The 140,669-nt window shown below is 21.4% G+C and overlaps 27 protein-coding genes, 1 long non-coding RNA gene and 3 other non-coding genes across 49 annotated transcripts in view; 11 read left to right on the top strand and 20 right to left on the bottom strand.

Moving 5' to 3' along the window:
- The first annotated feature begins 684 nt into the window (after window positions 1-684).
- Window positions 685-7,073, top strand: LOC122713997. 5 transcript variants are annotated; one of them, XR_006346552.1, is made up of 9 exons: window positions 2,783-2,886; window positions 3,016-3,162; window positions 3,885-4,018; window positions 4,099-4,219; window positions 4,320-5,238; window positions 5,315-5,555; window positions 5,626-5,862; window positions 5,963-6,081; window positions 6,317-7,073. XR_006346552.1 is itself a non-coding variant. In XM_043934933.1 (8 exons), the coding sequence occupies exons 1-8, from the start codon at window positions 802-804 to the stop codon at window positions 6,025-6,027; spliced, it is 1,944 nt and encodes a 647-aa protein (XP_043790868.1). In that variant the 5' UTR covers window positions 685-801; the 3' UTR covers window positions 6,028-7,073. The 5 variants fall into 5 exon arrangements, 4 of the variants coding, with proteins under 4 accessions (XP_043790868.1, XP_043790869.1, XP_043790870.1 ...); XM_043934933.1 differs by lacking the exon at window positions 2,783-2,886 and adding an exon at window positions 685-881 and having other exon boundaries at window positions 5,963-7,073; XM_043934934.1 differs by lacking the exon at window positions 2,783-2,886 and adding an exon at window positions 2,211-2,311 and having other exon boundaries at window positions 5,963-7,073.
- Window positions 7,074-7,155: 82 nt separating this feature from the next.
- LOC122713996 (signal recognition particle subunit SRP72) lies at window positions 7,156-10,187 on the bottom strand. Its single transcript, XM_043934931.1, has 8 exons — window positions 10,056-10,187; window positions 9,828-9,945; window positions 9,480-9,735; window positions 8,739-9,218; window positions 8,304-8,666; window positions 7,921-8,225; window positions 7,638-7,847; window positions 7,156-7,563 (listed from the first exon to the last, which is right to left on the bottom strand). Exons 1-8 carry the CDS (start codon window positions 10,153-10,155, stop codon window positions 7,428-7,430), a joined length of 1,968 nt encoding a protein of 655 aa, XP_043790866.1. The 5' UTR covers window positions 10,156-10,187; the 3' UTR covers window positions 7,156-7,427.
- Window positions 10,188-12,670: 2,483 nt separating this feature from the next.
- LOC122713896 lies at window positions 12,671-14,714 on the bottom strand. The gene is made up of 5 exons (XM_043934722.1): window positions 14,580-14,714; window positions 13,307-13,379; window positions 13,145-13,236; window positions 12,952-13,057; window positions 12,671-12,831 (listed from the first exon to the last, which is right to left on the bottom strand). The coding sequence occupies exons 1-5, from the start codon at window positions 14,628-14,630 to the stop codon at window positions 12,746-12,748; spliced, it is 408 nt and encodes a 135-aa protein (XP_043790657.1). The 5' UTR covers window positions 14,631-14,714; the 3' UTR covers window positions 12,671-12,745.
- Window positions 14,715-18,040: 3,326 nt separating this feature from the next.
- Window positions 18,041-20,009, bottom strand: LOC122713731. The gene is made up of 5 exons (XM_043934455.1): window positions 19,887-20,009; window positions 18,746-18,818; window positions 18,576-18,667; window positions 18,383-18,488; window positions 18,041-18,269 (listed from the first exon to the last, which is right to left on the bottom strand). The coding sequence occupies exons 1-5, from the start codon at window positions 19,935-19,937 to the stop codon at window positions 18,184-18,186; spliced, it is 408 nt and encodes a 135-aa protein (XP_043790390.1). The 5' UTR covers window positions 19,938-20,009; the 3' UTR covers window positions 18,041-18,183.
- A 2,674-nt stretch (window positions 20,010-22,683) lies between these two features.
- On the bottom strand, window positions 22,684-24,677 carry LOC122713733. Its single transcript, XM_043934458.1, has 5 exons — window positions 24,583-24,677; window positions 23,398-23,470; window positions 23,233-23,324; window positions 23,042-23,147; window positions 22,684-22,928 (listed from the first exon to the last, which is right to left on the bottom strand). Exons 1-5 carry the CDS (start codon window positions 24,631-24,633, stop codon window positions 22,843-22,845), a joined length of 408 nt encoding a protein of 135 aa, XP_043790393.1. The 5' UTR covers window positions 24,634-24,677; the 3' UTR covers window positions 22,684-22,842.
- A 1,303-nt stretch (window positions 24,678-25,980) lies between these two features.
- LOC122713730 lies at window positions 25,981-27,982 on the bottom strand. Its single transcript, XM_043934454.1, has 5 exons — window positions 27,848-27,982; window positions 26,603-26,675; window positions 26,438-26,529; window positions 26,190-26,295; window positions 25,981-26,078 (listed from the first exon to the last, which is right to left on the bottom strand). Exons 1-5 carry the CDS (start codon window positions 27,896-27,898, stop codon window positions 25,993-25,995), a joined length of 408 nt encoding a protein of 135 aa, XP_043790389.1. The 5' UTR covers window positions 27,899-27,982; the 3' UTR covers window positions 25,981-25,992.
- A 3,250-nt stretch (window positions 27,983-31,232) lies between these two features.
- On the bottom strand, window positions 31,233-31,807 carry LOC122713734. Its single transcript, XR_006346523.1, has 3 exons — window positions 31,700-31,807; window positions 31,546-31,630; window positions 31,233-31,425 (listed from the first exon to the last, which is right to left on the bottom strand). It is a non-coding gene; the product is annotated as an uncharacterized LOC122713734 (long non-coding RNA).
- Window positions 31,808-35,735: 3,928 nt separating this feature from the next.
- On the bottom strand, window positions 35,736-37,620 carry LOC122713732. The gene is made up of 5 exons (XM_043934457.1): window positions 37,514-37,620; window positions 36,433-36,505; window positions 36,272-36,363; window positions 36,074-36,179; window positions 35,736-35,931 (listed from the first exon to the last, which is right to left on the bottom strand). Exons 1-5 carry the CDS (start codon window positions 37,562-37,564, stop codon window positions 35,846-35,848), a joined length of 408 nt encoding a protein of 135 aa, XP_043790392.1. The 5' UTR covers window positions 37,565-37,620; the 3' UTR covers window positions 35,736-35,845.
- Window positions 37,621-43,028: 5,408 nt separating this feature from the next.
- On the bottom strand, window positions 43,029-44,945 carry LOC122713916 (general odorant-binding protein 56d-like). Its single transcript, XM_043934751.1, has 5 exons — window positions 44,898-44,945; window positions 43,710-43,785; window positions 43,538-43,629; window positions 43,300-43,402; window positions 43,029-43,142 (listed from the first exon to the last, which is right to left on the bottom strand). Exons 1-5 carry the CDS (start codon window positions 44,943-44,945, stop codon window positions 43,063-43,065), a joined length of 399 nt encoding a protein of 132 aa, XP_043790686.1. The 3' UTR covers window positions 43,029-43,062.
- Window positions 44,946-50,335: 5,390 nt separating this feature from the next.
- Window positions 50,336-53,532, top strand: LOC122713708. Its single transcript, XM_043934417.1, has 5 exons — window positions 50,336-50,474; window positions 51,772-51,889; window positions 52,005-52,142; window positions 52,344-52,533; window positions 52,608-53,532. The coding sequence occupies exons 1-5, from the start codon at window positions 50,462-50,464 to the stop codon at window positions 52,662-52,664; spliced, it is 516 nt and encodes a 171-aa protein (XP_043790352.1). The 5' UTR covers window positions 50,336-50,461; the 3' UTR covers window positions 52,665-53,532.
- A 240-nt stretch (window positions 53,533-53,772) lies between these two features.
- On the bottom strand, window positions 53,773-58,791 carry LOC122713707. The gene is made up of 5 exons (XM_043934416.1): window positions 58,370-58,791; window positions 55,617-55,751; window positions 55,212-55,483; window positions 54,770-55,003; window positions 53,773-54,448 (listed from the first exon to the last, which is right to left on the bottom strand). Exons 1-5 carry the CDS (start codon window positions 58,440-58,442, stop codon window positions 53,978-53,980), a joined length of 1,185 nt encoding a protein of 394 aa, XP_043790351.1. The 5' UTR covers window positions 58,443-58,791; the 3' UTR covers window positions 53,773-53,977.
- A 2,143-nt stretch (window positions 58,792-60,934) lies between these two features.
- Window positions 60,935-62,500, bottom strand: LOC122713885 (E3 ubiquitin-protein ligase RNF181-like). The gene is made up of 4 exons (XM_043934698.1): window positions 62,400-62,500; window positions 61,663-62,042; window positions 61,420-61,558; window positions 60,935-61,306 (listed from the first exon to the last, which is right to left on the bottom strand). Exons 2-4 carry the CDS (start codon window positions 61,788-61,790, stop codon window positions 61,256-61,258), a joined length of 318 nt encoding a protein of 105 aa, XP_043790633.1. The 5' UTR covers window positions 61,791-62,042; window positions 62,400-62,500; the 3' UTR covers window positions 60,935-61,255.
- A 1,151-nt stretch (window positions 62,501-63,651) lies between these two features.
- On the bottom strand, window positions 63,652-67,998 carry LOC122713860 (hepatic leukemia factor). Of its 2 annotated transcripts, none has more exons than XM_043934668.1 (6): window positions 67,963-67,998; window positions 66,973-67,392; window positions 66,294-66,404; window positions 64,646-64,882; window positions 64,157-64,338; window positions 63,652-64,020 (listed from the first exon to the last, which is right to left on the bottom strand). In XM_043934668.1, the coding sequence occupies exons 2-6, from the start codon at window positions 67,037-67,039 to the stop codon at window positions 63,811-63,813; spliced, it is 807 nt and encodes a 268-aa protein (XP_043790603.1). In that variant the 5' UTR covers window positions 67,040-67,392; window positions 67,963-67,998; the 3' UTR covers window positions 63,652-63,810. The 2 variants fall into 2 exon arrangements, with proteins under 2 accessions (XP_043790603.1, XP_043790602.1); XM_043934667.1 differs by lacking the exon at window positions 67,963-67,998 and adding an exon at window positions 67,789-67,909.
- On the bottom strand, window positions 64,463-64,535 carry Trnam-cau. The gene has a single exon. It is a non-coding gene; the product is annotated as a tRNA-Met (tRNA).
- Trnar-ccu lies at window positions 65,137-65,209 on the top strand. The gene has a single exon. It is a non-coding gene; the product is annotated as a tRNA-Arg (tRNA).
- Trnah-gug lies at window positions 65,790-65,861 on the bottom strand. The gene has a single exon. It is a non-coding gene; the product is annotated as a tRNA-His (tRNA).
- A 9,216-nt stretch (window positions 67,999-77,214) lies between the features above and the next one.
- Window positions 77,215-81,784, top strand: LOC122713792 (cytoplasmic dynein 2 intermediate chain 1). Its single transcript, XM_043934563.1, has 16 exons — window positions 77,215-77,283; window positions 77,586-78,296; window positions 78,372-78,488; window positions 78,555-78,724; window positions 78,933-79,080; window positions 79,156-79,296; window positions 79,376-79,516; window positions 79,579-79,884; window positions 79,953-80,125; window positions 80,213-80,432; window positions 80,627-80,778; window positions 80,853-80,998; window positions 81,065-81,123; window positions 81,195-81,349; window positions 81,437-81,569; window positions 81,628-81,784. The coding sequence occupies exons 1-16, from the start codon at window positions 77,272-77,274 to the stop codon at window positions 81,748-81,750; spliced, it is 2,907 nt and encodes a 968-aa protein (XP_043790498.1). The 5' UTR covers window positions 77,215-77,271; the 3' UTR covers window positions 81,751-81,784.
- A 324-nt stretch (window positions 81,785-82,108) lies between these two features.
- On the bottom strand, window positions 82,109-89,315 carry LOC122713945 (transferrin). 7 transcript variants are annotated; one of them, XM_043934788.1, is made up of 16 exons: window positions 89,211-89,315; window positions 88,400-88,543; window positions 87,897-88,005; window positions 87,604-87,737; window positions 87,369-87,496; window positions 86,547-86,691; window positions 86,312-86,469; window positions 85,926-86,047; window positions 85,707-85,852; window positions 85,369-85,615; window positions 85,115-85,263; window positions 84,830-84,988; window positions 84,649-84,747; window positions 84,414-84,529; window positions 84,181-84,336; window positions 82,109-82,384 (listed from the first exon to the last, which is right to left on the bottom strand). In XM_043934788.1, exons 2-16 carry the CDS (start codon window positions 88,467-88,469, stop codon window positions 82,217-82,219), a joined length of 2,106 nt encoding a protein of 701 aa, XP_043790723.1. In that variant the 5' UTR covers window positions 88,470-88,543; window positions 89,211-89,315; the 3' UTR covers window positions 82,109-82,216. The 7 variants fall into 7 exon arrangements, with proteins under 7 accessions (XP_043790723.1, XP_043790726.1, XP_043790722.1 ...); XM_043934791.1 differs by having other exon boundaries at window positions 88,400-88,401; window positions 89,211-89,239; XM_043934787.1 differs by lacking the exon at window positions 89,211-89,315 and having other exon boundaries at window positions 88,400-88,583.
- LOC122713949 (isoaspartyl peptidase/L-asparaginase-like) lies at window positions 82,455-83,460 on the top strand. Its single transcript, XM_043934797.1, has 3 exons — window positions 82,455-82,662; window positions 82,738-82,966; window positions 83,033-83,460. Exons 1-3 carry the CDS (start codon window positions 82,501-82,503, stop codon window positions 83,458-83,460), a joined length of 819 nt encoding a protein of 272 aa, XP_043790732.1. The 5' UTR covers window positions 82,455-82,500.
- On the top strand, window positions 86,587-95,436 carry LOC122713946 (major facilitator superfamily domain-containing protein 6). 2 transcript variants are annotated; one of them, XM_043934795.1, is made up of 10 exons: window positions 86,587-86,708; window positions 92,883-93,053; window positions 93,124-93,422; window positions 93,508-93,835; window positions 93,925-94,115; window positions 94,186-94,322; window positions 94,436-94,551; window positions 94,624-94,869; window positions 94,967-95,113; window positions 95,216-95,436. In XM_043934795.1, the coding sequence occupies exons 2-10, from the start codon at window positions 92,996-92,998 to the stop codon at window positions 95,284-95,286; spliced, it is 1,593 nt and encodes a 530-aa protein (XP_043790730.1). In that variant the 5' UTR covers window positions 86,587-86,708; window positions 92,883-92,995; the 3' UTR covers window positions 95,287-95,436. The 2 variants fall into 2 exon arrangements, with proteins under 2 accessions (XP_043790730.1, XP_043790729.1); XM_043934794.1 differs by lacking the exon at window positions 86,587-86,708 and adding an exon at window positions 89,483-89,620.
- Window positions 95,437-95,485: 49 nt separating this feature from the next.
- On the top strand, window positions 95,486-97,987 carry LOC122713948 (F-box/WD repeat-containing protein 4). The gene is made up of 7 exons (XM_043934796.1): window positions 95,486-95,769; window positions 96,184-96,462; window positions 96,564-96,714; window positions 96,850-97,013; window positions 97,095-97,223; window positions 97,410-97,557; window positions 97,671-97,987. Exons 1-7 carry the CDS (start codon window positions 95,570-95,572, stop codon window positions 97,869-97,871), a joined length of 1,272 nt encoding a protein of 423 aa, XP_043790731.1. The 5' UTR covers window positions 95,486-95,569; the 3' UTR covers window positions 97,872-97,987.
- Window positions 97,988-98,293: 306 nt separating this feature from the next.
- LOC122713944 (cytoplasmic aconitate hydratase-like) lies at window positions 98,294-108,020 on the bottom strand. Its single transcript, XM_043934785.1, has 15 exons — window positions 107,999-108,020; window positions 107,098-107,187; window positions 106,853-107,019; window positions 106,596-106,741; window positions 105,907-106,300; window positions 105,653-105,824; window positions 105,354-105,571; window positions 100,419-100,578; window positions 100,098-100,318; window positions 99,841-99,997; window positions 99,540-99,775; window positions 99,279-99,415; window positions 99,060-99,207; window positions 98,837-99,003; window positions 98,294-98,689 (listed from the first exon to the last, which is right to left on the bottom strand). Exons 1-15 carry the CDS (start codon window positions 108,003-108,005, stop codon window positions 98,437-98,439), a joined length of 2,673 nt encoding a protein of 890 aa, XP_043790720.1. The 5' UTR covers window positions 108,006-108,020; the 3' UTR covers window positions 98,294-98,436.
- A 528-nt stretch (window positions 108,021-108,548) lies between these two features.
- Window positions 108,549-109,753, top strand: LOC122713760. The gene is made up of 4 exons (XM_043934500.1): window positions 108,549-108,743; window positions 109,074-109,135; window positions 109,215-109,329; window positions 109,490-109,753. Exons 1-4 carry the CDS (start codon window positions 108,709-108,711, stop codon window positions 109,551-109,553), a joined length of 276 nt encoding a protein of 91 aa, XP_043790435.1. The 5' UTR covers window positions 108,549-108,708; the 3' UTR covers window positions 109,554-109,753.
- An 86-nt stretch (window positions 109,754-109,839) lies between these two features.
- LOC122713759 (protein RFT1 homolog) lies at window positions 109,840-112,761 on the bottom strand. Of its 2 annotated transcripts, none has more exons than XM_043934499.1 (9): window positions 112,403-112,761; window positions 112,153-112,308; window positions 111,719-111,921; window positions 111,444-111,630; window positions 111,063-111,347; window positions 110,877-111,008; window positions 110,673-110,804; window positions 110,077-110,577; window positions 109,840-109,998 (listed from the first exon to the last, which is right to left on the bottom strand). In XM_043934499.1, exons 2-9 carry the CDS (start codon window positions 112,210-112,212, stop codon window positions 109,840-109,842), a joined length of 1,659 nt encoding a protein of 552 aa, XP_043790434.1. In that variant the 5' UTR covers window positions 112,213-112,308; window positions 112,403-112,761. The 2 variants fall into 2 exon arrangements, with proteins under 2 accessions (XP_043790434.1, XP_043790433.1); XM_043934498.1 differs by having other exon boundaries at window positions 112,433-112,761.
- Window positions 112,762-112,797: 36 nt separating this feature from the next.
- LOC122713713 (S-adenosylmethionine mitochondrial carrier protein-like) lies at window positions 112,798-115,261 on the top strand. Of its 2 annotated transcripts, none has more exons than XM_043934436.1 (8): window positions 112,798-112,997; window positions 113,604-113,760; window positions 113,845-113,954; window positions 114,279-114,372; window positions 114,474-114,612; window positions 114,684-114,890; window positions 115,042-115,052; window positions 115,131-115,261. In XM_043934436.1, exons 1-6 carry the CDS (start codon window positions 112,932-112,934, stop codon window positions 114,793-114,795), a joined length of 678 nt encoding a protein of 225 aa, XP_043790371.1. In that variant the 5' UTR covers window positions 112,798-112,931; the 3' UTR covers window positions 114,796-114,890; window positions 115,042-115,052; window positions 115,131-115,261. The 2 variants fall into 2 exon arrangements, with proteins under 2 accessions (XP_043790371.1, XP_043790370.1); XM_043934435.1 differs by having other exon boundaries at window positions 114,132-114,372.
- Window positions 115,262-115,284: 23 nt separating this feature from the next.
- LOC122713714 (ras-related protein Rab-24-like) lies at window positions 115,285-116,807 on the bottom strand. The gene is made up of 5 exons (XM_043934437.1): window positions 116,756-116,807; window positions 116,449-116,564; window positions 116,014-116,102; window positions 115,670-115,944; window positions 115,285-115,602 (listed from the first exon to the last, which is right to left on the bottom strand). The coding sequence occupies exons 1-5, from the start codon at window positions 116,763-116,765 to the stop codon at window positions 115,481-115,483; spliced, it is 612 nt and encodes a 203-aa protein (XP_043790372.1). The 5' UTR covers window positions 116,766-116,807; the 3' UTR covers window positions 115,285-115,480.
- Window positions 116,808-120,178: 3,371 nt separating this feature from the next.
- LOC122713704 (phosphoglycerate mutase 2) lies at window positions 120,179-121,706 on the bottom strand. Its single transcript, XM_043934414.1, has 3 exons — window positions 121,427-121,706; window positions 120,546-121,043; window positions 120,179-120,457 (listed from the first exon to the last, which is right to left on the bottom strand). The coding sequence occupies exons 1-3, from the start codon at window positions 121,689-121,691 to the stop codon at window positions 120,291-120,293; spliced, it is 930 nt and encodes a 309-aa protein (XP_043790349.1). The 5' UTR covers window positions 121,692-121,706; the 3' UTR covers window positions 120,179-120,290.
- A 186-nt stretch (window positions 121,707-121,892) lies between these two features.
- On the top strand, window positions 121,893-123,836 carry LOC122713781. The gene is made up of 3 exons (XM_043934547.1): window positions 121,893-122,333; window positions 122,649-122,925; window positions 122,998-123,836. Exons 1-3 carry the CDS (start codon window positions 122,173-122,175, stop codon window positions 123,418-123,420), a joined length of 861 nt encoding a protein of 286 aa, XP_043790482.1. The 5' UTR covers window positions 121,893-122,172; the 3' UTR covers window positions 123,421-123,836.
- LOC122713782 (histone RNA hairpin-binding protein) lies at window positions 123,832-125,139 on the bottom strand. Its single transcript, XM_043934548.1, has 2 exons — window positions 124,055-125,139; window positions 123,832-123,977 (listed from the first exon to the last, which is right to left on the bottom strand). The coding sequence occupies exons 1-2, from the start codon at window positions 124,636-124,638 to the stop codon at window positions 123,839-123,841; spliced, it is 723 nt and encodes a 240-aa protein (XP_043790483.1). The 5' UTR covers window positions 124,639-125,139; the 3' UTR covers window positions 123,832-123,838.
- A 486-nt stretch (window positions 125,140-125,625) lies between these two features.
- LOC122713740 (X-ray repair cross-complementing protein 5-like) lies at window positions 125,626-137,765 on the top strand. Its single transcript, XM_043934470.1, is given in 16 exon segments — window positions 125,626-125,772; window positions 125,998-126,108; window positions 126,175-126,389; window positions 126,478-126,606; window positions 126,688-126,766; window positions 126,857-126,994; window positions 127,067-127,220; window positions 127,297-127,436; window positions 127,509-127,652; window positions 127,733-127,878; window positions 127,960-128,205; window positions 128,272-128,424; window positions 129,323-129,429; window positions 134,812-134,849; window positions 135,496-135,744; window positions 137,558-137,765. Coding segments are annotated over 16 exon segments (2,187 nt in total). The 5' UTR covers window positions 125,626-125,751; the 3' UTR covers window positions 137,675-137,765.
- Window positions 137,766-139,243: 1,478 nt separating this feature from the next.
- Window positions 139,244-140,669, bottom strand: part of LOC122713828 (probable WRKY transcription factor protein 1) — a 17,267-nt gene continuing 15,841 nt past the window's right edge. For 3 of the 5 annotated variants that reach the window (XM_043934618.1, XM_043934617.1, XM_043934619.1), the window contains one exon: window positions 139,244-140,669. This exon is cut by the window's right edge and continues 401 nt beyond it. In XM_043934618.1, the coding sequence (XP_043790553.1) occupies window positions 139,686-140,669 (984 nt within the window). In that variant the 3' untranslated portion in view covers window positions 139,244-139,685. The other 2 variants (XM_043934616.1, XM_043934620.1) reach the window with 1 other exon arrangement.

The following is a 140,669-nucleotide window of genomic DNA, read 5'->3' as shown; positions in this document are numbered from 1 at the left end:
ATCCATATATTACGTTATCCTTATTAGCTATACATAAAATAGGATATTTGTGTAAAATAGGATATTTTCAAAGTGTACTTGATTGGTAAATTTTCTTCTTGAAAATCCAATAAAATAGTCATTGAATTAATCACAATTCTTCTTTAATAAACTTAACTAAGTTGAATAATCACTTATATTGAAAAGAATCAAAAGTCAAAGAATCGCCAAGATAGACACTGAATAAAATTAATGCTATGAAAAATTATCAATTGAATAATGATTTTGCTGCATATTTTTGAATTGCAAAAAAAAATTATACTTATTGGTATAAAACGTAAAAAAGAAATCAATATATTATAGATTCATAGCATATTTCTGGGAAAGTGTGAAATTTTTAACTTCTTTGATTGATAATATATAAAATATTTTATATTTACGAGCAAAAAAAAATTTATGAAAATTATTATAATATTATTTCATAAAACTATAATAAAATTAATAAATTAATATATTAAAATTTACATTAATTTTTCAAATATAGCACATAGAAAGGATCGTAAAAAATATCGGTGGCCAAAATTTCATGTGAACTATTCAATTTAAAGTAGCATGCATGCGCAGTAACTGAACAGGCTAAAGTAAATCAACGCATGCGCGACGTATTCTCAAGTAGTTTATGGTCAATGTGCGTTGAGTAGAGACCGTTGCTGCTGTTCAGCAGCACGGTAAACGTGGTTTTGTTGAATAAATTTTGATGAATTTGATTATAAGTATCAATAATTTCTCATATGTCTGAACTACGTGCAGTTTCGAAGATAAATGAGCTTACAAGATAGCCTCTTCTCCGAGGACGTGGAGCACGACGTGACTCTATTTTCAAAAGACAAGAAACGAAAAAGGTAGGCAAGCCAAACGATCACATTTCCTGATGTAACGACGCGCCTTTAAAGGTTAGATGTCTACATTTTTTACAATGTGTCTTTGAGTATTTATTCTTGACTTTCATTTTCTATAAACTTTTATCATAGTATATTATAATGTTTTCTCCATGAAATTATTGATCTTAAAAGTTTAAAAGATACATTATAAAATTAGTTGACATTTGTCAATTACAAAAAAAAAATAAGATAAGATACGTCATAAATAGCATTAATTTAATAATCGATAATTTTTTTTAATAATTTTGATAAATGTTACATAGTTAAATCTGATTATGTTCAATTTATTTGCATCTTTATAATTAAAATTAAGATTTTAGAATTTCAAAGATTTAAGATACATCTGCTAAAAAGTTTTCAATAATTTACTAATATTTTTTAAATTCTCGAACAAAATATATAATAAATATTACGATCTAAAGATAAATGATATTATTTCTTCCAAATCTTGATCGCTATTTTGAAATGATTTCCTTAATCTGTTTTTCTTTCTTTGCATATCCTGCAAATTTTGCATATTTACGCTTTTTTTGCTAGATACTAGTATACTATATAATATATAATACTATATAACAAACATAAAAAACGAGAAATCATTATTCAGTCTAAATAAAAATGCATTTACAAATATTATTAGTTTTTTTTCACTTATTTTTAAATTTTTTTATGTTGATTTTCTATTATAGATATATATTTTGTCTTTATATTTTACTCAGAACGTTATAGTAAGAAGATAATGGGATTTTAAGTTGCGGATATTGATTAAATAACCCTTCATAAATGACGGAACTAGCGTATATACGTCATTAAATAATAAAAGAAAATTTATACGAAACACTAAGTTTAATAGAACGTATTATTTTCATCGATTACAACGAAAATAACGAAAATGATTATATAAAATTAAAAATTGCTGCAAACAATATGTATATATTATAGTATAATGTATAAGAACTGTAATATGTGCAATTTTTTTATCAATATACAGTTTTCAATATACAGTTTTAACTATTTTAGAAATAATTAATAAACATGTAAAATTTCGAAAATAAGTGATAACAAAATTTAAATATATTTTTATTTATAAAAAGTGATAAGATTTTATTTAAAAATTAAAAATTTTAAAAATTATTTAAAAATAATAACAATAAAAACAAAATCATGATTATATGCCGTATTGCATAATTACTGAAATCATGTGCAAGAGAAACAGCTGAATGATTTTGAATGCCCTCTGCACGGATAATTGTTAATCTATGGAGTGTAACCGGTCTCTGAGCGTATGTCGCTCACGTATACGCGTGATTACGTGAACCACGCAATACTTACGAGATATACAACACTCCATTTCTTCTTTATAGTACAAGGCTTGATTTACTCCATTTTAAAACGTAATTAATATTATACAAACTGACGATTCAACAATCGAATCACAAGATTAAGAAGTGCGATTATTTTATTTGAACGGTTAGAATTTGTGTATTCAATTTCTTTTTCTTCTTGGTTTTCATATACGTATACAAAGGAAAGAATCATAGAAAACTATAATTTACCATACTACACGCTTCGTTCCATCTAAATGGTTGGCATGTAATTTAACTATTATGGAATGCTGTTAAGGTGAAAATTTATCTTCTCTAGCATCCGATCATTTTATTTATTATCTGAGATAAAAATGCGTTTCCTGTTTCCTATTTTTCTGCATTGTGTGCGCCCGTTTATTGTAATAGTTTTTATGCTTTCTAAAAACATCCGCTTACGATATTATAATAAATTCCACTTTATCCGACTGTTTTATATTGCTCGAATATAGCTGGTTTTCATGAAGTGTAGTTAAAATGTTAACGAGATCATAATATGAACGAAATGTGATCGAAATGATTTGTGATTATTCGGACGCAAGGAAGGCTTTAATTTTAAGGAAACCAACGAAGGAGAAAGTGAAACGTTATGTAAAAGTTAGCCAGTATGTGTTCATCTGACAGGATATACGGCAAAGTAGCCCGGGACAAGACGATTACGTTCACCCGTTGACTGTCCTCAGTCCAGTCTCACTTTCAGTTGCGATCATAACGTGTTCTTTTCACTTTTACAGGGTACTCGTCTTTCCACCTGTTAATAACTATCGAAGATACATCATACATCAATTAGTGCGGGACCGTTTTGTTGATCTACACACGTTCTCAATCGGCCAGGGTTCTGCTAGGCGAACAGTAGTTTGTTATAAGAGTGACGTGATAAGGTATCAGAGTGTCTATTAATTTCATAATTTAATTATGAGTTGAATAAACTTGATGATGTTGTTTTTTATTATTTCCCATTTAACGGATCAATTATTAATATCCTCTTTATCCATAATTTGTGGATAATTTGTATATATATTGATAACAATGATAATTCTGAGATTTGAAAAAAGATAGAATAAATATTTAATTGTAAAATAAGTTAATTAATTTATTAAGGAATTCTTATTATATATTTTTGAAATTTGAACTATGATTAATTATAAAATTAATAAATTTATTTATTAAATTACGAAAAATAGATCCTTTTCTAATTTTTTACGAAATTATTATGATTTATATAATTGATAAAATATCAGATTAATGTACAAATTCAAAATTTTTTTTAATTTAAAAATTTTAGTTTTTAAAATATTTTGCATATATTGTCGATCATATTATTGATATTAATATTGCCATTGCGGTTCCTATGAAAGTAAAACAAGTCTTATATTAAATTAGATTTATGCGAAATTCACAGACAAGTCTAATATTGTTACGAAATGGGTTTACAAGAATGGAATTACGCAGCAACAAACGAAAGTGAAACTTCGTTTGAACCTTGGCCGGCTCAAGGTCACATAGCGTAGTATTTAAATGCGTCAAAAAACTATTTAACTGATATGAGAAAAAATTTTATAAAGTTAACAAAAATGTAATTTTTTCATTTTCAATATTTAAGGGACCCCAAATTGGATGGTGAACAGTGTATATCGAATTGTGCAACAAAAAGTATTAGTACGTTGCTCGAGATGGGCATTGAAGGTCAGCGATCACCTTCCGCATCTCCTGAACGGATACGAATTCAAAGACAAGGTAATTGGAAAATAAAACAAAAGTTTTATTATCTAAAAATATAGAATAAAATTAATTGAAATCTTCATTCGATTTTTTAGTGAAATCAACGCCAACAGTTGAAATCTATAGACCACCAGCTGTTAGGAGGGCTAGAAATGAACTTCAAACAAATATGGACCAAGTTCAAACACAAGCAACTGTAGATTCATCTATTGGAAAGTAAGAAATAGAAAAATATTTGCATCTTTTTTTTCATAATCTAAAGAAAAATTATTTTAATGTATATTTAATTTCATTCAAAAAATTTAATTTCATCAAGAACTTCTCGTCAAAGAAGGCCAGATCGTGCAGTTTATATACCAAGACATCGTAGAAGTTTAGAAACAGAAGGAAGTCCTCAACCATTAGAATCTATTCGTGTAAATCGTATAATTAAAGACAATTCGTCTTTATTTTCTGCTTCTCATGGAAAATCGAATTTAAATATTAAAGAAGCAAGCTCTGATGTACAAGAAAATAAAGAATGTATAGAAAAAGAAAATACTTTTGATGATGATCAAAGTAATACGGAATTTCACCTCAATATGTGTCTTCAAACAGAGATAAAAGGAATAACTTCTTCAAAAATACCTACAATGAAAAATAATAATAAAGAACCAATCGAGCAGTTTGAAAATTTAAATAAAAATGTGCCAAATGATTCAAATAATTGTAATGCTTTTGAAGTTCTTGAAACTTCATATGAAATAACTGATACAGTTCACTTACAAACGATTGAAAGACAAGAAATATCTAGCAATTTTAGTGAGAATAAGAATAGTTTAGATTCAGTTGAAACATGTATATATAGTGAAGTTAATGTTAATGAAGAAATAAACACATCTGATAAATGTAAAGATAATATTATTATTACTAATTCAACTGCAAATAATAAAAAAAATATGGAATTTTCAAATAAAGATGAAATAACGAATCAAAAAAATACGCAAATGATGCATCACAATATGGTGTCAAACGTGTTAATTATCTCAGATACTGTACAAAAGGAATCACAAGCTGTTAAAGAAGTTATTCCTATAGTATTACCGGAGAAAAAAGTAAAAAAAATTGTACGACAAAAGAGTAAACCTGCACCACCACCTTCTCCACCTATTAAAAAAATAAATAGAGATGAATGTGATTGGGATAGTTTATTTGATGATAATGGTGACTGTTTAGATCCAACTCTCATAGAAGAGGTAAATATTTATAAATATTATCATTTTTCAATTTAGAAAATAAAATTATTTTTATTTGAATTATTTTTATTTTTAGTTAACGTCAGCTGTTGGTAATGTTATGATAGAACAACCGAAGAACGATTATAAACCCTATACCAAACACATTGAAGTATCTAGTGATGAATTTGCTCATGTGGTTGAAATTTATAATTTTCCATCAGAATTTAAAACAAGCGATTTAGCAGCTGTTTTTAGTCCTTTTAAAAATGGTGGTTTTGAATTAAAATGGGTTGATGATACGCATTGTCTTGGAGTCTTCAGTAGTCCTCTTGTTGGTAATTAAAAACGAGTTAAAATTACATCAACATATGACTAACAAGTGCTTACTCATCAAATCGTTTTTAGCTGCCGAAGTATTGGCATCGGATCATCCATTTGTTAAAACAAGACCCCTAAGTGAAGCTACAGCTTTAAGCAAAACAAAAGCAAAAAGAAGCGCAGAATTTTTACAACCCTATAGAAGTCGCCCAGAAACTTGCGCGGCATTAGCAAGACGATTAGTTACAGGTGCTTTAGGAGTGAAATTAGCTACTGCTAGACAAGAACGCGAACATGAAAAAAACATATTACGCGAAGCTAAAGGTAAAGATACTAATTATATTGGAAAATTTAATTATATTCTGACAATATACAAAAAATTTCATAAAAATATAAAAACAAAATGTTTTCTTTTTATTTTTAGAAAAACGTAGATTAGCCAATAAACAGCGAGAAGATGTCTGGGAAGGTATTATTCCTGAAAAGTAGCATTATTTGTTGAAAATGTAATATTCATACATTGAGAATTACTTATATTATTATGTGAGTGTTTTATGACATTTACATGTATTTGTGCCTTACTCATCTATTTTCATTTTTGACAAACTTACTTTTGTCGAACTAATTTGGCGATTGGTTTTGGGAACATGGGATATTACTTGCCAATAGATGAGTGTGGCATGACAAAACTATCAACGGAAATATTTACTTAGGACTGGTAAAATAAATTTCCAGTGCTTGTTTATTTTCTACATATTATGCATATCACAATTTTCAGACCAGAAAATATTGGAATAAGTGTGCCTGTTGTACTATTTTCTAACAGAAGGGTATTAAGTATTTTAAGTAAACATGTAGATGAAAGCGATTTATAGCCTTGACATATTAGAAAACTATATAAAAACAAACGTAGAAGCGTTTTATGATATATGATTATTCTTACCTCGATAGTTGCCTCTGTTATATAAATTTATATATACACCATAAACAATACTATGTTGTGCAATGATAATACAAGACAATAAATTAGGATGGTAGAAAACAAAAATATCCTTTTACATATGCACGTGTGCGTGCACATATATCTCATAAGTATCAATGAGATATAATCAAATTGTGTCTTCATAGAATTATGATTTTACAACAAGAACTATACTGAAATATGTGGCATTTTATTATTATATGCAACATAAGATTATTATAGTTACATTTGTAGTTAAATATGAAATTATTATGCCACTTATTATATTACATGTACATATATAAATCTGTTATATATATGTTAAAAATTTGACGCACAATCACAATCTATCTATTTACTTACATAAATTACAGATTTTTTTAAAAGAAAAAAAAAAAAGAAATAGATTGTATTTTTATATACAATTGTTACCACAGAGGAATAAAGACATGTATCGCCAAATCCTAGTCAATGTATGCAAGAAACATGTTATCTATATTGTATATTATATTACTGAATTTGTCAGAAATTGACAAAAGGATTAAAAAAAAGAATAAAAATATTTTATGTACTATATCTTTCATGTATATTTCCAATCCACATAGAACTCAATTACATTTTAATCTAATTGCAAATTCAGAAGTCAAAAATTTACACTGATTAAATGATACTGATATAAAATACATTCATTCAAAAATGGCAGTATTTCATACTGTACATTTGTACAGCGATAAAAAATACATATATGTATAAGTTGAAAAAGTTATTTGATTCATTAAACAGATTCATTATCATTATTCAATCATCCATTGTTTTATCGGTAGCAATATATATATATATATTATATATATATATATACACACGCATGCATACATACATACATATTTTTCGGTCAAATATAACACAAGTATAAATTATTTGTATCACTTTACCACTTTCCTCCCTTTTTTTTCTTTTTCTGTTGAACTTTACGTTGTTGTTGTCGTGGACCAGAACTTTCTACTGCTGGACTATGTCGTGGATTAGGGGAAGGTTTTGCATTTGTAGGCATTTTAGTAATATCGCTGTAATTATAAATAATGATAAAAATTATTTACTTTTTCTTTAATTAAAAAATATATATTTGTTTAATACATACTACATATCACTAGCTCCAGTTGCAGCACCTTGGGTGCCTTTCATTGCAGCATCTCGATTTCTTCTATCTCGTTTCTTTCTAAATCCACTACGTTCGTGTCTAGGTAACCATCGCTCGGGATCAGGTGGAACATTTGGATCATAATTCTTAGGCAACTTTCCTTTACGTTTGCGTTTCTTCCGTTTCTTTTGAGTTACATCAACTGGTTTACTACAGAATATAATTATAATTAAGAATTAATTAATATTTAATGTTAAAATTATATTAAATATAAAATACTTACCCAGGAGATGGTTCTATTTTTTTCTTGATCATTTTGGTACCAATTACCCAATTGCTACTCTCTAAAGCATCAATATCGGTTGTTTCATATAAATCATGTAGTGGCGGTAAACGTTTTGATAATAATTGTGCTTTTTCAGGACAAAATTGAACATAGGCCACTACTAATTGTGCTAATGTTTTAGTATCACAAGGCGAAGCATCTACCATTTCTTGTAAAATATCAGCTGCCATTTTAATTTCTCCTCCGCGTAGATAAAAATCAGCGGCTTGTCGCCATAATTCTCCTAAATTAGCAGTAGTTTCCTAAAAATAAATACTAGATAAAAAATAATATTAAATTAACTAAAAAAAAAAAAAAAAAATTAAATCAAATGTGCCTACTTTATTTTTCTTGTAATAATTAACTGCATTTTTAAGAACAGCTGACGCTCTTTCACGATTATTCTCAGCCATATAAAGAGTTACAAGTGTACTAACTATGCCAGGTAAAGATTTATCTCTTTCATTTAAATTTTCAAGAACATTGATTGCTTCTTGTCTTTCATCTTGACTTAATAAAAGTTGCACACAAACTAATTTCATTTGTAATTCTTTATCTCCAATTGCATACTGTGTTAGTAAATCTGTTGCTTCCTTTGCTTTACCTTCTTTACCAAGTTGTACTGCTTTAATAAACATTGCATCCACAGCAAGTGCAGGATGATCTTTAGCAAGTTTATTACAAAGTTGTTGACATTGTTCTGCCTACAAATATATAAAATATTAAATAATAATGCAATGAACAATAAAACAATAAATTATTGATTAAATTTCTACCTGATCAGTATATAAAGCTAGCAAACACTGATTATAAGCAATATTTCTTTTTTGTCTAGAAGTTAATTTATATTCTAAGCTATCATGAGTAGCACTTTTCATTCTCTTTTTACTATCAAATACATTCTGATCTTTATTCAGACACACAAGATTATTGCTTGCAACTGCTACTAAAGCTATATCATCTGGTTTTGCTTTCAAAGCAGAAATATATAATCCTCGAGCTTCTTTCTCACGACCCTGAAGTTGAAGACAACATCCAAGTTGAACTCTAATAATTCCCAATTCATCTTCTATTTCTTCTTCTGCAACTCCATCTTCTTCTAAACCTTCTTTACACATTTTTTCAGCTGTTCTAAGTTTCTTTTCTGCCTCAATTAAAACAGCTTTATCACCTTTGCTACCTTGTGCAATTAAACAACAAGCTGCATTATATATTAATTCATATGTATCTTCACGTAGTACAGGAACTTCTAAATTCTGTCAAAAAAATAATAAAGAAATAAATAAAATATATCTAAATTATATTATAATGTAATTATAATATATTATAAGTATTATAATATAATTATAATATATTATATTATAATTAATTAATATAATAAAAATTATTATAACATAATATAATATAATTAATTATATATTATATTATAATATATTATATTATAATAAAATAATAATTTATTTTAGTTTTAATAATATAAATATATTAATAAACTTAAAAATGTATTAAAAACTTACAGAACCCTCAATTGTTAAATTTACAACCACTGCTGCAAGATTAGCTTGTCTTTCATCTTCATATTCATCATGAGAATTTTTTATAATATCTCTATATACAGAGAAACATTCTTCATATTTTTCAAGTCTATATAATATTTGGGCTTTAAGTTCTTTGAGTTTTAATGAAGGATTTGGCAAAACTTCTACTACTTTTAAAGCTTCATTTACTTGATTTAATCGATATAAACAATATGCTTTTTCAAAATCTAAATTGCTATAAAAAAAATATTTGTTCATTTTTGAAATTCTATAAAATATTAATTAAAATAAAAGCTTTAATTTTAATATAATAAATAAAGAACATACCTTGCTAGTCTTGGATTCTTAGATATAAATTGGAGTGCATCATTAAATTTAGATAGTTGAATGTGACAAATAACTTTACAACGGAAAGCAGCTTTTTCATCCGGGAAAGTATATAAAACTAAAAAATATTCTATTTTTGAATATGTTATTTCTCAAAAATAGGGCACAGGTTATGTTGATAGTAAATTTCTGAGATTATGTACAATTCGTAAATTCACAAAAACTCACTTTTATTGGCAATTTTTATGGCCCTTTCATATTCTCCATTTTGACCTAATTTATTTAATTCTCCATATAATACAGGAAGATTGTTTTCTTTTGTAGCCATATTGTTCACTTTGCGATCATGTCCAACGTGGAACTAATTTGACTATCGAATGCAGTATAATAATTCTTACAATAAGAGTTATTACTTATAAAATGTATCCTTATAAAGTATATATATTTTTCTTGAAAAATTAAATATTATTTAAAATATTTAATAAAAATGTTAATTAAAATAATATAAAAAAAAATACATTGATTTAAATAATTTATTACAATATAATTTAATTTAATATTAGATTTATTTATTTCATAATATTATCTTATTTATTTAACTAACTATTTAAAAAATATTAAAAAATTGAAGTATTATTCATTATTATTAAATTATTACATTATTACTAAATTTGTGTATAATTTAATTATATTATAACATTTGCATTATACACACATTGGAATTATAATAAAAAAAAAATATTATTTATAAANAATATTAATAATATTATTTTAATAATTCATTATTAAATTTTTATATTTAAAAAAATAATTATATTTTTACAATTATAATTTTTGAAAATTAATAATAATTCATAAACATCATCCAGCGATAAAATTGAAATGTTCTAATTTTTAATTTTTTAAAAGTAAATTCTGAGTACAAATTAAACTTCAGATTTTAAAAAATAATTTAAGAAATTATTTGAAAAAATAATTGAAAAAAAGAAAGAAAAAATTTGTATTTTGTATTTTTTAAAACTTGTCAATTTCAATTTGACAAAAAAAAACATAAATAGCTTTATTTTATTATAATAATAATGTTTGCGCAAAGAATTTTTGATGATTCAGAAATTAAGACCCAACATTTTGAGAAAACTAATCTAATATCACTTTTTATAATTTTTAATATCACTTTTTATAATTTTGAAAATTTTTAGACTGATTTCACTGAAATTTAAATATAGATTTTTTTTTAAATAAAAATAAATAATCTGTTAACAAATTTTTTAAATCAAAAATTAAAATTTAAAATTTTATGAAAAAAATCTTATTAATATAATGTCAACGTTATCGATACAACATAGGATAAGATTGCAATACAGATAAAATAGAAGAATTTTATTTTTATTTTATTATTTCTAGTTTATTATAACCAATCCCAACATTATTTGAATCATAATAAATTAATGAATGTGTTATGGAATATAAATCTATAAAAGCTATAAAATATATAATAATTTGTAATAAAAGTATAGCTTTTAATTTTTGACAGATTTAATTTTGTATATGTATTGTATTTAAATTATAGCATGTTAGATGGCATAAGAAACATTTTGATCTATTTTCAAGATTGACTCAATCGGTATTTCAGAACGTGGAATACAAATATAGTTTAACAAATAAATAATAAAAAAAATTAGACATTAAATAATATTGATATTAATTTAATAATTAATAATTTAAATATTTTTCATTAAAAAATTAAAAAATATATATTATGTTATGAATAAACTATTTTTTTTTGATAATTGGATGTTTAAATAAATCTTAATTCTTTATAGATTTATATTCCGTAACACACTTATTATTTAAATAATATTGGGATTGGTTATAATAATTAATATACATCAATGTAATTAACATTAATAAATAATTTATTTAAAGTTTCATCTAATAATTAAAATATATAATATAAAAAAATTATATTAATATTAATAATAATTATATTAATAATTTTTTACTTATATGTTTAAATAATCAGATACTATTTTAGTAATCTTATTTTCATCTATAAATGCAATTAAAGTTTGTCTAAAGTATATATATATATATATAATTATAATTATATATATATAATTCTTTTTAAATAATTATTTTGTTTATACTAATAAAATTGAATTTTTTTAATATATATTTAGAATAGAATTGAATTTTGTCATCTTCTATGTCAATGACGCGTTTGAAATAATTTATTTCAAAATAGAATGCGAATAGTTCCTAATTTATTTTAATATAGAAGAAGAAGAATTTCGAAATACATTACAAAATAATAGAATTTGAAAAATAATTCAAATCGATTAAATCGAAAAATAATTCAAAAGTCGATTAAACAAAAAACAAGAAGATAATATTTTGACAAAACAAGATCGTTTAATGAATAGATAACAAAAATTATCTTGATGAGCAAAATTTCATAGTTGAAATTAGTTAGTAGTTAGGCATAATGTTATTTCGTTAAATTATTTCAATAATTTATTGTTGTTTAAAACAAAATAATAATCGCAAATAACTATAGTCAAACGACCGAGATTATATGAAAAAGGGTATAATAGTTACGAATAAATTATATACAAATTTTAATAAGTAGCTATTTAAAGTAACTTTATTTATTTATTTATTTATACATTTATTTATATATTTATTTATACATTTATTATATATTTATTTATACATTTTTTATTATTTACTTTTCAATAGATTAATACCCAAATTCCGACAAAAAATTAAACGTTAAGTAATTATACATTAATTTATTAATATAATTCTTCAAATATTTTTTAATTAAAATAAAAAGTAAGTTCAAAATAAACTTCAAGTAAAGTTCAAAATAAAGTTGTGTTATGAATAAATCTTTTTTTTTTTTGATAATTGAATATTTAAACATTTATCATTTCTTTCAATGTTTTATATTTTGAAAAACATTGTATTAACTTACTAGATTTTATGTTTATGTTGGCATCAGCTAAAATGATAAATTTAATGTAAAAAACAATACTAAATAATTTATTCAGAGTTTTATGTAATAATTAAAATATATAATATATAAAGAATTGTATTTTTTCATTAATAATTTTTTACTTACAGATAGCCGAACATTCGGCGATTAATTTATTAATTTCATTTTCATCTAAATATAGTCCTGCTATTTCTCTGACCACAACTTCGTTTAAGTTTCCATCATCATCATACTGTTACAAAAAAATGATAATTTTTTTTTATTTTATACATATGTCAAATTCTATTTATATTTAAAAAATTTTATTATTTATACTAACTGCGTTGAATTTTTTCATTAAACATTTAGAATATAGTTGAACTTTGTCATCTTCTACATCAACAATGCCGTCACGAAAATCATTTTCTTTTTCTGAAATTAGAATAAAAAAATTAATCAGAAATATTACGATTTGTATCTCATTTCATTATTTGTAACTCACGTTGATCGATGTTACTTTCTATCTTGCAAACTGGTAGCGTAGCACGTATCCCAATTTGTAATTCTTCAAGTGTCTAAAAAAGATGATTAAAATATATATTATGAAAATAGTTTACATTAGTTAAATAACGTATTTTAAAAATAATTATTTATTTAATAAATAATTGATTTTTATTAAATATATAATTATTTTTAAAATTTTTTATACAAATACAAATGTTTTTTTATACAAATATTTGTTTTAATATATATATGTATTGTTCTAATTAATTTTTCATTCATCTTAAATATTAATACAATTTTTATATTATCTTCGTATATATATATATTGTATTTGTATATATTTATAATGTTATTATATATATGTATATGTATAATCATATAATATTCAACTCAACAAAAACTATCGCTCGATTGAAATTAATAATAATATTCCACTATCTTCTTCTATTACACTTAATTATTTAGAAACAAATGTCTTTCAGGAATTTCTAAAAAAAAATTCATAGAAATATTATATAAAAATTATAATATTCTAATTTTCATTATTGATTTTTACGAAGTAAAATTTATAAATAATTAATAAATAATAAAAGGTCAATATACGTCAAATACGATCGTAAAATTGATAAAGATTATAAAATTAATATATTTATGAATAAACCAAATATAAAAAGATTAAAAATAAATTCAACACAAAAATTTTATTATAAAATAAATAATTAATAACAAATGACATAAATGAAATATTAATCATTTCAGATACCAAATTTTTCATTTAATAGTAAAAAAACTTCTTTTTTCTTAATCAAAATAGCAAAATATTTTTTTATAATGTAAAAAAGACATAATACTAATTTTGAATCTATTTGAAATTGTTTTAATATTTTACGTTATAAAATATATTTATCATTTAATCATTTTAAAATGAAAATTACCGAATAAATAATTAGGAATAATAATTACTATTATTCTAAATTAATTATTTATTATTTTATAAAATATATTGGATATAGAATAATAATATTATATAAAAAATAAAGTTAATAATATTATATAAAAAATAAAGAGAAAATCGTATATAAATCATATTAAATATAAATTTAATGTAACAAGTTTATATTAAAAAGAAAATAATTTATTGCAAAAATAAAAATTGCGATAATTGCAAATATTTTTAAACATAAATATAGAAATAAAACTTAAATAAGAGATAGTAATTATAAATTATGCGAATAAAATTAAAATAAAATTAAAAATATTTGAAGGATTACCAATGCACCAACGCAAACACAAATAGCAGAAATAATCACGATCGTTTTCATTTTCTTTTTAAGATATATCGATTTCAAATAAACGAGATACAAATGCACTTGAAATATATTCAATAACAACTGAACAAATATCGAATGTCGACGTCTTTATATACTATAATTGTTACCTTCATTAATTCTATCTCAGAATTTCTCTCTCTCTTTATTACAGTAAATGATATTGCAAATAATTTTATTAACGAAAACTCATGAATAGTTCTCAAATACATATCAGATTATGATAGAATACACATTAATTACATAAAAAGATTTAAAGATTAGAATTAAATTAGAAAATTAAAAAAGAATTAGAATAAGAAAAAATTAGAAAAGAAATATTTAAATAACTAATTTTCTTATTTCTTCTTTAATTATCTAATTCTTAATAATCTAATTCTTATTTCTTGAATATATAGAGTGTATATAAACGATAACTAGAATGATGAAAGTTAATATAATTTCATTTAAATGATCATTTACTTCCTTTTTTCGTTTCTTTCCAAATTTATTAATAATAATTTATAAAAATAGTTAAAAAAAATATTTGAAAAATCTTATTTATTAACAAATTAATAATGAATAATTTTTTGTTTTTAGCAAAACTTAAAAAATATAATGTACATAATTTCGAATATTTCGAAATATTATATATCATAATTTTCATGTAATGCTAAATAATATAATAATGTAGTAATAGCATTTTTACAAATATTTCTATAAATAAAGATTACATATATGAGAAAATATTGTTTAAATTTTTATTCTTTATATAAATAGTTGAAAATGATTAAAATCCATCAATATATTAATTAGTTCATCAACGATTTTTCTTATTCTTCTTTATTTATTCTAAATATGCTTTTACAATTCATGTATATATGTAGTATGCATTTGTTTATTCTTTCATATAAAAATTCTTGAATAACGATTTATTTACGATGTATAAATATATTTAAAAATAAACTATGACTTATTTATATTATATATATATCTAATTTGTCTCAACTACTTAATTTCGTATTATTATTTTCGTTCAATTTACTATGAATGAGTAAATAATCTGCCATATAACAGCTTCGATTCGAAAATCGTTAATAACAGACGGAGTATCAAAAAGAGATTTCTAATCTGTATTTTAAAAATTTTGAAATTTTAGCAATATATATAATACATATGTAAATTATGTATATAATGTAATTTTTTGCTTTCCCTAATTTATTCTAAGAATCGAAATTGATTCATGATTCAAAATTCGATTAATTTTAATTATATGTTGTAACCCGTAAAAAATAAAGAAAAAGTTTTCAAATAAAAATTATTTCTTCTAATGGGAGAATCATTAATCGGTAAATGATTGCCCGATTAATATTTATATAATTAGTTAAATAGTTATAAATGTATTTATATATATTTATAAACATAAAATTATTATTAAATAAATTTTAAATATTATTAAATATTATTAAATAAAAATTATTAAATACATTTTTTCATAAATCTTCATTGATAGTTTCCATAATGAAATATCGTATTATGAATATAGAGAAAAAACTATTTTTTTTATTACAAATTTTATTTTATTTTGCTTTTTTATATTTTGTCCCACAACAATCTGGAAAAATTTCTGAATTTCATTGTATTTATTTCAATATGTAATAGAAAAACTGTAATAAGCTGTAATAGAAAATTTCCATACACATATATATCCGATTTGAATGTATTATACAACACGAGAAAATTCGTATGTTAATCAATAAATCATTATAAATTTCATTTTTGTATCTAATGGAATAATAGAATGATTATCTTGTTAAAATCTTGTAATTTTATCTAACGATGAAATAAATGAATGATTACAAATTGTTAATAGTGTTAGAGATTTTTGTTTAAGATATGTTAATAATAAAAAATTTGATCATGTTTTATAATATTTGATTTATATCATTTTTATTACATTTATATGTTGATTTATTTATATAAAAATAAAAATGATGATAAATCCAATAAATATTATTTATTTATTCAAGATTATCACTAAATAGAGAACAATAACAATAACAATAACAATTTAATAACAATAATATATATAACAATAATAACAATAATAATAACAACAACAATAACAATAATAACAACAATAATAATAATGAGATATTAGTTACTTTAAAAAGAGTTACATAATATAATATAATAAAGAATATGATTATTAAATCGCATAATAGCATTTGATTTTCAATAAAAATTGATGTTAAAGTTAATATTAGAAATTTTTATATTGTATAGATCACATTTTATGAAAACTGATAAGTGGCCATCTATACATGAAGAACTTTTGGAAATGATATAGGAATAAATGATATATATTAAAACAAGTTATATTATAAACAAGTATTTTATATATATAATAAAAAAATTCTTTCTTTAAAATCTGAGATACATAATTTTTGGAAAATTATATTCAACTTTATAAGCCGCATAATATTCTTAATTTCTAAATAATGAAATAATCCCGCAAACTATCAAATTCAATTCCAACTATTTACATTTTTTTAAAAATTTTATATTTTTTTTACTTTTTTATGCATGAAAAATATATTTTTTAAATAGCAAATATATGCATAAATACAAATATAAATTATTTTTTTAATTATTAAAATAAATGAATTTTTATAAATATAAATTATACATAAACTATAAAATATAAAAAATAACATAAACTATAAACTATAAAAATATAAAAAGAAAAAGAAAACAGCGTTTAAGCCTTACTTAATTTATAATAAAAAGAAACTAATTACGTTTTTGTCATTAAATGTTATTAATTAATTAATTTTCTTATAAAATTTATTTAAAATTTAAATATAAATCAAAAATCAGATGTGAATATTATAATCATAATAAACGATAATAATAAAGAGTAAAAACAATATAAACGATTGGTTTCATCAATATTTGACCGATTTTCCTAGTACGTCTAAAACCAAAAACATAATTTCTATAATCTACAATAATAACAAAATCAATCTTATCTAATTGTGACATGATAAATCTATTTTGTACTTTATTAATAATTCGTATTGCTAAAATTGCAATCTAAATATTTAATTTAAAATCTTATATATTTTGATAATTTTTATAAATAACAAAATAATTTATTTTAAAATAAAATTCGATAGTTCTCAATTATAATGTAATGTATGTAAAAACAAAAAAATTTCGAATTTATTAATTATTAATTATTAATTATTAAATATTAATTATTAATTACTAAATATTAAAATATTAAAATATTAATTTATCAATTACGAAGTAAAAAAAATTTGATAGTAGATAATTACGTACTACATCAAGTGACTAATAAGAAAAATATAAAAATATAAAAATTTAGGAAAACGGAGAAACATAATTCAGTAACCAAAAACTTTAACATGTTAAATAACCATATTCCAATTTATTAATTAAAGTATTCAAATATTTTTTTAATTAAATAAAATACATTAAATCAATTAAAATAGAAAATAAGTAGATCGCATTCTGAATAATTTTCTTTTTGATAGTTGAAAATTTAGGAATTTAGTACATCATTTATTGTTTTATATTTCGCAAAACACTGTAATATCTTACTAATTTTTACATGTACATTGGTATCAGCTGTAATATAAAAAAACAATAGTAAATAATTTATTTAAACTTTTATGTAATAATTAAAATATATAATATATTATAAAAGAATTTTATTTTTTCATTAATAATTTTTTACTTACAGATAGGTGAACATTCGGTGATTAATTGATTAACTTCATCCTCATTTAAAACTGCTCCCACAACATCTCTGGTATCTTTTTCCTTAAAATTTCCATTCTCGTCAACCTGTTGCAAAAAGGATAATAATTTTTTTATATTTCTATGTATACATATCTACAATTCTATTTAAGTAATAATATTATTTATACTAACAATATTAAATTTTTTCATCGTACATTCAACGAATAATAAAACATTTTCGTCATCTATATTGATCTTGCCATCATTAATATCATCTATTATTTCTAAAATTCGAATAAAAATATTAATCAGAAATATTATTATTTATATATTTTGTTTTCAAGTTATTATATGCAACTTACGTTGATCAATACCAATTTCTGTCTTGCAAATTGACTGCAGAATATGTATCTCGGATTTTAATTCCTCATGTGTCTAAAAAAGATATTAAAATTTATTATGAAAATAATAAATAGATTTATCTATCTATTATAGTTAAATAGAAATATATAAGTATTTATATATAAATTAAATAGAATGTTTTTAAAATAATTATTTATTTATTAAATTAATTTTTATTAAACATAAATTTATTTTTAATGTACATTATATATTCTTTTATCTTCCATTTATCTTAAATATTAATAATGTTTTTGGTAATAGTATCTTTATTTATAGTATCATAATATAATCAAAGTAATGAACTTTAAAACTATCGTTCAATTCAGATTAAAAATAATATTTCACCGTTTGTGCCATTACATTTAATTATTCAGAAATAGACATCTCTTAAGGATTCAAAAAAAAGATTTTTAATCGAAATAGTTAAAAATTATTACATCCCAATTTTTATTATCGAAATAAAGCAATCATAAAAATGCAACAATCGTAAAATTGATAAAGATTAATATACTTATGAATAAATATAAAGAGGTCCAAAATAAATCTAATATAAGAATTTTATTGTAAAAAAAATAACAAATGACAATATAAATCGTTTCAAATATCAAATTGTTCATTTTATGTTGGAAAAGATTTTTTTTTTGATTGATCGTAATAGGAAAATACTCTGATAAAGAAGACACAATACATTAATATTGAAATGTTTGAAACCAATGTTTTTATTACAAATATTTATCATTTTGCCATTTTAAAATTATTTAATATTATGAAATAATTAAAATTCCTAATTAATTATGTCTCATTTCGAAAATAAGCAAATTCGAATTTGAAAGGTTTACTAATATTATATTTTAAAAAGTAACGAAAAAGTAGCGTCATTAAATAAAAATTAAATATAATAAATTTATATTAAAGGGAAAATAATCTATTATAAAGATATAAGTTGTGACAATTGAAAATATTTTTAAACACATAAATATTAAAATAAAAAAAAATTTAATAAAATTTAATGAATTAAAGAAAAAGTTAAAATTTAAGTTAAAATGTCAAAATACTAATTATATTAAATGTGGATAAAATTAAAAATATTTGAAGGGTTACCAATGCACCAACGCAAACACAAATAGCAGAAATAATCACGATTATTTTCATTTTTTTTTAGTTGTGATTCAAAATAAAGACACAGACTTGAACGTACTTGAAATACATCTAACGAGAACTAAACAAATATCGAATATCGACGTCTTTATATACTATAATTGTTACCTTCATTAATTCTATCTCAGAATTTCTCTCTCTCTTTATTACAATAATTGATATTGCAAATAAGTTTATTAACAAAAACTCATGAATAGTTCTCAAATATATATCAGATTGTAAAATACAATACAGATCAATTATATAAAAAGATTTAAGATAAAGATTAAAATTAAATTAAAGCGAAAAGAAATATTTAAATTAAATATTAAATATTTAAATATTTAAATTAATTTTATTTTTATTTCTATATATAGGGTGTATATAAACGAACGAATTATTAGAATGATGAAAGTTAATATAATTTCATTTAAATGATCATTTACTTCCTTTTTTCGTTTCTTTCCAAATTTATTAATAATAATTTATAAAAATAGTTAAAAAAAATATTTGAAAAATCTTATTTATTAACAAATTAATAATGAATCATTTTTTGTTTTTAGTAAAACTTAAAAAATATAATGTACATAATTTCGAATATTTCGAAATATCATATATCATAATTTTCATGTAATGCTAAATAATATAATAATGTAATAACAGCATTTTTACAAATATTTCTATAAATAAAGATTATATATATGAGAAAATATTGTTTAAATTTTTATTCTTTATATACATAGTTCAAAATGATTAAAATCCATCAATACATTGATTGATTCATCAACGATTCTTTTTATCCTTCTTTATTTATACTAAATATGCTTTTGCAATTCATGTATATATGTAGTATGCATTTGTTTATTCTTTCATATAAAAATTCTTGAATAACGATTTATTTACGATGTATGAATATATTTAAAAATAAACTATGACTTATTTATATTATATATATCTAATTTGTCTTAACTACTTAATTTTGTATTATTATTCTCGTTCAATTTACTATGAATGAGTAAATAATCTGCCATATAACAGCTTCGATTCGAAAATCGTTAATAACAGACGGAGTATCAAAAAGAGATTTCTAATCTGTATTTTAAAAATTTTGAAATTTTAGCAATATATATAATACATATGTAAATTATGTATATAATGTAATTTTTTGCTTTCCCTAATTTATTCTAAGGATCGAAATTGATTCATGATTCAAAATTCGATTAATTTTAATTTTGTGTTGTAACTCGTAAAAAATAAAAAGTTTTCAAATAAAAATTATTTCTTTTAATGGGGAAATCATTAATCGGTAAATGATTGTCCGATTAATATTTATATAATTAGAAAATAGTTATAAATGTATTTATATATATTTATATGTATTTATATGTATAAATGTATTTATATATATACATAAAATTTTATAGACATTACTTTTATTAAATTCATTTTTTCACAAATCTTCGTCGATAATTTTCATAATGAAATATCATTATTATGAATATAAAGAAATAACTATTTTTTTTTATTGCAAATACAAATTTTATTCTATTGTTTTTTTGTCCCATATTAATTTTATCCCACAATAATCTGAAAGAACTTATGATTTTCATTGCATTTATTTCAATATACTATAATAGAAAATTTCCATACACACATATATTCGATTTGAATTTATTTCAATTATTTGCATTTATTTCAATATGTAATAGAAAATTTCCATATACACATACATCCATTTGAATGTGTTATACAAGATGAGAAAAATCATGTGTTCATAAATAAATCATATTATGAATTTTATTTTTTCATCTAACAATGGAATAATAGAATAATTACTTCTTACTTCTGAGAAATGTGAAATTTATTACACTAATGACGGAATGAATGATTATAAATCGGTAGTGTTAGATGATTATAATGTATATATATGTATATATAATGTATATATATAATAATAATATTGTGATTATAAATCAATAGTTTATTTTTTTTAAGATTTGTTAATAATAAAGAATTTATTCTTTTTTTAGTAATATTTATAATTTATATCAAAAATATTTGTTTATTTAAGATTATTCTAGTTGTAAAAAAATTAATAATAATAATAATAATAAGATATTACTTAATGTAAAAAGAAATGAAATTATAAAATTTAAATCTTATTTAATTGATAATAAAAAGGAACTAATTACGTCTATGTTATTAATATAATTCATTTTCTTATAAAATTTATTTAAAATTTAAATATAATCAAAAATCAAGCACAAATATTATAATAGACATAATAATAATACACATATGATATGATAATAATAAAAACCAATATAAATTTGATGTTCTTAATGTGCCTAGAGCCGAAAACATAATTTCGATAATTTATAATAATAACTTTATCAATTCTATTTAAGTTTCTTAAAATAATAAATCTATCTTATATTTTATTAATAATTTATTTTACAATTAAAATTACAACTTTAATCTAAAATATTATATATCTTCTATAATTTTTATAAATAACCGAATAATTTATTTTAGAATAAATTAAAAATAAATTAAGTAATAAAAAAATATTTTAGAAAATAAATTAAAAAATATTTTAGAAAAAAGAATAGTTTTCAATTTTAATATAGGAAAATTTTAAAATAGATTACAAAATAAAAAATTTTGATAGTATAATTAGCATATCAGACCACTAATAAAAATATAAAAATTTGGAAAAACGAGGAAGTAATTCAATAAATCGAAAATTAAAAACTTAAATACGTTAAATAATCATACATTAATTTATTAATAATATATTGATTTATTAATAAAAGTTTTCAAATATATTTTAATTAATTAAAATAAATGAAATAATCAATTAAAATAGAAAGTAAGTATACTATATGCTGAACAAACCTCTTGCTCTTGATAGTTACATTTAGGAATTTAGTATATTATTTATTGTTTTATATTTCGCAAAACACTGTAATATCTTACTAATTTTTACACGTACATTGGTATCAGCTGTAATGTAAAAAAACAATAGTAAATAATTTATTTAAACTTTTATGTAATAATTAAAATATATAATATATTATAAAAGAATTTTATTTTTTCATTAATAATTTTTTACTTACAGATAGGTGAACATTCAGTGATTAATTGATTAACTTCATCCTCATTTAAAACTGCTCCCACAATATCTCTGGTATCTTTTTCCTTAAAATTTCCATTCTCGTCAACCTGTTGCAATAATTTTTTTATTTATTAATTTATTTTCTATGTGTACATATGTACAATTTTATTTAAGTAATATAATTATACTAACAATATTAAATTTTTTCATCATACATTCAACATATGATTGAACATTTTCATCATCTAAATTAATGTTGCCACTATAAATGTCATCTATTATTTCTGAAATTCGAATAAAAAAATTAATCAGAAATATTATTATTTATATATTTTGTTTCCATTATATGCAACTTACGTTGACTAGCGCCACTTTCTGCCATGCAAATTGGCTGTAGAGTACGTAGTCCGTTTTTTAATTCCTCATCTGTCTAAAAAAGACATTAAAATCTATTATAAACTTTATGTATGAGTTAAATAAAATATTTTTAAAATAATTATTTATTTATTATAAAATAATTTTTATTAAACTTATAATTATTTTTAAAATTCTTAATATCTATTCTTATATATATATTATTTTAAAGATTTTCCATTTATCTTAAATATTAACAAAGTTAACAATATCTATAATTGCTAATAGTTAATAGTTAATAGTATCTATAGTTGCTAATAGTATCTATATTTATAATATCATAAGATAATCAAAATAATGAACTCTAAAACTATTGCTCGATTCATGTTAAAAATATTCCACTATTTTTGCCATTACATTTAATTATTCAGAAATAGATATCTTTCAAAAATTCAAAAAATGAAAAGATTTTTAATCATAATAATTAAAAATTATTACATCCCAATTTTTATTATAAAAGAAATAAAACGTAAAATCGATTGTAAAATTAATATATTTATGAAAAAATATAAAGAGATTTAAAATTTAATATAAGAATTTTATCATAAAAAAATTATTAAATGGCAAATATAAATATAATAATTTAAAAAGAAATCAAACTTTTCATTTCATAGTGGAAAAAGTTTTTTTTTTTGTTAATTGATTATAGAAAATATATTATAGATAATAGAAAAATTTTTTGGTAAAGAAATCATAATAAAATAATATTGAATATATTTGAAACAAATGTTTTATCAAAAATATGTTTATCGTTTTATAATTTTTTAATTTCAAGAAATAAAATTACTAAATAATAAATTAGAAATTAAATTAGTAATTATTTCTAACTTATTATTTATTACTTTATAAATACTGAAATATAGTAGAGTTAATAATATTATACAAGTATCAATGAAAAAATAGTGTCGTTAAAAATAAATTTAATGTAAGAAATTTATTAAAAAGGATTTTTATTAAAAAGGATATAATGTATTGTAAAAATATAAGTTGCGATAAATATTTTTAATTATAAATATTTTTAAAGACATCAACATTGAAATGAAAGTTAAAACTTAAATAGAGAAATAAATAAATATAAATATAAATTATGCTAAATATGGATAAAGTTAAAAATATTTAAATCATTACCATTGCAGCAACGCAAACGCAAATAGCAGAAATAATCACGATCGTTTTCATTTTTTTTTTAGATATATCGATTTTAAATAAACAAGATTCGAATATTTTTAAAATATATTCAACGAGAACTGAATAAACATTGAATATACAATGCCTTTTTATACTATAATATATGTAATACAGTATATACATGTTATATATTTCTATGTTATCTATTTCTATCTTATGATTTCTCTTTCTATTATTACAATAAATGATTTTTTTTTTTCTTTCAACAAATTAATGTTTCCCAAGAACATATCGGATTATATATCAATTATATAAGAATATTCGAAGAATAAAAGAACATACTAATTAAAACGATAAGAAATGTTTGAATAATTAATTTTTTTTAATTTAAATAATTAAATTAAATTAAAAAAATTGTGCAAACTGTTAAATCAAATTTCAATTTTTAAAATTTTTTTTATAATTTTTTTTCTTTTATAAGTATAATTATGTTTTATTAATACCTTTTGTTAGGTATTAATTAGAAATTATTTTTTAATTAATCAAATAAAAATATTATTAAAATAAATGAATTTTTATAAATATGAATTATACATAAACAAAGAAAAAGAAAACAACATTTAAGTCTCACTTAATTTATAATAAAAAGAAACTAATTACATTTTTGTCATTAAATGTTATTAATTAATTAATTTTCTTATAAAATTTATTTAAAATTTAAATATAAATCAAAAATCAGACGTGAATATTATAATCATAATAAACGATAACAATAAAGAGTAAAAACAATATAAACGATTGGTTTCATTAATATTTGACTGATTTTCCTAGTACGTCTAGAACCAAAAACATAATTTACATTATGTTTTATATTATATTTATATGATTATATACATATTATATGTATTATAATCTACATTAATAACAAAATCAATCTTATTTAAGTCTTTTGAAATGATAAATCTATTTTGTACTTTATTAATAATTCGTATTTTGTACTTTATTAATAATTCGTGACTAAAATTGCAATTTAAATATTTAATTTAAAATCTTATATATTTTGATAATTTTTATAAATAACAAAATAATTTATATTAGAATAAAATTCTCAATTTTAATATAGAAAAATTACAAAATAGATTGCAATTAGAAATAAAAAATTTGGAAAAACGGAGAAGTATAATTTAGTAGATAGGTAAAAAACTTAAACACCAAACTTAAATAACCATACACCAATTTATTAATAATTATTATTAACAATTATTAATTTATTAATAATCCCCAAATATTTTTAATTTAATTAATTATTAATTGATTTAATCAATTTAAATAATTAAAATAAATTAAATAATCAATTAAAATAAAAAATAAGTATTCTGAATAAATCTCTTCTTTTTGATAATTGAACATTTAGGCATTTAGTACTTCTGTTAATGTTTTATATTTCATAAAACATTGATATATCTTACTAATTTTCACACGTACATTGGTATCAGCTATAATGATAAATGTAAAAAATAATAAATAAATTATTAAAAATTTTATGTAGTAATTAAAATATATAATATATAAAGAATTGTATTTTTTCATTAATAATTTTTACTTACAAATAGGTGAACATTCGGTGACTAATTGATTAATTTCATTTTCATCTAAAAATATTTTTATTATTTCTTTGGTTCCATTTTCGTTGAAATTTCCGTCTTTGTCAACCTGTTGTCGAAAAATGACAATAGTTTCTTTAATATTTCCATATATATAATATATATTCCATATATATATATATATATATATATATATATATATATGTATATATATATAATTCTATTTAAGTAATAATATTAGTTATACTAACGATATTGAATTTTTTCATCGCACATTCAATGTATAATTGAACATTTTCGTCTTCCATATTGATGTTGCCATCATTAACATCATCTACTATTTCTGAAATTCGAATAAAAAAATTAATCAGAAATATTATTATTTATATATCTTGTTTTCATTATTTGCAATTTACGTTGATTAACACCAGTTTCTGCGCTGCACGTTGATTGTCCATGACGGAGCACTACTTGAAATTCTTTAATCGTCTAAAAAAAACATTAAAATATATTATCAAAATAACTTTATGTATTAATTAAATAAGATACTTTTTAAAATAATTATTTATTTATTAAATTAATATTTATATTTATTAAACATAAACTTATTTTTAATGTACATTATATAAACGTATTATTATATATTATATATTATATATATATATTATAGTATATATATATATATAGTATATATACTATATTATACTATATTATATATATATATATATTATACTATATTATACTATATTATATATATATTATACTATATTATATATATGTATATTTTACAAGTATATTTTCTATTTATCTTAATATTAACAAAGTTTTTCATAATAGTATTTTTATTTATACTATCATAACATAATCAAAATAATGAACTCTAAAACTATCGCTCGATTCATGTTAAAAATAATATTCCATCGTTTTTGCCTTTATATTTAATTATTTAAAAATAAACATCTCTCAAAAATTCAAAAAAAAAAATTTTCAATCGAAATAGTGTAATAATAAAAATTATTACATTATTATCCTAATTTTTATTATCAAAATAAAACAATACGATCGTAAAATTAATAAAGATTATAAAATTAATATTAACTTATGGAAACATAAAGAGATCAAAAATAAATTCAACAAAAATTTTATTATAAAAAAATAATAAATAGCAAATGATATATAAATACAAATTTCAAATATCAAATTTTTGATTTTAGATAGTAGAAAAGGTTCTTCTCTGTTAATTGATCTATTAATAGAAAAATATTTTGATAAAAAAGACACAATACACTAATATTGAACATGTTTGAATGTTTTATTTGAAATATATTTATCATTTAATCATTTTAAAATTATTTTATATTACAGAAATAATAATTAAAATTTCTAATTACTGTTATTGGTTATTTCTTATTTTGGAAATACGCAAATTCGAAAGGTTTAATAATATTATAATATAAAAACTAACTATAAAAAAGTAGTATCACTAAGTATAAATTAAATATAACAAATTTATAATAAAAGAGAAATAATCTATTACAGATATAAGTTAATTGTAAATATTTTTTTAGACATAAATAGAAATAAAAATTAAAATTTAGGTAGAAATGTTAAATATAAATTATGATAAATGTGAATAAAATTAAAAATATTTCAACTGTTACCAATGCACCAACGCAAACACAAATAGCAGAAATAACCAAAATCGTTCTCATTTTTCGTTTAGATATATCGACTTAAAATGAATAAAATTCGAAGTATATCTTGTATACTCTTGAAGTATATAACGAGAATTGAATAAATAATGAATGTACGTTACCTTTTTATATTATAAATATGTATCTGTGCTATTTTTACTTTAAAGTTTCTCTCTCTAATTATTATAATAAATGATTTTGCATATTTTTATTTATTTTTTTTTTTTAATTATTTCTCAATCAGATTATACGTTGATTATATAATACTATTTAAAAAATGAATAGGTAGTGCTTAAAGCGAAATATTTAAATAATTAATTTTCATTTTTTATTTCTTAAATAGTAAGATATCTCTCAAATAATATGTCAAACGGTTGGAATATATACATATATAATGAAATATAAATGTGAGATTTTAAAATTTATTTAAATGATCATTTATTTCTTTTCTTTTCTTCCTATTTTCTCTTTCCTATAAAATTAATTTTATATAATAGCTATACATATATAATGAAATATAAATGTGAGATTTTAAAATTTATTTAAATGATCATTTATTTCTTTTCTTTTCTTCCTATTTTTTCTTTCCTATAAAATTAATTTTATATAATAGCTTATAAAAAGATCTTATAGACAATTTTATTAATAAAATATTAACAAGCAATTTTTCGTTTCTGTTTCAATAAAATTCTATAAATACACAAATTATAATACATAATTTTAAGGGGCGAGCATCGGTGACTTTAAATTTAGAAGAACCATAAATGTAAAAATTTTAATTTCGAATATTATATATGATAATTTTCATGAAATGCCAAAACTTCAATGTAATAATAGCAATAAATTTTTACAAATATCTCTATAAATTAAGATTAATGAGAGAATATTATTCAAATTCTTATTCTTTATATTTGTATTTAAAAATAATTAAAATTTATAAAAATGTCATACATTGATTGGTTCAACAATTCTCCTTTTTTTACATCGGATATATTTTTATAATTAATTTACGTAATACGCATTTGATCATTGTTCCATTCGCTATTTACATACGATATATATGTATACGTCTGACTATAAGATATTATTTAATGTATCTAATTTATCTTAACTATTTAGTTTCATAATATTATCCTTATCCAATGAATAAATAATTTGCTATAATTTATGTAACCTCAATTCAAAAATAATCGATGATCGAGGATTGAATATCAAGGAAAAATTTCCAAATTCTAAAAATTTTGAAATTTTTATCTTGCTTAATTCGTTATTATAAAAGATAGAAAAAAAGACAAAAATTTTCTTCTAATGAAGACTCATTTAATAAAAGATTGAACAATTATATATAATTAAAAAATTGTCATAAACTAAAGATTTTTTATTCATGTGATTTTTTCACATGAAATCTTAATCGATAATTGCGGTATTTTATTCCGCAACTATGTGAGAAAACTAAATCTCATTGTATTTCTTTCATGTACGGCGCAATAAAAGATTCTTATTATGTATATATATAGATCATCATGTTATGCAAGATAAAAAAAAAACATATTTATAAAAAAATTATATAAATATCATTTTCATATTTAATAACGAAATAAATAAATGATTATTTCTTATTAATGAAGATTTCTTAATAATAAAAAATATTAGTTTTGTATTGTAATTTATTTATAAATCTAATTTACATATATATTTGTTGATTTTATAATAATAATAAAAATGATTTAAATCCAGCAAATATTATTCGAAATTATATTAATATAATAAGATATTAATTATAAAAAAAATTTAATTATAAAAAAAAAGAAAAAGAGTTATATGATACAATAAAGGATATGATTATTAAATTGCAAAATAATATTTGGTTTTCATTAACTGATTAAAATTTCTAATACTGTTTAAATAATATTCTGTAGAATTTATAAATGATATATATCTATTTAGTAAAGAACTTTTGAAAATAATATAAGAATATTAGAAAAAAGAAGTATTATGATTTTAAATTGTAAAATAAATGTAAAATAAATTTTATATTTTGTAAAAATATAAAACAAACACGATAAGAAGATTATTTCTCTATGGAATCTATGAAATATATAAATTTTGGAAAACTATTTCTAATTATATAAGACGCATATAGTTTATACAATATTCTTGATATCTGAGGAATATAATAATTTTACAAATGTTTAAATTAAGTGTATACTTGATATATATATAAATATAAATATAAAATATAATATAAATAATAAAATATAAAATATAAAATATAATATAAATAAGTGTATAACTTGATAAATTCGATTTTAATTCTTTTTATTTCGATTGATATTTATTTTATATGAATTATTAATATATTAATATCTTTTTAGAAAAATACAAATTATTTTTTAATTAATAAATCAGTTATAAATATGAATTGAAGAATTAAGAGAAAAGTATGATAAAATAGTGTAAGAGCATTACTTCTTATAATGAAAACTAAACTAATTAATATATATTTGATATTAAATGATACTAATTCATTCTTTTATAAAGTTTATTCTAGAATTAAGTATGATAGAAGAAATAGAAAAAAGAAGAAAATTAACATTGTAAATTGATTATAAACTAGTTGTAGTAAAAAATTTCAATTGTATTTAATCGAATTTTTATAAAGTTTTTGATATTAATAATCTGCAATGACAAATGTCTAATTTCGTATATTATCCATTTAAATTCCATAAAATGATAAATTTATATTTTGTATTTTATGAATATACTTGGATATATATGTTTCAATTACAATTGCAATTTTAATCCAGAATATCACATATTTTGATAATTTTTATAAATATTTTTATAAATGACGAAATAATTTGTTTCAAAATAGGCTTCGATAATTTCGATATTACGAAATAAAAAAAATTTAAAAATAATAACCACATATCAAATCACACAAATAAATATTTAAATTATAAAAGTATAAAAACATAATTTAGTGAATAATTTAGTGAATAAGTAAAATTTAAACATTAAGTAACATCGTACATCAATTTGTTAATATTCTTTAAATATTATTATTATATTTTAAGTATTAATTCTTTAAATATTCTTTTACAATTAAAATTAGTATACCATATTTGAATCATAATTATTATGAATAAATCTTTTCTATTTGATAGTTTAGAGAAATTGCACTGCTTCCATCATTATTTATTATTTCGAAAGACACTACATTAACTTAATTGCTTTATATATATATAATTGCTTTATATATATTATATATAATTGCTTAAATAAACATTAGTATTGTGTATGATAAATATATTTCAATAATAAATAATAAATAATTTAATTAAAATTATAATTTAAAATTATATGTAATAATTAAAATATATAATAATCGTATTATTTCATTATAATAGTTATTTCATTATAATAATTTTTTATTTACAAATGGCTGAATATTTTGTGATTAATTGATTAAAATCACTTTCTTCTAAAACTAATCCCATGATTTCTTTAATTATCTCTTCTTTAAAATTTCCATTCTCGTCAATCTGGAAGAATGATATAATTTTTTTTATTTTGTTTTTTATATATTATTTATATAATTCTTCACATTTAAATAATTTTATTATCTATATTAACCATGTTTAACTTTTTCAATATACACTCACTATAAATTCACTGTGAAATACACTATACATATTAAACATTCTTATCTTCTACATCGACATTTCCTTGAATATCGTCATTTCCTTTCTGAAATTCGAATAAAAAAATTAATTAAAAATTTTACTATTTTTAAATTTTTCGTTATTTGCAACTTACATTGGTCAATACCAGTTTCTGCAAACTGATTGCTCAGCATATAGCTTAGTTTTTAATTTTTCAATTGTCTAAAAAAGCATTAAAATATATATGAAAATAGATTTTTTTGTATTTATATATCTTTTTGTATTATATAATTAAATAACATATTTTAAAAATGATTATTTATTTAAAACTTTCAATATATATGTATCTTCTTTTAAAAATTTTCTATTCATCTTCAAATATTAAAAAAGTTTTCTTATAATAGTATTTTTATTACTATAGTATAAATTATAATGTAATAATCATATAATAATGAAAATTGTACGAAAACAATTAGTCGATACAAATTAAATCTAACTTCTTATTACATTTAATTATTTAGAAATATGTGTATCAAGAATTTTAAAATAATATTTTAAATTTTAATTGAAATAATTATATGTTACTATATTCCAATTTTTTTTTTCTCGATCTATTTCAGTAAGAAATAAAATAGAATGTAAAGAATATGTGAAATTGATTATAAAATTAATATATTTATAAATAAAACGAATATAAAGAGAACAAAATCAAATTCGATATTAAAATAATATTATAAAATAAGTAATTAATAACAAAATGATTATATTATCAATCTCTTGAGATACTAAATTTTTTGCAAAAAAAAATTTTTTTATAGAAAAAGATTTTTTTTTATAAATTATATAATTATTAATTATTAATAATTATTATGAATATAAATTATTCATAATAGGGAAATATTTTTTTTCTGGTGATTAAAATTAATCTAAAATTGCTAAATAACTAAAATTCTTAATTGCTAATTAATTATTTATCGTTCTGCAAATATGCAGAATCGAAAGGATTAATAATATTGTTATAAACCACTGAACAACCACGAAATGGAATATTATAATCAATATCAATGACGACATAGAAATGACAACATTCGTATTCGAAATATCGATTTAGAGAAGTCGTTTTCCGGACACGGATTAGAGCGGTCGTGTTGCTCTCTGTTCCTCGCACGAATATTATATTATTTATTAAATAAATTAATATTATATCAGTGTTATAAATAAATTAGTGTAATTATAAATAAATTAACTATTGTGAAAAAAAGCAGATTATTATTAAATAAAAATTTATTATAACAAATTTATGTCAAGAAGAAACATAATGTATCGCAAAAATATAAATTGCGACAATTGAAAATATTTTTAAAGATATAATAAAGAAAAAAATTTAAAGATAGATGATAAATATGAATAATTATGATTATCAAATATGAAAAAAAGATGGATCAAATATTTAAACATTTACCAATAACGCAAAAAGATGTACTAAAGCAAAAGACAAAAATAACTACAATAATTTTCATTTTTCTTTTTAATACTTCATAAAAACGAGATTCATGATATTTCTAGGAATATTGAACAAAAACTAAATATACATTGAATTGCAGGAAGTGTTTTTATAATTGAAGTATAATTATCTTATTACCATTTTAGAATTGTTTTTTTATTAATAATTATAAATAATTATAATTTTTTTTAATAAAAATTTATTAATATCTCTCCAGTCAGATTATACAACATATTAGATATGTTATATCGCTTATATAACATATATAAATAATAATAAAATAATATTTAAAAAATAAAAAACAATATTTATTAAAATGTTGAGAAATTTTATCTTTCGAATAATATAAACAATGAAATGATTAATAGAATATAAAATAATAATAAATATAATAAAAATTATCAAAATATAATAATAAATAAGTCTGAATTTCATTTAAATAATCTTTCGTTTCTTTTTCTTTATCCGTCCTTTTTTCAAAATTAATTATATATAATGGTCTACAAAAAATTTTTTCAACATACTTATTTATTAATGAAATATTAACGAACAATTATTTATTTTTACTAAAACTTTGCAAGTACATAAATTTTTTTTTATCGAAATATAACTTTAAAAACGATCAATTGACTTAAAATTTAAGGAGAAATTCAAAATTTTGAATTCGGATATTTTCTGAATATTTAATAAACTAATCTCAACGAAATATTCAAATCACAATGTAGAAATAATAACAATTTTTTGCAAATTGAAAACTTATTATCTATAATTATTACTTCCATGTTAGAATTTCTTTTCATTAATAGTAATAATAGCAATAATTCTACATAATCTTTTTTTTTTTTAAGAAAAACTCACTAATACTTTTTCATTCAGATTATGCACGGTTTATATAACATATCAAAACAATATTAAAATAATGCTTAAAAAATAAAAAGAAAAATGCTTATTAAAATATTTCTTATTAAAATAATAAGAAATATTCAAATTAATTTCTAATAATTCCAAATAAATAATAATTAATAATTATGTTTTTATATCTTGATATCTCTTATATCTCTTATATCTCTGATATATCTTTTATATCTCTTATATAAAGTATGAAACGATTAAAAAAAAATAAATGTGAATAAAATTGAATTTTGTTTAAATGATCGTTTGACTAGTTTTTTCTTTTTTAAGATTACATATATAAAAGAAAATTATTTAAAATCTTATCCTCTATAATATATTTAAAAATCATTGAAATTCATATGAATATCACACATTTATTGATTTATAGAAATTTTCTTTAATCTTTTATGTAAGATTTATTTTTGCAATTCACTTATGCGTTTAATCATTATTTCATATAGCAGTTCGCGATTTATATGCAATATATGTATATATACGTACATATTCGATTGTAAAATACTCGTTATATCTAATTTATTTTAATTACTTAATTTCATGTTATTATCTTTGTCATGAATCAATGAATAATCTATTGTAACATATGTCTCGAGTCAAAAATTATCGGTAACAGATCGAATATCAAGGAAAAATCCCCAAATTTTAAAAATATTCAAACTTCAGTGCATATGCATCACACAATTTTTTTCTTTTTATTACTTAAATTCATCATATACTTATAATTCGCATATATAAAAAAAATCATATCATAAATTCTATTTTATCAAATGATGAAATAAATGATTACTTGATTGTTATTCTTGTGGAAAGCGAATTAATTGAAAATTTGAAAAAATATTGGTTTCCTTATAGTCTTCAATAATATAAATACAATAATATATACATGTATTTACTAATAAAGATAAAAATTAATAAAGACAAAATAAAGTTTAAAAAAATTAATTCAATAAATATTATATAGTTTATTTAAAATTATAAATAAATTGTGAATAATAATAATAATAATAATAATAATAACGAAACACCAATTACTATAAAAAAAAATAGAATTACATGATATAATAAAAGATATGATTATTAAATCACAAAACATAATATATTTTATTTATTTTTTTTTACTACAAATACAAATCAGTTTTTAATTATTAAATAAATGAGGTTACAAAAATAAATTGAAGAAGCAAGAGAAAATTATAATAAAATAGTATTTCAATTAATTATATATTTATTTTTAGGTGCTAATAATTTATTTTGTTATTTCAGTTTATTTCAGAATTAAATGTGATAAGAAATAGTACGAAAATTAAATTTATAATAAATTAATTATAATGAGAACCAATTCAAACACATTTGATCGATTTTCCTAGAGCTGCAGAGTCGCTAATATAATCTCTACTGATTATTTTATCAATTCTCAATTTCATATACTCAATTTCATATTCATTTAAATCTCATAAAATGATAAATCTATTTTGTACCAATGATCCATGTTGCAACTATAATTACAATTTCAATCTAAAATATTATATATTTCAATAATTTTTATAAATAACGGAATATAATATAAAATTAATAATAAAAATGTTTCAGAATAAAATTCGATAATTCGTTATTTTAATATAAAAGAATTTCAAAAGATTACGAATCGAAAAAAATTTAGAAATAATAACAATACATGCATACTAGATTAGATAAATAATAAAAATATAAAAACATAACAGAACGGAGAAGCAACAAAATTTAATGGATAAATAATCAAAACTTAAACGTTAAATAATTGTGTATCAATTTATTAATATAAGTCTAAATATTTTTTACAATCAAAATAAAAAATAGATATTTCATGTTATAAATAAATTTTTGTTTTTTTTGATAGTTGGACGTTTAAACAGTGTCTACTGCTTTCATCGTTTTATATTTCGAAAAACACTGTATTAACTTACTTGCTTTCAAATGTATATTATCTTCGGCTGTAATGATAAATATATGTCAATAAACAATAATAATTTATTTAAAGTTTTGTGTAATAATTAAAATATATAATATATAAAGAATATATAAAGATAATATATAATATATAAATTATTTTTTTGTTAATAATTTTTTACTTACAGATGGCTGAACATTCGGAGACTAATTGTTTAACAGCATTCTCATCTATAAGTATTTCCATAACTGTTACAATTCCTTGTGGTTTAAAGACACCGTTTGTATCAAGCTGTTGCAAAAGTGACAATAATTTTTTTTTATTTTGTTTATTATATATTATTTGTATAATTCTATTTAAATAATTTTATTATTTATACTAACAATGTTGAATTTTTTTAATATACATTCACTGTATAATTGAACTTTTTTATCTTCTACATCGACATTGCCTTGAATAACATCATTTGCTTTCTCTAAAATTCGAATAAAAAAATTAATCAGAAATTTTATTATTTTTAAATTTTTCATTATTTGCAACTTACGTTGATCAATGCCAGTTTCTGTTTTGCAAGCTGATTGCTCAGCATGTAGCCTAGTTTTTAATTCTTCAATTGTCTAAAAAAAAATATTGAAATATGAAAATAGATTTATATATTATATAGTTAAATAAAATATTATAAAAAATGATTATTTATTTATTTGAGATATTCGTGTAATTATTTTTAAAATATTTTATATGTATCTTTTTTTCAAAATCTTCTATTCATCTTAAATATTAACAAAGTTCTTAATAGTAGTATCTTTTTATAGTATCATAACGTAATCATATAATATAATGAGCTCGAAAATTATTTAGATTAAAAATAATAATATTCTTTGCTACTAAATTTAATTATTCAGAAATAGATAGAAATTTCAAAATACTATATTTAATCGAAATAATTAAAAATTATTGTATTTCATTATATATTTTTTTTGTCGATTTTTATGAAATAAAATAGGAGACAAAAAATAAAATTAAAAAGATTGTAAAATTAATATATTTATGAATAAACGAAATATAAAAAGATCAAAAAGAAATTCAATACAAAAATTTTATCATAAAATAAATAATTAATAACAAATGACAATAATGATCATTCTCCTTTAACACGAAATATTTCATAGACTATAGAAATGATCTATTTTTTATTAATTATTCATTGTAGAAAAATATTTTTTTTTTTGTGTAATTTTTGTAAACATAATATTGAACATATTTTACCGAAAATATATTTATTATTTGTCATTTTAAATTGAAACTAGGATATAATTAAAATTCTTAATTATTAATTATTTATTTATTATTTATTATTTTATAAATAGTAATATTACATAAAAGGTAACGGAAAATCAGTATTATTAATTAAAAATTTCATATAACAAATTTATATTAAAAAAAAGAAATAATCTATAGGATATAAAGATATGCAAAGATATAAGTTACGAATAAGTTATGAATTGCAAATATTTTTAAGATATATAAAAATGTAAATATATAAAATTTAAAATTTAAATTGAGATGTGCTAAATATTAATATTTTCAATAAATACAGAGAAAATTAAAATTATTTAAATATTTACCAGAGCACCAACGCAAACGCAAAAGCCAAAAATAAGCACGATAGTTTTCATTTTTCTTTTATGTCGATTTTAGAAACAAGAATTCGACTGATCTCGAAGTGTATCCAACCAGAACTGAATACATATCGAATCGCACGAACTATTTTTATAGTTGTGGTATAATTATTATCTGTATTACTTCCATATTATCTATATTACTTCCATATTATATTAGAATTTCTCCTTCCATTAATAGTAATAAACGATTCTGCATGATCTTTCTCTTTTTTTTTTTTTTTTTTTTAAAAACTCATTTCTTCAGTCAGATTATGTATCGTTTATATAAGATATCAAAACAATATTAAAATAATGTTTAAAAAATAAAAGGGAATGTTTATTAAAATAATAAGAAATATCCAAATATTTTTATAACTTGAATACAAAGGATAAAATGATTAATAAAAAATAAATGAATAAAATTGAATCTCGTTTAAAATAATCATTTGACTATTTTTTTTTTTTTTTAAGATTACATGATAAGAAGATTATAGAAAAAATATTATTCAAAATCTTGTCCTTTATAACATATTTAAAAATCATTAAAATCATTTAAATTTATTATATATATGTCACATAATATTTACTGGATTTCAGGAATTCTCTTTAACCCTTTTTCACATAAAATTTATTTTTGCGATTCACTTTTGCATTTAATCATTGTTTCATATAGCAATTCACGATTTATACGTAATGTATATTATATATTATATATAATATATATTATATATTATTATGTATATTATATATTATTATATATTATAATATATACATATATGTTTAATTATGACACTCATCCGACGTATCGAATTTATCTTAATTATTTAATTTCGTAGCATTGTTTTTCAATGTGCACGAATAAATGAATAATCTGTTATAACTTGTATCTCGATTCAAAAATCGTCAATGACAGATTAACAAAAGTCTTCTACTCGCAAATTTTTTTAAATTTTTTAATTTAATTTTTAATTAAATTTTTTTAATTTTGAAACATTCGAGATGTAGTACATATTTGAATATGATAATATATTAAGCAATTTTTTTCTCTCTTTCTCTTCAAATTCTAAGAATATAAAATTAAATCGTGAAAATTAATTCAGTTATTTTTCGACTTTGTTTTATAATTCGTCAATTGTAAAAAATAGAAAAAAAGTTCTCAAAGCTGTTTCTTTTAATGTGAATTATTATGATTTGATAAAAAATTGCATCAATTGTTAATGTAATTAATAAAGAAAAAAGTTTTTTTTTAATTTATTTTTTTTTTTTATGTGAAATCCTTATCAATAATTATGAAACTAATATAAATAAATATCTTTTTTTATTACAATTAATTATAAAATTAATATAAATAAATATCTTTTTTTATTACAAATACCAATTTATTGTATTTTGTTCCGTAATAATTTTCGCGAGAATTTCTAGATCTCATTGTATATATGATATATAATACATATGATATATTGCATAATTATTTCTTTTTTTAACATTTATTTGATAAGATAATTTATAATATTGAAGCAAGAAATGAAGAAAAAGAAAAGAACTATTTGATATATCTTTATTAAAACTTTCTATTTTTAATGTGATTATCGAATTTTATTTTTTATTTTTTCAAATGAATAAGATTATGCAGAATATAATATGCAATTCAAATATATATAAAAAGACATAATAACCATAGTTAGATAATTGTAAAAATATATACAGTATATATTTTTTTTTTTCATATGTTTATTCTTCTTAATAAAATTTTTTGAAAGATGTGTTTAAAATATAGAAATTTTGGTACATTTTGGTACATGTTATATAATAGCATGATTATCGCACATTATGGAACAACAAGGCAAATATACGAGATCTTGTTGTGAAAAACAAAATCTATTGGACTTTGAAAATTACTTGATTGATTTCTCATCGATATATTTTTTTTTGACATATATTATTTGGACTTGTTTATGCTCGATTGGCTTGGTTAAGCAACGCACTTCATAATGTTTTTTGTTAATAACTCGTTTACAAAATTTTTTTCAAAGAAAAATATTGCTTGCAATTTCACTTAACGGATATCCCAATATTTTTAGAACATTCTATATATGTGCATTATGGAAATCTCTTGTGCAGCATATATACAATAGAAAGAAGTTTTTGTACATATTGTTGTAGAATAAAATAGTAATATAGTAATATAACAAAGCTTATATTTAAAAACTTGTAATAAAAAAAAAATAATTGTTTCATCCTATTCCGTAAAATTATGCTCATTAAAATTATTAAGATTTACGTGAAAATATGAATTGAAAAAAAATTATAACTTTTTTCTAATTATATAAACAATGATAAATCTTATATTAAACGATAATTTTTATTTAAAAAAAAAACTTTTTTTTAAAATTTGTTTCGAATAGAGAAAATATAAATATAATTTTCTAATTAAATTAGAATAATAGACTAAACTGATTTGTTGATTCTTATAATATATTCTTATAAAAATAAAAATATTTTTAAATTTTGGTTAATTCTTTAGAAATATATGTGTGTATAATGTATTTAATTTTGTATTTTTTTTAAATTAAATTATTCTAAGTAAAGAAAAAAAGTTAAAATTTACTGAAGAATTTTTCATTGCAGAAATTTTAATAATAAAAAAACTCGAATACATTGATAATATTTTATTATAATTCATAAATCACTGTTTTGAATGTATTGTAATGACCTTATAACCTATCTCTTTAGATTAAGATGTTTTGGATTCAGAGAATATTAGTTATTCCCATTTTTAATTTTATAAAGTGGATCAAATATTCATATTACCCACTTATATTTTATCATTACATCCTAGAGATGTATCAAATATATTTACTTTTTTTCTAATCTAATCATGTTTTTTATTAATATAAGCTATTTTATTTTTATCGAAATATTGTGAGATTTCATTTTTATAATATTAGGAATTTTTCTTTGCTCATCAGTTGTATATTCTTTAGAATGTCCTTTTATTATTTACCGGAACATGAGAAATCGTAACATTAATTCTATATAAACTGTTTCAAATTGATAAATAATGAAGTCATAAACAAATCCGAATTATAGAGATAGAGATATTGAAACATAATCCAATATATTCGGTAAATATTTAAAGTCGATTTTCTTAAAATCTTATAAAAATCTTATAAAAAAAAAAAAAATTTTTAAAAAATATATTCTACTTTTGATTTATTTGTTGATTTGATTTGAATCATCCCCTTTTTGAATATTATCAGTTACTGACTCATTGCTCATTTATTCATAAGTTTATGCAGTTTATCCAGTTCTTTTCATTGAACATGTAAATATTTCTTTCGTCCATTTGTAGTTATTGAATAGTCATATTGGAAGATAGTTTTGAAGGATGAACCCTTGCAATTTGCATGGCCAAGTCGTGTCATAGTTCCACAGTGGTCTGTTGCAAGGCGCACAAGTATGACAAATGGCCATTGCTACTATATTTGTGTTTAAATTGAGGACTTGGAAAGTGGTAGGGAATTGTACTCGCTCGTAAATTACTATTAGACTATTGAAATACTCGAGCTATTGTGAAAATAAAATTCAGACTGTCTGACTGCTTGACAAGTCTTGACTTTGTCCTTAACTATGTTTCCCGAGAATATTAAAATAATATTTAATCGAAATAATTATGAATTATAATATTTCAATCTTTGTTTCTGATATTTTACGAAATAAACTGAAATATTGCAATCATAAAATTGATATATATAATAAAATTTCTTCTATTATTGTAATAAAAATAATTCTGCATATTTTTTTTTTACTGAAAACTCACTCACGCTCAATATCAAATTATCCAATATTGTTATATAACAATATCTGAAAAATTAAAGAGAACGTTTATTAAAACTGTAAAAAATATTTAAATAATTAATTTCTCGAATATAAATTATAACATGATCAATAGAATTTAAATGTAAATAAGATAGAATTTTATTTAAATAATCATTTGTTTTCTTCTTTTTTTCCCCCAAAATTAATTGTACATAAACAAAAATATTTATACACTTTTATTTTTTAATGAAACATTAATGAACAATTCTTGATTTTTATTATACACTTATTTTACACTTCAATATTGCAATTAATATAGCAATAAATATCTTTAAATGAAGCGTCATCATTATATTATCATTACCACTTCGTTATGCTTTCATTACCTCTTCATTATGCTATCATTATTACTTCGTTATGCTATCATTACCAATCGAAATACATATCTACATATGTGTCACAAAGATTTATAGCATAAAAATTTTAAAATCACTCTAGATAATAATGCTTGACTTGAAAAAAAATGTTATATAAATTAATAATTAAATACATAGTAACAGCAAAAAATCTTAAAATGAAAAAAGTATATAAGGTGTAAATTATATAATATTGCAATAAAAAAAATAATTAAATAATTGCATAAATGTTACTATTAAAATATTACTATTGATTTTAATAAAATATAATTATTGAATATTGTATATGTTATTGTATAATTTATGAATATCGAAATATTATCAAACAATAAATCGTAAAATTCAAAATATTTTAATTTTTTGATTTTTAGATTTTTAAAAAGATTTTTAGCTATTCAAAAGTAAAGGCTCAAAATTTCGAAAGAAACGTTTTAGTATTATTTCCTATAATTTTGAAAACTTCTATGTTTCGATTTGCTTGAAATTCTAAAAATAAACATCTTTTAAATAAAAACACTATATACGAAAAAAATTTTTGATCAAAAATTAAGATTTTGCGAAAAAGATTTTACTATAATTAAGTCCCTACATAATTAATAATATCAATCCCTGCATTATCGAACAGAAGTAATATTATATACAAGATATAAAAATTTTATTTTTGTATTTAATAATATAGATATAAATTTTTATTTTATATTTTTTAACTGATTTAATTTTATATATATATTTAAATTATAGTACGTTACATGGTATGAGAAATATCCTGATCTATTTTTTTTTTTTTATTCACTCAACATTTCAAAGCATGGGTTATCAAATCATACAAGATGGTAAATTTTGTTTATTTTGTCAAATATATTCCAGAATCTATTCCAATTTCATTTATAATTTTAATCCAAAATATTATGCATTTTAATCATTTTTGTAAATAACAATTTGTTTCACAAATAATATTCAAAAATACATAATTAAAAGATAGAATTTCGAAATATATAGATTATAAAATAAATGGATTTAGAAATAGATAATAACGTATGATACTATAATTCTTATTTTTGTTGTTGCTTCTTATTATTATTATATTTATTTATTATTATATTATATTTATTATTTATTTATTATTATTACTAGTATCAATCATTTGTTTAGATTAAAATCAGTATAGATATAAAGACTAAGACATCAAGTAATCGCATTAGTAATATTTTATTAATTTAAATTTTCAAATATTTATTTATTAAAAAATTGGCAGTACATGAATTATTAATTAAACTATTATTCAAATATCTTCATCAGATTGTTGTCTATGAAACACTGCAGTAATTTACTAGATTTCTTACACGAATTGGATTCAGCTGTAATTATAAAAGTACAATACAATAGATTTTTAAATAATCTTTTAAAAAAATTATTTAATTCGTTAAAAATATTATTTAATTTTTTAATTATTTAAAAATAATTAAAAAATATATAAAGAATTATATTCTATAAATAAATATTTTTTTTACTCACTGATATCTTTACAATTGTTAACTAATCGATTGACCTGTTCACTGTCTAATTTTGTTGTCCTTTCTCTGAATTTTTCTTCATTGAAAGTTGTGTCTGCGTTAACCTATTATTAAAATGAAAATGACTCTTTTTTATTATCCTTTTCTATGAATAATTATGAATTATATATACAATTTGTTTAAATAAATTCATTATACTTTATATTCATTATACTATTAATAAATTCATTTATACTTACAAATCCGACTTTTTTCAGCATGCAATCAACATAACAAGCCAATTTTTCATCATTTTTATCAAAAATACCCTTCTTAACGTCGTCTGCTTTCTCTAAAATTCGTATAAAAAAATTAGTCAGAAATTTTATTATCATTAAATTTTGTAAACTTATTACAATTTATGCAACTTACGTAGATCAATACCATTTTCTTCGGCACAAACCGATTCTATTTTACGTAGCTTAGTTATTGATTCTTCCGAAACTGCCTAAAAAAAATATATTAGAATAAGTTATGAAAACAGAATTTAGATATTAATTACTTAAAATATTTAAAAAATTATTATTTCTGTTTAATTTTATTAAATTGATTTAAATTAATTTAATAATTGTTTTTAAAATACTTTATATGTGTATATATATATATATATATATATATATATATATATATAGAGAGAGAGAGAGAGAGAGAGAGAGAGAGAGAGAGAGAAATATATTTTATATTAAGTATTTAAATTTTGAAATTTCATTCCCTATAGTTGAGAAATCTTCATTTATAATATTATACATATATGTATATGTATATATATTAATCATACAATAATGAGCTTGAAAATTATCATTCAATTCAAATTAAAAGTAATGAGATTCCCCTATCTTTTTTGCAATGATATTGAATTATTCACAAATAATGTCTTTTGAATATTTCAAAATAATTTTTCATGGAAATAAATATAAATTATTATATTTCAATCTTCGATCTATTTGAAAATTAAATTAATAAATAAAAATAATAAAATTAATATATTTATAAATGAAACGAATAAAAGGATTAAAAACAAATTCAATATAAAAATAGTATTATAAAATAAATAATTAATTAGAAATAATAGTATATTAACTTTTTCAGGTATTAAATTATTCATAAATTAAAATTATTCATAAAAAATTATATATATTATTCATAAAAAATTATTCATAAAAAAATTTATTCTATTAATTATTAATAATGAAAAAATATTTTTTCGTAAGAATATGTATCATTATAAAGAAAACATAATGTAATTTGTTTTAAAATTATATTTTATTAAAACAAATATATTTATTATTCTTTTAAAACTCATTACTATTTCACAATATACAAAATCAAACGAAAAAATTAACAATATTATATAAATAATAACAAAAAGAATATTATCAAATAAAAATTCAATATGGTAAGTTCCTATAAAAAAAAGAACAATTTATTCCAAAAATATAAATTATGAAAAATGCAAATTCATGTTTCTCTAAAAATAAATAAGAAGATAAAATTAAAATAAAGTATAAATCTAAATATTTACAGCAAATGTGGAAGAAAATAAAAATATTTGAAAATTACCAGAATACCAACGAGGCAAAAGGCAAAGATAAAAATAATCGTCTTCATTTTTTGATTTATCAATCTTGAAGACTGTATATTCTTAAAGTATGTTCACCGAGAACTGAATAAACATTGGATGTACCACATGTTTTTATAGTTGTAGGTATAATCATTATCGGTGATACCCTCATGTCATGATTTTTCCCTCCACTGGTACCAACAATGGTTTTGTATTATTCGAATGGAAGTTCATCGCCATTTCCCTTTAGGTCGACTATTAGAATGCGCATCAATTGCATAATAATATGTGAAAAATACAAAAAAACATTTATTAAATTGAGTTAATCTTTTTTTTTACATTCGAATATAAAGAATAGATGATTTAAAATAATTTTCTTCTTTTTTCTCGTTTTTTTTTTAGAAAGTTTTTTCATAAAATTTAATAACACGCATATGAAGAATATTTATACGTAAAATATCCTTATTTTATATTTTTAAAAATTTTTAAAAATTCTATTTGTATTTGAATAAGTTCATAAATGCATATTTAAAAATATGTGTTTATAAATCTTTCTAAAGAAAATAGAAACGAGAAGAAAAATTGAAAATTAAATTACAGTATTATTAATTACAATATTAAATATGGATAAACATTCTTTTTGCATTTTTCGTGGATATATCTATTATACGATTATTATTTTTATTCTAGATTTTCAAAAATCTAAAAAAATATTAAAATTTGAATTTCTATTTTAATATACGATCGTTCATTAAACATTTAAAAGATTCCATTTTATCTATTTTTGAAAAGAGATTTTCGTTCTTACAAAAAAATATTTAAAGTATAGTATGCGAGCTGCAAAATTTTTTTAAATTTATAATTTCATTATAAATGAATATATAGTATAAGATGTAATAAATAAAGTATAAATTTACCATTGTAACCCCATTGTACCATTGTACCCAACGTAAGTACAAAAATACAAAAGTACAAAAATAAGTATAATAATTTCCATTTTTCTTTTAGATATGATTTCAAAAAAAACAAGATTTGAATGTTCTTAAAGTAAATCAAACGAGAACTAAATACATCGAATTAAACGTGTTTTTATAATGTTATAATACAATATCTATATTGTATTGATCTTATTTGATGGAAATAAATAGAATTTTTTTTTTTTATAAGTAAAAATTCACTTTTCAAGAATCAGAATACACGTCAGATCAGATAATATATCAATTATATAACAATATATCTGATGAATAAAAACGAACATTCATTAAAATCTATAAAAAATATTCAAATAATTGATTTGTTTTTTCTTTTGAATGCAAACAATGAAATGATAAATTGAATAAATTGTTTGCTTCTCTTTTTCTTTCTCATTCTTTTTTTTTAAAATTAATTTTATATAAATAACCCTTAAATGTATTTAAATTTTGTTATTTTTTATAAAATATTAAATATTATGAATAATTATTTATAAAAGTTTGTGATAAGAATATAATAAATTATACATGTATAATAAATTATACATACACAACAATTTTCTTTTTCACCTATTTCTTTTTTTCTTTTTCAAATATGATTTTAAGAAATGGGTATAAGTAATCAATTGAAAATCGAAATTTAAGAAGGAAATATTAAAATTTTAGCTTCGAATATTTTTAATATTAAATATAATAAATTTTTATAGAATGCCCAATAATTTATATATTTAATAATATATTATTAATAAATCTTAATATGCTTAAATTTTAACAATTATCTTTTCTTTGTAAAATTGTAACATTTCTTACGAATAAAGAGAAAAATAATGCATAACAAAAATTATATAATAAAATTATTGAAGTATAAATTATATATTTTGTATATTGATTTATCAAAATATAACATATTTTGTTAATAAAATAATAATTTTGGATTTTGGATTTTTTGGATTAATAAAATAATAATTTTGGATTGCTATACATATCTAAACCCTTTAATCTTCAATTTTTCTGATGTAAATTTAAATTAGGTTAAAGATATACTTTGTAACTTCTAAAGTTAAATATTAAAGTTAAATATTTGATGTCATTAACTTCTTTTCTATGTTACATTAATAGAAGAAATGTAATAATATCTATCCAAAACGAATTTGATCATTTTGCAGATCTGAAGGATTGGAATTAAGATTATTAATCAATAAGTAAATCCATAAATAGATTTTAAATTGGTTTGTATTATTCCTTGCTATTATATATAAAAAAAAAATAGTTGAATGGCGATTGCATGCCATTATCTTAATAAATTTGTACTTTTATTTGTTATTGTACATATAAAAGTAACAATCATTTTATATAAATATCTCGAAGACTAGAATTAAGAAAGAATTATATGTATAGAAAAAAGTTGAATTCCATCTTAATCATTGATACAAACGAGTAAAGGATTTCAAGGATTGAGAAATTATGTTATAAGCATACAATGACTGTATTCAGGATTTCCACAAATTTATACCTTTCGAGATATTAAAATTATTGGTACTATTATTATTATTGAATTTTGCTTATATATATCCAAATGTACGCTTATTTATTGTTTTTTACACATTGTGATCAATTTAAAATAACTTATTGTTACTATTTATTCATTTTCTTTTGGATTTCTTATCTTTATCCAAGTTTATTATGGATAAATATTAAATGTTCAATTTATACATTTGCTAATCGTGATATATTTGTCATAACATTTCATGACTTCATAAGCTATGATCCATGGAATAAATATTACAATATAAATTATTTTGTATCGCATCAATTTCCTTTTATTTATAATATAAAAATTTATACAATAATCGGTAATGATACCAAATGAAACCTTTCTTTTTTTAACAAGTATTTAATATATCGTAGTTTAATTAATTAATTTATAATAAATGAATTAATCAATTTTATAATTTTTTAAACATTTATTTTTAAGAAAAATATTAAACTATAAATAAAAATATTATTACTATAAATTCACTCAATGTATTATATCAAAAATTTTTACTTTATTTTTTCTTTATTAATTTTTAACCTAATTCAATTTAAGAAAAGTGATCTATTTTTTGTATTGATGAAATTATCCTATATTTTTTTTTTTCTATATTTAAATATTCAAACATTAATTTTTTAATATATCATATGAGTATTTATTTTTCAAAATCACATTCGGAATTTTAATCAATGTAAAAATTTTATCATATAAATACTTTGAGAACATTTTCAATTAGCATAACTTGTTTTAAAAATTTTTTATCAAAGTAATTTAAATTTAAATCACTTTTGCAATTATTTAGATTGTTGTTTATATATTCTGTATAATAAATTTCAAAATAGCTGGTATCAATAACTATAATTTATTTTATATATTTATATATTTATATATAAAACAAAAAATATAAATAGCATTTTTCGAATCATTTTTTATTCAAAATGTATTTTATTGTTATTAAACAAAATTTTAAAAATTGAGAAAATATGAAGAATAATTATTTCAATTTTTATATTGAAACCTTTGGTTAGAATTCACGTTGAAATACTTCTTCTTTGATAAAATGAAAAGGAGATAGGAATATGAAAATAAAGAGATCGTAGCAGAATTAGAAACGTTATCAAACCAACGGTATGAATAAATAGACTGAATCATTCTGAACAAGATAATACACAATGAAAACAATCGAATCGAACGCTTTATGATTTTATAAAACAACTCAAGTAAATTCTTGTCGGAATATAAAAATAAAGAGATCGTAATAGAATTAGAAATGTTATCAAACCATTGGTATGAATAATAAATTGAATCATTCTGAACAAGATAAACACATAATGAAAATTATCGAACGCTTTATGATTTTCTAAAGCAAATTCTTATCGGAAAGCCATATTTATTATATAACAACTAATACATATAATTATATAACTAATATATATATATATAAGAGATATATAATAAACAACTATATATAATCGAATATTTCTTATCGATAAGCGGAATTAAATCTGTGACAAAGTTTAAATAAAACACTATGCACTAGATAACACTGGAAATTATTTTTTTTTTCTTATTTTAGAATCTTACTTTATATAAGTTTATAATAAAAATAAGTAAAATAAGCTTGGTAAAATAAGCTTGAGATAATTCTTCAAGGGTCAAGTACTGCACAAGCAGAACGATAAATATAATGATATATAATGTGTATAAATATATAAATGTAATGACATATGATGTATAATATAAACATAATAATAAAACATAATAATTCTTTCTCTTGGAAACGAGTCGAAAATGATTAAAATTTATTTTACTATACTTCTTTACTATATTCGAATTATTAATTAATTATATCCATACAATTATAAATTAATATAACTTCGTTATCAAAAAAATTTTTAAATGTAACAATAGTAAAAATAAATTTTTTTATGGAAAATAAAATAATTACAAAAAATAATAACCATAATTCATATTTATGAAAAATAAAAAATGATATTGTTCAACGATAGAAATATCAATCATTTAATATTTTAATATTTGGAAATATACAGATTTTTAATTGAAATATAATTTTATTCATAATTTGAAGATTATACAATTTCTATATTTTTTATAAGATTATGGTATCATCATGATTGAATAAAAACTAAAGAAATAATGAATAATTAATCCACAATAATTAATCCAAACATATTTCAAATAAGTAATAAATATAGCTATAACATGTTGCATTAACAGTTCATTTCTGAATTAGATGATAGAATTTAAAAGCAAAATTGAAATAAGAATCTATAAAAAAATTTTAATAATTCAAAAATTTAAAGAATAATAAAAAAATTTTTTTATTAAAAAAATTGTAACAATAAAATTATAACCATTATTCTCGAAAAATAATATTATTTTTATTTTTTCATCAAATGAATAAATTAAAATGTAAAAGAAAATAACTAAAGAGACAAATAAGAAAATAATAAGACAAACAAATATATAAGTAAATGTACATAGAATATTTAAAGTTTATTTTTTTTTTTTTTATAATAAGAAAAAAAAAAGAAAAGTATATATAACAGAGATTAAATTATAAGAAAAATTTTATTTAATGACACAAAAAAAATTATTATGCCTTTCTTTTTTAATTTTTTAAAAATTGAATATGGAACAAAGTTGAAAATCTTTATTTCAATTATTATTATCTAATTAAATACATTACGATTAATATTATTTTACAATTAATAAATTTATCTAAATATTATAAATTAAGATTGTAATAATTTGCTTATTTATAATATCAAGAAATTTAATATTTTAAAACATTATTGATAGTATTTTCTATTAGTTTTATCTATAATTAGATAAATTATTCGATTAAAAAAAATGAAAATGTATTTCTTGAATGATAAAAAAACAGTGCTGCCGCCAGTATCGAAACATTCAACTATTCAATGCGTTACAACGACTCATACATGCACTAATACATTAAAAAATAGTATAGTCGTGCGGAATATTAAATTAGTTGTGTGTAGCATGAAAGTACAACTGCCACATTGCCTTATAAAATATGGCAGATAAAGGTAAAGATAAATTATTTCAACTCATAACTATTTCTTTTTTATGCTATATATAAATCTTATTATTATTAAGGTTTGTATTTTCTATATTTTATAATATAAATGAATATTACAAAAACATGAAAAACTAATTTGATAAATTAATCTTTTAAATAAATAATATATCATTAAAAATTGAAATTTTATTAAAAAATCATATATTTTAACAATTTTTACAAAGCCGGTCGGTACTTGACATAGGTTAGAATAAGGTCATAATCAGGTCATTTGAAAGCGCGCCACTTCGAAAGTACAATATATTTGCTATTCAAAAAACTTTATAATTTTATTATTATTTTTTTTTAAGGTTTTTATATTAATAATAATAATCTGTACAATTATCAAAATTGATTCATTTTTAGTACATAACCTTTTAAGATTTGCTATATCTATATGATGAATCATCATATACCCAATCTTTAATTTTTAAAATTGAAAAAATTTATCTTTTTTTAACTGTCATAAAGTAATAAATATTATGCATTACTGAAAAAAAAGTAACATATCTTTACACATTTTCTTAATAATTATTTTCATAATTATATTCACTGATAATCTTACATATTTTTTTTTTTTATTTCGAAATTATATGTTATTAATACTATTTAATTCGTTTTTTTTCTCTTATTTATATACTTTTATTACATATTGTTTCGTAATATTGTTTTGTTTATATTGATCTATAAACAATATGCTTATTTGTGTTTTTATCAATCATTTCAATTTTGCATATCGATTTAATAACATTAAATATTATGAATATATAATTATAACAAATATATAAATACATATTTTAAATTTTAAATCGAATTTAGTTTCGCAATAATAGATTAAATATTACGTAAATAATCATAAAATATGTTATCGCATTCTTTTTATAATTTTCATTATAAATAAATTAATTATCTTTCAATTTATGCTCCCGCTTAAATATAGTTAATGGTTTCTTGTACGAGAGGGCGTCTAACTTACTATACCATGTATAATTAATATACTTATATAATAGTAATTAATACACTATATAATATATTTATAGAAAGGGGTAATATAAATATTCATTCTAGCACAATAATAAAAATGAATGTTAACATTTCATTAGAATAATGATAGAATAAGAAGCAGATTTTAAAATTGTTTAACTTTGAAGAAATAACATAATGATTTATATCAATATAAATTTACGTAATTTATACGAATGAATTTAAACATGATATGTGTATTCTTTTTTTTTTTTTTTTTATTTACTTAAATTTGGATTTAGAGCATCACGTGCACTTTAGCGGAGCAAGTGGCCCCGGAAAAGACAACAAAATTGTGATACAGCCGCAACGACATGGACAAATAGATGTTCATCTTGGATTCTTACAACTTCATCATAGGTTGCATTTTTTTTTGTACACATATTAGGAAACTAAATATATGTGAAATTAATAAATATTCTCATAACTTCAACTTATAATATTAAATTTATAATATTTTTACATAATTTTTTAGATATCATATTGAATTCTGCATTCCTTGGGATCTATGCATTCATAACGAAAGAAATAGTAATGAACCTGCGATAATCACGGAATGTCATAATCCCTATTGTCATATTATAGAGCTAACACATGAAAAGGAAAGCTTAAAGTAAATCATTTGTTATTTTATAAATTTATTTATAAACATTATTATTAAATTTTGTTTGTATAAAAATTATCATTTTTATTATAATGTAATTGTAATTTGTAATTGTAATTTAATTTAATTTGTAATTGTATTTGTAATTTAATTTTTTATATTATTTTATATTGTAATTTCCATTATAATAAGATCTTGTTTCTGCAACAGGTTAAAAATAGAATTTTTAGCATATAAGGAAAAAATCTTAAAAGAAGAAGTTCAAATAATATGCTGTAAAGCTGGAATTCCATTAATAATCCAACTGAACGCACGCGTATTGGGAAAAGACAAAGGGACGCCATTACTAAGGACTGGAATACACAATATCGGTCTATTGAAACAACCAAAAGAAGATGAGGTCTCCGAGTAGATCTCATTAATACTGACTTGTTACTCGAACATCTAAGAGTCGAGTACATATTTCTTTCACAGGTGCTGGGTACAAAATTGAAGGCATCTTTAAGTATGCGAAACCAAGAAGATCTTTGAACAAAACACTGAGATTGAGATACACAAAGAAATGCATCTAATAGAGGACGTATAATAAGAGGGAAAACTGATGCATGAGAACGTTACTTATTTCGAACTTTAATCGTGCAAAACATAGGTTAGCATTACAATGAAATTCATCATTGCGGTCAATTATTAATGATGTTTTAATCTTAAGAGAATTACGTGCACGCACGTTTAATTTCAAGCGTAGCGAATGTTTTATCTATCGAGATTAATTTAATTACAGTCTATTTCTGCACGATGTAACTTTCGAAATATGCGATGTTCTTAGAAAAAAAAAAAAAAGAGCTTCTCTTTGAATTTATTGCAATTGATCTAATTGCACAGGCCTATATCACAATCGCAAGACTTCTTTTTTCTCTTGAATCGAGATTATTATAACAATTTCGACGCAAGAAATGAAGTGTTCCTTTAATCAGCCATTTTTTAAAGGATCACATCGAAATATGTATAATTACGAGTTGCAGCTAAATACCGCATTTGCCTACTGTTCCTTCTTAAACGAAAACGTATCACGCAATGCCTATACATTATATATATATATATATATATTTATATATATATATATAAAAATCTATTATATCTTTTAATATTTATCATCGATCTATTCGTTGTAATGATAAAATTGTATTTTATTATCGTTTTACATCGAGCAAAAATTTTAAACGATAAGAATATATTACTAATCAAAAGCAAGTTTCACAAATAACGATGCTGTTTTCTAATTCCTTGCTAAGCTAATATTAGAATTATTAAAATGAACAAATTCAATGAATGTGTTTTACTAACAATCATTTCATATTTAAACCTTGTTATTTCATTATTATTTATTTTACAGATTGAAGTCGTCGTTTATTCAAGATTAATTTATTGTTCCAGATCAAGATATTCCGAATATTTAGAAAAAATTCTTATATATATGTCTCAAAATAATTAAAGTTTTTAATAATATAAAAAATAATTTATAATCAATTAATCAATAATCAATTAATTTTGAATAGACTATAACTTCTTCACTTCACTCTATATTTATAATCATATGCATTCTATTAATTATAAATTTCTTTTTAATTATTAAAACTATACAATTTTTTTGTGTTTGATGAAATATATTTCGACATATTCGCTACTATGTATTACATCATATTATTTTAAAAATTCATTATCATCATTAATTTTATTTTGTAAATATAATAACATGCATAATATCAACTTCAACAAATACATATATTTATAATTTTTATACAGAATAGCAGCGAACATGTTAAAAAATTATTAAAGAAATATCGTTAGCATCGAAAATTTGATTGTTTCATAGGAATACCAGTAGGACCATCAACGAATTCGCAAATGTTGAAACCAAATCTGGCTAAAGGATGACAATTACTTTTAGGATTGCCCCACTTGCCTCTAAAAGTCATCCAGCTGGGTAAGATAGTATTCTCTTCTTTCAGAAGCAATTCCATTTTTTTCCATGTAGGCCAAGCGATTCCAAAACCACTTTCGTCATAAAGACGAGGTAATCTGACGAATTTGTGTTTCCCTGGCGCAGTCCAAAGTCCATGCGATCCTCGCGCGCTAAATAATATGGGATGAGAGCCGTCGGCAGTGAAAACTTTTTCAGGAAATATAGGTTTTTGAAATATTCCTTTCCGCGTCTCTTGGCTCTCATAAACAAATGTACCGCTTCGTAAATCATATCGATAGAACGCGCCTGCGTCATGCGCGGACACGTACATAGTTGATGGATGATTTGTATCCTAAATTTAAAAGATAAATAATTGATTTTACACGAAGAAGTATAGAATAAAAAAAAATATATGAAATAAGTACAATAATAATCTAGAAAAAACTCCAATTTGAAATGTTCAAATAATATTTTTATAAATGAATATAGAATTGAATTATAAACTAATTATAAAATAATAATGAAAAAATGTAAAAATAATAATAGATAATTAATAATTACCTTTTCTTTTTACTTTTAGGTTTATGTTGTTCAATAATGTAAAGAAATATTTCAAAATATTTTTTAAAATGAAAAATATTTCGTTTTTTATATCGAATGAATATTCATCTACCTTGAAATAAAGACTCATGTGTTCCCAATCGCCCACGTGGTTACCATATTCTTTAAACATTCCAAGGCATATCCCGCCCACGGTGGGTATCGGCCAGCTACCAAAAAATCCAAGATCCAGAACACAGACCGCCTTTCCCTCGCTGAACGGATAGAACATCCAATAGGTCACGTGAAAGTGCAGCTTCTGGGACCTGTTTCTTTTTTTCTTTTTTTTTTCAAAATCACCATGTTTCTGTAAGTATTTAACCAATCAATAAAATAATTTCTGAGAATTCTATACCATTTTCAAAGTACTTTAGAAAATCTTAATTATCATTTTAATAATTGCTATTTAAAGAGAAAAAACTTTCTTTTTTATGTCTTTTTTTTTAATATTAAAATCTTCACTTTAATAATGTTATTTCTACGTAATTTTTCTATAAAATTTTTATTTAATGTACCTCTAGACTTTGTTTAACATCAGTCTTCCAAATCTTTTGTGCAAGATCGTTGGTGAAGATCATAGTTGATCCAAAATCATCGATCTGCAGCATATTTTTCGATGATATCAATGTTTCGTCCCTCTTTTTTGGAAAATTTCTTCCATTCCTGATCTTTATCACATCTGTAGAAATATCTGGAATAGCACAATTCTTGATCACAGCATAAATCGGTACCGTGCCTGTTGGTTTTCGGCCATATAGAAACGACGATCGATTTCTCAATAATATTTCTGTCAATGTAAAAATTGTTTCATTAATTTAATTGTTTTTCATGTATTTCGTAAAAAAAATTAGATTAAAGTAGATTACATAATTTTTAAATTTGTTTAAAAATAATTGTCATCTATTTTGTTATTTATTTACCTACGTCAATTTTGGTATGAAGATAATCATCGTCGGATTGCATATTGTCAAGAAATTCTGGTACCCCAAGGGGTAAAAAGAGTTCGCCAGGTGCGAGCCATACTAGAGGCGCCCAGTCTCGTACTAATCCTTTTACTGTAATATAATTAAATAAAGATGATACAGCATCATAATGGAAATAAGAGAAACATTTTATCAAATTAAATGCAAACATTAAATATAAATTAAATTTTAAATTAATATTTATTTCTTTTGCCTTAATTCTATTATCGTTAAAATTACAAACTTATTAATATTTATCTTGAAAAGCAAATTTATTATTATGATATTCGAAAACATTTATAAATTACTATAATATTGAAGTTTCAATATTAAAACAATTTTTAATTTAATATTAATACTTTTATAATTAACATAAAATACGAGTAACAAAATTATAATTTAAATTTTTAAATTAAAATTTAAGAAGATAAAAATTAATTATTAAATAAATATATCATATTTTTATAATAATACTATATTTTTATAATAATAATAATTTTCTCATGAAAAAATTAAATCTGAACATAAATTATTGAAAGTAAAAGATAAATTATCATTCTATAAAACCATTTAAAATATGCAATTTAATAAAAGATATACGCGAAACATATTGTGCGTCGGTGATGATCACTGATCTTAATGACCTTACAGATAATAACATAATATTATTAGAAAGCCAGTTTCTTCGAGCTGCTAGTTTCAGTATGTGCTACATATATTTAGGTAAAAAAAACGAAAGGCCTAGAGGGATCTTGCTTTCATTTCATTTTAAGTGAACAAGATTATCTGTTGTACAAATATATGCATCTTCGTCTTATATGCGATACATTTGAACCTCCCACATTTGAACCTTCAACAGTTATCATTATCTAAAGTAACGTGCAAACCGCTAAAGAGCTCAAAACATTTTGTCAGATACGATGGAATATATAATTTCACACAAATGTTTAATAAAAAAAATTTAATATAATATTTTTCTTCTCAATTTATTTATTTCTTTTCAAATTAAAAATAAAATTTTATAATAATGAAATTATCAAATTTTCAATTTCTATTAAAAAAAATTTGTATTAAGTTTAAATAATAAATAACACAAAGAATTTTTTATTTTGTCATTATTAAAAAAATTTTCATATTTGCTATTCATGAGTCGATTTTTCAGTGTCCTTATATTAAATATTAATATGTAGAATCAACATATGGCGATACCATATTTGGTATTACGACATGTTTTCCATTCTACTTCCGCAATTAAAGAAGGCGCCGTGAAACAAGTTCTTATTTATTTCTACTTTAAAGCATCATTATCATCGAGATAATTAACCCATTATTTAAATCGATTCAAGATAATTAATTTAGTACTTTATTTCGAATAACAATCAGTTTTAATATTAAATTTTTTCATCATGAAAATCATTAAGGTTACGAAATCTTTCAATAATTTATTATGATATATGAGATAATAATAATTTACATTTCCTTAATTACCATTAATATCCTTTCTTAATAATTTTTATTTAATATAGTAGAATAAATGTATATTTAATATTGTAGAAAAAAAATAAAATTATTTAAGATAAGATCTTCTAATCGTATACGATACATTTATCATAAAATATTACCATAGATTACATATATCTTTAAATCTTAACATAATAAGGAAGTGCAACTTCTCTGGAAGCCTTTTTTTAAAAAGAGCAATTTGACGCTAGTCGATCAAAATAAAATTTATTTAATTATCATCTATTAATTATCATACATATATAATACAGGCAAAAATGGAATTCGACAATCATAAAACCTAGAAAAATGTTCGACAATCGATTTTCAATCTCGTAATCATTCACAATTGTAAATCTCTTTTTTGAAAATAGATTGATCTACTTCAAAAAAGTACGATCATTATGCCATGTGTTAATATATTCACGCTAATCACGTTAATTTGAATGATTATCAAGTAAAATAATTTCACCGTTAGTCTAACAATCTTTATATATAACTGATTATCATAGAAATTTTGTCTTAATTTTTAACATACTTTAACGCAATTTTATTATTAATAAATTTCTTGTTTCATTTATATATTAAATTATATTAATTCTTGTTTCATTATATATTAAATTATAAATTATCATGTAAAATATATTTAAGTATTAAATTATAAAATATATAAATTAAAATTCGATTATATTATTAAAGTGATGCATAAATTGATTTAAAGGAAATATTTTACAATTATGTTTATATTTTAATATTGAAATTGCTATAATATATATTGTATTATATATGTGATTGAATTGAATGCATAATAAAATAAGAATATTTTGCATGATAATTATCGTAATTTAATTAATGATAATATATTTTCAAAATGAAAGTTTTTTCTAACTTTTCGTTTTTTAAATTATAACAAATAAAAAGATCGAGTCTATTATGTAAAGCAATTTAGATACTTTTAATAATACAAAAACAAATCGAAAAAAAATTAAATAATTTCAATAACATAAAACATAAAAATTTAATTTCTTTTCTTTTTTTATNTTTTTTTTTAATTTACTAAATTAAAAGAAATTTATTATAATTTATTACAGAATAACATATAAAATATAATTTCATCATATTCATCAATCATTTTCATAATTTTTTTTTAAATAATAAATAACAAAATGAAAAAATCATCAAAAGTAATTGTTTGAATTTCGAATTCTTACCTCGTCCTTCATCGGTTGTTTTCGAAGTCACAATCATGTGCATGATACACAGAATCAATAGCAAATATTGCATCGTATTTAATTTGCTCACGCATTTTGATAATCGAGTGCCGGAAAAGCCGCAAAATTCGAAACTTTTTAAGTGATGGACATCATCAATGCATTTTTTCGCGCCACCTTTACTTCTCCATGTCTTGTTGCTGTGGACCACCGTCACAGAGAATTCTTAAGGTTAACAATCGACAACACCGATCGTCCTGCTACCAGCTATGTTTCTCAGGTAACTGACCGGTTCCCTACATTCCCTGGGCCGCTCACTGGACAAATATTACCGTTGCTCACAACCATCGTGCACGCTATTACGAGGATGCCAAAAGAAACTGTAAACGTAATAAGTTAACCCTTCTATCGAATTGAAAGTTTAAATTATAACCACACGTTTTTCATTTTAAACGCATTACATATCTTGTGCACATATATATATATGTATAGTTATACATATAAATACAAACGAATTTATATAAATTACACATATGATACAATTATATCATACTAAAGAAACATTATTTATTTTATTGAGATTTTTATATATTTCTTATTGTAAGATTTTTTTAAGAATAATTTCAATATTTTGTTAATTAATTAGTATAAAATCATTATATTAAGAAATTTTTATTTATGAAATATCATTTAATAAATTTTAGTATTAAACAGATTACTTTTATTTTCAATATACGAGAATTTATTGTTAAAAGAAAGGATTATTAATGAGATAATTTTTTGAACCATTGACATGAAATAAAAATTCAGAGAATAGAAAGTAAAAATAATTACGGTCGCGATTGCGAAAGGGATACAAATCGAGTGAACCGGAAACCACAGAGACCATTTATGATTAGTGAAAAGAAAAGTGTTCTACACGTAGCATAATCATAAGAATTAAATTCATAAATGCTATATTTCTATATTTTAATTTTTTCGATTCCTTTTTTATTTTTATTTTTTTTATATCAAAGTAATAATTTAATAATAAACATCAAAAGAAAGTTTCACAAGTATCATATGAAGTTATTATATCCTATAAAAATTATAATGCTATTTTCACTTTTATAAAACATAAAAATACTATTAAAGACAATCATTATGCATACAAAAATATTTGCATATTAATGGAAATATTAAGGTAGAAAGAAGTTAATATTTTAAAATACTTGTTTATTATTTAGGAATTATATTTATTTTATTCATTTTTCACACAGAAATATATTCTACATTTTATATCTATGTACATTTTTTTTATAACACACTTTATAAACTATTAATTTGTAAGTTATATTAAGTTAAAATGATTTATGTATTCAAATATCACACTTCTCAAAATTTCTATTATTTAATTTGATAATCTTATATTATCATATATATGTTAACTGATTAAATATCGACAAATTTCGTTAATATGAATAAAATATTACGCGTGAAAAATATTACTATAATTTATGAAATATAATATTTAATAATTTATAAACTGTTATTTATAATATTTAGCAATAAGAACTTATTGTTGTGACTTTTATTACAAATATATTTTAATATTAAATATATTTTTATAAGAATAAAATAATAATTATCTATAATTTTCAATCTACATAATTTTTTAAAAAAACTTGTAATATAATCAATTGCAATATAATATAAATATGTATATCATTATTTTTCAAATTTTATAACAAAAATAAATAATGTAAACTGATTATTATGAATTGATTCTAATTATTTTAATCAATTAAAATATTAAAAATAATTTCAATTACTTATATTATATATAATATTGTTTATGTAATATAAAAAATGATAAATTATAAAATTATTTAGATAATATAACTAGATGTCAAGAATATCAAATAAAACAATTATTAAATTAATAAAAACTTCTTCATATAATATATATATTATAATTAATCAATATACTAAAATATTATAGAAAGCAATATTTTATCAGAATTTATAATAAATAATAATATGATTCTTATTCTTTTGTTCATTTTTTATATAATAGAAAAAAGTAACAATATATGTTTACAGGGCTATAATGTTATATTTTAATAGACAGAATAATAGAAATATTTAATAGAAATATAGAGTAAAAATCTTATATTTAAATATATATAATTTTATGAACACTGTCTTATATAAATTAGTTACAAAAATACAAAAAAGATTCATTTATGAAATGTTCATATTTTAAGTCAAAATTAAGATTAAATCATAAATTTCATATTTAATTTCTTTTTTTTTCATTCATTTTTTTTTATTTAAGTTAAGTTTTAAAGAAAAGTTTTTTTTAATTTTGTTAAGTTTCAAACAATAATTTTAAACTGTATTGTACATTATATTTCTATTGTTCTTTATATATTTATTTTATATTTTAAAAATGTATATATGTAATTATAATTATATTAACTATTATATTAACTGTTATATAACTATTATTATATTAACTGTATGTGAATAAATTACAGCACCAGACATAACGTATATAACCCTGTATATATATAATATTGAAAAAACAGGGCAAGAAACTTTACTGTCATTCTTTTGTTATCAATACAAAGAAGTAACAAAACTTTCATCTCGCATATGTTTTTATAGAAAATAATATTTTTTTTCATTTCAATTTTTTTTCATTTCAATTATTCTACTTTTCCAATAGAATTTTTTTTTGTCTTAATTATACAAGACAATTATACAACTATCTATTAAAAATTTATTTGTAGTTTTGAAAATTTGATGTTTAACAAATACATCTTAATTTCAACAAAGTACAAAAAATATTGTATTAATCAATAAATTTTTGTTTTATATTAAATTTGACAGTCTTATGTAAATCTATCTAATTTGAGCAAATGGAGATCTGCAGAGTGGACACAATGCTTGAGACTGTAAGATAACATCAATTATACTTTAAATTTGGATTATGTTTTTGAGAAAATTAAAAAAGCTATAATCATTAAATCTATTTATAATAATATTATCTCATTTATGTTACTTACCTCAGCTTCATGTCCCCATTTTTCAATACATCTTTTATGAAATTTATGTCTACAAGGTTGTAAAATATAATTAATTTTATATGCCAGTGGAAGTAAACATATTGGACATTCATCGGAATCTCTTGACATGCTGGATTGTCTATTATTATAGAAAAAAAGATATTTTTTATTCAGTTAGATAGAATTGACTTATATAGTTATATTTTATATATATTTATTATATTATATATTTATAATACTCACTCTGGATAAGACTCATAACCATGTTCATAATATTGATCATTTCTTTGTTTATTATTTCCAAACATAAAATATAAAACTGTAGCTACAGTGACTCCAAGAATTATAGTTACTAAGCCTGCATGCGGCATTTTTTCGATATTGAGAGTTTAAATAATTATAAATTTATAATATAATTATAAATAATTATAAATATTTGAATAAATATTAATAATCAATGAATTAATTCTGAGAATCCCACTCGTTTAAATAGTGAAATTAATGCTTGAGTTAATGCTTTTAATATAACACAAAAGAAATTCGAGGAAGTCACAGAAAAGTCCCCGTGACATAAACAATGAAATATTGTCTGCTTCAATTATATCGATCTTCTCTTCAAACGTCTGCATACATCAAATAAAATACTATATAAATTCACGCATAATAGTAAACAGGTTGACCAACAGAAATTAACTTATATATGAAACGCAATTATGTATTAAAAATAAATATATTGTGAATTTCTTTTTTATTAAAATTATTATTGATAATTATTTAATGTAATGAAAATGCATTATAATATTAAATTATTTATAACAATATAATTATATTTATCTAATAGGTTAAAAAGTTAAAATTTTATTCAGTGATTTTCTTATTGAAAATGTCTAGAAATATAAAAATATATACAAAATTCTTATTTATGTACATAAATATGTTATAAAAAATTAAATTCTCAATAAAATCTTAGTTCAACTTACATTATAAAACTAGTAAAATGATAAATAATTAGGATGTCTACTGTCTCTTTTAGTACAAAGATTTGCTACAAAGCAATAGATTCAATCTAATTGGATTTTTTGTTTAGTACATATGTTACCAAATTATAATCAATGACTAAGTAAAATTAAAGATATGTTATTATAGATCTTCAAAAAAAAAAAAAAAATTTTCATTTAATTTTATATTTTATTAAATTTTAAATATATAATTTTTCATAACTTTTAAATTTATTAATATCATTTCATTAAATCTAATTAAATTTACAATAAATCAAATAATATGTAAATTTTTAATTAATTTAAAAATGTTTTTTCAATTAAAATTTTATTACAAATAAACAAAAGATATTGCAATTTTATTAAAATTGAATATTAATGTATGTAAATGTACATATAAATTACAATAATCTGTTTAATTTATAAATTAAAATATCATTATATTAAAAATATCAAAATAAATTTGCAATCATTTTTTATATAATATATATACCATCAAAGTCAAGAAAATAATTTTTATATTACAAAATAAAATAAATATACAAATAAAAATATATATCAAATAATCAAATATACAATTTTAATGAATTTTTCGTAACGATTTGAATATTTATTATATTTTTATAAATTTTCATTTTAACATTATTTTTCTTTATTATTTTCAAAAAGATTAGTAACTATACAGGATAGCCTACACAATAAAAATTTTAAACTATAAAATCGAAATTTATATAAAATATTTTAAAATATTTATTAAATGAATAGAAAATTATTATGTTAATTATTAAATTTTAATCATTTTCAAATTCTGTTCAAATAAATCTTTTTGCGCTGTTCGCAATTTATTGTATAGGAATTGAATAATAATTGCTCAATAATTTAAAATTGAAATTTTTATATTTATACATATAAGTTACTTGTTTACTAAAAACATTTATATAACATAGCTAACGTGTTCTATTAAGTAATTATTATATAACAATGAAGCTATTTTATTTATAATGAATAAATTTTCATTTCTCAACAGTTATAAAATGATACTATTATAACTATTTACATAATCTATCCTATTTAATCTAAATAAGTAATGAAACTATATTATATTTGTTTTTTGTTTTAAAAGATATGAATTAAAGTTTTTATTTAAATTTTAAAATCAATAATTGAATTATTTAGTTAAATTGACAAAAAATAAAATTTTTTTGTGTGCTTTCAAATAATATATATATTGTCTATATGTAAATTTAATAAAATTTAAAAAAATTTAACACAACAATCTAAATAATTTAACATCACTTTATGAATATAGTATGTTTTCCTATATAATTATTAAAAAATATTTATTTGATTGCCAAAAATGTCAGCTATGACGTTTTTTTGTTAATAGTATACTTCAAATTTGGCAATCTAAAGTTGCCGTTGAATGAGGAGGTGATAATGTAACAGGTGTTATCGAAGAAATCGACCGATTAATAGATTGTAATGGTGATGTTTGCTGTTTAATCAACATATGCCGAAGGCATTGCGCTTCTTCACGAAGAGTTATTACTTGCGCCCTTAAAATTGCGTTTTCATGCTCTAATATAGTTGCTCGCAATGCAATCTAGAATAAAATTTTAATTATATAAATTTAATTTTTTTTTTTTAAATAATTTGTTACATTAAATATTTTTATCATAAAATGGAACTTTTAAGTATTATTATAGTTGTAGTCTAAATATAATTAAATTTCTACTCACATTATCTTCTCTAATTTTCCGAGCATCTCGAGATTTCTTTGCAGCTTGGTTATTACGTTTACGTCTCTCATAATATTTTTCGTCTTTTTGATCATCTGGTATTGGTTTCTTTTCGCTTCTAGGTCGTTTATGAATGTTTGTGATGCTATTCGCACTCAAAAAATGACGACTTACCATGTTACCTGTTTTATTGAGATATATTTCATTAATCATGACTTTTGAAACTGATATATTGATAAAAATAAGAATAATATTAAATATTTAACAACTAATAAATCTATTAAAAAGAAATACAAAAAACAAATTTGCCCCGGGTGAGGATCGAACTCACGACCTTAAGATTATGAGACTTACGCGCTGCCTACTGCGCTACCGAGGCAGTTGATAAGATATTTTGATAATAACATATAAATATTTAATAATTTATAATAATTATATTTTAACATATTTTTTTCATAAATAAAATAATTTTAAAAAGTATCAACTTACTTGTATTACTATTAGAAAACGTCGGAGGCACATTTATAGATTGCATTAAAGGTGGAATTGTAGATAAAAACGGTGGTTGAAGTAGAGATCCTGGAAGTGAAAATGTTGACAAAGATGAGGGTGTTAATGGCGATGATGTCCGGCCAATTGCTATATCTGGTGTATTTGAACTTTCTAAAATGTCGATATTTCCAAAGTTGTAGTCTTTAGAATTATATGGCTCATATCTGCATAAGTCTACAAAAGTAATATAATTTATTATAATTTAAAAAAAATTATAATCTAATAATAAAATGCAAGTATTGCAAATTATAGTAATTTTTAATTTTAATTTAAGAAATATATTTGATAATTTAAAAGAACATTAAAATTTAGTTTATTTAATTCAATTAATTTTAAAAGTATTATTTTTAATAACAAATTAATATTAATACATATGTAATTTATAGTAGTCCAAATTTTATCTAGTTTAAAAAGACAAAATATCAACAGCCCCTGTGGCCTAATGGATAAGGCATCGGTCTCCTAAACCGGGGATTGTGGGTTCGAGTCCCACCAGGGGTAATAAAACAAAATACTTTTTTTCTTTCCATGTCTCTATTATTTTTTTTTATTATCTAATTAATACTATATATAAAAGAAAAACGAATTTTATAATTAAATAAAATTGATAAAAATTCAATATCAATATTATATCATTTATAGGATTAATTAAAAATAAAAAAAGAAATTTTTTTTATTTCATTTTAGATTATAATATTAGTAATGATTATTGAATTTATATACAAATTTTAAATAAATAATATTGTGCATTTCTATTAATCATTTTCTTTATTATTAATTAGTTAGCAAGTTATAACAAATCTCATAAATATTATCTTTATTGAAATAAATTTTTATTTTCTTGTAATTATTTTTTTCATTATATCAATGATATAAATAATATATTTAAAAAAATATTCTACAAAAAAAAAGAAAAATTAAAATATAAGAATAAATCATGAATTAAATAAAACTGATTGAAAAAAATAATTTATTAAGTTAATTAAATAATAAATAAGTAAGAACTAGAATAAATAAGAGTTAAATATTGAAGAAAGAAAAAAAAATAAAACCTCTACCGTGACAATGTGTCTTGGCACATTGCCGTGACCAGGATTCGAACCTGGGTTACTACGGCCACAACGTAGGGTCCTAACCACTAGACGATCACGGCTATCTGAGGAGTTGTGAATCAATTCGAAATTGCATAAGATCATACTTCATATTCTTATTTTATATTTCATAAGTTCATATTCATTTATAAATATGATATATATTCCTATATATATTAATTATTATTAAGTGCTTTGAAATAAAATTCCAACTGAAAAAAATATAATATAATAAACACATTATGGAATTTTTATATAAAAATTTAGATAAATTTAATGAATATGCATATTTTGTTAATTACAAACTAAAGAGTACTAACAAATAAAAAATAAATAATTTTATTAATAAGAAAAGTTTTCATTTTAAGTTTTCATATAAATTATCACTAAAAGTGAAAATATATTTTTAATTCGTCAAAAATAATTTAATTTTACACAAACAAAGTATAAATTAAAGATATAAATTAAATCTATTAAAAATTTGAAAAAAATACCTGAGGTCGGCGTGAATAGACTATAACTTTTTAAGAAATGTAATGCAGAAACCGCACTTGTCACTGCGCTTCCGCTACAGATTGTTCTTGCATGCGCGTGGGAGCTCATTCCTTTAAAAGAAATAGTTTCAAACTCCATAAACACTAAAAGAACTATGTGCAACACTTTTTAATATAGTCAAATCATTTTCTCTTCACCAATGTGTCAATATAATTATGTCTCAATTATTCAATACATTTTAAAAACATTCTATCTAACACTCCAATCTTAATCAATTAAAACATATAATTTATGTACTCATGTTCATTGAAAATACTTTTTTTATCATCCACATGAATTCAGTTTCTTCTTAATTATTTGATTTTGATGATTTTCATTCATTATGAAATAAAAAACTACTAATTTCTTTTTGCTAACATTTCACTCTTCCCTAACATTTCATAAATTCATTTTTTTCACATTCACTTTGAATAATAGAATAATATCTAAAAAATTCAAATCAAAGATCAATATCAATAATGATTAAAATTATTATCTCAAAAAATTATTATATAGTTTCTTTGAAAACAATGTCAATTTCCAAAGGAAATTCAATTTCACCGTGATCAAACTTCTTTCGCGTCACGACCTCAACTTCCTGTCGAGCCTGTTGACGTTTCGTATCACGTGTTTTATTACCGTATATCTTTTCACCAAAAGGATGTGCAATTCGTCGCCACCAGGGTGGTTCCGCCTCTCCGTACATGCGCACTGGAGAAACAAACGATTGTTCCGCCCCTGAATCATTAGGGGTGAACAGTTGACTGGTATTTTAAGTGGTCAAGTAAGGCAAAAGCTTGGCTCTGATCGGCCAATCCCTGGATGACGGCACAACCGATAATGGCTCAGCCTAACGTTCATATCACGACCTTAATCTTTAGATCTGTTGTTATAATGGACTTTTCTCGTATCTTGCATGATTGAATGATGGAAGATTAACATCGGTGTCGCGTTGAAAGTTGTTACTGACAAACTTTACGAAACATGTTTTTAACTCTTTTTCCTGTAATTATATTTTTCATTGCGTGGCTTGAATTAATATATAGATGAAATCCTTTTCTGTAAAAAAAATGTAAAAAATATTCAATATATGAATAAAAATGTGATAAAAGTACATTACAATTATTTCATATCGAAACATTATAAATACATTAAAAAATTATTCTTGAAATAAAATAGTAACATAAATTAAATTGGTAACATATTTTTGATATATTATTATTATTAAAATAATTTTATGAATCAATAAATTTACAATGTGTTATAAAACAATGATAAATATATAAAGAAAAATTTAATTGAAGTTGTTCCAATGCTTAACCTCAAAATGAGATATAGAATAATATAAATATATAATAATAAAAAAATTATATAATGTTATGTAATATATATAAATATTGAAAAGAATAATAAATAAATTATATAAAGAAAAAGACAAAAGATAGATATTCATACTTTTTTTAATGTTTATCGATAAATATTTTGTCATTCATACATAGTTTCTTATATAATCCTTAGATATAATTCAACAAGATTTGATAATTATATATCTTCGTAACATTAAATATTTTTTCTTGATTAATTCATATGCAAATTATCATAGATTATTTTAAAAGAAATAAACTTAACCTTCAAATTGTTTTTCTAAAACAATTTTGATTTTTTAAAACTTTAAATTTTGATATGTATATGTTATTATAGTATTTTCAAATATTATAAATTGTTTTCAATTAACAAATTATTTTACAGTATTCAATTACTTCTATCTTATGTATTCATGTAAGTACATATACATACCGAGGCAATAACACACTATGCTAATACAATAGATAGGATTCGACTACGTTTCTAATGTCTCTGGGACAATTGGCAGCTGACACATTCATGTTACCTACGAATGTTTAATGCGTCGATAATTATTATGAAGTAAATTACACGACAACGCAAGACAATATCAAATGGAGAATTTGCAACATTGATGAATCCGACTCAGAGCTTAAAATTGTTACTATTCAACCTCATCAATGTTGCAATCCCATCGTGAATAGCAATTAATGGTCAAAAGATCGATTGTTTTCCGCAGGAATTAGCTGTATAGGTCCTTTGACCTTCGCGTGTCTGTATTTATTGTAGTACATAATCGATTTAGAACGATCAAAAAATATTATTAATAATAAGTTCATCATCAAATAATTCCTAATTATTTATCAGTCAATATAAATATTAAATTAATATAAATATTAACTAATAATTTTTAACACAAAAGATTCAAGAAATATTAATGCAAGAATAATTCATAAAAAGATTGAATTTTTTGATAATTAATTTTTTCTGAAAAAAAAAGAGCATAAAAAAAATGTCTATTTTCTCTCCATCAAATTATTAGTTTTTTAAATAATAAATAATGATTTAATTCTACATTTTTTCAAGTTTTCAGTCTTAAATCTTACTTCTTTCTTTGACTATAAGTAAAAATAGTAATATAATTGCACAAAAGAAGATTGAAGGTGCGACGGTGATTTACGAGATAGCGTGTCGTTTTCGTTTTCGCGAAAAAAGGGGACAAGCAGGGTGGATTATATTGCCTGTTCAAATTTAACTCGGGGGGCGCACCGCGGGTTAAATAACGCCATTTGTTATCGTAATATCTAATTTAGCGTTGAAGGGTGATGCGCCTATTGCCATGTGGCCGTAATCTCACGAAGCCTCAGTACAGGTGTCTTAGGAACAACAATTTAGCTTCAACATTTCACAAGTTTGCCAGGTGTACCTAAGAAACAAAATGAATCATTTTCACCCACTTTTAGACTATTATTTAACTATTATTTCTATTGATTTTACCATTCAATCTACATAATTTCTTTAATTACTATATATTTAATATTTTTAAAGGATTATACACACACACGCACACATATGTATTATTGAGATCTTTTTTTATGAAAAAGTTATTTTCAGTTATATTTTCTATTTTTCCTAAAAATGTATTTTGGATTGACCATGTCCGCTAAATTTATCGAAAAAATTAAATTGATTTCAATTTAAGAAGAAGTATTATACGTGAAATTTATTTACAACAGAGTTATTCATTAAAAACTTTATTATTTTCTCTTCAAAATTCAAAATCTTCAAATTATTATTTCAAAAATATATTTTTTTAAAGATCTTATTTTTTAAACATATCTCGTAGAATCGAAGATATTGAATTAAGTACAACTAAACTTATTAAGAAATAATCGTACATAGATTAAATTTTCCAAGAGAAGAATATTCCATCACCATGTTCTTCAAAATTTAATCTCTTGTTATTTTTATATAATCAACGAAGAAACGTATGGTTTTATAAAAATTTACTGTTACCATAATTACCCATAATGGTATCGATAAAAATGATTGTTCATCAAGCCATTTTCCCGGAGAAGCAAAAATAATCAACGAGATCTGTCCTGACATGAACTCCGTTCTTTGTCGACCGCTCGTTATCATTATGCCGCTTGGATTCGCGATAGCGAACGCCCACGCGCCTCTTGCTCGCTTGGTCTCTTGCTCGTGCGAACTCAAACACCTGTCCGCGACCAACGAGTAACGTGACATCACGTCATGTGACCTCCTGAGCGCCCCTTAAGTTTCCCATGACACCGCATGACCTCCAGCTAATCCGCGTAATCGCCTGGAAACGACAGATTACACATTTCGACCATATCTTCCTGCCACCATTACATTTCTCTCATTTCTCACGTCCTCTTACTTCTTTTGATATTGAAGTGTTTCCGCTTTCAAACATATTTTTCCTTAATTTCTTTACATCTTCTTCTTCGAAAGAATTTTTTAAGAAAGTTGTTAAGCCATAAAGCATAAAATATGATAAGTATGATGTTGTGGAATGTAGAACAAACTCGATCGCGTAATTGTGAAGAGAGAGTATGATATATGAAATGTATTTTTGATTTTTAACGAGATTGTGAAACTTTTATTTATAGTATTGATAGATAGAAATTCTATATATTGCTTATGTAAATTAAATGTTTAAATCATTGAAAAAAAGTTAATAGTTTTATGACGATTTATATATAAAGAGAATGATATAGACTGCTATGATTGGTCAGGATACTAAATTATGCTAAATTATACCTAGTTACATGACGTTGCTGACATCATGTAACTTTCATATCGAAAGTTTTTGTTATTAAAAGAAGAGAAAGATTTAAAGATATTGTTACTTCAAAATGAAAAAGAGAAATTCTTGAAAAAGCTAGCTATGAAATGAGAAACATCTCATGGAACAGCATAACACTTATTTCAGAATTTTATGATTATTTTATAATGCATATCTGAATCATTTTGAATATTTTTTTATAAAAAAAAGAAATAAAGATGTATCAATATGATTTTAGCAAATTATAAACTTTATCTAAAATTATCTCATAAAATCCAAAGTCCATAAATGTAGTACATGACATTTGTATACAAATGTTGTTACATATGTATATAATAGTTAATAAAAAATTATATGAAATCAATTCAATACTTTTATCAATTAAAACTTAATTATCAAAAGAAATTGAACAGATCATAAATCTTCATATTCGGAATTCAAAATATAAACGACTGAAATGAAGAAGCTTCAACAAGTATTTTTCATCGTTTTTCCCGAACAAAATTCTCTGTGTTCTTAAGTGATGAATACGAAGCAAGGATCACGCACAATTTCGTGTGTTGTACACCTAGAAGCGACATCATGGCGAATGGGTCGCGTGTCTAACCCTTAATTTCATCCACCGTTTACCATCTTCGCTTAGAAGGCACCGATTCCTCTTTCACCCTCGCACACCAGTCATATAGTATTCGTGACGCTCGTTGTTTCCAGAGGAAAGTTATCTCATCAAGTCGTCACGAGGACGCCCCTCTTTGTTCGCAAAAGACGCGATTAAACTTTTCTTTGCTCGATTCACCACTGGTTCCATGCTCTGCGTTCCTTTTAGTACATGTTTCGTGTCAGGTGTGTGCCGATTAGCAGGCTTCCGTTTTCATTTACTTCGTTTACGCTTCCTTTGTGCGGGAAGTATTCGCCTGCGATGAAAGATTAACGTGGCAGCTTTTGCTCTTCTTCCTTTCGGTTATCCTGATTTCCATTTTTTTCTTTTTCTTTTTAAATCAACGTGGATTTAGTATTCTACCTATTATCTTGTGAACCAAAATGCAAGATTTGTAAATATATAGAAAAAAGATATTAGAAAACTAAACTTTTTATATCAAAATAGTTTTAGGAACTTTGAAAATTTTTTTCATAAAAAATTTTATCATAATATTATGATATTATACGTATATATATATAGTAATTGTAATGTTATATATATAATATTGTAATGATTACAAAAAATGAAATTATTACAGATATGATTGTATGATTTATGAATGTAATAATTTCATGATAATAATAATATATAATAAAAAATACTAAAAATAATTAGTATTTGTATTTATTATAACATTTATTTTGTATTATAATAATATTAAATAATATTTTCATATAATTACAAAAATTTGAAATATTTTTTGCAATCACTATATGTATGTTGTTTCTTTTACAATTTTATACAAAAGCTCTTCCATTAAAAAGTATTATAAAATAGTCAAAACTTAATGATTTAGATTATTTGATCTTGGAAAATATAAAAGAAGTATGCAGCCTTTCGGTTCCCAGACTATGGTAAATTATGGCTTACCACAGTTCTTATCCTCGTCTAGATAATTCTTGGCCAGTAAGTTTGGAATTTTTGTCGGATGTGAAATAACAATTAATATCTATGCGAAATTTTAAAGATGGATAATGAAAAAATCCAAGATATCTCTCGAAATTCTAAATCTTGTGTTATCTACTTTTGAAAATTAATTCTTAATTCCATAATAATTTTTTCAAAAGAAATTATTTCTCTATACAAATAATCTCATAATTTTTTCATATATATCTAAAAAAATTAATAATAAAACATCGGTCAAAAATCAGATAACTGTAAGTATATTTTATCATACTTCATATTTTATAGAAAATTGATTTTTTTTAAAAGATTTCAAGAAATTTTATAATACTTGTTCATATCTTCGTAGCTACTTAAGACAAATATTGGAAACATTTTTTTTTCGATAAAAATAAAAATTTAAATTATTTGAATCTTCAATTATTCAATTTTTTCCTACAAAAACTAAGAAAATTTTTTTTTTAATCAGAATATTTTTTATTTTATACATTTATATTTATTTTAATGATTATTATTTTGTACTATTTTGTATATTAATTATCAATGTAAGAATTTTAAAATATTTATTTTTCTATTAAATATATATTATTTGATTCTTTTTTTTATATCATATTTAAATGCTTAAGTGAAGAAATGTCATTAAGAAAAGTAATGCATAAATATGTTAAATACCATTATCGAGATGATAATTTATCAATGATTTGCGACGCGATATTGATATTAAAATAAAAGCTTCCGTGTATGAACAGACATTGTTCGGTTTTTATTAATATTTTACTCATACGGTTCTCCCTCCAGTGATCAAATGCTCCTCCTATTTTTTTCCTTTTCAGAGTAACACACCGCCCCCTGACCATAGCATGCTCATGTAGTGTTATTTCAATTGCAAATCGATACTAACGCGTGGTAAACACAGTTACAAACATAATTCGTTGGCATGTGTAACTCGAGACAAGATGGATCTCACGTTGGAAAATGAAATGATTTGATATTCTTTTCGATTCAGGCATAGAAAACTTTGTATTTTAAAATTCATAGATTTAAAAAATTGTTTTAAATTATTAAATTAAGAAAATTAAAAAAAAAATTGTTCATTGAGAAAATAATAATATTATCATAATTAAAGATGTTGAGTTATTTATTTATTTATTTATTTTTTGTTTTTATGAATCTGAAATATTTTTAATAAATTTTTTTGGAATATATATTAGAAGAATTTATTACGTAATAATTAATTTTTATGTTATACGCCTTTTTTTTGATATAATTCAACATACTGACATCTAAATAAACGATAATCTTCAAATTCACACGTTTACAACGTATACAAATTCATATTGCTTTTCCCAAATTTTATAATGCTTTCTTACCTATTGTTTACACTAGATATGAAGAATCGAAATAACCTTTAGAATGAAGAGACAAATCGAATGTTTAATGAAATGCTTGAAGAAGATTAAAAAAACAATAATGAAGATAAATGATGAAGATGAGTCAAAATATTGTGATGCTGAGTGTACAAAAAAAAATCCCCCTATTGAAAAGGTTTAGATTTAAATTATTATACGTATAAAGAAAATTATATATACATAGAAAATTATCTTTTTTGAAGTTTAAAAAATTTAAAAAAAAAAATGATTTACATTTTAAATTTTATTTTGACAATTTTTTAATAAATCTTTTAGCAATTTTTAATTATTTTATTAATTTTTGAATGATAACTAATTACACGAATTTTAACAAGGTTTTTGATCTATCATATTAAATAACTTAAAATTTTAATTCAACATATCGTATAATTACATTTTAATAAATAATATTCATATATTTTTAGTCAATTCTCAATTTATTATCTTTAGATAAAATAACAAATAGAAATAAAAAGTATGTAACCTCATTTTTTTTTTTGCAATAAATTAAAAATTTTTTTTATCAAAATTAATACATTTTATTTAGCTGATAAAGAATAATTTTATAAATAATTATTTCGTAATATTAAATTAATTCTAATTGCCTACATATAATAAATTTAAATAATTTAATGTCAATAATTTAAACTGTAAAAAACTGTAAAAATTTATATCGATCTGCTACAAATAAATTTTCGAATAAATATTGTTTTCGTCCATAGTTGAATGAATGATCTTATATGATTGTGGACAATAATCTTAAAGAAGACCAGATTACGAACATCTCAATATCTATTTCATCTTAAAATATTAAATAATAAAAGTCATAATAATTAAAAGTCATTTTTTGCAGAAAATCTGTGACTGCATGCGTATTGCTGAAAATTCATCCAGATTCTCTGTGCGCGTGATGGAAGCGATGAGACAGATGCAGAACGAGGATGAAGAGAACGATCTGCTTACCTCCACTGTGGAGGAAATCGTCGATTACATCCAGAAAAATTATCGCAACGATGGTGATGTTTATACTCAAGTGCGAACCACATTGAAAGAGATCTGTTCCCAAGGGTTAGTTTCTGCATCAAACGAAGCGAAACAACCGGTGTAAGGCGAAAATTGTGTCTCGCGTGAGACACGATCGCGTTCAAGGCAACTGCAAACCGTTTATCTCGTTCGTATTCTCATGCATCTATCGACCAGTTTCATTTATAGTTCAAACTGTTAACTGTGTAACGTTTCCATCGGTTCGTTTCAATGAAAATGTTTTTTTTCCAATTATAAATGAAGTTTCATCACTTAGAAGGCTTATGAAAGGATTTTTCGCTTAAATGAAATCTATAAAATTGTTGCGAAAAATAAAGAGAATTATCCAATCGATATAAAAAGTTAGAATTAATTAGATTTAGTTTTGACTATGATTTATTTTAAAAATACAATATTTTTATATTAAATATTTACAAATATTTTTTATTAGTTAATTTTATTAAAAGTTTTATTATTATATGTTCAAAATAATTAATGAATCTGATAAGAAATTTTTAAATAATTGTTTCAATAATCTTTTATTAAAATAATTATTATTTATTTTTTCAATATAATTATTAATTATCGACACACAATTATTAATATAATATTAACATGATCACTTAATTCAAATAACTTATAATTTTATAATATTATTTTTTTGTAGGATATATAATTTTGTTTAAAATAATTATATAATCATAATAATTATTTTATTTTCTCCATTATGCAAAAATGTCCATAGATTCATATGATTTATATGAATAATTTCCCATTTTAGATTCGCTATAGAATTATTAGGAAACGAATATCATTTGACCGGTCCAAATGCAATCTTGATGAATCAGACAACTTGTGCGAACAGTCGAAAAGATTGTTTATTGTCTTTGCCAATTAAAAAACCAAAACGTCGCAATAACATAGTTAACGATTGCGAATGTGAAACAACAACCGATGAAGAGTCAGAATTTACAAGTAAAAATCAAAAAGTATCTATCAATGAAACAAGAAAAGATTTTCGAAAACAAGAAGAAAAACGTGAGATGAATCCAACTAAAATAACGCCAAAATGCTTTTGTAACGAAATTACTGATGAAGACGAATGTATATGTGAAATTCAAGAAAATTTGAAAAATAACTCAAAAATACAAAGAAGCGAACAAAATGTGCAAGAAAATAATAGTAAGAAGATAAATGAAAAAAGAAAAATAAAAATGGAACAACAGCCAATATTCAATTCTTCGAAAAGGAAAGAAAATAATAAAAGAAGGAAAACAATAGAAAATAATGATAGAACAATGACAGAAAATATAAGATTAAATAAATTAAACTCAGATAATGTAGATGAAATTTACAATGAAATAAAAAATCTGATTCCATATTCAAAGAAACATGAAAAAGAACTGAAAGAATGGATTAAACATTGTCAAGAAAAGTGTAAGCAACAAGCAAAACGATATAAAAAATAATTAGATTTTTGTTCAATTGGCAAATTTTGTAAATATAATTCTAATGTGATTTATTATATATGTTATATATTATATATATTTATTTTCAAGATGAAATATTTTAATTAATTGAAAATCAATTATTTTTTTATATTCCTTTTTTGTATTAAATTTCTATCAAATACAGAGATTTGTATAAATTTTAATAAATATATAACAAATAAATTTTTATAAAATTATTTCTATTTTTATTTATTTTATTTTTATTTTACATTTTTATTGTTTTTTTATTTATATTTTTTGTCAAAAGCATGATTTAATGTAAAATATGGAGAAAGTTGTAAAAATCTTCCAGTTCGATCGGTGGGAATTAAAAAACCAGAATGTATCGCAAAACAAAGTGCTTTACTTAAGTAAGATCTTATGCTATTGCAATCTATGAAGTTGAGAATATTTTTTATTAAAAATAAAAAAGGAATTAAATAAAAAATTAAATAAATTTTGAATTTATTTATACCTGTATTTATATATTTGTGCAAAGGATGAATATTTCTCCTTCTTGAGTTTTTTCTTCGAAATCTATTGCATGCATTATTACGCTGTTTTCGAATGCTATCGGTGTATGCAATATTTTTTAAGTATCTATATACCAAATCAGAAACTGTCGATTTTTGATCATGTCGTCGAAGCAGATTATGATCAATATTTTTGTTATTTTTCTTCCGAGACGCCAAACTATTTATGATTATGAATGATTATAAAATATCATAAAATATCATTAAATTATCATAATTAAATTAATTTTTCTTACCTAACTTTCTTTTCCATCGTTCTTTTCTTTCTTATCGTTTTACACCGACAATATATATTTTTTAATATCATTTATATATTAATAAATCGTTTGATTTATTATTAGAAATTATTATTATTATTATATTATGATATTTGATTTATTAGAAACTAAAAAACTTAATAATATAAAAATTTTCGTATAATTGATAACATATTACTCTTGAATTTAATATAAATATAAAGGAAATTTCCTTAAAAATATAAAGGAAAATATTTTGTTTATAATATAATATATATATAAATGAATTTATCTCTGATATAAAAATATATAAATACTTCAAATAAAAAATTTATTTGTAACTTTTTACCAATAGATGGTAAAAATATCTCTTACGTAGTTGTAATACGTATGTAGTTTTATAAAATAACTACATGTAGCGCTGTGAAAAATGACAGTTTACATTATGGTGATCTTATAAGAATCGTCAACATTAATCAATTATAAATATGTCTCATAAGGTGATATTTTATTATATTTAAAAAATATATCTTTAATTTCAAACATATTATTTATTTATTATTTATTTATATATATATTTCTTAAATTTTCATGCATGATTATAATAATTTCACAAAATTATGACATTTTAATTTTAAATCAATTATTTATGATTATTAACAATTTCAAATCTATTAACTTTTTTATATAATATATAATATATAATAGATACATAAATAATTTTGAAAACTATAGATAGAAATCAAATTTTTGAGTGATATTAAGAAAATATTAAAAGTATTTTTATTATTTTATACCTTAGGGAACAATTAAAAAGAATTTAACAGCTAAAGATGGACAAGAACCAAATATTAAATTTAAATCAAAAAATTCATTACCTCATAAAGAGTCAGAAAATTTTGAACAATTAGATTTAAAATTGATAAAAATGTCACAAACTCTTCAAAGAAAAAAGAATGATGATCATTCAAGATTAACATATAATTTACAATCAAACAAAAGCAATACAAAACAATCTATTAAATCTGCTAAAATTATTCCTGTTAAGGAAAGTTTATCTTCAACATCAAAACTAAATGTTAATAGTCCTAGATCATCAAAAAGTATTTTAACATCAAAAACATCAACTGATTCTACAAAAAAAATCAATAATATTACTATAAAAAGTAGTAAAAGTAGTACTGGAAGAATAAAAAGCAATTATTCAGAAAAGAGAGGATTAAGTACAATATATGTGCCACAATCACTTTCAAGCAAGCTTAATGCTAAATTATCAGATAAAAATTCTAGTTCGACATCAAAAGACAAAGAACAAATTAAAGCACATACAAATACCTCAGAAGTAACTGAATCAAAATTAAAATCAAGAGAACGTAAATTGTCTAGAACATTAAGTCCTAGTGAAATAAAAATGTTACATTCTGCTAAAAATAGATTAGATTCATTACAGAAAATGGATCAAAATAAAGAAGAACAAGCAGATTATGAATATGATTATGAAGATGATTTTGAAGTAAAATAATATATTATAATATATATTTATATGTATTATTATATGTTTGTAATTTTAATTTACATCATTTTATAGGATTATGAGTCTGATTTTCAAGAATGCACAGATAGTGAATCATCTGAAGTTAGTGAAGAAACAAATAATTATACTAATTTATCACTAGATCCAATCGAATTACATACTACAAAACAAGTACTGACATTTATTTTATTATAAAATATAATAATATTTTTATTTTAAATTACTATTTTATTTTAGCACAAAATTGTGAACAGTACTGAATCAAAAGAAGAAGAACATATGCATGATTCTGGTCATTATGAACTTACAGAAGCAAGAAAAAGAGCAGCAAGAATAGAATTAATTACAAATGATCCAAAATTATCTTCTCTTCTTGAAATAAAACAACCAGTTAATAAATCATATAGGTTTGTTTTAACTAAAATCAAGTTTCAAGATAATTAAATAATATATTGTACAGCTTGTATTGTATTCATTAAATAATTATATAATTAATTTATCAAATGATTTTGGAAATAATATTTATTTTAATAAATACTTTAATATATATTTTAATATTTTATACTTTAATATATATTTTAATATTTTAATATTTGTGTATATTTTTTTATATAGTGAAGACAAATCAGAAAATAAATCATTACCATTATCTACTGATGAAGGATTTGAAGATAGTCGTTCCGGTGATTTTACAAAATTACCATCAATTTCACAAATTTCATTTATTAATTTCCATAAAGTAAAAGAAAAAAAAAAAACAAAGGTAATAAATTAATTTGGAATTAATTAAATTTTTCATTAATACTTCTAAATTAATTTTATCTATTAATACTTCCAGAAATCTAAAAGAGCTTTAAGTAGAGGTGAAGAACTTTTAGAAATGATAAAATTAGATGTTATGGAGTGGTCTCTTTTGGAATGTTTACCTATACCATATGAAGAATTTATTAGAAATTATGGAAAATTAAATACTCAACAAGTATGTTAATAGCCAATTATTATTTTTATTATGCAATAGTAATATGATAATAAATATAAATAATAAATTCGATTTTTAGATATCAACACAAACTGGTGAAGATAATATTGATATAGAAATACAAACGGAGAAAATTATATTTAAAAATAAGTGGACTCAATTCCCTATAACTTGCAGAAATAATATACAAACCAAGGAAGATTTAGACTTGTTTCGTATGGTATATAAATTTATTTTTCAATTATTAATATAATGATAGATTTTTTCAAAATATTTTTTCAGGATCAAATTGGAACTGGTAGCGATAATGATATAGAAACTGTGAATTCTTTATTATTACAATCTTTTGATATATTACGATTAAATGATTTTATAAATCGCGCAGGAAAAGTAATATTATCTTTACTGGAAGAAAGACGATCTGGTGGTAATGTATTTAAAAATGAAAAAGAAATACCATTCAGTGATGGTATTGTTAAACTTTGTATAAATTCTGTAACATTTCTGGCTGGTAGAACAGTAACAATAATTCATTATTCTGAAGTCCTAAATAAAATCTTGTTGACTATTCATTCTCCAGTCGAAGAAGTAAGAATTATTTATTCAAGATTTATTATATTAAATTTGAAGCAATAAAAATTATATATTTTATATAGGAAATTGAAACATCCAACAAACAAGATTATATAACTGATTGTTGTATTGGATGTATTTGGAATATTTCTGAACCATCTATGCCAATTAAATTATTTTATTCTATCTGTCCTATTACTGCATGTTGTTTCCATTCGGCAAATTATAATATTATATTTGGTGGATTGCAAGATGGGTATATTATTTTGCTAGTTATTTTCAATATTTTACTATGTTTTATTTATATTTTATATGAAAATAAACAAAATTTATATAATTATAGATCAATAAGTCTCTGGGATTTAAAAGAAGATGAAATGTGGCATCACAAAATTACAGATAAAGCCAATAATTTAGATTGGACAATACGAATACCCACATACACAACAGCAACAAATATTGATATAAATATTCATACTACACAAATCGTTGCAGTACGTGTATTATCTAAAATTGAAGAAAAATCATTAGTACGACGTAACAATAAATTTATACCAATACAGGTTTGTTAATATTATTAAATATATTATATTTAATTAATAATTGCATTTAATAATGTTGTAATTAATAATGTATTAATTTATTATATTATATATTATAATTAATATTATTTATGTTAATTACTACATAACTTTATATTAATTTTTAATTGACATTTTATTAATTAACTTTAATTATTAATGTGATTTCACAATAGATATGTAGCTTAAATGAAAATGGTACTCTTATTATATGGAGTGTTTTGCATAATATGGGCAAAAATATTGAGGATTTAGGACTATCATTTTGGGGTACTATAAAACTTGTTAAAAGTCAAGAATTGTTTTTACAATCTAATCATAAAAAAAAGTAAATATTTTGTAATAAGTTGTGCATTATGTATTGAATATCAATTTTATTAGAATATTTTAACTCTTTATAAGGATCAATGCAGCTACTTTTATTGATATACACGTGGATTGTATTAATAGTAACAATTTTTATATTGCTACTAATAGTAACAATATTTTGCATGGTACTTGTATTGGTAAAAAAACTAATCCTGCTATATACACAAAGTTGGATACTAGTAAGTTATCAATGGTATCTTAATTTTAATTTGTTAATTATTCATTTATTTTATTTGATATTTCAGGTGCCTGTGGAAATGTAACTTATATAGAAAGTTGTCCATTTGATTATTCATTTTTTCTGGTAAACAATTTTTATGCAAATTCATAAATTTTTTAATATTATTATATTTCTAAAGTAGTTCGTTATTATAGGTTAGCTGTGATGATGGAACAATTCGGTTGCACTCTTTAAATACTGAAAAACCAATTTTACAATTAAAAGATGAAGACAGTACATATATGATTAAATCAATACAATGGTCACGGTCAAAACCATTTACATTTTTTGTATTAGATAATAAATCATGGTAAGAAGACATAAGAAGATATAATAAAATGAACATTGATTTAAATAATTTAATTTAATTAAATAATTTTACATATTAATATTTTAGCATACATATATGGGACTTAAGTAATAGTGATATATATCCAACATATAAAATAAATATGCAAAAAAATGGAAATATAAAAAGTATGCAATTATCATATTGTAAAACAAAACGAGATATGTCTCATCAATACTTGGTATGTTAATTTTTTTATATATTGCAATTTATGATTCAATATATTATTTTTTTTTTAGGCATTTGGTATAGAATCTGGAGATGTAGAAATACACAAATTAAAAACAAATTTTTATCACTCAAAAAAAGAAGATTATTTAGAAGAATTAAATACTTTTATGCGATATATTGCAATTTTATAATTAAGATAAAATCATTAATAGAAACTATTCAAAAAAATTGAAACTTTTTTATATTCTCAGTGAATTAAAAAAAATACTGTGGATACTATGGATATATATATTATATTTGTATTTTTCAAGTAAACTGTATATTCAAAAATAATATTTAAGGACAATCCCATAATCATTTTAAAAACATTTTGTTAATGATAATATTATATCATTTTAATAGATAAAATGCAACTTATACAAAACTATTATTATTTATTAACTACTATTATTTATGAAACTGTGTACAAATTATATACAATTAATTGTTTTATAATATAAAAAAATATTTAAATAATATAATCTTAATGAAGAATAATATAGTCTATAATACAATTTTTATTATTTATTATTTTTTTTATTATAGTGAAATTTTATCAAAACATGTATATATACATACAATAACAGTAGATATGATATTTAATGATGCTTAAGCAATTTATAACAACAGAACAAAAAATATATATATAAAAATCATGTTATAAAGAGAACTCAAACTTTTTACACCACTACAATTAACTTGTTTCACGATATCGTTAATAATATCGGAATAATTTATTGCTCGTTGAATTTGATGAACTTCTAACTGTAGATGTTGTGTCCCTTCCTACAAAAAAAAAAACATTTGCATTTGTTTTAATTACTTCTTTTTATCTAAATCAAATGATCGTTAATTTACAAAAATTAATTCTTTCTCATAAAATTTTATGTTATATATTCATAATGTGTGATTATTGTTCGTGGATCGATCAAATTTTAACAAGAATTAGAAATGAAATAAAACCAGAGAAAAAGAAACGTCGTGTCTATGTAGATCCTGTTATAATAGTCCATGGAGGTGCAGGAAAAATTCCTCGTAACAAACGTAAACATATACTCTTTGAGGTTGGAAAGCATTACATTCAAATCAATATTCAAATTGTTGTTAATTAGGAAAATAAAAATCTTTAATTCAAATAGGTTAAAAACGCAGCAATTGAAGCATATAGCGATCTTATTAACGGTCGATCAGCAGTGGATGCGGTAGAAAAAGCAATTTCTTATATGGAAAGTAGATCATTATTTAATTGTGGAAAAGGAGGTTCTTTAGATATTAATAATGAAGTTGTCATGGATGCTGCTATAATGACAACAAAAGATGCTGGATGCGTAGGTGCTGTACGTGATATAGAACATCCGATTTCTTTAGGTTTGTATTTAATGATAAAATAATATTCATTTTAAAAAATTTTTAATTGTAATATAATATATGCAGCACGAAAAGTGTTAGAAAAAACGGAACACATCTTAATTGTTGAAAAAGGAGCTCAAAAATTTGCATTGGATCACGAAATTCCAATTTTACCGCCAAGTAGTTTACGTGAATTCTCTTCATTAAGTTCATTCAAATCCATAAGTGAATCATTTGAAAATGAACAAGAAGAATGTGAAATAAACGAATTGAAAAATGAAAAAAATGAAAAAAATGAAGAAAATGAAAAAAAAAAATGTGATTCAAATTGTGTTATATATCGATATGAAGAAGGTGAAGTATATCCTCGTGAATTATCTGATGATGATGTAGATATCGTAGATGAACCAATAATTTTACAAGTATGTTTTTTATACTTTTGCTTTTCAATTTTGATTAAAAAATCATCATATTTGTCGAATTGTATTTATAGAATATTAATGAAAAAATAATATCTATAGTTTCGTATATTTTCACCAAATCATATTATATAAAATATAATTGAAAAATGTTAATATCAGATTGGTGCAGTTGGAGTAGTTGCATACGATCGTAAGAAACGACTTGCAAGTGGAACATCGACAGCGGGAGAATCTGGAAAACCAGTTGGTTCTGTAAGTTCAATCGGTACCGTAATTGGTTGCGGCATTTATACAAACGAACTTGGCTGTACTTCTGTTTCTGGTAATGATTCTAGTATCTATTGCTATGCACCAGCACGTAAAATAATTAGAAAGTTATCTGAAGATATATGTATAACTAGTGCAGTAAACAGTGTACTGCAGAACTTCGAAATGGAAACTGGAGATTCTCATGTAGGTGCTATTGCATTAGACGCAAAAGGAGAACCTTGTATTTCTTTCAAATGTATACATTTTCCATGGGCTTTTTGTGAAAAAGGTTATGTTTATTATGGAATGATGAAAAATGAAAAATATGGAGAAAAAATAACTATACTTGAACGACCTTTGGACTGTATGTGCTTAAGTTCTGATGAAGAGTAAAAAAAATGTTTGATTTTATATTATATAATCGACACATATTATATTATGTGTTATATTATATATATTCAAATTTATTTGTATAAAGATTTATTTTTAATAATATTAATTTTATTTGATTTGGATTATATATTAGTATCTTATTATTTTAAAGCTAATATTTTTACGTACCGGAAATATAATACTTTCGTTTGAATCGTATATCCCATACATAGAAAATGCGGGCGTACGACCCTTGAAGGTACTTCCGAAAAGTTTGTCCATTTCTAACAACATAGAATAAATCTCATTTCGTCGCAACTCTGTCATATTTTCATTCGTTATTACCTAAAAATAATCCAATATCTATATTATTATTATAAAATTATAAAATACTATAAAATTTTTTTTAATATCAAATATACCATGCCCAATGGTGCCCATGTAAGTAAACATACTTCATCCGAATCTACTTCATTAAAACATAAGGTTCGATATTTATTATTTCGCATTTGATTACTATGTTTTTTTATTAAAGTACCTAAAATAATAAAAATATAATTAAAATATGAAAAAATTAGTTTAAAATTTATTAATAATTTTTTTGTATAAATGTTAATAAATTAATTTTTTTTTTATTTATTTGTCCAATGTATTTACCACTTTTTTCATCAATCTTCTTCAAATCAACAAAAGCTACGTCACCAATATTAGACATCATACAATCAAAGGCACTCAAGTCTTTTCCAACTCCGTTTGCTACAAATTTTGTTGGTTTTCTTGTTTCATTGATATTAGAATCGCGTCGTTTCATTGTTATCATCATGCAATGTGTACGCACCTTGTTTAGTTAAGGAATGTAAATTATATGGCATTTGCCCATCATTGTCACTCAGACTAACAATGGAACTCTCTGTAAAGAACTTAGCAACTGCTTCCGTGTCGCAATAAAACTTTGAATTCGAAATAATTTTCAATACAGCCACAAAAGCATTCCATCCTACAAAAAATATGTTTTGCTTGTTAACAATAACAAATTATCTTACTTATTGTTTCTAACAAATTATTTAATTTATTATAAATCACTATTTAAGAAAATAAAAAAAAAATGAAAAATTATATTTACCCATATCTCGGTATCCTGTAAAACATGCTTTGGCTCCTTTCAAGTCTTTTAAACTTTTGAACCGCGAATCTTGTTTCACAACTGCTGCAATTCTAATGAATTCATTGTTCCTCTTGGGTACTACTTGTGCTATTGTTTTTAAACCAATTCTATTTTAAACATTATCAATATAGCCAACATTATTTTAAACATAATTATAGTTTTTTTTACAAAATATTATTTTTTCCATGAATACAATTCTCATCTTTACTCACTTTCTGACCTGGAACAATTCTTCTGGTTTTGCAATAAATATATCCGCACGTTCGGTCTTAAGAGCTTTTAAACAGTCTGCTCTTGTTAATTCTTGAATACAGGCAATCGCTGGTTCTACACCATACACAATCGAAGCTTCTCTAAGCCATCGACATTTATTCTCTTCTAAGTTCGAAACAACACACCATTTTACTCTTCTTGATGGATGACATGATACGCGATTGTTAGCACCCATAAAACGAGGGACTACAATTAAATATTAAATTTTAAATAAAATCCTAAATTATTTTTTTTAATTTGCAAGTTATTCGTATTATAATGAATCATTGCTAATTACATCTTACTAGAAAGTCTTCCGGCGTTTCCAAAGTATCTGTGCTCACAGGTGTTGGATGATAATTTTCCAACAATTGTCGTAGCTTCCAACCGAACTTGTCTATCTTCAAAGAAATCATTATCTTTTCCACCTTTTTTGCTACTTCTCTGGTAAAATGCAAATATCACTTAAAATATACATTATTTAATCAAATTCTTCTTGTTAACATTTTCTACTAACGATCTAGCGATAATTACTGGCCAAGGTTTCGTGATCCATACACATGGTTTATCGAGTTTTACAGGTCTCGTTGTACCATCCGGACAAAGATATTTGTAATCTTCCTTGTTAATTCGTTCATCCTGATTTCATAATTCATTAACAAATTATTGAAAATTCTTATATTATTATATCATTATTATATTATAATATAATAATTATATTATTATATTATTATATTATTATAATTTAAAATAATTAATATATTTTATTGCACATGAAAATTAATTATTTCTTACTTCATGAAAAAAACAGAAAAAATAATATTTTTAAATCTTTTATTTTTCATTACTTTTTCTTATTATCTCAAACGGATTAATCTGTCATTTAGAGATTAATTCTTTTACCTTAAAATGTTCCAGAGTATCATTTAATCTAACCCAGGCAACGTCACCTGCGTTATCAGTAAGGCACAATAAGGCACCTTCGCGACCATGATATATATCACTCGAATAACAGCCCATTGGATTGTCGCATGCAGCACAAAGATTTCTATATTTCGATTCTATAAGGGAAAAAATTGTTATAGAGTGATTAATGTTCTATATTGTTTTCTATTTATTTAAATTGTTAAATACCTACTTAATTTACTATCATATATAGTATCTGCGGTCCAAGGCCCAGCTATACAAGCTGTCTCAAAAAAATTTGACAAACCATTCATTCGATCTTCTAATAACGTCTTATTTGGGTCGCAATTTCTCGGTATTATCCATTCTTCAAAATACTACAATTGTAATAAAGGTATGTTAATTCTATCATTTTTTTTATATTTTTGGAGTTTTATATTTTTTTTATTTTTTCTTTATATGATACTATTATATTTTATATCTAATTTTATGCTTAAAATATATATTTAAAATAGAATAAATTATTTTATTCAACAAAAGCCTTAAATGATTTAAGTAGATTTTGAGAATATTTAAAAAAAATTAAATAATTATTATATTTTATATGAATGTTGATATATTTTTTAAATTTATCTAATATTTAAAAATTTAATATTATAACAATAAATTTCTTCTATTTTTATATAGTGTAGTTTATATATTATATGTAATAATTTAATTGATAACATAGTTTTTAAAAATAAACATAGTTTTTTAAAAATAAAAATAATGAAATATATATCATTTATAACCAATCTTGTATATATATAGCAATTGTTCTTTAAGTTATTAAAAGAGAAATTCGAATTGTTTTAAATTATTAAACTTAATATATGTAAATTAATTAAAATTTTATCTTTTTTGATGTTTTAATAAACTAAATTACTCAATCAACTTTGTTCTTAGGAATTAAACTAACTCATTACTTACTTCAATTACCAAAAATTGATTTATAAAAAATATATGATAAATAAAAAAAACATAAAAAGTAAAAAATAATTATAAAAAAATTAACCGTTGAAAAAGAATTGGTCCAATCATCAGTAGTATCTAATCCAGGATGACAAAATCTTTTACCCTTAACGTCCCATATATTTCTCACGTTTTTAGAGACTATAACTACCATTTCATAACGTTGTTTCTCTAATAAAAAATAAAATAATAATGGTAAAACATAAATTTTAATATATTCAAATATTAATAATCAGTAATATAAGTTTAAATTACTGTTTAATTTACTTTGTTATTACCGTCTGAAAATAATCTTAATTCGTTTGTGACTAGAATGTTGTACTCGTTATACGCGGACGCTGCAACCAGATCTTCCGGTTCCAATACAGTAAAATCGGCTTTATTCATAGACAAATGTCGTAGGCAATTAAATCTGTATAATTTAATATCGTTAAAAAAACAAAAAAAAATTAAGATATTAAATAGAAAAAAAAGTAAAATTAATACTCAAAAATTACTCAAAAATAAATTAATACTCAATACTCAAAAAGTATAAAATTTATCGTGTTTCCTATTAATTTGTTATACTCGCCTATCACTTCCTATAACACATTCTATCTGATTCCCTGAGATTGTCAATTGTGGGCAAAGTTTGCGAATTCCTTTTATTGTGTGAATACTTTCAACCATGCATAGTTTTACTGAAATGATATTTTTTTTTTTGTGATTTTATTTTATTTTGATTACGCAAAAGGAAATTATGAATAATATATTATCAATGATAAATAATTTGCTCAATGCTCAATTTAAGTGAAAAATTGTATTAAAAAATTTTTTATAATATATTATAATATCATTCTACTCTTTTATGAAAATTATCAAAGTTACTATTGTATAAGAATTTGAGAAAAAATTTTTTATTGTTTATTTGTTATTTTTTTTTTAATTTCTAATTATACAGATTTTATTGATTAATTTCTAATTATGATTATAAAATTTAATTATTAAATATGATTATAAAAATGATTATAAACTTTATAATTCAATAAAATATTAAGACAAGAAATATTTTGAATATTATTAAAAATTACTTACAACTTTCAGCATTGATATTTTGATGAAAAAATGCGATGAAAAAGAATAAAACAAAAAATAGAATATCCATCTTCGATATAATCTTCTAATATAATCTTCCAACCAATACTTTCGTCAAAAATAACTTAAGTTTTCGGTCTTTCACTTTTTTAAAAAGAAGATTCTTTAAACCAATTATTAAAAACTAATACACGATATTTTTTCACACGTTTTAACACAAATTATTAATTGATAACATAAACAGTAAAATACAAATATTATTTCATAATAAAAATACAAAATGTTTAGAATTGATTTCAATCAAACTTTTTACGTAAAGATGATAAATTTTATTTATCATCTATCTATAAATATCTGATGATTTAAAACATTAATAAAAATCATATTTCTCTTAGTAATATAATTTTTCATTATATTTCTTTTATTTATTTTTTCTCGTTTTTTTATATCGTTATTATTATCATTATTATATATTAAGAATTCAAATTTTGTTTCAACAATAATTCTATTTAAAATTTCATTGAAATCGATTCTTATACTTCGCAATCATCAATTCTTCTGCTTCTCTTACATATCACTAAAATCCAATTAATACGATATTGAAACGAATCAATGATTTTTCAATGATTACAAGAATAATAATTAGTTGATAACGATTATTCATTTCTATTCATGATATAATTGAATGAATCAACGCAATATTTCTTTTATATTTTTTTTTGATGAATAACGTGATAACAAATATAGTGATATTGCTTAATTAAATTTTCAATGATTATAAAAACAATAATTATTTTATATTTTCTTATACTTTCGACAACACATAACTTCACTTTTTACAGAAAACACTGAATTTTTTTTATATTATTTCTCTCATCAGAGAGCTAAATACAGATGTTCGACGGCTGAACTAGAAAACAGTAGCGGATAAACAATGCACAGTCGGTTTTAAAGGGATTGACTATGAATTACATGGAAAAGGTCAACCGGTTTGGCTACATGAAGTAAGAGTAATTCTCTGCAACTTTAACTTTTCAACAACTACTTTGGAGATGCCACAAACAACAATCGATGAATTTTTACATGGCGCCTGAAAAACGAAGAAAAAGATTTCTTTACGTTCGATGTCTATATACTCTATGTAGATTGGATTAAATCGAAACTCTACTGATATAGTGATGTGATCAAAACTCCACTAGGGAACTGGAATTATTGAGACTGGTGGGGGTTCATGCATAATACACATATATATTATAAACTTACTTGTTGGTATAGTAGATGACGTTAACATTTATTATCCGGAACAAATTTAACAAACGTTTTACAGAAATATTACAGAAATAAATATTATATGATAAATTTATAAAAATTTATTATTATATTTTGTGTATTCTTTGTAAAATAAAATTTAATTATTGTGGAAGAAGAGAAACAAGCAAATATTCTCGTATTTATATATATTTCTTTTATGTATGTATATTTTCCACATATTTTCTTAATAATTCTCTAATTTTCATAATATAGATTACAAAAATTAAATTTGTTATAAAAATATTTTAATTTTTTTATAAGTAAAGAAATTACATAAGATAATTTTTATTTATTTTTCTTTAATTTGTTTTTTTAATAATTGTATTTTTTTATTAAGAAATTTCTATTAAGTATTTTAAAAAAAATTAAAATTCTTTTTACATTTTCCGATATATATATATACATATTTTATAATCATACATATTATTGTAATCAAAATAAATAATTAATTTAATTAATCATATAATATATTCAAAACTTATTCGATTTATTAAGATTTTATATATTATATATTATATATTATATTTATTTTATTTTATCTAAAATTTTAATAAAATTAATATCATTTTATTAAATAGTAACAAATAATATTATTTTAAGAAAGAAAAAGATATTACAAACAATATATATATATATTTTTTTTTTGTGTACATTATATATATATATATGTATATATATATATATATATAATGTACATAAAATATAAATTATATTTCTATTTAATGAAGAAGAATTAAATCTATTCTTTGTAATATTTCATATACTATATATTATTTGTTATATATTTTTAATCAAATTTATTATTAATCAATTCATTTTAATCAATTCAACCATATCATTAATAATATATTTAAACTATAATTTAAAATTTTCTATCAAATACATATAGTATTAATAGCTCGCAAAAAATAATTCATTTTGACAATTTCTTTGCATTTCTCTTCGAAAAGAAAAATCATATTACAATTTCTATTGAATTATTTTAATATTAAAAATATCAGAAACAATTGGAAGCAAATTATTATCATCGATATGTAATATCTTTTCTTAAAGCAAATATATATTTATTCGAATTTTTATGGAATATTATTCAAAATTTGCAAAAATATAAAAATTTTTTAAATTTTTTTTAAAAATATTAAAAAATTTAAATTTTATATATTGATATCTATTGAATTATTTAAATAGATGTTAAAAAAAATTGTAAAGTAATTCAAGTAAATCAATTATTCGATTTAACAAAAAAATTACATTTCATTTAAAATAATAATATTCTCCATATTTCTCTAAAATATATATATATATATTAAAAAAAGAAAAGTATTTGTAAAAATATAAATTTAGAAATGATTTGTTATATATTTTTGATAAAATGAGTTCTATTCAAATAAGATAACTAATCAGTATTGATAGAAGTGTATAATGTGTATAATTATCTAATAACGTGCAAGTAAGATAATTGAAACTTTAACTATTATTTATTTACGACGTAATATTTTTCTTCTTTTTAAAACACTTTCAGAACTTAATCAATTCATGAAAACAAAACAGTTTTATTGTAAGTCTTAAATTATCTTTTATTAAATTTAAAATTTTATATATTTAAAATATATATTATAAATATATATTATATATATATGTATATATGTATATATATATATTTTATATATATTGATTATATTAGATTGAAATATAGTTACCATAGTTGTCTATTCTAAAATAAAAATTTATTATTATGTTTAGAAATTAAAAATTTCATTTTTTATTTATAATTTATATAAACAATGATAATGATCGCATATAATATCTCATTTATATAAATAATGATAATGATCGCATAAATATTACGAGCATACATATAGATAAAATTTAATGATATATGAAAATTTTGCAAATAATTCGAAAACTAAAATCAATCATCATTAAAGAAAGAGTCATCATTATTAAAAAAAAAAAAGTTGTTCAAAATAATGATTTTTATGATATATTTTAAAATCATTAAAATCTATAAGAAAGAAACATATTAACAAATTTATTGTTTATAAATATTATAAACTTTAATTTAATATTTTGTAAATACATGGCCTTGAGATATATATGATAATTTATATAAAATATTTATAGTATTTGATAAAATAGAATAATTTTCTCGAAATAGTTTTATTAATTACTATTCAAATGTAGTATTGTTAGTTAGTCTGTAATGACAAAATTATAAATTTAAAATATACATAATATATATATACATATATACAATTTGTTATCAATATACCAATAATATTGCTCGAAGACAACATGCATCTGTATCGATGAAATAAAAAAGGACAATATTTCTTATTCTCATTTTTTATTTCATATTTTTTATTTCAGAGTTGTATAAACATATCTGTATCTATTACATTAATTGCTAATGACATAAAGGCAACGTCGACTTCTAATAATAGATATTAAGTACATTAAAATAGCAAGCAAGCAATATGTATGTATATATATTATCATTAGTGATACTTCGAATTAAAAATTAACTAGCAAGAAGATTATCCTTTCTCATAATATTTCGAGATATTACCACTACATAGCAATAGCGCTAGTATAGCTATGTGCATGCGAAATATCAAATACTTGTGATTTATTTTTAAAATATTAGTATGATCTTCGAAAAATTGACAGTTCATTTTATTTCTACAATATGAACAATATGAAAATCATGAAACATGAACAAATATTGTTGCTAAATAATAATAATCTTTTTTATTATAAAAAAACAACTTATATTAATTTCAAAATGGATATAAACTATATAAATAGAATCTGATAATAAAAACGGTATTTATTACGTCGTTATTTATTTAAAATAAAAAAACAAAAAATCACTTAAAAACGAATTTATAAAATATTAATAGAATTACTTTGTTACATTGAAATTTTATTTATTTAAAATTTCAAAATTTAAATAATTTTGAAAAAATATATGTTATAAAATATAATATTATATATATTTTTATTCAAATTTAATGGTATTTTTAAATTGTATCTACATATGATAACATATCTGTTTTCTTCCTCTATGTCATATTATCTTAAAAAATTTATATTTGTTTTATTAATACACTTATTATTTTCAGATAATAAATTCTTTTTAATTAATTATACTAATATATTTTAATTGCAGGAAACAATTGTTGAATTTAAATACATTGTTTTGTCTAAATTTAAATATTTAAAAAAATTTTTTCTTAATATTTATTTATTACTATTAAAATTATAAAGATAAAATTATAAAGAATGAAGTTAAATTACATACAATTGCCTATTAAGGCACATTATTTCTTTTTTATGGCTGGTAAGTATTAATAATTAAGTTTAAACATATATTTTTTATTATATTATTCTCATATTATTTTTAATTATAGCAATGGGTCCAATTCTTCCATTTTTACCAGTATATGGCAAACAACTTGGTATTTCTGCATTAATTATGGGCAGCATTACAGCCATTTTACCAATTTTATTTTTAATTGCTAAACCAACTTTTGGCTTTCTTGTGGATTATTTTTATTCTTGGAGAAAAACAATTTTTATTATATTATTAACAGCAACAAGTAGTTGTTATATTTGTATGTACTTTTTATCAGTGCTTCCAGGTCCAGTTTTTCCAGATCATAGTATTAATAATGTATCCTGTGATTTATTACCATATTGTACACCACAAGTAATTTTTTATTTTAATTACAAAAAATTATATAAATTATTTATACAAATTAAAAATTAAACATTTTTTAATTTTTCTACTTTAGGATATTTCCAAGCCATATTTATGTATGGGAGTAAAGAATGCTATGTGCCATTGGACTTGTACAAATAAAAATTTCTCTCTATCAATACAATTTCAAGCAATTAATGAAGAAATAAATTTTGTCTCAAATTCCACATGTTTAATTGATAAAAATACTTCATATTGTTCTGAAAATAATAATTGCAATGTTATCTGTGATAAATTTGAAGATAGTTATTGTCTATATACATCTATAACTTTTTGGAGTTTTGTTTTATTAATGTCTCTTGGTAATATTGGTTTCAATGTAAGCAATTGTATGAGTGATGCAATTTGTTTTGATATATTAGGTATTATATAATTTCATTTATTTTTATTTAAAATTATTAATAATAAATATAAGTAATTTAATTTTAGTTTATTGTTATTCATTTTTCAGGTGAAAATGGTCAAATGGGATATGGTAGACAGCGTGTTTGGGGAACTATAGGTTTTGGAATTTCAGCTTTTTTAGCTGGTTATGCAGTAGATTATTGGTCTAAAGGAGAAATTATTAAAACATATACACCTGCATTTTTACTTATTCTTATATTCACAATTATTGATTTATTTTGTTGTAAAAAATTGGATGTAAGTATCTATTATAACATTTAAAATAATATTCTAGTTATAAACAATTTATTAAAAATAATTTTTACAGCTACCATTAATGACAGCGTCCACAAATATATTGAAAGATGTTATAAAACTTTTAAAATTGAAATCTATAATTATATTTCTCTCTTTTGCAACAATTGCTGGCATTCTTGATAGCTTTATAATTTATTTCTTATTTTGGTAAATTTTTATTTCAATAATATAACCTTTGTTTAAATAATTAAAATTTTTCGAAATATATGATAAATAAAAAAGTATGAAAGAGTCATACAAAAATAATATGTTTCAAATAGGTACTTGGAAGACCTTGCTATGACAACTAATTGCATGAGTAAAATTAAATTAATAGAAGGTTTAATTGTGGCCGCAGAAACTCTAGGTGGTGAAGTAATATTTTTTTCTTTCTCTGGTAAGTTATTTATTTATATAATTAAATTTTATATTTTATGTAATTTTGATATTTATTCATACTTTTTTATAGGCAAAATCTTAAAGAAATTAGGATTCGGATATACTTTTACATTCTGTTTTATATGTTATGCTTTACGACTTGGATTAATTTCATTAGCATCAAATCCATGGTGGGTAATACCAATAGAATTATTTATGCAAGGACCTACTTATGCACTTTGTTATACAACGATAGTTGCCTACGCAAGCAAAATTGCTCCACCTGGTACCTCAGCTACGATTCAGGGAATTGTAGCTGGTATGGATGATGGTTTTGGTAAATAAAATTTATAATTAATTGGTTTTTAAACAAATAGTTCTTAGATATTATAGTATTTTTTTTAGATATTATAAAAATATTAATATTATTTTAGGTTTTGCAATTGGAAGTTTAATAGGTGGAATATTATACAAGTTATTTGGAGGAGTAACAACATTACGAATATTTTCATCGATTGCCGCTATAACAGCATTTATATATTTTATTTTGTACCTAAAATATTTAAAAGATATGATACCAGGTAATAAATTTATTAATTTATAATTCTATTAAATTATCTTGAAAATTCTTGAACATTTTATTTTTTATATTATTATTATTAAAAAAATATAATTTATTATAGATACAAAGAATAATATAGAATGGAAAACACCTGAAGAAGCAGGAAAAAAATGTACAATTGCAGAGAGCTAATTTTACAAATATAAATTAGACATATTTTTGCAATGCAAATGAATATTGTTGTTAATAATTATTATTTTATCAATAAATATTTTTATTAATTTTAAATATATTATAAATATATAAATAATATAATTAAATAAAAATATAAATAAAATTTTATATATTCTTGATTTAATTCTTATGATATTATATCTTTGTTAAGAAAAAAAAATTTTTTACATGTGACAATTTATGTAACGCTAAAGTTGAACAGCTGTTGTATCTTTGGTCGCCACGTGATTGGCTTGACAAAATGACAGGTGTGTGGCGTTTGGACACTTTGCCATCTGATGTTTTGATTTTAATTTTCGATTATTGCCATGCGTTTGATTTGGTGCGACTTAGTGAAGTATGTACACGTTTCTACGATATTATACGGGAAGAAACACTTTGGATTAAGAAGAGTAAACAACCGATTGTGACAAATCAAACTTCGAGACAGTTTCGCGAAAGGTACGTTAGGTTATGTTTAAGAATTTTTTCGGTATATAATATATTATTTTTGACACAGTTTTTAGTTGTCATCGATGACGTGATTTTGTTCGCACAGTTCTATGTGTTACAAAGTTCATAATATACATTGATTCAAGAAACAAGAAGCTTTTATCTTAATATATATACAAAATTTAGAAAGCTCCAGATGGTTCTCAGTTCCATAATGTTCCATAATACTATCCATAATATATTGATAATTAATATAAAAGATAAGATAAAGTGAAGGATCAGTTCGAAAATTCTTTCGAAATAAAAATTAATATACAAATTCTATTTTTAAATAATTAAAATATCAATTAAAGATTCTACATAATAAGATGTATTGAAGTTATATTAAAATTTTATTAAGGTTTGAATATTTAAATTTAATAGATGCAATTCATTACTATGTTTGCGTACAAAGTGGCATGTTTCAAACAATTGGCAATATGGTAAATATGAGAAGAAAATTCTCTTCTCTCAAAACAGAAAACTTATACCAAGGATTCAATTAACCAAAGATATTTTATGGTGGAGTGGTGGAAATCAATTGTATGGTTTTAAACGTATAGAACCATTTCAAGAAAATAATCGCATATTTATTAGTGATAATGTTAGAAGTGATATATGCAAATTTATTGTCAAAAATGAATATATCATTACAGGTCACAGGTATTTACTTGTAAACTTATTATTAAATTACTAATAAAAGAAAATAATTAAGCTAATATTTTATACATTATTATTTCATTTATATATAAATTTGTTTTCAGGGATGGAAGTATACAATTTTGGACAAAATCACAGTGTGATCAAAATATAGGTTTTTACTTTAGTATAGATAGAGCACATTCTAGAAATGTAAATGCATTAGATGAAACTTTTAGTGCAATTATATCAGGTTCTAGTGATGGAACTGTGAAGGTAATATTTTAAATTTTAAATATTAGTTTACATATAACAAGCAATAATTTTTATATTAAAAATAACAAACAATAACTTTTATATTATTAATAATTAAAATTATTCTTTATAAAATAATATTATAATAATATTTAGATTTGGAGTCCTGTTGGACAAAAGATTTTAAATGTACCTTTGGCAACAATAAACATTGAGGAATGGGTATGTTCTCTTTCAGCAGATCCAACAAGTAAAAAAGTTGCTGTTGGTTCTGCTGGTGATAGTGATAGATCCTATCTTCATATATTTGATCTTGAATAGTAAGTTATTATTTAAATAATAAATTACAAATTGTTGGAAATGTCCTATTTTATAAAATTTATACTTTATAATAATTCTAGTTATACTGAATCTGATATATTAAAGCCAGATAAAAGAAGATGTGCAGGAACATTAGATATGGTTTGGGATAGTCCTCAAATTCTACTTACTTGTGGATATGATACTTATGTTCGGAAATGGGATTTAAGGTAAATAATATTTATTAAATATTTCATATGTATATATATTAGAATATTAAGAATCTTTCATAGTTTTAATAATTATTAATTATTAATTAAATAATATTTAATAATTAATAATTATTTAAAATTTATTAATGTTATTATAACATTATTATTTTTAAATTTGATATTATTAAATAATAATTGTTCTAGAACGGGAACATGTGTGTATTCATGGCCAGATCCAACAGATGCAACTTTATATTGTATATCATCAGATTATCAGTATACTATGATCACTGGAACTAAATTTAATTGCAAAGCTGTTCTCTGGGATCAAAGACAGAAAAATTATGTACAAGTCAGTATCTATAATGTATTTTAAACATACAATTCAGTTATATATATATATATTATATATATATATATATATATATTATATAACACACTCATAGTGTGTTTTTCTTTTTATAGTTCTATTTCATGAATCTTCGTAGAATGTCCAGTCCCGTTTATTCTCTAAGCTTTGATAATACATATTTATATGGAGCAACAGATCAACATTTAGTTGAATTGAAATTCTCAGGATATGCTTACAAAGAATCAAACTATAAAGAAATTCTTAAATACGGACAATTAGGAACAAATAGAACTGGTTCAAACTGGATTGTATAAATAAATGCATAATATTGAATACAAAATAAGAAATATTGACTGATATAGATTAAAATATTTTACTTTCTTCAATGTTGGAAAATTAATTGTAGATTAAAAAGTCACAATTGCAATAATTATTAACACTTTATTATGTTAACAAGTATTAATTTTTATAAGATTCTTTTTTTAAAAACAATTATTATAAAATGTAAGAAATTTGATTTACTATATGAATATTGCACGATCATTCATAAATTGTAATTAATATATCACTCAAATAGCTTTCAATATCTATTATATAAGAAATTTCGTAATTTGACAAAATTTGAAGGCAAAAGTTTGTAATACGCAAAAATAAATATATTTATCCAAACAGATTTAATGTATTTAATGTATTTAATATATATATATTTTTTTGTTTTTTTTTTTTTTATATTTTAGCAAAGAAGTAACATTCGTTATAATTAATTTCTCTTACTATAAATAAGAATATGGATACATTCAGATTGCTGCAAATCTAAACCCGAAATTAAGTATTATATTAAGTAACTTTTTATAACTTATTAATTAATTGATAATACTATCAAAGCATTTGTCTAATCATATAATTTAAAATACCACCGTGTTTAAAATATGTTAAATCTACTTCAGTATCGAATCGTAAAATTACTTCAAATCTTTTACCATTATCCATGCTAACGGTAATTTTTTGACCTGGTTGACAATTTTCGGAAATAGTTATATTATAAACTTCATAACCAGTCAATCCTAAAGATTCTGCATTTTGTCCAGGTAGATATTCTAGTGGAATAATACCCATACCTACTAAATTTGACCTGGAATATCATAAAAAAAAGAAAAAATTGTTAAATGTAAAATATTTATATTAAATATCTTTAAATAATTTACATTTTTTATAATTCTATAATTTTTTTTGTTTATAAATATAATATATTTCTTCGTATTTGTTAAAAAAAATTTACCTATGTATTCTTTCATATGATTCAGCTATAACTGCCCGAATTCCAAGAAGATATGGTCCTTTTGCAGCCCAATCTCTTGATGATCCAGATCCATATTCTTTGCCAACAAGAATTATTAAAGGCGTTTGATCTTTTATATATAATTCAGCTGCATCGAAAATATCCATCTAAAAAAACAAGAATATTATACAGTCTAATTCAATCAATTTTTATTTTTACAAACCTCTTCCTTAGTAGGAATGTAAATCGTACGTGGCCCAGCTTTTCCGATAAATTTATTCATTAAACGAATATTAGCAAATGTGCCTCGTACCATTACATCATCATTACCCCTACGCGCACCATAAGAATTGAATTCTTTTGGTGTTAATCTAAAAATAAAGAAAAATAAATTAAATAAAGTAAATATTCACAAACACTTTTAATTATCTTTTGAACATACCCACGATTTGCAAGATATCGTGCTGCTGGAGAATTGCGTGCAATACTACCAGCCGGACTAATATGATCTGTCGTAACAGAATCTCCAAGATTTAAAAGAACACGTGCTTTAGTAATTGGTTTTATTTCTGGTAATTCCTAATTATAATAAGTATTAATATTAAATTATTTGGTAAACGCATGAAAAATTTATGAAAGAAAATAAACTAAATAACTATTAAATATAAAATAAAAATATATAAAAACATAACATATAATTTACCTTTTGTAAATTATCAAAGTATGGTGGATGTTTTATATAGGTAGAAGATGGATCCCATGGATACAATTTACCATCAGGAGCTACTAAATTTGCCCAACTAGTACTACCTTTTTCGATTTTATCATAAACTTCTTTAAACATAGTCGGAATTACATATTTTTGTTCCACGACTTGAATTTCTGCTCTAGTAGGCCAAATATCTTGTAAAAATACCGGAGTGCCATCCATTCGATGCCCTATATATTTTTGACATAATGAAATTTTCGAAAAATCATAAAATAAAATTAATTTATATCCTTACCAAGGGGTTCTTTTTGAAAATCTATATCTACCGTTCCAGCAATAGCATAAGCAATTACTAAAAGTGGTGATGCTAAATAATTTGCTCGTGTGTTTGGATGAATTCTACCTTCGAAATTTCGATTACCGGACAATACACCACAACATACAAGTTCATTCTAATTATATAAAATGAAAAATTAATGATTGAAATACAAATTAAAATTATATAATATAAAAAAATTAAATATTTAATGTTTTATATAAATGTTCCATTACCTTTTCAATAGTTTCAATTATGATATCTGGAAGGGGACCGCTGTTACCAATACAAGTCATACATCCGTAACCAACAACATCAAATCCTAATTTTGATAAATAAGGAATCACTCCACTTTCTTCTAAATAATAAGTAACGACTCCAGATCCTGGAGATAATGATGTCTTAATGTAAGGATGAACATATAAACCAGCTTCTACAGCTTTTTTTGCAAGAAGACCTAAAATTAAAAGATACATATCGTTTCAAAATTATTTAATCTTTAAATAAAAAATTTTTAGAAAAATGTAATATGTGATAAATTTTACAAAACAAGTTACCTGCTCCAAGCATAACACTAGGATTACTAGTATTAGTGCAGCTAGTAATTGCAGCAATAACTACTGAACCGTGTCTTAATTTATAATCCTTCCCTTCATATTCAAATAAACATACAGTATCTACTTTTTCAGGACTTAAACCAAATCCTTTGAATCCTACCTGAAAAAATTTTTCCATAATACTTCAAATTAAAAATTTTTATTAAAATAAATTTAATATATATAAATAAATATATTTATTATATATAATTTATATATATTTATTTATAATTATATATATTTATATAATAATAATTTAATAATAAATATATATATAAATATAAATTTATATATATAATATATACATATATTATAAAATTGTATATACAACATGTAACATACTTGTTAATATTATTTATTTATAACAACTATTAATTTTTTATTGTAAAAATATTTAGAAAATTTTATAAAAAATAAATACTTTTTTAATATATTTAATATTTGTTATATATAAATATAACAAATATATAATAAAATATTTTTTTATATAAAATTGATAACAAATGTCTTTATCAAACTGTAAATTAAATTTTTTCATAAAATCTCGAAAATTATAATGACAATAAATCTTGATTGCATTTAAACATGATTTATTATTCAAAAATTAATAATTTGCTGAAAAAACATATATTGATAATGACAATTTCATGTTAATTTGTTTAAAAGATAGTGTACTTATATTATTAATTTCATTAAAAATAAAAAACTTGTTTAAAAAATTAAAAAATTAAATTTTTATTTTTTAATTAAATTATGTATAAATTATGTATAAAGTGTAATGAATTATATATGAAATAATTTTTTTAACAGAATATTAAAGAAGAAAAATTAACGTTTAAACATTCGATGCTTTTTTATTTTTTTTAAATATAATTCTATAATGATATGAGATAATTTATAAATAAGCAAAATTTTAAGTTACAAAATAGAATTTAATATTTTATCTTCTTATAAAAAAAATTTCCAAGCAAAATTGTATCTAAAACAAAATACTGAAAGTACTTCAGAATTGATTATCCAAAACTCTGCAAAAAATTTTTTCGTCAATAAGAAAATTGCTCCATTATATTTTGTATAAATACAAATTTTCATTAAAATCTAAAAAATTTTTGAATTAAATAAATTTTCTTGCAAGATAATATAAAAAATTGTTTTTCATTGTATGTTTACATATTTTTTTTCTCATTTTGAAATATTTATGATATTTTATATATATATATAAAATGTATATATATAATATTAATATATATAATATTATTATAATATTATATATATATATGATATTTAAATTTTTTTTTTAATTTTTTCATAAATTTCTTAAAACATCTAGTATATTGCTAAAGTAATATATCTACTATTAATGTAATAAAATTCTACATAAATTTGTCAAACAATAAATAGGAACCAATCGTATATCTTCTTTAGAAATATTACTATTTCTTTAGAAATATTACTATTCAAATATTCTTTTAATAAAGTTTTCCATTTCGTCTGAAACTATTGTGACCATGGCAATTAGTTTTCGGCAGGTATACGCATCGACAACTTAAATTTTCCCTAAGAATCCCTCAGCTTAAGGAATACACAGAATATGCACTTTTGAACAATTACAGACATTTTCAGCTTTTCCTTGCTTTTAAGGATTACTTTCACAAATTCTATACCGACGAAACAGTTATTTTCTCATTCTTTTGATTTTATAAAAAAATAGAAAAAATTTAATGAATTTAATGAAGAAATTTCTCTTTTATGAAGAAATTTCTACTGCAAATAAATATTTACTGTAGTAATTATTATCATTCGTAAAAGATTCATAAAAAAAAGATCTTTCAGAAATAATATAAATAGATAATAAAAGCAATCGTTTGCAATATAAGATACGGCGAATATCTGTATATAAGACGGTGGTATGCAACAAAATGCGTGAGCTTTGCAAAATGAATGGATGTTGTATCAGCAATTTCAGTAAGGTTGCACGTCGTTCGTAGCCTCATCGAAGACAGTCGTTCGTGTTCTTAACGAAATTTAAGATCGATCGATCATTGGTACGTATAAAATATTTTTTTTATTGAGAAATTGATTGCAATTGCAATCATTTCATTAATATTATCATTTTTATCAATTTATGAAATATTTTTTTTATTATGAATATAATATTCATTATCTAATATTCCATTTTTTTCTTTCTTAACAAAAAATTATATAATTTTTTTAAAAACTTTTTATTAAAAATATCTTATAAGATTAGATTTATAAAATTATGTTTTTATATTATTTCATTGAAATTACAATAATAAATGGTAATAAATTTTTTTATTGTTTTTTAAGCAATGATATTTAAGATCTTTTTTGATCAACATTTAAAATTATTAGTCATGAATTTCATTTTATAACATTTAATTTATCTAATTTTCTTTTATATATTTATTTTTAGAGAATTATGTAAAAAATATATAGTATTGTAATATTTGTAAAACAAATTATTTCTTAGACTTTTATACAAAAAAAATAGAGTAATTCTTGCATGGTGCATCCATCATGGTAGAGTCAAAAAGCCGATTACAAAAGGACGTTGAATTACATGTCATGGAGGAACAGTCAGCTCTCTATGATTCACGTGGATGAGTTTTCAGCAAAAACCTTACTGTGATAGCATAGTAATGCGATTCCAATGTTGAACATCTTTCAATAGAAATCGATCGGTACCTTGTTTTTAAAATCACGCGCGCCCGTTGTTGCTTCATCACGTTCGCATAATTATCGTTACCGCTTTTAACCAATATTTATAACTTGACTGTCGCTTCACTATTAAAATCTAGTAATCTAAAGCATACAATATGTCTGGTTCATATATATACATGACTCATTTTTGAACTCCGAAAAATATGAGAAAATTGTTCGTGTAAACATTACTCGATTTGAATACAGAAATACAGAAATTATCTTAATATTTTGTTCATAAAATCATTTATTGAGAGGATTTGTTAAAAATTGATTAAATGATTTATTTATTGTATTAAAAATTTATTAAATAAATATTTTTTGATTCATTGTATAATAATTAAATTAATCAATAAAGTTATATTTATATTTATATTTATAATCAATAATAATCATGAAATTACATACGAGCAATTAAGTAATATTAAGTAAATTATTAAAGAAGTTCAATACGTTTCTGAATATGATACAAATAATTAAAATTATCATTAAAAATTAATATTTATTTGATCTTTATTAATTAATGTTTATTTATTTTTGACAATTTATTTTTATTTTACGTTTTTAAAGTGAAACTTATATGTAGTATATAAGGATATCTTTGTCTATTATTTTTTATAAAATAAAGATATATTTTTATCTAATTATTTTTTATATATTCGAGTTTTCTTAAGAGAATCAAAATAATTTCATTAAATTCTACAAAATAATCAGTAAATAAAATGTTTCAGTGACTCTTGCTGAAAGACAGATTTGTCATAGATTTGTTTTGGCTGATGTTCCTGATATTATCCCGTAAACAATACGTGATTTCATAACGACTGTTTACAGGACAACAATCAGATTGTATGTATACAGTAAGGTAATAAAAAAAAGCGTCTACCTGACATGTCAAGGAAAATATAGGAAATTCATGGAATGTTCACTGAGTTGGTGCGGATGGTCGGTATTGCTTCAGAAAGTGGGGAGGGAGACACCTCCAAAGCATATATAAGCATGGTTCGACAAGAGTGGAAGGTCATCTGTGTGCTATCAACTAGTGCGGATGGTCAGTCGTCGTGATCAAAGTTAGTCAGTGATTTCGACGTTCTATCTTAATATTATTGAATTTTTACTTTAACATATTAAAAAATCAATCTTTGTAAATTATGATTGTGAAAGTTTAATTACTCTTTTTTGATTGTGATAATTTATTTTTGAATTATTAGTGTGATTTGTTAATAATTTTAAAGTTCATCAATGGTTGATATAGGTATTTTGATCTTATTAAAGCCATCAATCAAAGGAATTTAATCAAAAAAAAAAAAAGTATATTTTGGTGTACAATATTGTACAATATAGAGGCTGCTGTCGGATGAAATCTCGTCCGGTGTGGTTGGAAAAAAAACCTCACCGGGTAGGATTCATCCAATGTCCGCCTCTGTTCTTCTATGAGTATCAAAAATATTTGTGAAACTTTATACTCTTGTTATTAGGGACGAAGTATTCATCTAGTGCAACGTTGTAAAGAAATCGTGACTAGATCGAAATACTCGTCCCTAATAGAGAGAATCAATAATCATCAACAAATACTTAATGAAAATTATATTGTTAAGCTGTTTCACATATTTCTACTAAATCGTCCCGTTTATTTTTCTTTGGTGAGCTAACTGTATGGTGAATTGAAAGGCCATAAAGCTAGTTCAGCAAGGCAAGATATTCGAGACATAGCTTCATGAAATGTGACTGAAATTTTTTATCAAGATGCAAGGTAATTGAATTTTCAAATATTTGGCGCTTTACACGTATATATGCACTCCAGAAAATTGTTTAGATGAAAGAATTCGGAGGAACTCTTGCTGTGATATGTTGCCGTAAAAGATTCATATCACAGCAGTAGTTACCTGGTATTCTTTCGCCTTTCTTCACCTTTACCAAGGAGCTTTAACAAGTATTATCACGCTTCAAAAGCACATGAAACGACGCACTGAATACTATAAGTACATCATGGGATGAACGTGATCCTGTTTGACGGTAATAATTGATCGTCACTGGGTTATGTTTGTCCCATACGAGTACTGATTAATCATCGCTATTGCATGTTATTGCACAATCACACTTTTCACATAACAAATATTAATAAATTGAATAATATTCTATATTATAAATATTATGATAATTTGAAAAAATTCCTACCTTATTAGTAAGACAATTTTTGAAATCTGTCTTCATATCTACGACGGATACACGATCGTGAGGTCTTTTAGGGCCACTCACGCTAGATACCACAGTTCCTAAATCCAAAGTGACTACTTCTGAGAAGTTTGGATCTTGATTTTCATCATCATAGTCTCTTAACATATGTACAGCGGTGAGATATTTTTCTATTTTATTAATATGTTCTTCAGATCGTCCTATAAAAATATTTCATAAATTAAATCTAAATTTAAATATATTATTATTATGATTAATTCTTTTTTTTGCAGTTTATATACCTGTCTGTCTTAAATATACTAAACTTTGTTGATCAATAGGGAAAAAACCAACTGTAGCACCATATTCTGGACACATATTCGAAATTGTTGCGCGATCTGCAATGCTAAGTTGAGAAACTCCTGGACCAAAGAATTCTACAAATTTTCCAACAACTCCAATTTGACGAAGATTCTGCAAGTACATGAATAATAATATCATTTTTTGTAATTCAATTTACAAATATTCTTTTAAAACTTTAGAAAAATTACTCTACCTTTGTGATTGTAAGAACAAGATCTGTCGAAGTCGCATATTGACTCAAAGTTCCTTCTAATTTATATCCCACTACTTTTGGTAATAGCATTGACATTGCCTGACCTAACATTACTGCTTCTGCTTCAATTCCACCAACACCCCAACCAACTACACCAAGACCATTGATCATAGTTGTATGAGAATCTGTTCCAACTACACTATCAGGATACAATATGCCATTTGTCTCAAATACAACTCTGGTTAGATATTCCAAATTTACTTGATGTATTATTCCACTTCCAGGAGGTACAATTAACATATTTTGAAATGCTTTAGTACCCCATTTTAGAAACATAAATCGTTCTTTATTTCTTTGAAATTCCATTTCCTCATTTTTTTTTAAAGCATCTTTACTGAAAAAAATTATAACTTATGTATAATTTTATATATAAATTTATTAAAACTAAATTATTTTTATTAAATTTTATTAAATTACTATTATGTTTATCTTAAATATTATATATTATATATTATAAATTAAATATTAAATATTATATATTATCATTTACTTTAATGCAAATTTGCAAACAAAATAATAAATTTAAAATGATTATTATTAATCATATTATAATAATTATCTTTTGATCTGATAAGTATTCTATTATTTAATTTTTTGATCAAATGAGATGTAACAAAAATAATAATTACGTTCTAAAAAAATCAACTTGTATCGAGTGATCAATAACAAGATCTGATGGACAGATAGGATTTATCTTATCTGGATCTGCTCCTAGTCTTTTGATAGCATCTCTCATAGCTGCAAAATCCACAACTGCTGGAACTCCAGTGAAGTCCTATTTATAAAATGAATCTTAAGTTAAAATTCAATTTATAGAATTTTATTTCATTTTTATTCATATTTTATTTTATATATAGGAATTTATATTTCTTATAAAAATACTTACTTGTAATATTACTCTAGCTGGTTTAAAAGCTACTTCTATTCCTGTTTCAAGAGTCTGATTATGTTCCCAGTTTAAAAGTCTGTCAACATCAGATTTCTTCACTTGAAAATTATCACAATTCCTAACTGCACTTTCCAAAAGCACTCTGATTGAATATGGTAATCTATCTACAAATAATATATAACTCAAAAATAATATTTTTTTTTTATATCGAAAAATATGTTTTATAATTTATTAATACATACCATATTTTTTCCCAAAATTGGTAATATCAAAATATTTATATTCTTTAAGTCCAATTTTAATAGACTTCATTAAATGATTATATGGATTTTCTAAATGAAAATAATTTTTTTTATTAGAATTGTATTAAATAAAAAAATATTATTTATTATATTTTTTTATATTTTTTATATAATATTATGATAACAATATTATAATACATAATAACATTATATTATATAAATATTATATGTAAAATTATAGTTATAAATAGTGATATAAATATTTAATTTATATATATATATATATATACATACATACATAAGTTTATCAAAATTTCTCAAATATTTAATTTTCAATTAAAACTTAATGACATTTTCATTAATTATTATTAATTATTATATATTTATTTTTTTATTATTCGTTATTTATTAAAACATTAACATAAAAGGTTGTTTTTTAAATTGCCTTTTAAATTTTCTTACTTCAATTGTTGTAAAATTAAGAGTTCATTAAAAATATAAACTATGTAGATACTAGTAAATTGTCAAATGTAACAGGTGTCATAATCTTGTATCATGAGTAATATTATATCATGTTTCTAATTTAAAAAAAATTCCTTAATTTAATGTTAAAATTAGTAATTTAAAATAGATATATATATCATGAAATAATAAGATAGAAAATAGAAATAGAAAAATACAATTCAAATCATTTTTTTTTCTAGTGATTTCTTAAATTAGGACAGTAAATGCATAATATTATGCAAATTTAATACTGTAATGAATTGAAAAATATTTTGTTTTAATAAAAAAAAAATAAAGTAAAAAAATATATTAACATAGAAGTTTTATATTTTTCCTATTTTTCATAGTTCTGTCGTAAAAATAATTGAAAGAAAACAGAGCAGATCTCCACACTTACCAGCCATGATTGTCACTGTACTAGTCACGTCGTCCAAATCACTTACGACGTGATATTATTTATATAGGGTGACGAAGTACATATACACTTATATATGTATAAGATTCTTCATAAAAAAAATTCATTTTTGTATTTCAGTATTGAATTAATAATAATTATAAGTATTGAATTAATATTAATTATAATTTATTATTTATATAATCATATAAAAATAATACAATTTATTTATTATTTTTATTTAAAAAAATTAAAAATTAAAAAAATATTTTATTCTGTTTGAATGAAATTATGTTTGTAATATTAACATATAATTTATATGTAATGATTAAAACATTTTTATATATTAGTTATAACAAAGTAATTTATTATATCAATAAAATTTGTATACAATTATTTAATAATAAAAAGTTGTTTTATCAAATTTAATTAATCATATTAATCATATTAACAATGAAACTTTGTTTTGAATTTTATAAATATGTAAATTACAAAGATTCTTTTTTGTAACATCATTTAGAATGATAATCGATAAGGAATTTGCTATTACGATGTATTGAATTGTTCAATTAAATGTGTTTTCAGAATAAGATAACTGTATATAAATTTTCTATAAATGAAGAGAAGTCATTTATGAAAATCATATAAAACCAATTTTTTTAACGAGTAATTATTTATATTTTGTGTGTTTTATAATTAATTTAAATTTTGAAATGGAAAAGAATCTAGAAAAAACATTAGATGATGTGTAAGTTTAATAGAAAAAATTTCATATTATCCTTGCGATATAACTATTATTATAATCAGTGTTTGCATTATTATATTGATATAAATTTTTTATAAAACTTAAAAATAATTAAATAATTCTTATTTTTATTAATATTCAATACTTAGATTGTTTTTTCTATATAAAAAATGCAAAAATTATAATACTTAACCTTAAATAGCTATTGAAAATTGAAAATTGTATTTATTTGATGAAACATTATATATAATGAAAAATATAAAATAAATAAAATCAAATCATAATATTTATTGAAAAACTAAAATCATTATTAAAATTCAATATTTTTAATAGAAATAATACTGAAGGTATCATTGGTTGTATATTGGCTGATCATGCTGGATTATGTTTAGGAGGTATTTCTTTCTAATTATGTTTAAATTTAATAAATTTAATATCGTTTGAAAACATAATCCTAAAATAAATTTTTTTTAGTTAAAGGAAATGCATCTACTGACAGTGCAGGAATAATTGCAGCTATTGCTGATCAAGTTGCAAAATTAGAACCTAAATCACCATCTCCAATTATTTCTCTCCAAAATGATAACAGGTAATATTAAAAAATTTATTTTATTTTGTATTAGAATTAGATCCATATAATATAAAAATTATTATTCAACAAATTTATTAAACAACTTTGAAATTTAACATTTTTTTAAATAAAAAATTGCATTAAATTAATATTAAAAACATCATAAATTATTTTATAGGAAATGCCTTATACAACGCCAAGGTGCAGTAGTAGGTGCCATTTATAAGGATGTTTCTATGTAAAATAGTTTTTTACTCAAATTGATAATATTATTTAATAGATTATATTTAAACTTCATTATGTATATGTTATTTTGTTTATACATAAACTTAATTTATTACATTATAAAATAAGTAATTTTATAATGTATTTTCTAAGATAAGAAAACTTGTACTTGATTTTGATCACAATAATATAGAAAATACATAACTATTAAATTTTATATTTTAATAGAAGTTATATATTATAGCACCTTTGTAGACAATTTAGATAAATATCAAGAAACCATAATTAGAAATATATTTAAGGTCAATCATTTTTTTTATATATATTTTTTCTTTCATACCATTTGTTTGTACCAAGTCTAATTAAATCATGATGCTCATATATCCAAGATACAAGTACTATCATAAACATTATCATCCCAATAATTAAGTGCAATATCTTCTCATTTGGGAAAAAATAAGCCTGAAACATAAAAATTATAATCTATAGTAGAAAATTTTCTACTAATATATAAAAAAATAAATAATATAATTTCTTTACATGAGACACATTAGTGGTCAATGCTGCTATGAGAAGAGAAGCAGAAAACATAGGCTTTGGTACTAATCCACGTAATGGACGGTAAATTGTATCTTTATATCTTTTATTGATAAAAATAATAGAATGTAGAATTCTTAAGCTCATGTTTACACAATTTCCAAGGATAAAACCAACTGGTCCAAACCAAATAGCAAACAAATAGGATGCACATAAAAATGCAATTGATTCGTAAATCATAATCAAATTACTCTTGTTTATAGTTGTACTATCAGCTGTTGCATTAGTGTAACATTCTGTTACTCCATTTATTCCCAAAAGTAATATAGCTAAACAATGTGCTCGCATTAAAAGTACTGGTAGATGTGAAGTTAATTTAGCACCACCATATAACCATAATAATGTACTTGAATATGATTGTCCAAATACCAAAACAACTAAACCAATTGACATAACAGCTGAACACAAATGTGTAAGCACATTTACACTTTCTTGTATTTTAATCTGAAATAATTTTATTATTTTTTATTATATTTTTATTATATTTTTAGTAATTTATAATATTTAGATACAAATTAAATTTTTCATTTGATACCTACAGGATTTTGATCATTAACTGGTTTGTCTCGTTTTACCATTTGGGTAAAATAAAAATAACCACTTTCTTCTATTGGACGGAAAATAAATCTTGCAGCTAAAGAACCTAAATTATTTATAATTTCGTATGTTCCCTTTAAACATATGAAAATAAAATTAAATAAAAAATAATTTTAATAAACTAATATTTATTATTGAATAAATACCTGTTCAGTAAAGGTTAACACTGGCATTACCGTCATAATTAATCTTTCCCCTTCTGTTAAAACTTGTTTTAGAAATCCTTGTCTAAAGAAACTCCATGTAAGAATAGTCAATTTTTTATCTAGATATGATTCCTAAAAGTAACAGTTTGTATACATAATATATAAGAGGTTTATTTCAATACATACTTTATTTTCCAATTGTCCAGGCAAAAAATCCTTTAGTGTTTTAAATGGAAATTCTCTCACAACATATTCATCACTACTATCTTTCAATGACATTTTTCTCTTTAACTTACACTTATTAATTTTTTTAATATAATAATGAAAATATAAATAATGACTAGTAGTATAAAATACTGCTGCAACTAATTGAGCTATACCAAATGCTAACAATGCATTTTCTGGATTATGAAGTATCAATGGAACAAATGTTACAGTACGAATAGCAATCATGATAGTATCTAGTATAATCTAAAAAATTTAATACATTTAATTATAATAGATTATAAATAAATTTTGAATTATTTTTAATTCATTCATTTTATTATTTTTAACATAAATTCTTACTTTCAACCTAACAAATAAAAATGCACTAGCAACCAGTTGAACAATTAAAGATGATAATTCAATAATACAAGATAAAGCAACTGCCCAAACTGCAAATGTATAATATGATGGTAATGTTTCAGAAGTTGATAAAACAGAAAGCCAAATATAGCCAAACATCAAAGACATTAAAAAACATATAGGAACCCTGAAAAGATATTTACAATTAATGTATTTATAATTGATATTTATTTAGATTTCATTTATATTATAATTAATAAATTCCAAAGACTAACGTCATCCATAATAAATTTACAACTTGAGCCCAATTGTGCTCTACTGTATTAGTTAAACATGCTTTCATGAATGGTTCTCGAGATAGAAATAAGATCATTGATTCCAATAATAATAGCCTCACATTTATGACTCCTAAGACAGCTTGACCCACATGACGAACAACAAAAGCATTTAAAACAAAAGTAACTCCTCTGCACAATATCTAAAAAGAAGTTATAATTTTTTCTTAGATATATTTTAATTTTCTTAGAAATTATTATATATTAATAAAAATATCAGACTTTATCAAATAAACAAATAAATAAAATTATAATTATTAATACTATTTCCATATTTATAAAAGTGATAAAAGTTATAAGTTTTCTCATAAAGAAAATGATATTTCTTGCTATAAAATAAAATAGTTTTAAGATTTGTAACAATAGTGTAATACCTGAAATATAATATTGAAGGAAGCATTTTCTAAGCTGCTTTTCAAAATATTTTGAGACATTTTTATGGACAATCAAATGAAAACATAAATGTTTCGAGATTCCCGCCGAAAAGGATGTCAATGAATTTCAAGGTTATGTGAACACTTTAACAATATCTAAAACATCAAGTTGATCATTTTTCAGAAATTTCTTTCGTGCTCCTGACTAATCGAAACATGGCAAATACAAAAGCTAAGAATTTCTTCATACTGCATGAAACAGATTTCATGACGTAATTACATCAATTTTCTATATATATTATATCTAGTAATTTTCTGTCACACATCTTCATCTATTCTTCTAGTGGAAAACTGTCTTCAAAACAAAAGCTTTTCCTAATTCAGATAGTAAAATTTCAGAGTACATGAGATAAGGTTAGGTTTCGCTAGCAGACTATGACAATATAGATTTGAAGGTATAATACAATTATACAAGTAAATGATTAACTTGTGAAGTGATCATTATATAATAATGTCCACGTGGTCTTTTCATTTTACATCGTTACTTTGTTCACATATATGTACAAAATGTTAAATTTTTAAAGTAGATATTATTCCTAATTTTTTCATGTTGATTCAGCAAATATTTTATGATAGTTAACTATCATTAAAGCAATGATTTTTTATTTATTAATCAATTAAAACATTTAATTAATATAGTTTTTAATTATGCTTTAAATTTGCTCGATGTTCGTCTAAAAATGTTAATACATTAAAAAAAAGCATTCCATTAACTGAAAATGTTACAAGAAAGTAAATCAACATCATCTATGAGCACGAAAAACTTTTTTCTTACTTCATTAATCGTAAGTAAATTTCTATATAATAAATATAATTAATTAATATATATGATTATTAAAAAAACTTTTTAAATTGTTACATATATATCGAAAACCAAAATATTATATATTTATATTATTATATATATATAATTATTTTTTAAATTTTATTTATAATTTTTATAATTTATTTATTAAAAAAAATAATTAAATTTTTTAAATGTTTAAATATTTTAAATGAAAATATGTTTTTTTATAAGATAATATATATTAATATAATATCTAATTATTATAATTTATTTAAAAAATAAGTAATAATTAATGATAATTTTTATGGAATTAAATATTTTAAATGAAAAAAATGTTTCTTTATAAAATAATTATACTATCATACTATATTACTATTATTCGTGTATTTACAATTATTTTTGTAAATAAAAGTTATATTTTTAAGAAAAAATTGTCTTTAATATATATACTATATAATTACCATACATAAAACTCAATTATTATACTTTATATAATTAATTAACAATTTATTTAAAATAAAAAATAATTTTTTTCAACTATCAAATTTTTATATAAAATTATGCACATATTTTTACAATAAAAGTAATTTTAAATTTATAATAGTCAGGTGCTCTCGCAGGAACCATATGCGATTTCATATCATTTCCTTTGGATACGCTTAAAACACGATTACAAAGCCAACATGGTTTCTTAAAATCTGGCGGTTTTAAACAATTGTACAAAGGTTTGGGGCCCGTAATGGTAGGATCCGCACCCTCGGGTAAAGATTAAGATAAAAATTTAAAATAAAAATTTATTTTACAACATTAATAAAAAATTATATTGATAAAATCATTTTTTACAGCTTCCTTATTTTTTTTAACTTATGAAAGTTTTAAAATAGTATTTGAACCTCAAATATCCGAACAATATCATTCAATTATACATATGATTGCCGCGTCAGTGGGAGAAATGGTAATTTATTATTTAACATTATGTATAATAATCGTATTATAGTTCGAAAAGTATATTATAATAAATATTATTGTATCATCTTGTTAATAAATGCAATCTTTTCTTTTTTACTTTTTATTTATAAATATCTAAACGATAGCTTTGTATTATTTAAAAATTTTGAGATATTACTAATAGGTTGCATGTCTTATTCGAGTCCCAGTAGAAGTAGTGAAACAGAGAAGACAAGCATTATTAACTGATCCGCATAAATTACCATTGAGAACTTTATATCGTGGCTATGGAAGTACTGTAATACGAGATTTACCATTCGGTTTAATTCAGATGCCACTTTGGGAGTATTTTAAGTTTCATTGGAAAAAGCATATGAAACGTGAATGCACGCCTCTAGAGGGTGCTCTTTGCGGATCGCTATCAGGTAAAAGGGAGATTGAAGAAAAAAAATTGATCAAATTACAATTTTCAAATTCATTAAATATAAAATATATTTAAAATTATAAAAATATTTATTTTTTACAGTTGCTATATCTGCAAGTATAACAACACCTTTAGATGTTGCAAAGACTAGAATAATGCTATCGAATATGGCGATAGGAAAAGATGAAATAAAAATATCTGTGATGTTAAAAAAAGTTTATTGCAATTATGGTTTTAGAGGGTATATAATGAATCTTTGTTAAGTTATTTTTTTTTATTATGCTACAAACAATAATCGATAAATATCTTTAGACTTTTTGCAGGCTTTCTACCAAGAGTCGGTGGTTTTACAATTAGCGGATTCATATTTTTTGGTGTGTACGAAAAAGTTAGAGAAATTTGCATTTCAAATTTACCACCATAATGTTACAAAAAATATGTTTATAAATACAAATCACAGTTAATATCTAATTAAATAATACTATTACATGATTAAAATAGAACAAGAAATGACAGAAGGTAATTTTATTTAAATTAATAATTATTTTATTATAATAATTGCATTAATCCTTCACGATATATTTATGATATATTACATTAATAAATAAATTTTTGAATTTTTTTTAAATTACATTCATTATAAATTCATTCATTATATTTTTTATTACAGATTTCAAAAAAGTGAGTATTGGCATCATATTGAATTTTTCATATATTATGAAAATGGAAAGATAATAGTATTTTATATTGATATTACAGTTAATAGAAAAGCATATTTATGATAAGAATTTTGCCTTTGAATTGAAGTAATTAGAATTTAGAAATAATAATTTTCATTCTACAATATATTTAAATAAATATGGACATACATATTTGAAAAAACAAATAAGAAACACATCAAAGGAAAATAAAATACAGAGTAAAATATAGAATATATTTAAAAATAATCTTCAAGGGCAAGAATTTTCTTACATTTACATTCAATAATATATCAAGTTACAGTATACCGCATCAATTTACATTTGTGATATTCACTTGTATAAAATAATATAAAATATGATAAATATATAAGAAAATTGTGATAATTTTTAATACTGATTTTGATATTTTCAATGACAACAATATGTTGCTTTAGTTGTGGACTCATTAGTTATTTCAATTATCTCTTCAATTTTTTCTACATTATTTGGATCAGATACAAAGTCTTGTGCAATTTCATTAAATAATTCAGCTATAAAAATGACTTAATAAATATTAAATATTGTAATATTATTTTAACTTATATTATAATTCCTTACCAACATTTTCTCCAGTTTTACTAGATGTAATAAAAAATTTAGCTTGAATTCCTGTAGCATATGCTTCTACAACACTAATATCAGGAGATGGAACTGCACCGTGCTCTAAGATATCATTTTTTGTAGCACAAATGTATATTTTACATCCTTCTTCAACACTTCTAAGTTCTCTTACCCAAAATTTTGCTCTTTGAAATGTATTTGATTTTGTGATATCATAACAAATAACAGCAGCTTTTGCACTGCGGTAATATATTCTACTCATAGCATCATATCTAAAAATATATTTTTTATGATAATTAATAATTTTATTAATTTATTTTGAATTTTTAAAAATTTCTTACTTTTCACTGCCTGCTGTGTCCCATATTCCCATGATAAGCCTTTTCCCATTGACTTGCATTTGCTTAGCTGCAAATGCAGCGCCTATAGTCTAAGGAAAGTGGAACTGGGTTAATTTGTTTTGTGATGCACCTCTTAGATGATTCTCAGTGCAAATCTTAATAACATTATTTTATAATATTCCTTCCAGTTCGCGGACTAAGAGAAACAAGACAACCTAAATCAGTATATTCCCTAAATCAATCCAATTTAAATTTTATAATTTGCAAATAATTTAAAATATTCTCTGTCCTTTAGATATTTGATGACAAATTTTTAATTTTTCATATTTTTATATATTTTATATTATATAAAATAATATCAATAAACAATTTCGAACTATGTCATTGTACAAAATTCTAAATTGCATAATTGCATATACTACTGATTATACTTACATTTTGATAAGATAGACTTTCGTTAAACCTTTCATTTACGAAACGTTCCACAAGACTTGTTTTTCCTACAGCTGCGTTACCCAATAAAACCACTTTTAAATCGACACGATTCATGCCTAAATAATGAAATTTATTCAATACAGCAATGCTATGAAATAAACGTTAGTCTTTTTTGTAACATTTAAAAAGGTTAGATTAATTAATGGCTTTCTTAAAATTATTGATAATTAATATTTGTAAGAGGTAGTTTAAAACGATTATATTATTTAACATGAAAAATCTTATCATCAAAAACTTTATCACACACAATTAATCATTCAAGAAAAATATTTCAACCACTTAATGTAAATAGGTAGCTAACAAATAGATTTAATATAAAAATTTATTATTCATTTTGCATTAATATGCGATACATAACCACAGATTAAATATAAGAATAGATTAATCATGCAATTTATTTTTGTGATCTAAATTTTAGTTTTAGAGTCCCATTATCATTTTCGTGTCATTCACATTGTTACCAACAAAATCTGGTTATAAGTGGGATTCTGAACATTCATTCTGGCGGGAGTTATAAATGTTATATATTTTATATTGATAAATGTAGCGAATTAAATGCATGATACATGTCTTAAAACAATAAAAAATTATAAAACAATTAATTATCTAAAATTATTTAGCGATAGCAGTAAGAAAGAAAAATTTAAGTTTGTGAAATTCCTCGGATTTTTTTTACAATAATTATTCTTGATTAATTAATATTAATTATTATATAATAATGGATAATATATATATATAATTATATAATAAATAATGGATAAAGTTTCATATTGATACTGATAAAATTTTACTTAAAAAATTTATTGGTTTTCAAAATATTAATAAAGAATATATTTAAAAAATTTTAATATTATAATACACATTGAAATATGATATATATAGATATTATAATATATTAAACGCTATATATTGTTTAATGTTAATATTAACAATGTTAACATATTTATATTCGTTATAATAATTATCAAATATCAAAGTTAAATCAATCTTGATGGTGAGCTACTTTTTTATTTACTAAATTTTCCTGTTTAACATTTTTAATCCTAATCTAACATTCAACACAAGATTTTTGTTTATGAAGTTTAACATAATAGCACACTTTATCATATCTGCAAATATTTTTATGTGTACATTTTTTTCTATTTTTTTTATTATTTAATATTCCTAAAAATGAAAATATTAGTTTGAATAATTTATCCAAGAGTGAAATAATAATAAATCTAAAAACTCAAATTTACATAAAATGGCAAATATTTGATAAGTCAAATATTTTTTATTTCTTAAAAATGAAGAGTTTTATAAAATTCAAAATTTGATTCTCGAAAATCCATAAACTTGGTTTATTCTTATATGTAGTCTATAATTATGATATAAAATAAATATATCATTTAATATATTTTTTATCCTTATATCTCTTCTGTATATATTGCATTCTTGACACAGCTAAATTTAAATATGAAACACTGCTTAGTGCAGAATTTAAACAAATAAAAGTTTAATTCAATAAGAAAAAGAATAAAAAATTTTGAATCATTTTATCGAAAAACAATATTATTGAAGATTCATTTAAATATTTCTGTTTATAATTTTGTAAAACATTCTTAAAACATGAAATTAGTTATCTAAAAAATTATCAAATATGAAGCAATATTTAAAAATATTTATAAATTATTTTTATAATTTTTTATATGCATCTACAAAACATATTTAATTCTTAATGCTATATATGTATCACATTTATTTATCATTTAATTCTTTAATGTTTAATCATTATATATATAAATGATTTTTAAGTATATATTATATCACTTATAAAGATTTTAATACATTAAGTAGTGTTCTAAAATAAGTATTACATTATTTTGAGACTAGTCAAATTATTATAAATCAGATATAGTATTTGATTTGTTTTTTTGTTTTTTTTCTTAAACAAAAGAAGAAATATAAAATATAAGTAATTTGAAATAGGCAAATCATAAAGTTGATATTTAATTAATTTTTAAATAACAATGTTATTTTAAAAAAAATGTCATCTCATTCTATCATTATGATATAAAGATTTATAGAAAAATAAAACTGTAATTATTTCAAATTAGATGACTATTGTTTATTTTGGAAAAATATTTGAAAAGATCATAATACATTGTAAATATTTTAAAAAATATTCAGATTCTAAAATTAAAAAAAAAATTTTTTTTTTGAAGTTTACTATATATTAAGTTTACTATATTATAGTTTATCATATGTTAATTTTTATCACAAGAATGATTTAAAAATTAATTTAATGTTGTAATCAATTCAAAATATGATTCTAAAATCAATTTTAAAATATAAATTATAAGTAAATATCTAAAAAATAAAAAATAAAAAATAAAAAATAAAAAATAAATTATAAATATGTATATATTATAATGTTTATATTATATATGTATATATTATAAAAATAATATATTATAAAAATATTTTTTTTAATTTTTAAAAATATTTTGTTGAAATAATTGCAAAATAAAATTTTATTTTTAATTCATATTCAATAGCAATTATTTGTAACAAAAGCATATAATAATATGAAATCATTTTAATTACTTTATAATCAATTTTATTACCAATTTATATAAATATAATCATACATATCATATCAATAAATCAATCTTATGATAAAAATTAACATATAATAAACTATAATATATATAGTAAACTTCAAAAAGAATTTTTTTTTTATCATATATAAAACATAATCTTTATTATTATAAAATAATTTGTAATAGAATTGATGAATTTCTTATTAATAAATTTATATTACATTTAGTTGAAAATGAAGTTTTAATTCCAATCATTATTAATTTTATAATTTTTATAATTTTGTAATTTTATTTTGTATCAGATTGTTAATATATTGAAGGTTTTAAAATGGTAAAAAGTTTAATGCTAAGGTCCTAATGTTTCTAAGATATGGGATATATGAAGAAAAAAATATATTGAATTTTAGATTTATTTTATATTTTATCTGTATTATGTTTATAAAATATAATATAAACTCTTATATGTTAACATTTATCTATTGTATTGCTTTTAGTTTATTTCATTTGATTAATACTTATTTTCTTTACATTCTGTATAGTAATTGTGTAACTAATAAAATATGAAAAAAAAATTGAAATAAATCTCGAAAATTCTTTATAACATATAAATTAATAAAAAAAACTTTAATTTAATTGTAGAAAAGCTATAATATGTAATCTCTGTAGTTTTTGAATATATAATAATATAACTATGAAAGACAACTTTATTTTATTATTTTATTACATTATTTATATATTACTAGTATGTGCTACTAATATTCATTTATTGCTGATAACATTTTAAATTTCTTTAATAATTTTATGATTATATATTTTATAAATTTAATTTTCATTTCAAAAAAATTAATAACTTACAAATATTTGTAATTTTATATATTTATTTATGTATTTATATATAATATTAATTAAATTGTCAAGGAAAAAAATTAAATTTAATGCATTTTAATAATTATAAATTTATATTTTATAATGAGTTTTTATAAATAATTATATAAATAATGAACAATTAATGAATAATTAATGACATAAATTACAATATGTAGAAGCTTGAAAATATAATAGTTATGTACTATTTTCCCATTTTTTTCTCATTTATAAATATCTTCTGCATATATATTTTGTAACAATAAAATAATTTTTTAATAATAATGAAACTAGAAAAACATCTTTTGTTTATAATAATAATAGGAATTTTTAATTTTATTTAACTTTTGCTTGTGCAGCAACTGCAGCCATTGCAGCTTTTACAGTTTCTTCATCACCTAAGAATTTCATAGATACAACAGGCTTGAAATTTTCATCTAATTCATAAACAAATGGAATACCAGTTGGTAAATTTAATTTCATAATATCATCGTTGCTCATTTCTGAAAAAAATGTAAGATTAATATTATAATATAATATATTAATATAATATATAAAAAAACTTATTGTTTTATAAAAATAAAAACTTACGATCTAAATGTTTAACTATGCCACGCAAACTATTTCCATGAGCAGCTATAATAATTCTTTTTCCTTCTTTTAATTGAGGAATAATAGTATTATTCCAATATGGTAATGTCCTTTCAATTGTTAATTTGAGAGATTCAAATTTAGGAAATTCCTCTGGTTTTGGATCATTTGCATATCTAGGATCCTTTACTATTATTTCATAATATTTATGATCTGGTTCCATAGGTGGAGGAGGTGTATCAAAGGATCTTCTCCAAATTTGAACTTGTTCTTCACCATATTTAGCAGCAGTTTCAGCTTTATTTAAACCAGTCAAACCTCCATAATGACGTTCATTTAATCGCCATGTCTTTTGAACAGTAATGTTTTCTTGTCCTATTTCTTTAAGAATTGCTTTAAGAGTATCTTGAGCTCTTGATAATAATGATGTATGAGCAATATCAAAAGTGAACTTTGCGTCTCTGATTGCTCTTCCTGCTGAAATTGCTTCAATCTTACCTATAATTTTGAATAATTATATTTTATATAATTTATATAATATTAATTTATTATAATAAAATAATTTATTATAATAAAATTAATTAATAAATTTATTGTATTAAATAAATTTGTATTTATATCTTATATTTTTAATAATTATATAAATTTAGTTATATTTTTGAAAATAATGTTGAATTATATAGATCATACATTTATTCATTTTTTTAATTTTATATATGAGAAGTATAAAATAATTATAATATTAATATAACTTTTATTTATTATATCTACGCATATCAATTTTTAAAATTAAAAAGCGAAGGAAAAGAAACTTAACCATTTCATTATTCGAAATCGTATGACCTTTTGCCCTTGAAATTTATCTATGAAAAATTAGTTACCTTTATCAGATAAATGGGAATCATACCATCCACAAAATAAATTCAATTTATTCCATTCACTTTCTCCATGACGTACCATTACAATCGTATATTTGGACATTCTTTTACCAGAGCTAACTCCACGTAAAAACGAAATAAGCACACGATTCGTGAGCACAGATCTCTCTTCAATATTTCTGCACAACTGGTTCAACTGAAAGCCCCCACCACCTATCGTATTTTTTAATTGTACGAGTACTTTATTCAAAATGTTAGATAAAAACATTTTATACGTTATTTATGATTGTACATATTTATATTATATAAATTAAGAAATTATAATTATTTAAATAATGATGATATACTAATTTAACTAATATATATATACAAATGTAGATTTTTTTAATTTTTCTTAGTTGCTTTTTTGGTCAATAAAATATTTCGCGCCATTGTATTAGTTCTCATTTTATTTACATCATATTGATTGTAAAGTATAAAAACACGATCGGTTTAAGTGTTTAGTGCTTAATAATTATTAAAATATGAAATAATTATTTCTGATTGGACTATAGTTTTTATATATTAATGATTAATTATATCATTTAAAAAAAATTATTCTTTTGAAGTGAAATGTAAAATAACCTTTATGAAAATTAAATGTATTAATGTTTTAAATCTAATCTAAAATTATATATTATATACATATATATGAAAATAACAAATAGTTTTTGTCATTGGTTAATAACACGTGTTAATTTATTGAAAGAATGGCATATAATATGGAACTTAATTTAAATCAGAAGGTTGACGATTCTTCTTTGAAATTGGATACAAATTTTTTACAAATCTCATGCAACTGGCAGATCAGCAACAATAAACAGTTTTGTGATACTTTCACAGTGAAATCTTCGTCTCTAGAATTTAAAAAGTAATCTAAATAAATCTAAAATAAATGTAAAAAATAATTTAAATAAATAAATAAATATATATTTATTTAAATTATTTTTGTATTTAAATATAAAACTTAAAAAATTTAAAAATAATATTTATATATTATAAATAATATAAATAATTATAAATATTCCAATTTATTATAAAATTTTATTATTTATTAAATTATATTTTACAACTATTATAAAATCATTTATTTATTATCTTATTAAAAATATTTAAATTTTATATAATTATATAAATTAATATTTTCATATTTTTTTAAATGAAATAAATATGAATTTCTTTACAGAACTAATTTTGAAGATATTGTTTCTTTGAATACATGTATATCTTTACAACCAACCGATTCCAACAATGAACCATGTATGTTAGATATAAAATTAACTAATGGTCAAAAAATCTCACAGATTGCAGTAGTTTCTGAAGCTTATGTATTAGAATTTTTCAAACAATTTGGAGAATATGAAACAACAAAGTTTGCAGAATTTATAGATGAATTTGAAGATAATTCAGTTTATTTTGCAGAAACAGCAATTTTTCCACATGCTACAGAAGCTAGCATTAAGGTACAGATAGTATGCATACTAATAGCTAAAACTTTGCAAAGAAATGTATATAATTAAAATTTTTCATTTTAGTTTACAAAAACAAAAAGTAAAAATTCAATTATGTGGATATATGGTATAAAGCTCTATCTAACAGAGTCAATTAACGAAGCTAAAAATTTCTCTACAGAAGTATTTAATCCTGAAATAATAAAAAACTTTTTAAGTAAATTTAATAATGAAGGGAACAATACCACAAATGATGTTCAATCATGTTATATGAATATTTTGAATTCATCAAAAAATAAAAGTGTTCATAAAGATAATGGAAAAGAAATGATACAATCTATAGGTAAAAATATTACATCAAATGATATAGATATTGTAACATATATTGATAAGAAATTTGAAGATATAGAGGAAAGATTAATGAAAAGAATTGATGAAATGGAAAAAACAAGTCAAAAACTTGAAACTATTTTAAAACAGTTAGAAACTCAATATAGTGTCAAGTGATCTTCATTTTATATAACTTAAAAGTATATATAAATAATGACAATATGTATTTAATTCTGTATACTATTCTATATATGTAAAAAATTTTGAAAATACTTTTTCTTAGTGTTTTATTGCTAAACATTTAAATACCTATTTACATATTCTAGAAATTTTACATATAATGTAAAATTTTATATTTTGAGTGCATTAGTTACATTTACTTTTTATTTATCTATTTATATTGCGATTTGACTTTTTAAATACATATAAGAATTTATTATATGTAAGAATATACCAAGAATCATATAATCATTATATTTCATTTTGTTCATTCAATTCTGTTATATCTATCAAATTTTATACAAATGTAAAAATCGTGGAACTATAATGTGCATAGAAATATATTTGCATAATAAAGTTTGAACATAAATTTATTTCAATCAGTATTGCTATCTTGCGGAGGATCCCATTGATGAAGTTGTTTCCTCCACAATCTTACCATACTATCCCATCCTCTTCTACTATATTTAATATACTTTGGAGGTGTTCTTGGATGTTCTCTTGTACGTTTTTCTCTAAAATATATATATAATATAATAGTTCTTAAGAAAATGTATATTATCAATAATATTTTAATTCATAAAATTCTTACTTAGGCACAGCCTGAATATATCTATCATATCCAATAGTATTTTTTCCATAATCTATTTCTTTTTGCCTACGTGCTAATACTCTAGGATCTGTTTCATATTCTACTCGTCTTTTACCACTATCTGAAGAATTTGTAGTAGAACTTGAATCACTATTACGTCTAATTCGAGAAATTTTTGCATCTTCATTATTTATTTGATTTTCCCTAATACGTTTACGAAAACCATCATCTGGTTTGTTTTTTATATTATCTTCATACTTTATACTGATTGCATTATTTGTTTGATTTTCTATGAATTCAGACATACTATCAATTTCTACATTTGAACTAACACCTTCTTTATTTTCCTGATCATTATGTGTTTTAGATGTACAAGATTTGTTTTCTAATGAATTTTTGCTTTTTAGATCTTCTTTATTTGAGTCTACTATTTTACTCAATTCATTTGAACTCATACAAATGGCTTCATTAAGAAGAGCATCATCTTCTTCTGTTAATTGAGACCACGAAATTTGTGTGTTTAATTCCATTTTAATTCGATTATATAGAAGGTATTTTAACAATCTATGAGAAGAAACTAACATAAATCGAAACCAAGAGTTTAATTGAAGAGAAAATACGATAAATAAAAGTATCTTACTTAATAAAAATAACCTAAATGAATATAATAACTTTTATTTTAGAATATAAATTAAAATCATTAATTACGAGTGTCATAAAAAATATAAGAATTTAAAAGATAATTATATTTTGTGATTTCAAAATATTAAAGTTTCAAGCACTTGAAGAGATTGCACTTAATTTTAAACAAACACATAGAAATTCATTCTCGTAAATGTTATGAATTCTGCAGTACGCGCCTTTTCTGGTAAACTAACGTTTACTTTACACACTTTGAAGAATTATTAAATAAGTTTAATTTAGGTTAAAAGCTTTAAAATTTTTTTTCGCTGATGATCTTTGTAGAACATATATATTACAACTATAACAGCAATGATTGTCCAAAATTTCATTTCTTAATGCGTTTTTATAAGTATGGCATCAAAAACTCAATTACATTCCTTTTATTTCAAGATCACTTTTCTTCTTATGAAATTGAATATTATAAGATATCCGCGGCAATTTAGCGCTTTTTGTTTGTCAAGTTTACATCCCCTAACGACCAATTTTAAAATAACAAAAAATATTATCTGTTCAAATTTATAATATTCTTTAATATTTAAAAAATTTTTGAAACTATAACTAATATTTTAGAGATATTATTATTATTATTATTAAAAAAATTAGAATATACATCATTTATTAATGTATTATATATTTTTAAAAATGTACATAATAAATATTTATGTTAATAACAATAAAGTAATTAATAATTAACAATTTATTTTATAATAATTGTTTCATTTAATGAATCTTTAAAGAATTATAAAGTTATATGATTATATATTTTATATATATTGATTTAAATTTTTATATGATACAATATAATATACATTATCAAAGAAATTTTGAGCATTTCAATTTATAGTACATTACACATCAAACGTATCATATAAAGATCATACGTTTTTTTCTATATTAGTGATTGAGAATTTTTTTCTGAAACAATAATTAAATTTCTATTTTTTAATTGAGATTAATTTTTAGCATTTTTAAATACAAGCAAAATCTATACATATTAACTATAATCGTATAAAATGTCTTCAAAAATAAGAAAGGTTATATTTTGTTATATTTAAATTTATATTTCATATTTATTTATTTTTGTAGTAATATAGTATACATATATTTGTTATTGTATATATATAGTTGCTATTATTTAATTTTTTCTAAATTAAAACTTTTAATTAACTAAAACTTCGTATTTTTTAATTTATACTTAAGTATATAAATATAAATTTTTTTACATTACATAATAAATAATATATTACTGTTATTTTTAGGAATCATTAGTATTATTATTAAACATTGGAGTAACAAATCCAAATGTAGAAAATAATTCTTTATTAGTTGAAAAAGCAAAGCATATTGCACAGAGAAAAATTGAAAAAATGGTATTATAAAAATTAAATTTAATCTTATTTATATTGATGTATCCATTAATATTTATTATTTTGTAGATTTTTTTAAAACCTAAAGATGAAGTTGCAATAATGTTGATGGGTTCCTCGATTACAAAAAATAATCTTAATTCAAAATATATAGAAGAATTCACAGATTTTCAGGTTGCAAATTGGGATTTTGTAAGAAAATGCATGAATTTAAAAAGTACAAAATATTGTTATAATTGGGTTGAAGCACTTTATGCTGCAGTGGAATTTATAAAACAAAATGTGTATGTTTAAATATATTATATATTTTATATTATTTTATTATAATTTATGTATATTTTAATAGTAATTATGATATATTTCTTATTTTAGTATTGATAATTCTATAAGGAAAATAATTTTGATGTCTGATTTTAATGAAGAAACAAATATTATTTCAAAATTTGAAGCAAAATTAATCGCAAATAAACTCTTTGAAGAAAAAATTCAATTAATCACCATGTAATGAATATATTTTATATAAATTCCTTAATTTCATTTTATGAATTATTAAGCATAATTTAATTTTTTTGTAATTTTTAGAGCAGAAAATCTACTGCATGATAAATCTTTGACTTCTCTTAACAGTAGCAAAAAGCTTTTGAAGGATGTTCATGATCAGGTTTTATATATTTTATTAAATTATTGTATATATTAATTATCATAATAATATTTTGTCATATATTATCATTATATTTATTTTATCTTTTAGATTAATGGTCAACATATAATATTTGATGATGCTATATCAAGTTTGAAATTTTATGAAGAAACACCAGTAAAACTATTTCCAACTTATTATGATTTACAATTACTTGATAAAAAAATACCAATTGTTAGTTATGTTAAAGTAAGGAGAAATTATACATCAGGAAGATATGCTATATATAATTATTATAATAAATCATGAAATTTTTATTAGATAGATATAGAAAAATTTCCAACATGGAAAAAAGCAAAAGGTAATCAAAAACTTGAAACAAAAACTGAATATTTGGATGGACAAAGAAATTCTTATGCAAAGGATGAAATTATAAAAGGATATAAATATGGAGGAACTTTTATTCCAGTTGAAAGTATATATTAAATTGTTTATATTGTTTGTTATTGTAAAATGTTATATATATTATTATATACTTTATTTTATTATAGAGGAATTAGAAGATAAGATGAGTTATAAAAGTGGGATGAAAAGCTATAAAATTTACGGTTTTACAGATAGAAATAATATTGATTTGGAACATTTTTATAAAAGTGCAACACATGTTATTTTACCTTCAAGTGAAAAAAGTGTATGTTGTATGTCTTATTGTTTCATTTATATCAAATAATTGCGAATTAATATACTTATGTTGATTTCTTAGAATGTAACAAAACCATTTTATAGTTTGGTACAAGCAATGCATGAAACAAAGTCAGTTGCTATTGTGAGAAAAGTTTTCAGAAATAATAACACTCCTAGAATGGTTGCATTGTTTCCATGTATTGATATTCCTGATGAACCATGGGTATCATAAAATCTTTTTTTTAATTATATTATTTTTTAATTTTTACTATTATATAAAATAGATTATTTGTATTTATATAGTGCTTAATAGAAATAGAATTAGCATTTGCAGAAGATCAAAGATTAATAGAATCAAGACCTATGAAATCTATAATTAAACAATTATCGAATGAACAAAATGAAGCTGTAGATAATTTAATAAATTCTCTAATGTTAAATGATATACAGTAAGTATATTTTTTTTTTTTGGTATATTGTAATAAGTATATAATTTTGTATTTTCTGTAGTATTGTATATTTATAATCAGGGATAGTTATGAAGTTGATGGAAATCAATATTTTTTACCTGGATGTGTTCCAAATCCTGCAATACAGCATAGATGGCATATATTATCATATCGTGCCATTAATCCAGATAAACCATTACCACCTATGGAGAATTATTTGAAAAAAATTTTGGAAGCTCCATTAATAAAAGAAAGAAGTAAATCTCATATGCAGAATATTGCACAGCTATTTCGATTAGAAAATATAGATTTAAAGGCCAAAGAAAAGTACGAATTACACATTATGATAAATATGATATATATTTTTATTTAATAAATGTGATATATTTCCAGAAGTGATATAAATGAAGATAACATGCAGATCGATGATAATTCTGATACTAAAGATTGTAATAAAATAGAAGATAAAGTTGATATTGAAAATAATTTTTATAAAGAAGATTCAATTTTATCTTTGGATACCTCAGATGTTGATCTTGATGAATTGGTATAAAAAATAAAAAAACATGTCATTATATATATATATATATATATATATATATATATGAAATCTATTTAATGAATTCATTTTTATTTCAGGCTGCTAATATATAGTTTTTCTAATATATTTATAATATTTTAAGTTCCTCTTCCAAAGAAGTTTCACAAGATTATTTTTTAAATTAACCATATTTACTTTCATATTTCTTGTATTTTTTGCAAATTAAATATAAAAAATATATATATATTTTATGTAAAAAGTAAATATTATATAAAAATAAAGAAATAAAATATGTAGTAAAAAATAAAACGTGTAACTAACTGTTTGTATATTCCTAATTAGAAGACAACCTATTTAAAAACAGTATTTATTATAAATTGATGATACTATCAAATATAGAAAGGACAAGCTATCCACTTGACACCTACTTTATTTTTTTAAATTCTCCTAAATTTATAATCAATGACTACAATCAATGACAATTATAACATGAATATACATATAATTACATATATAAAATATTTAATATTTCTATTTTTAATTTAATATTTTTATACTTTTTTTTTATATTTCTATATTTTTTTTAAATATTATATAATGTATCTATATATTTTCTACAAAATTAATTTTAACAATAAAATTTGTTAATAAATATTTTATTTGTCATTGATTTTTATATTTTAAATATATATAATAAATATAATTATATATCATATCTATTATTATTTTTCTTACGATAAGCCTTTTCTGGATACATTTCATTCAAAATATCTTATTCTTTTTATTCTTTTTACTATACTCATTATATTCAATTATAAAATTAAGTTAATTTTATAAGATTGGAATATTGTTACTCTGATATTTTTGATATATTCTGTACAACATAACGGCATATACTTTCAGAGCCTGCGGGGAGCGCAAATCTGCCGCAATCTCAGTCAACGAAGAGACGTTGCCTCGCGTGGATCAACAGGTGTTTTTGCCCGTGTAAAGTACATTTATCAGTATGGGTAAGTTTTAATTTTATTCATGTTAATATAATCGATATAGACAAATTTATATTTTTATTGCATTCGATGTTGAAATGCTAAAACGCATCGAGATTTGTTTCGGCAGTGAAAACAGAGAATAAAAGGTGAAACCCACGCATAATGTCTTGCGTCTTCTTTTAGGTATGCACATATATTATTATAGTATATTATTTATATTATATTATATTATTTATATTAGATATTTTACTTGCACTATATTACATTATATTAGATATTTTACTTACATTTTTCTGATATAATAATAGTATTGCATATTTTGAATATCACTATTAAATTTAATTATTATAAAATTTATTTGATAATGTTAGATTTCAATATTAAATTAATAATAAAAAAGTTAAAATTATAAATATCTATAATTATACAAATGGATTTAAAATAATTAAAGAATTATATAATTGATTGATATAATATTTGCTATTTAAAAAACTTAATATGTCATTTAAATTTTAATAAATTCGTTAATAATATTTTTCATTCATAAATAATTAATTATTATAATTATTTTTGAAAATAATTATAATAAAAAAGTGATATTTTTTTAAAATATTTTAATATTTAATTTTTATTATATATCAATATTTTAAAAAATGAAAAGTCAGTTAAAAATAAATACTTTTTATTCTACATAATTCTATGAAATGAAAGAACGATATAATACTAATTTTACTGTATTGCAATGAACGAACTATACCTTTTAAATGTCACAGATGAATGTCATGAAGAAAATGTCATGTTAAAATATTTTGAAAATTATAAATAATTTCTTTCTGCATCGTTTTATCTTTCTCAGAAACAATTAAGTTGTATTCATAATGATTGCCTCCAGTTTTTGATGAATCAACGATCACTTTCGTAATGTCTGTATACTTTTACACTTTAATGTTGACCTCGAAAAGAATGAGAACATGATAATCAGAAATTGAGAATTAGCTGTTTCAATTTTAACTTATTTTTTACTTTTAATTAATTAAATCAAATAATCATTATATCTATATATTATTATTTTTATTAATTCTATTATATTAATTATATTATTAAGTCTATTTATACTTGCAATATAATATCTAGATTAATATTAAATATAATATTAATTTTATTCAATATTTGATTTGATTCATTTACATTGATTTACTTTATATATATTATGTATACTTATATATATATTGTGTATAATAACGAAATTAATGAAATTAAAAATTATTAATGACTTAATAAGAAAATGAATATTTAATTGATTATTATTTTATATTCTCGAGTTTTATATTATTATATGTGTTATATCAACAAAATGTCAGAAAGGTATCGATTTAACGAGATCAGTATCCTGAAATAGGAATAACCAGATCGAACGTAACACGCGGAACCGACCTCGTCCTTGCAGAAGACGCGCTTGAGCGCTGCTTAAAATCAATAATAGATCTGACGGATAAAAATAATGTCTGTATCCTCCTACTTGACACATATAGTTAAATAAATTCAGAATAAAGATCAGTTCAAGGGAATTGTAATAATTCCTCTTGACTTATATTATCATATGCTTTTTATAAATATTAATTTTCTTGTTCAAAGATATTTGTCTTATGAAATGAAATGTTATCTATTTCTCATTTTCTTCTTTTATAAATATTTGAAAAATGAATAGATAATTCCGATTTTACATATGTATATATAACTAGTTCTCTTTTCTTCTTTTTATATTATATTTATTCCCATTTAATTCTCTCTCTTTTAATTTTCATATTAATAACTTATTTTTTTGATTTTTCAAATAAAAATTTGTTGTTATAATTTTTGGTTGATTTGTAAATTTTGATGAACAAACATCTTTATTATGATATATAATTTGAAAATATTGATATAAGATTTAAATTTAAAATTATTTTATGTAAATATTTTTTAATTAAATTATTAGTAATATTGACTTTATACATATTTTTGAAATAGTTCAATCAATAATTTTAATGAAGTTGAATGACGATATTATAAATAAAGTTGATTGAAAAGAGGAATTGTGTATTGTGTAAATAGACGGCATTGACTTTTTTCTTAGCGACCTAGTTTTTATAATTTACGTTTACTTAATACATAATATATACATATATGAAGTTGAATTGTAATTTAATAACATTTTTTATCTATATTATCGTACCATCATCAATAATTTCAATTTAATAATATTATATAAAAAATAGTTTTGATTCAATAAAAATAAAATAATAATTATTTAATAATTTATTATAGAAGAAAAAAACAATAATTTTCTTTTATAAAATAATAGAAATAATATATATTCATTAATAATGCAATAGTGAGTTCAAAACAGATTCTTTCGTATTTTTATTTTTCAAAATTCACTGTGTTTCTTGTGGACAGTGTATACGTGGCAAACTTTAAAAGAATGTTTGATTTCTTTCGATACTATTTTAACGTAATTTATATTTTTATAAATCTATAGAAAATCTATAGTTTTAGAAAATTGTCAATTTGAAATGTTCGATTTATTACTAAAATATATTTCTTTGATATTTACAGTATTTTATACAAGTTTAAATTCATGAATCCAGCTAATAATGAGCTATATTTTTAAAAAATAGTTTGTATTTTATTTTCTTTGTATTTATTTTTAATTCAAAATAATATATTAATTTTAGTTTTCTATATTATTGATAATGCAATAAATAATGGTGATTTTTTTTCATGTTTCATTCATTCTTCTTATATATTTATTGTATATGAGAGTATGGTAATAACAATTTTAATTGTTTGATCTATTTTATTGAGAATTAAGCTGAATGAAAAGTTGAAATCATCCTTTCATATTTGATTTTCAAATAATTTGGATTAAAATCTGAATTAAAATTATTTTTTCTATTTCAATTCATTTTTTTTTATTTTATCACTTTCAATATCTATTCATCTTTATCATATCATATATACTTATTTTTTTCTCCAATTTAAAATTTTTATTTGTATTCATATTTGTATTGTATAAATTATTTATAGACATGATGTCATAAGTATAAGTATGAAGTCATAAAAATCATAGTGTAAATCATATTATTTTCAATAATAATTTTTTTAAGTATAAATTATTTTTAGATTACTAATATATCCAGAAATACTCTTGTATATGATTTTGATTAAAAATTAGCAAGTTCTCTTTATGAAATCATGTCTCCATCAAGAGATAATTCATTTATAAATAACATTGAATTTTGGAATCAAATGATTCTCGAAAATTGTTTGAATTTTATATAACTTTTCGAAAATTGTTTATTTCTTTGTTATTTGAAAAGTGTCATGATTTTTATATTTGGCGAAATCTACTATATTATATTATTGAAGAAAATAAAGTTTTCAATATAATATTAGTTTTTCAATATTCATCTATAATTTTTTTTTTTTATATTACATATCCCATAAGTAAAATTAATTCGAAAAATTTTAACTTTTTTTTTTTTAATGTAACATTTTTCCATTTTATAGATTTTTTAAAATTATAAATATTTTACTAAACTTATTAGAATCCTGATGATAATATTTACTTCATTCGTATAAATAATAAAATTTCATCGTTGATAAATAAATAATAATAATAATTCATGATTTCTTTTGTATTTTTATTATTATTAATATTTTAACTCAATTATTATTATTAAATTTTAAGTCAAATCATTTAAAAATATTTCCATAGCTAAAAGATTGTTAATTTAAAAAATTAATTAAAAAAATGTTCTTCTATAAATTCTAATTTATAAGGCAGATTTATAATCGCTTTAATTTAATAGGAACATTGTCATTTAAAGGATCAAATCGTAATCAAAACTACATTTAGCCAAATATTTAACTTTTATCATTATCAATATCAAAAAAATATCCATTTAAAAAAAAAGATAATTTAATAAAATCTCAATTTTAATAAAGTAAATAACTATTTAAGAATGCATCATATGAAATTTAATTCTTGGAGAATGTTTGAATGAAATAAAAATGGAATTTTGTTTACGGATAAGTATTATAAAAGTAAATGCTAAATATTTCATTGCCCGTATATAAAATGCTAAGTTAGTACTTGCGTAAGTTAATTCAGAATTAAACTCTTTTGTTTTGTTTTAATAATATTTCTTTAATAAAAACGAGATTAAATTTCATTTTCATTTCTTCATTTCATAAAAAATTTATATACTTTTCATTATATACATAAAGTATAAGAATATATTTATGAGTTAGTTAATATCGATTATAGAAGCTAAAGCAAACATAAAATACATTGGTTTGTTATGCAAAAATATCGAAGTTTATTTAAGGAATTATAAATGATTGAAATTTCAATTAGATAAAATAAAATAGAAATAGAATTCTATATCTATTTCACTTCATTTAACAGAAATTTAAATTGTTTATAACTTAATAAATAAGCTTCATTTTTATATATCAATTTTTTCGTTTATTTGTTTTCGTTTTTAAAATTGATTCTTTTAAGAATATTAATATATTCTCATGAATATAATATTAATATCTTTATATTATTTACTTTGTATTTTTATTATATAATATTTATGATATATATTATATTATTACATTATGTATTATTATTATTGTATTAAATATGTATATAATTAACGTATTATTATTATATAAATATATATATAAATATAAATACATATAAAGAAAAATATATATAATAAAATAGATGTGTATATATATATATATAATATATTTATTATATAATATATATATTATCAATTTAATATATATATATTTTTTCAAATTTTTTTCCAAGAAATATATATTTTATCTTTTTGTCTTTCCTTTCTTCAAGTATTGTACATATACAGTAAGTCACAAAAATATTTAGACACTAACATATGTTTAACTTTAATGATTTATATCTTTGTTAATTTTGAAAGAAGTGAGTTTTAATTTATTTACAATAAAAAAGTTGAATTAATAATGAATATAAAAATTTTCTATAGAAATTAAATATAAATAAGAGTTTAATATCTCAGTGATAACATATTTTAAGCAGTTTGAATTATTAATTTTTTTTTAATAATAAAACTCTCTATATTTAATTCCTTTTTATAAATGAATTCATCATTTTTTTTTAGTGTGTATTATATGTATGATTTTTTGCATAAAAATATTATATATAATTGTACAAAACTCGTCATCTAGTTTGATACTCAATTTTATAATGATTATTTTTATTAAAAATTTTTTTTAATAAGATAATATAATAAGAAAATTATTAATAAGAAAAATTATTTTGTTCAAAATATATTTTTTACATTTTCCAAGCAGTAATATATTCATGTTTTTCTTTTTTTTTTTTAGGGATCACATATATATGCAGTGTGATAGCTCTGTTTACCGTAAGTACCTTAACTTATACTTTTTTATGTTTCCTGCTTTTTATACTTCCTCAAATGTTCACGTAGCATTCTAATTTGTTCCTAACGAATTAATGAACCGGAGAAATCGTTGTGAGAATGAAAATTCATCCTTGTAATTTAACGTTCGAATTTCCTTCTTCAACTTTCCCGCGTTATTCTTTCTTCTTTTTTCTCCTTTTGGCATAGCTCTATTTAAAATCTGAAAGAAATCATACGCAAATTGCATACTTTGCTTTCTTGCGTAAAATTCATATTACTCAAAGTATATTAATCCTTTCACAAATGGAAAGTAAAGTTAATGATGTAAAAAAAAGAATGTCATGTTAAATGACAAGATAAATCGAATATCAAGTTTTTAAAAGAGAAAATATTTTAATTTGATATTTATAAACTAAAATAGAAATATTTAATCGAAAATGTTTAAAAAGTAAGTTACAGAGACATCTTTCAAAAGTTTTTTTTATTAAAATTTTTAAGAATTTTATATTCAAAGTTATTAACAAATGAAAATTCCTAGAAAAAAAATATATTTATAAAATATATGAAAAATTCTATGATTACTTGCGATTTCACAAAATTTACTAATTAAAGATAATTATGGTAATCGAAAAATTCCTTTCATCAGGTACTTCTTGTGACGACAGAAGCTGGTGATATGATGCGGAAAAGCATTGTTTTCGACAAAAACACTCCAGATGTATTCTACTGTCCACAACAGAAACCGACTGGCTTTGAGAAAATGCTCGTGACCGCGAAACCATTGTCAAGACTTTGCCAATTTGAGGGAAAACCGATCCCACCAGATTACAAGAGCGATTGTTATAATGATGTAGACGAAACCGAATATGCGTGTAAAGAGAAATACAGAATCATGGTGAGTCATCGATGAGGTCATGGACTTTGAAATTTCTCAACCAAAAGCGGTTGAACATTGGGAAATTTTCGAATGTGTATAGATAATACACGGTTGGGATAGATGGGATAGATCAGATAAATAAAACGGAAAAACAATGTTTTAATTAAATTATTAAGAAGGAGCTTATGCGCTTCAGCTGCATTTCACGCGTTCCACGTTAACGCGATTAAACTTTCTTATAATGAGATTTAATTGGAAATTAAAAAAGTAAGAATGAAAGTAAAAATGAATACAATTGTGTCAAATTCGAACTTTTCCTAAAAAATATTTAAATATGATCAGAATTAAATTTTAAATATTGTTGACTTAATGTTTCTTTGAATTAGATAATTAATTGTTATAATATTTATGTTATTAAAAAATTCTATTACATGAATTTATTTAAATGTTGTTCAAATATATTAAAATAATAGAAGAAAAAATTATCTTTAAATATATAATAATATAGAAAATGATATAATTTAATAAGAGAGAAATGAAAGATATGTATAAATATCAATATGTAGGATGGATGCCTTAATTTAATTAAAATATAAATTCCAATTGAATCTCAGAAAATCACAGTAAAAAAAATAAGCTAAGCTAAGTTTTATTAGTGATGCACGCATCATCCGATTATCATCAATATAACACCATATTCATCACGTGTAACGCGACTGGTGTCGGTTTTGTTTTCTTACAGAAGCGATTCAGAAACAAAGCGGAGGGAGATGAGAATACCATGGATGACTTCGTCGAGAAATAGATGAGAAATTGATGCTGCACAATCGAACATCGCGTGCAATTTTGCAAATGGTCATGTCGGGTTCTCCACTAATGCTCAAGCTTGCAATCTTCAATCCCATAATTACAAAGCATTATATTTTTGATTCCTAAATTCAAACTGCCAATTAGTTTATTAATAGACATAAGTTTTATAAAACAGTTAATTAATTATTACAATGAAACAATTAATTAAATCATTAATATAAACATTTAAGACGTTCTTATAGCATGTAACAATATTGAATGTTTTTAGAAAATTGATTTTCATAATTATAGTTTTTTTTTAAGTTTTATGACATGAAATATTTAATATTTTTTTTTTCTTTATATTAAAATTAAGATTTTACCGGTGCTATTTTGTAGTTTCCGAGCTTGGTGGCCGGAATTTGTAATATTTTTTTAAATAATAACATTAATAATAAAACTAACAAATGGAGTTGGGCAAATTGATCATTACATTTCCAAATAAGCTTCGATGATTATGATGTGTGATAACCGATATCCAATAACCGATTGCACATTAACTTGCATTATTTTGTTTCGTTCTTTCGTTTGATTCATTTGTGTATACATAAAATGAATATTTTATGATAAAAATAAGATTTAATTATATTCGAAATTTAAAATCATTTCATTGTTCAATCACAAAATCATAAAAAGGAATTTATTTTTATATTAATTTATAAAATGTTTTCTTTGCTTTCAAATTTTTTTTTAAAAATATGATAAAATTTCGTTTACATACTTATAAAAAATATAATTTGTTGTTAACTGAAATTATTAATTAAAAGTGTTGATTTATTTTTAAACTTCATCAATTTTGAATGAAATGAACCTGAAGACTACATTTTACATTAAACATCATATATACATTGTGGTAGGTAATATTTATTTCATGATGTTTGAATAAATTAAGAAAAAGAAGAAAATGAATTATATCATCAATTTAAAAAACTTCTATCTTTTTTTATGTATACGTTTTGTAAATATTTTTTGTTTGTTTTAGATGCGATTACATCCACCAGGAAGTGAAACACCATACAATGGTTCACGTTTATCAAGATTCCTTGCTTTTGATAAAGATATCTATAAGAAGAAGAATCAAATTAAAGATAATGATTGATAAGAAAAATTATTCATAAATTTATAATTTTTTTTATAATACAATTATTGACAAATTTTATGATCAATTTAATATTTTTTTCAGATTTTAACTATTTTAATTATTTTCCTAATTATTTATATAATTTAATTTTTCAGCTATTATGATATTTAATAGTGACATTTGTAAATAAATTCAGTTATTTGGTGATTCATATTTTAAAAAAAGCAAACTTGTAATTAAAATGTTTAACGTTCCTATTCACTGTAAAGTGTACAAAGCTTTTTAGTGCATTTTTGTAATATAGCATATTTGTAATATAAACATATCAGCTTGTAAAGCTGTAAAGCAAGAAAATGACATATAGCAATAAATACTATTTTCATTTGTAAATTATTATATGTACATAAAATAAAATATGAAATAAAAAACAGTTCGTTATTAAAATTCTTTTTTGTTTTATATTTTTTATTTATTTTTTAAAATTCGAAATTTTAAAAAATAGTTATAAAATAGTTATAAAATATATAATTTAATGTTTAATGATTTAATAATTAGTTTTTTCTAGCAAATAAAATAATATTTTTGTTTAAATATAATTAATCTCTGAAAAAAATAAATCTTTTTTAAATGATATTTGTTAAATTAAAAATATTTGTTTTGAATATTTGGAAAAAATTCATTATTTTGGATAAAAATAAAAAATTAATTTCATCAATGAAAATTTCATTGAAATTTCTTCTTATTACATAATAAATATATGATTTGTACATAAAATATTATTAATTTATGTATTGCATAATAAACAGAATAACATTATGACATTTTGTTCACATCAAAAATTGTTGATAAATAAATACATGAGATATAACAAAAATTTAAAACTAAAAATATTATATATATAACTCACTTGCATTTATTTGCTTTAACAATTTAAACAATTTAATATAATTATTTTAATTTATTAATAATTATGCAAATGAATTGTATATATTTTTAATAATTTTTACAATATTTACTAGATTTTTAACTTCATATATTTTATGTATCATTGGTTTTTAATAAGCCATATTACAAAAGTTTTAGATACTAAAATTTATAGAATAATGATTGTTTTACACCAAAACTTTTCGTAATTTTAATGCCAAGTAATAGTTTTATAAATTATTCTATTTATCTATAAATATATATTATTTACATATTATATTATTGACTAAAAAATGCATACAGTGTCCAATAATAATAATATACATATATTTATGATATTTCATTCGAAGTTGGACAATATAGAAAATATCCCTCCACAATTTATTTTGCAATTAATAATTTTTTACAATATGCATAATTGCAAAATCGAAAATTAAAAATTTGTAACTTGTAGATATAAAACAGTATAATATTTCATATTTTTATAAAATATGCAAAATATAATATTCTTACCTTATAAAATGATTTTTACAAATTATAATATTTTAAATTTTCTTTAATCTTGACAAAAATTAATATCTCGTTAGAATATCCAATAGATTCGTATAATTTAATACAAATATTGCTTCAACATGGTGTAACAAAAATATACAAAAAGATATAGACATCACAGGTTTCAAGTATTTTTCTAACATTATAAATGAAAAGAGAAATATTCAAAACATTGTTAAAATATATTAAATATATTCAAACGTGCAAGTATAATACGTGTTATAAATTTTCTTTTCTTAAATAGATAAAGCTCACAAAATTATTTATGCGTAAATTTTTAAGCATAAAGTGAAATGTTTCAGGAATAAATTCACTGAAACAGTGATGTGATATTTGAAAGATAGATGTTTTCGTTATTTTATAATTAATATATCGTTTTTACTATTTACGTACAAATAGAATCCAAGAAATATTGTACAGATCTCTGTTATATACTGTAGGAACATCAATGTCAAAAGTATATTATAAGTAAACCAAAGATCAAAATGTATTATTTCAATATATTCTATTCATTAAAAAAAGAAAAAATTTTTCATTTAAAATTAAATTAATTTTATAAGATGAGTTTTCCACCATTTGATGCTCGAATCTGCGCAACTTGTTCCGGTGTGAGAATCAGTTTACTTCCATTCGGCAGTGCTAAGGCATAATGGCTTCCAGTTTCATTCACAACTACCACTAATTGTGTATTAGTATTTTGAACCGGTGGTGTAGGTTTAACTGGTGTTATAGAAATTCCTCCTTGATTCATACGTTGAATTATTTGCGGAGGAATTGTACCTTTTGTTGGTTTAATTGTTAAATCTGACGTAACCATTGGTTTCTGCCTAGCCTGCATTGTATTTTTTCTAGATGTTTTTGTTTTTTCCCCATCAGACTCGGGATTGTGACTTGTTTTTTCTGTAATAATCATCTCAATTTCATCATCACTATCGCTAAGAACAATCAAAGAAGTAGTTTTTTGACCAGTATTTTCTGAAGATGTTTGTGGTTTTTTTGGTTTTTGCATTCTAATAGTAGTATTACGTTGTTGTTGAATATTTTTCGTGGTTCTAGAGTTATTGGACCGTGAGATATTTCCTCTTATGGGCATACTACTTCTTATAACCGCTCCATTAGGATGCGGATAGTTCTGTCTCGGTATAGAATACCTATTTTGTGAAGGTCTAGTTAATGGAGCAGGATTAGGATGAACTGGAAACGAGGTATTTTGAGATATATCTTGAGAAATAATTTGTGAATCGGTAGTTGCATATCCAGGTTGAGCTGTAGATACCATATAAGGTACATAACCAGGATGACTGACAAATTGTTGTGGTGTTATCATTTGCGGTCCTTGAGGTTGAAATGGTTGAGAAGGAACGAAATTCGATTGTGGATTCTGAATAATATAATTTTGCGCCCCTTGTACGTAATATCCATGCTGAATTGGTGGTATGATACTTGAGACTACTGGTCCAGATTGTACAATTGCATTTTGTGAAACAACAGTTGTGGAATTTGGTTGCATTACATAATAATTCATTGGATTATGATC

This window comes from Apis laboriosa, unplaced genomic scaffold (assembly GCF_014066325.1).
Source record: "Apis laboriosa isolate Shangri-la unplaced genomic scaffold, ASM1406632v1 scaffold26_cov146, whole genome shotgun sequence".
In the NCBI taxonomy this organism is placed as follows: Eukaryota; Metazoa; Arthropoda; class Insecta; order Hymenoptera; family Apidae; genus Apis; species Apis laboriosa.
The sequence above is the reverse complement of the archived record's forward strand: the minus strand, read 5'-3'. Positions and strand labels throughout refer to the sequence as shown.

Excerpts from the sequence above, each read along its gene's own strand:
- LOC122713948 (XM_043934796.1), top strand. The coding sequence starts at position 95,570 with ATGACAGGTGTGTGGCGTTTGGACACTTTGCCATCTGATGTTTTGATT. Across the intron at positions 95,770-96,183 it reads TCGAGACAGTTTCGCGAAAG|ATGCAATTCATTACTATGTT; the intron begins GTACGTTAGGTT and ends TAAATTTAATAG. Across the intron at positions 97,224-97,409 it reads GTTCGGAAATGGGATTTAAG|AACGGGAACATGTGTGTATT; the intron begins GTAAATAATATT and ends TAATTGTTCTAG.
- LOC122713885 (XM_043934698.1), bottom strand. The coding sequence starts at position 61,790 with ATGCCGCATGCAGGCTTAGTAACTATAATTCTTGGAGTCACTGTAGCT. Across the intron at positions 61,559-61,662 it reads GGTTATGAGTCTTATCCAGA|ACAATCCAGCATGTCAAGAG; the intron begins GTGAGTATTATA and ends CTATAATAATAG. Across the intron at positions 61,307-61,419 it reads AATGGGGACATGAAGCTGAG|TCTCAAGCATTGTGTCCACT; the intron begins GTAAGTAACATA and ends GTTATCTTACAG.
- LOC122713731 (XM_043934455.1), bottom strand. The coding sequence starts at position 19,937 with ATGAAAATAATCGTGATTATTTCTGCTATTTGTGTTTGCGTTGGTGCA. Across the intron at positions 18,489-18,575 it reads CGATGAAAAAATTTAATATT|GTTGACGAGAATGGAAATTT; the intron begins GTTAGTATAAAT and ends TTTTTGCAACAG. Across the intron at positions 18,270-18,382 it reads CACCGAATGTTCACCTATCT|CTGATACCAATGTACATGTA; the intron begins GTAAGTAAAAAA and ends TTTATATTACAG.
- LOC122713949 (XM_043934797.1), top strand. The coding sequence starts at position 82,501 with ATGTGTGATTATTGTTCGTGGATCGATCAAATTTTAACAAGAATTAGA. Across the intron at positions 82,663-82,737 it reads GTAAACATATACTCTTTGAG|GTTAAAAACGCAGCAATTGA; the intron begins GTTGGAAAGCAT and ends TAATTCAAATAG. Across the intron at positions 82,967-83,032 it reads AGAACATCCGATTTCTTTAG|CACGAAAAGTGTTAGAAAAA; the intron begins GTTTGTATTTAA and ends TAATATATGCAG.
- LOC122713781 (XM_043934547.1), top strand. The coding sequence starts at position 122,173 with ATGGCATATAATATGGAACTTAATTTAAATCAGAAGGTTGACGATTCT. Across the intron at positions 122,334-122,648 it reads TCGTCTCTAGAATTTAAAAA|AACTAATTTTGAAGATATTG; the intron begins GTAATCTAAATA and ends ATTTCTTTACAG. Across the intron at positions 122,926-122,997 it reads CTACAGAAGCTAGCATTAAG|TTTACAAAAACAAAAAGTAA; the intron begins GTACAGATAGTA and ends TTTTCATTTTAG.
- LOC122713945 (XM_043934788.1), bottom strand. The coding sequence starts at position 88,469 with ATGGATATTCTATTTTTTGTTTTATTCTTTTTCATCGCATTTTTTCAT. Across the intron at positions 85,616-85,706 it reads GGAAGACTTTCTAGTAAGAT|TCCCTCGTTTTATGGGTGCT; the intron begins GTAATTAGCAAT and ends ATTTAATTGTAG. Across the intron at positions 84,748-84,829 it reads ACATTCCTTAACTAAACAAG|CAAACGGAGTTGGAAAAGAC; the intron begins GTGCGTACACAT and ends CAAAATTTGTAG.
- LOC122713996 (XM_043934931.1), bottom strand. The coding sequence starts at position 10,155 with ATGGCTACAAAAGAAAACAATCTTCCTGTATTATATGGAGAATTAAAT. Across the intron at positions 9,219-9,479 it reads ATTTAACAATTGAGGGTTCT|AATTTAGAAGTTCCTGTACT; the intron begins GTAAGTTTTTAA and ends TTTTTTTGACAG. Across the intron at positions 8,226-8,303 it reads ATTATTACAAGAAAAATAAA|GAAACTACTGCTAATTTAGG; the intron begins GTAGGCACATTT and ends ATTTATTTTTAG.
- LOC122713707 (XM_043934416.1), bottom strand. The coding sequence starts at position 58,442 with ATGCAATATTTGCTATTGATTCTGTGTATCATGCACATGATTGTGACT. Across the intron at positions 55,752-58,369 it reads AACAACCGATGAAGGACGAG|TAAAAGGATTAGTACGAGAC; the intron begins GTAAGAATTCGA and ends ATTATATTACAG. Across the intron at positions 55,484-55,616 it reads TCATACCAAAATTGACGTAG|AAATATTATTGAGAAATCGA; the intron begins GTAAATAAATAA and ends TTACATTGACAG.
- LOC122713733 (XM_043934458.1), bottom strand. The coding sequence starts at position 24,633 with ATGAAAACGATCGTGATTATTTCTGCTATTTGCGTTTGCGTTGCTGCA. Across the intron at positions 23,471-24,582 it reads GCGTTTGCGTTGCTGCAATG|ACAGATGAGGAATTAAAAAA; the intron begins GTAATGATTTAA and ends TGTCTTTTTTAG. Across the intron at positions 23,148-23,232 it reads TGATGAAAAAATTTAATATT|GTTGACGAGAATGGAAATTT; the intron begins GTTAGTATAATT and ends TTATTGCAACAG.
- LOC122713708 (XM_043934417.1), top strand. Across the intron at positions 51,890-52,004 it reads TTCTTACAACTTCATCATAG|ATATCATATTGAATTCTGCA; the intron begins GTTGCATTTTTT and ends ATAATTTTTTAG. Across the intron at positions 52,143-52,343 it reads CATGAAAAGGAAAGCTTAAA|GTTAAAAATAGAATTTTTAG; the intron begins GTAAATCATTTG and ends TTTCTGCAACAG.
- LOC122713782 (XM_043934548.1), bottom strand. The coding sequence starts at position 124,638 with ATGTTAGTTTCTTCTCATAGATTGTTAAAATACCTTCTATATAATCGA. Across the intron at positions 123,978-124,054 it reads TATATTCAGGCTGTGCCTAA|AGAAAAACGTACAAGAGAAC; the intron begins GTAAGAATTTTA and ends TATATATTTTAG.
- LOC122713704 (XM_043934414.1), bottom strand. The coding sequence starts at position 121,691 with ATGTTTTTATCTAACATTTTGAATAAAGTACTCGTACAATTAAAAAAT. Across the intron at positions 121,044-121,426 it reads TTCCCATTTATCTGATAAAG|GTAAGATTGAAGCAATTTCA; the intron begins GTAACTAATTTT and ends TCAAAATTATAG. Across the intron at positions 120,458-120,545 it reads CATAGTTAAACATTTAGATC|AAATGAGCAACGATGATATT; the intron begins GTAAGTTTTTAT and ends CATTTTTTTCAG.
- LOC122713896 (XM_043934722.1), bottom strand. The coding sequence starts at position 14,630 with ATGAAAACGATCGTGATTATTTCTGCTATTTGTGTTTGCGTTGGTGCA. Across the intron at positions 13,380-14,579 it reads GTGTTTGCGTTGGTGCATTG|ACACTTGAAGAATTACAAAT; the intron begins GTAATCCTTCAA and ends CATCTTTTTTAG. Across the intron at positions 13,058-13,144 it reads TAATGAAAAAATTCAACGCA|TATGATGATGATGGAAACTT; the intron begins GTTAGTATAAAT and ends TTTTTGTAACAG.
- LOC122713916 (XM_043934751.1), bottom strand. The coding sequence starts at position 44,945 with ATGAAGACGATTATTTTTATCTTTGCCTTTTGCCTCGTTGGTATTCTG. Across the intron at positions 43,630-43,709 it reads AGAAAATGGTATTGATCTAC|AGAAAGCAGACGACGTTAAG; the intron begins GTAAGTTGCATA and ends TACGAATTTTAG. Across the intron at positions 43,143-43,299 it reads TAACAATTGTAAAGATATCA|CTGAATCCAATTCGTGTAAG; the intron begins GTGAGTAAAAAA and ends TTATAATTACAG.
- LOC122713730 (XM_043934454.1), bottom strand. The coding sequence starts at position 27,898 with ATGAGAACGATTTTGGTTATTTCTGCTATTTGTGTTTGCGTTGGTGCA. Across the intron at positions 26,296-26,437 it reads CGATGAAAAAATTCAATATC|GTTGACAAAGACGGAAATTT; the intron begins GTTAGTATAACT and ends TTTCGACAACAG. Across the intron at positions 26,079-26,189 it reads CACCGAATGTTCACCTATTT|CTGATACCAATGTACGTGTG; the intron begins GTAAGTAAAAAT and ends TTATCATTATAG.
- LOC122713713 (XM_043934435.1), top strand. The coding sequence starts at position 112,932 with ATGTTACAAGAAAGTAAATCAACATCATCTATGAGCACGAAAAACTTT. Across the intron at positions 112,998-113,603 it reads TTTTTCTTACTTCATTAATC|TCAGGTGCTCTCGCAGGAAC; the intron begins GTAAGTAAATTT and ends AATTTATAATAG. Across the intron at positions 113,761-113,844 it reads GGTAGGATCCGCACCCTCGG|CTTCCTTATTTTTTTTAACT; the intron begins GTAAAGATTAAG and ends CATTTTTTACAG.
- LOC122713792 (XM_043934563.1), top strand. Across the intron at positions 79,081-79,155 it reads AAGAAAAAAAAAAAACAAAG|AAATCTAAAAGAGCTTTAAG; the intron begins GTAATAAATTAA and ends TAATACTTCCAG. Across the intron at positions 79,297-79,375 it reads GAAAATTAAATACTCAACAA|ATATCAACACAAACTGGTGA; the intron begins GTATGTTAATAG and ends TTCGATTTTTAG.
- LOC122713714 (XM_043934437.1), bottom strand. Across the intron at positions 116,103-116,448 it reads AAAGTCTATCTTATCAAAAT|ACTATAGGCGCTGCATTTGC; the intron begins GTAAGTATAATC and ends CACTTTCCTTAG. Across the intron at positions 115,945-116,013 it reads GACACAGCAGGCAGTGAAAA|ATATGATGCTATGAGTAGAA; the intron begins GTAAGAAATTTT and ends ATATATTTTTAG.
- LOC122713946 (XM_043934795.1), top strand. The coding sequence starts at position 92,996 with ATGAAGTTAAATTACATACAATTGCCTATTAAGGCACATTATTTCTTT. Across the intron at positions 93,054-93,123 it reads TTATTTCTTTTTTATGGCTG|CAATGGGTCCAATTCTTCCA; the intron begins GTAAGTATTAAT and ends TTTTAATTATAG. Across the intron at positions 95,114-95,215 it reads TTTAAAAGATATGATACCAG|ATACAAAGAATAATATAGAA; the intron begins GTAATAAATTTA and ends AATTTATTATAG.
- LOC122713860 (XM_043934668.1), bottom strand. The coding sequence starts at position 67,039 with ATGTACGGAGAGGCGGAACCACCCTGGTGGCGACGAATTGCACATCCT. Across the intron at positions 66,405-66,972 it reads TTTTGGTGAAAAGATATACG|GAATGAGCTCCCACGCGCAT; the intron begins GTAATAAAACAC and ends TTTCTTTTAAAG. Across the intron at positions 64,339-64,645 it reads GTTTTCTAATAGTAATACAA|GTAACATGGTAAGTCGTCAT; the intron begins GTAAGTTGATAC and ends TCAATAAAACAG.
- LOC122713944 (XM_043934785.1), bottom strand. Across the intron at positions 100,579-105,353 it reads AAAATTGTCTTACTAATAAG|GTAGGATTCAAAGGATTTGG; the intron begins GTAGGAATTTTT and ends AAATTTTTTCAG. Across the intron at positions 99,776-99,840 it reads TTTTCAAAAAGAACCCCTTG|GGCATCGAATGGATGGCACT; the intron begins GTAAGGATATAA and ends AAAAATATATAG.
- LOC122713759 (XM_043934499.1), bottom strand. The coding sequence starts at position 112,212 with ATGTCTCAAAATATTTTGAAAAGCAGCTTAGAAAATGCTTCCTTCAAT. Across the intron at positions 111,922-112,152 it reads CCTTCAATATTATATTTCAG|ATATTGTGCAGAGGAGTTAC; the intron begins GTATTACACTAT and ends ACTTCTTTTTAG. Across the intron at positions 111,348-111,443 it reads TTTTATTTGTTAGGTTGAAA|ATTATACTAGATACTATCAT; the intron begins GTAAGAATTTAT and ends TAAATTTTTTAG.
- LOC122713997 (XM_043934932.1), top strand. The coding sequence starts at position 2,798 with ATGATTTGTGATTATTCGGACGCAAGGAAGGCTTTAATTTTAAGGAAA. Across the intron at positions 5,556-5,625 it reads CTTCAGTAGTCCTCTTGTTG|CTGCCGAAGTATTGGCATCG; the intron begins GTAATTAAAAAC and ends AATCGTTTTTAG. Across the intron at positions 5,863-5,962 it reads CATATTACGCGAAGCTAAAG|AAAAACGTAGATTAGCCAAT; the intron begins GTAAAGATACTA and ends TTTTATTTTTAG.
- LOC122713760 (XM_043934500.1), top strand. The coding sequence starts at position 108,709 with ATGGAAAAGAATCTAGAAAAAACATTAGATGATGT. Across the intron at positions 108,744-109,073 it reads GAAAAAACATTAGATGATGT|AAATAATACTGAAGGTATCA; the intron begins GTAAGTTTAATA and ends TATTTTTAATAG. Across the intron at positions 109,330-109,489 it reads TCTCTCCAAAATGATAACAG|GAAATGCCTTATACAACGCC; the intron begins GTAATATTAAAA and ends ATTATTTTATAG.
- LOC122713732 (XM_043934457.1), bottom strand. The coding sequence starts at position 37,564 with ATGAAAACTATCGTGCTTATTTTTGGCTTTTGCGTTTGCGTTGGTGCT. Across the intron at positions 36,364-36,432 it reads AGAAACTGGCATTGATCAAC|AGAAAGCAAATGATGTTATT; the intron begins GTAAGTTGCAAA and ends TTCGAATTTTAG. Across the intron at positions 35,932-36,073 it reads CTCCGAATGTTCAGCCATCT|CCGAAGATAATATACATTTG; the intron begins GTAAGTAAAAAA and ends TTATCATTACAG.